The sequence below is a fragment of the Mirounga leonina genome, unplaced genomic scaffold (assembly GCF_011800145.1).
Source record: "Mirounga leonina isolate KUSES-001 unplaced genomic scaffold, KU_Mleo_1.0 Mir_481, whole genome shotgun sequence".
In the NCBI taxonomy this organism is placed as follows: domain Eukaryota; kingdom Metazoa; phylum Chordata; class Mammalia; order Carnivora; family Phocidae; genus Mirounga; species Mirounga leonina.
In genome coordinates this window covers 3,313,337-3,438,459 of record NW_023270773.1, presented here as the reverse complement: position 1 = coordinate 3,438,459, position 125,123 = coordinate 3,313,337, and the positions used below count along the sequence as shown (strand labels likewise).

The 125,123-nt window shown below is 55.8% G+C and overlaps 4 protein-coding genes across 4 annotated transcripts in view; 3 read left to right on the top strand and 1 right to left on the bottom strand.

Moving 5' to 3' along the window:
* Positions 1–4,703: 4,703 nt before the first annotated feature.
* On the bottom strand, positions 4,704–78,817 carry RSPH14 (radial spoke head 14 homolog). The gene is made up of 6 exons (XM_034989268.1): positions 78,619–78,817; positions 77,455–77,557; positions 74,435–74,553; positions 8,291–8,516; positions 6,341–6,477; positions 4,704–4,942 (listed from the first exon to the last, which is right to left on the bottom strand). Exons 1-6 carry the CDS (start codon positions 78,815–78,817, stop codon positions 4,704–4,706), a joined length of 1,023 nt encoding a protein of 340 aa, XP_034845159.1.
* Positions 14,828–66,612, top strand: GNAZ (G protein subunit alpha z). Its single transcript, XM_034989267.1, has 3 exons — positions 14,828–14,905; positions 37,052–38,234; positions 64,722–66,612. Exons 2-3 carry the CDS (start codon positions 37,512–37,514, stop codon positions 65,064–65,066), a joined length of 1,068 nt encoding a protein of 355 aa, XP_034845158.1. The 5' UTR covers positions 14,828–14,905; positions 37,052–37,511; the 3' UTR covers positions 65,067–66,612.
* Positions 78,818–84,726: 5,909 nt separating the features above from the next.
* On the top strand, positions 84,727–100,408 carry RAB36 (RAB36, member RAS oncogene family). Its single transcript, XM_034989266.1, has 11 exons — positions 84,727–84,808; positions 85,572–85,654; positions 88,917–89,008; positions 90,969–91,034; positions 91,467–91,568; positions 93,793–93,857; positions 95,408–95,459; positions 96,278–96,359; positions 96,656–96,746; positions 98,320–98,439; positions 98,940–100,408. Exons 2-11 carry the CDS (start codon positions 85,586–85,588, stop codon positions 99,002–99,004), a joined length of 804 nt encoding a protein of 267 aa, XP_034845157.1. The 5' UTR covers positions 84,727–84,808; positions 85,572–85,585; the 3' UTR covers positions 99,005–100,408.
* Positions 100,409–110,478: 10,070 nt separating this feature from the next.
* Positions 110,479–125,123, top strand: part of BCR (BCR activator of RhoGEF and GTPase) — a 121,882-nt gene continuing 107,237 nt past the window's right edge. Inside the window, exon 1 of the mRNA XM_034989260.1 lies at positions 110,479–111,933. Coding sequence (XP_034845151.1) covers positions 110,622–111,933 — 1,312 coding nt within the window. The 5' untranslated portion in view covers positions 110,479–110,621. The remainder of the gene's footprint in view (positions 111,934–125,123) is intronic.

Here is a 125,123-nt window from a genome sequence, read left to right as displayed (position 1 = left end):
GATAGAGTGCATGTTGGAAGGGAGAGTGTCATGACATGTCTGAAGGGACAGAGCACAGTGCCACATTGGAAGAGACAGAGTGCCATGACACATCTAAAGGGACAGAGTGCAGTGACATGTTGGAAGGGACAGAGCGCAGTGACACCTGAGAAGGGACAACGTATGCTGACATGTCAGAGGTACCCTTCGGGAGAGAAATTGCCAATGCCAACGGGTTCCTCTTGATATCAACCATAGTCCTGTTGCACATCTACTACTACTAAGGCAGCTGGGGCCCAGGGGCGTCTGGGAAGAGCAGGCAAACCGTAGCCTCTCCAGACTCCCTCATCATCCAGTGGAGAAAGTCTTTCCTACCAGGAGACCCATGGATATAGGACCAAGGATTACACTAATGTAAACGCTCCCTCAGTGTCACAAATCAAGTGCCACCAGCTGCAGGGCATGCGTGCTGAGGGGACAGGGTGAAGTCCATTTGCGACTCCAGAGACTATGCAAATGAGAACATCTGTTCCTTTACGAAATGAGTCATTTTCTCCAAATGGCTCTACTGCATAAACACTGACTTTCACTTTAAATTTAATTTTGGCTTTTTATTTCTAGATATATTTGGGATTTTTGCTTGTGTTTACTTCACTGTAACCATTTCCTTCCTATATCCTACCTCCATTTGCTTTGTTCTCTCCTCCTTTTTAAAGGTATGCCCTGCTGGCGAAGATGCCATGTAAGGTAAGCCTCACCCCCACATGGGGTTCCCACCCACAGGTGCTGTGCCCACTGCTGATGACCTCACAGGCCAGCTGGAGCCAAGGCTGCCCATGGGTGGGACTTCAGCTCCTGCCTGGACCAGTGGTGGAGCTGAGGCAGTCTCTGCTCAGTGGAACAGGCCTCCCAACAATTCAGCACTGCCCAGCTACAGTCACACTGCACCCTTGAAGGGCAGGTGGAGAGGAAACCTTCCTCCTTCCTGAGCTCTTCCCAGTGCCTCCCAGTCTACCTGCAATTGGCATGTTATTGGGCATTGGGCCCAGGACCTAGACTCCCTTAGCTGTCAAGTATAGGCCACTCCCGGGCTGTATTTCTGCAAGGACTCCCTAAGCTGCTCCTTCCTCTTCCTTCTTCTCAAAAATAAATTGTGTCATTAGAAAAAGTTCCAGGTGCCTTGAAGTGATTTGGCAGAGGCCCATCCAGCATCACAAAAATCACACTCTGAAGGCACACTCACATGCAGGCTCTCCTCCCTAGTTTATCCTTTCAGCTGACATTTTTGAGTGCCCACTGTGTGTCAGCCACAGCAAGGAAATAGCTGCTAACAGAGCATAGGCAGCAGACAGTGAAACACTAGCTGTGATGGCCAGCATTTAGTGCAGCCTGTTGTTTTGCTGCCTGGGGTAAGTGCATTATCACATTCAAGCCACAGAACCACCCTTTGTGGAAGTACTAGAATTAATCACATTTCACAGGGAAGGAGACAGACTCAGCAAGGAAATTGAGTACACTTGGAATGGGCATAGGGCCTGGAACAGCCCTGCCTTACACCAAGGCCACACACTGGCCCACCACGTGGTGTGTATACAGCAGGGGGGCCCACCTAGTCTGAGTCAGGGAAGGCGTCCTATGACCAAAGAAGGAGGACAATTAGCTGGACAACAGAAGGGACAACATGCAGAAAGACATGAAGCAAGAGTGCAAAGCATGTTTGAGGATGCCAAGACATGGCTTATGCATAGGAGAACAGTGGGAGATGGGGAGGGCAAGGTGGGCAGGAGGCTGAATTGCCTTATATGCTTTGGGATCCTAAGTCCCTGGGAGCTTCAGTGGGGAAGTGACAGGTTCAGATTTGCTGGCTGCTGCTGGAACGATGAAAGGGAGGCAGGAACACCCACCAAGAGCGATCCAGGCAAGTTAGTGGCAGAGAGGAAAAGAGAAGGGAATGGCATCAAGAGAAACCAGTGATTAGAAGTAATAGAATTTGACTGATTAGACTTGTGGAGGGAGAGGCCAGAGTGACTCCCTGGGTTAAGCATGTGGGCAAAGTGTGCACCAGTTCTAAAGACAGGCCACCCTGAAAAAGGAACAGATGTGGGAGAAAAGTTGAGCACCACTTGGGACATGTTGAGTTTGAATTGCATGAAGATACTTACTGCCATCTTGACAATTGTACATCTTCTGATCCAAGAACATGGTATGCCTTTCCATTTATTTAGATCTTCTTTCCTTCAACAATGTTTTGTTTTCAGTGCTCAAATTTTGTACTTCTTTTGTTAAATTTATTCAGGTATTTTATTCTTTTCAATGCTATTGTAAAAGGAGTTGTTTTCTTTGTCAACTTTGCTAAACTTGTTGACTTCTTCTAATAGTTTTTAAGTGTATACCTTGGGATTTTCCATATATAAGATCACATCGTCTGCAAAAAGAGATAGCTTACTTTTTTCTTTCCAATCTGGGTGCCTTTTATTTCATTTTCTTGCCTAATTGCTTTGGCTAGAACCTTCAGTACAATGTTGAAGAGAAGTAGTGAGAGCAGACATTTTTGTCTTGTTCCTGATCTTCAGGGGAACACATCCAGTCTCTCACCACTGAGGATGATGTTAGCTATGACTTTTTGCAGATGTTCCCCTCTATTCCTAGTTTGGATTTTTTGGATTTTTTTTTTTTTAAAGAAATGGATATTGGATTTCATCAAATGCTTTTTCTGCATCTATTAAGATGATCATGCGATTTCTGTCCTTTATTGTATATATATGTTACATTGATTCATTTTCAAATGTTAGACTAACCTTGCATTCCTGGGATAAATTCCAGTTGGTCATGGTGTATAATGTTTTTTTTATGTGGCTGGATTTGGTTTGATGATATTTGGTTGAGATTTTATGTCTCTATTCATAAAGGATATTGGTCTATAGTTTTCTTATGATGTCTTTTTCTGGCTTGGGTATCAGCTAATTTGAGGTAAAATTAGCCTCAGAATGAGTTGGGAAGTGTCCTGACCCCTTCTATTTTTCAGAAGAGTTTGTGAAGGATTGGTATTAATTATTGCATGGAGACATTTAAGGGTAGATGTTAAATTGGATAGGAGGGTCCAGAACTCAGGAGAGAGGCTGGGGCTACAGACCCAGATTTGGGGGAGACAAAAGCAGTGGGCAGGCCTAGCTAAGAAGGGAACCTGGTAGAGGGGGGCCCATAGCCAGGCAGGTGAGATTGTGTGGGAGAACAGGAGGAGAGAGGGCCTAGACAGAGCTGTGAGAAACATGAACACTACTGGTCATGTAGAGAAAGAGGGTTTTACAAAGGAGACCAAAGAGAGCACAGCCAGAACCTTGGAAGGAGGCCCAAGACAGCTACTACAGGAAGGGAACATCCATACCTGGGCCATAGCATGGGTCAAGCACAAAGAGCACAGGGTCTTGGCAGCAAGATGGTCAGTAACCTTGGCCAGTGACCTTGGCCAGAGCCCTTTGGTGAGGCATTAGAGGTGGAACCAGCATGCTGTGGGTTGAGGTGAAATGGGGACATGAGGAAGTAGAGGTCTTCAAGCACCTGTTTTACTGAAGGAGAAAAAGTTTCCGCTTTGGGGGCCTGTTTTGAGAATGAGATTTACCCAAAATTCCAGCTGGGCTCAACAGCCAGTCCCCTTGGGCTAATCCTCTAATTCCAGGGATGCAAACTTCTCTGATTCTTCTAGAAAAGTGAAGGCCCCAGTCAATGAAAGAACTATAAGAAGGTGCTCACTTGAGGATTCTGGTTCTGCTGATGTTTATTCTGGAAGGACTGGGCATCCCATAAGCCTGGGAGGTTCTGTCCCATAGGAAATATGGCTGCTGGTTGGTGCTATAATGAGAAAAACCTTGTTTTAGGCAGGGAGCCTCAAAAAGCTCCCTTGAAGCTGAGCTCCTCTCCTGCAGCTTCTCCAACAGAAGTCAGAACTGGTTTAAGAACCATCATCCTGCCAGACCAGGCAGGGAAGGCTGGGGTGGTTAAAGGGTCCCAAGCCCCCTACCCTCCGCAGCCTGGCTTCTCCTCCAATGCCTTCAAGCTCTCCATCCTCCTTTGCTAGTTTCATTTGGGGGATGAGAGAAGCAGGTGGAAGCCCAGGTGGAAGGCTGGCCAGAGGGCTGCCCTGGGGCTGGGGTGTGGTTGGCCTCAGGCCAGCTGGGAGCTTACTCTTATGACTTCTTGGTTCTGGCGGTAAGATCCCTGTCCTGGGCACGCATCCCTAGGGGCCTCATACAACTCATACTCCTCCTGAAAGAGCCCACATGGGCTGGCATTTTGACCTTCCCTCCTGTGAGGAGGGGCAGAACTGCCTAAGAAGGACAGTGCCCAACCACACCCAAGGGCCAGGTCACTCAAGTGTCTAAAGCTTGGGTGGTGCTGGATCCAGCTGTGTTCCTTCTCCCAATATAACTCCTGGCCCCTCCCTGTACCTGGAAGGCCCAGCCCTGCTCTTCACCTTCTGAGGAGACTCTTGGCCCCAACAGAGAGCTGGGATGCCACCCTTCCATCCCTGGGCCTTGGACTTAGCCCATGCTTCCTCGCCTGGCCACCATGACCCAGTCCTTCAGGGCCAGGTGTTTCCCCTTTGTAGGAGAGAGGGGAGATGTGACCACACTCTAGGAGCATAAAGTGCCATTCAGACCCAAGATAAAGAGATTCAGCCCATTTATTTAGGCAAGCAGCTTATCAGTTCTGGGCCAACAAGCAGCTCAGGGTTTCCATTCAATGACTTTGATGGCGATCTGGGCTGCCCGCCGCACTGCCTCACTGGGGTCTTCCTCGAGGGTGCGGAAGATGGGCACCTGAGACTGCAGAAACTTGCGGCCCTCAGGGGCCTCAGCCAGCATGGTGAGGGCCTTGGTGGCATTCAAGCGTGCCTTGGTCAAGGATGAGCACAGCAGGTTCAGGAGGGGGTGGATGGCTTCTATGTCCAGGGCGGCATACTTCCCTGTGGGTCACCAACACCAGGTGTTCCTCAGGGGGCCATCCTGTTCCACCTTCTCTCACCCAGCCCAACCCTAGCCTCCGGCCTGTGCAGCCTCAGGGGAGGTGCCTTCCCTCACTCCCGTGCAGGCCCTGGCACCTTCCTCTGCCTCCAGCCTTGGCCTCCTCATTCCTGCCCCTCCAGCCCCTCAGCTGGCTTCTCCCCACCCACCCTGATGCCTGTCCTGCAATCCAGTTCTCTCAAGGCAACAAAAATTAAAATCTAATTGTTCATTTATGTGGCAAGTATTTCTTGAGCACCTACTCTGTGCCAGGCACAAAAACTCACAGAGCTCTTTCCCTCCCAGTACTTATAGTCTAGTGGGGGACACAGACATTAATCTGTAAAGGAGACGCCCCTCCTTAACCTTCAGCACCTTCCTGCTATCCTGGCCTGCTGAAAGCCCAGGTGGTTGCCCCTTGCCCCCCAGCTTCCTGCCATGCTCAATGAACTCTTCTCTGTGTGCTGGAAGCTGTGCAGCTACCCTCGGCCCTGCTGACTCCCATTGTCCCTTGGGTCAATACCCACGCCCCTCCCAGAGGAGGCTTGGCCCCTGTCCTCTGCCCACTGCATGACATGCTTCTCCTCTAGGTCATCAACCCTCTGCCACTCCCGCCAAACTCTGAGAATCAGAGACCCAGTCAGTCCTCCGTGGAACATCAAGAAAGCACAGGGCACGAGGCCGGTGCAGGCAATTGTGGGCATGTGCAAAGACAGAGAGCTTTCAGAGGTCACGTGGGATGGCCAACCCTGGCCTCCAGGTGGGGAAACCAACCCCAGTCGCTCCTGTGGCCAGGACTGGATGACTAAGCTGGAAGCCCGACTGGCTAGGGGGTCCCCAGGTAGGAGAGGTAATCTCATGCTCTTATTTGCTCCCCATACCCACACCCTGAAAAAAAAAAGTAATTTCGATCAAAAAACAACATGGAAGCAAGGGCTCCAGTGTTTGTTTAGGTGTTAGGATAACCAAATCAAGGATGGCAAACTACATAATTCATCCCAGAATCGAGGCTTACAAGGGGCCTCGGTTGGAGACAGGAATTCCAGGTCCAGGGAATAGCCTGGCAGGAAGGGACAGAGGTCCTAATGGGAGTGACCAGGGAGGGCCACAGGTAGGTGACCCACTTTGGCCAGGAAGAGGAGGGAGGATGGAACCTTGGCCCAAACTTGAAAGGACTCCAACAACAGACCAGGGAAAGTATTTTGGTAGGACAGGGAGGGGGCAGTGCTGGGATGCTGAGCACAGAATGAAAGTTCTGGAAAACAGCATGCTGGAGGCTGCAGTGACCACCACCCACCCCCCCACTGCCCAGTAAACTACCACCTGCGCAGGGGATACAGGTGGCCAGCAGGCTGCCTCACCTTGGGTGGTGACCGCAGCATACATGAGGGCCCCAGCGGCATTGGCCTGCACCTCCTCCACCTTGTCCTTGAGCAGGTGCACCAGGATGGGGATGACGTCATGCTGCCACACCTGGTTCTTGCCCTCCAGAGGGATGCTGGGCCAGAGAGGGGACAGCTGTGTGGCTTCGTTTGGCAAAGAGGACAGGGGCGGGCCTAGGACCACCCCAGGGCACACCAGAAGGACTTGTGTTGGGACCCCCTGGTGGTTCGGGCCTGGCCAGGGGGTACCAGGGTGCAAGGGAGTGCTGGTGTGAGGTTTGGGTCTCACCCCCATGCTGGGACAACCTGGGAGCACAGCCTGGGACCACTGAAGGCCAAACCGCAGCGGAGCCAGGGGGTGATGGAGCCTGGCCCTAAGGTATCACATGAAGAAGAAACCAGACATGTTCCCCAGGCCCCAAAATGGGGAGCAGCAGGACCCAGGGACACTCATTTTGACTCCACGCAGGAGCCAGAGCTGCCAAAGATGGGCTAAGCCATGGGAGCGGGCGAGCTGCCAGGGAGACACCTATGCAGAGCCACCCTCAGGGGAGAGGACACTGTAAGTCACTTCTAATCCTGGCACTGTATGAAGCTGTGAAAAGGAATGTGATGGACTCCCCACGAGCTCCCTTTGGGAACTTGATCAAAGATGCAGAGTCTTGGACCCCGCCTGCAGGGATTCTGTGCATTCGTTCATTCCCACAGCCGGGGCTGACTGAGCACCTTGGCGGGTCCTGGTCTGGACGCTGAGGCAAGAGCATGACTGACCGTGGGGCTGGATGATTCTTTGTGGTGGCAGCTGTCCCGTGTGTTGGCCCCTCGAGGGCTTCCCCGCCTTGAGGCCAGGAGCGCCCTTCTCCCTCAAGTTGGAACAACGAGAAATGTCTCCAGACAGTGCTGCCTGTCTCCCAGGGGACCAAAGCTCCCCCTGTTTCGAAGCCCTACTCTCAAGCAGCAAGCAGAGCAAAGCCCTGTCCTCAGGAACTCCCCTTGGGGGTGACACAAAAAAGGAGGGCACGGTGAGAGGCACAGGCAGGCCTGGTGGAGGTCGCCATTTTCCAGAGCGGCAGCGTCTTCAGAGGCTTCACTGGAAGGGGACCTCTGAGCAAAGACCAGAAGGTGATCGGTCTGAGGTAGGGCCCCGGAATCTCCACGTTCACAAGCTCCCCAGGGTCTGGATCGGGGGCCACACTCGCAGAAATGCTGGCCCAGGTCTCTAGAGAGAATCTCAGCTAGAGGGACAGCCAGAGCTAGGGGAGGCAAGAGGTGCCAGGATGTAGGCAGGTGGCCATATCTAAGGCCTGGACTTGGGGGCACGAGGGACCACCAGTCCTTGGGAAGCGTCTCTGTCTGGGATCACACACCGCTTCCCTCCCTCCCTCCCTGCTCTGAGGTGTTGTGCTCCCTCAGGTTCCAAGTCAGGATTTAGACTGGAATTCCGTGTGACCCTGGGTCACCAGTGACTGGACACGTGTGCTCTCCGTTTCCTTACCTATAAAAGGTAATCACCTTCCTTGGAGGAGTGCCGCTTGTAGATAATACCCGGCACCTACAGAGCACTTAGTACTCAGTGACGGCTAGCTGCGCTGCACTGGGTGCTTGCCTTCCTCACGGGGAGGGGGGACCAACCATCTCGTTTTGCCCAGGACTGGGGGCTTCCTGGGACACAGGACTGTGAGGGCTGAGCTCTCAGACCACTAGGACAGTGCCCCCCTCCCAGGGGACAGGGTCCTCCTCCCCCAGGGCACAAGCAGTGGGGGGGAGGGGTGTGGAAAGCAGGCCCTGAGGTGGATTCCCTGGAGCTCTGGGGCAGGCTGGCTTGCTGCGGGGCCGGGGGCAGCTCAGGTGCCTTCTCTGAGCCTCAGCAGAAGCCTCCGGGCTGGCCGCCCCTGCCCTCCCCGCTCTGTCCACGTGGGCCGGGCTCACCTGACCGCCATGAGCGTGCGGGCAGCTTTGCTGCGAATGTCATCGTCGGTGCTGAGGAGCTTCTGCTTCAGGAAGGGCACCACGCGGGTACTCAGCGCCTCAGTGGCATCCTCCATCAGGCAGGCCGCCAGTGTGTCCAGGAGGAGCCCTTGGATCTCTTCCTCCTCCCTCTGCAGCTTCCACACCAGGGAGGGGATCAGGCCGCTGTTGACAATACCCTGGGCTCCTGCGGGACAGGAAAGGGCACTGAGGGTGGGCCAGTCACCCCTACCCATTCTGGGCGGCACGTGGGGCCAGGCGAGGCCTGCACAGCTGGTGGGGGAGGAGAGGTTTGCAAATGCCCCTGGCTGCCAGACCCCTGAGCAGCTTAGCAGGAGGCTGGGGATGACACGCTAGGGTGGGAACCACACAGCCCTGGAGGACCCCCAAAGGGGCCAGCCTTTGGTCACCTGTAACTGAGGCGGGGGGGCATAAGCCTTCAACAGGTGCCCAGGGGCCTGAGAAGCAGCACCTGCCCCTTGGAGAGCACAACAGCCACTCTGCAGGGCCCAGCGCAGAAGGAACTTCCCTCCTTTCCCCACCTGGCACCAGAAGGAAGATGGGGGGACCAGCCAACCCCCTCCTTCCCACCCACAACATCTCTAAGCCACTGGAAACCCCACACTAGTCTGGCCAGCCGTTGGGGAAAGGAAAAAGCTTGGAATCAAATCAGAAGTGAGAAGGCCAGCATCTTATATCCAAAAAAGAGTTGTGCCTCCAACCAAAGGTAACAGGAAATCCATGGACTCTGGCCAAGGGGGTCTAAAAAACCCACAGGATTGGGGGCTCCACATGGCAGGGCGGCTGGGCACCAGGGCTGAGAGAAGGCGGAGAGGTGAGCCTCCCCAAGAATGGGTTCCACTTCCCTCCTTCCGGCCCCTTCATCCCTCCTGAGGGATGTCTGGGGGGAACCAAGTACCAGCCCAGGCAGCACTCCTGAGGGGCCCAGCTCCCCTGTGTCCAGAGCAGCCGTCACTGGGAAGTGAGCAGGGCGATGCTGCGGAGGGCAGCCCTCTTCTTCCCAGCCCTCCTCCCGACCCTCTTCCTGGCCTCCCCAGTGGCCCACACCACCCACCGAGAGGCCATATAGATAGCTCCCCCGGAGGTGGCCAGCAGCAACACCTCTCTCTTCCGCCTCCCCAGTTAAAACCTCTGATTTACTCTAGAGAGACAAATAAACAGGTTAATTAGCCTAAAGGTCTCTAAGTGCCAATTAGCACCAGGGATTTCCTCTTTGAAGACATCACCCCAGTCTTCCTCCCGCACTTCCTGAGGACATCAAATGGCAGGTGACCCGGGATGAGGCAGGTGGAGAGGGACAGGCGCATGTCCAGCGGCTCCCTAGGCCCCTGGCCAGCTTCTCATTGGGGTGTCATTGCCGAGCAACTAGCTCTGCCCCATTTGTTCTCAGGGCACTCGCGACACAGGGAGAGCAGTTGCCCGTTGCTTTAAGAGTACTGCACTTTTTAATGAAGGGGGGAATCGGAATGGGAGACAACCGTGAGAGGCGATGGACTCTGAAAAACTGAGAGTTCTAGAGGGGAGGGGGGTGGGAGGATGGGTTAGCCTGGTGATGGGTATTAAAGAGGGCACGTTCTGCATGGAGCACTGGGTGTTATGCACAAACAATGAATCATGGAACACTACATCAAAAACTAATGATGTAATGTATGGTGATTAACATAATAAAAAAATTCTCAAAAACAAAAAAGAGTACTGCACTTTTTAAAATTTAATACACACAGATTTCAAAAAATGCCTAGCTTGGACCCCTAAATGTATCCAGTTGTGTGATCTTTGACAAGTTACCTAACCTTTTTGAGCCCGGTTTCCTCATTATGGAAATCAGCCTAAGTGGCAGGGAGTTGTGAAATGCCAATGGGTAGTGGTTGGGTGGGAGCACGCTCTCTGGAAGGGAGTCTCACATAGCCCAGAATGTCTGGACCTAGAATCATAAGGAATTCCACCAACACTGAGACCCAGCTGCAAGCAACAGCCTGTGGGGGGAGGGGGGCGGTGAGAGGCGAGGAGTGGGATACAAAGAGAAAAGCTGCACAGTCCCTGCCCTGCAGGAACACAGCCCCTCTCTCCCCTTCAGCCTCAGCCTCCCCATCAGGCCACGGCCAGACCACACACCTGGCCTTCTGCTCTGGCTTCACCGCCCACTCAGGCACCTGCCCACGGGCTCCCTACCTGCCCCAGCCATGGGTCCAACTCAGCCACAACCTGACCCAGACAGCCCCTCCCAAGCTCACTGTGGGGAGGTGACAGTTGGACGTTCCAAGGATTTTGCTGACTGGAAAGATTTTGCATAGAGGGAGAAGGTTCCTAGCTGGGGGACACCTGAGCAAAGGCCTGGGGATGAGGAATTTGAGCATCATTAAATTGGGGCTTGATTGTGGCCTCACGTGCACCTGGGTCTGGGCTTTCCAGGGCCCCCCTCCTCCCAAAGGTGTTGCTGGGCACAGGCTGGGGTGGGGGGGGGGCAGAGGAAGAGAGTTGAAGTCAAACTGCTGGAGGTGATCACCTCCACTGCTCCCTCCTTAGGTGAGGAAACTAAGGCCCAGAGAGGCAGTTCAAGTGCCTGAGGTCACACAGCAGACAGGAGCAAAGCCAGGGCCCTGGGCTACTTGGGTTTTGTTTCTCAGGCATTCGTCTTGGGCCTCTACTCCTAGAAATGCTGAGCGCCAGGACCTGGGTTCATTCTGAGACAGAGGGAGAAGATTAAAAATAAAACGCGTGCCGGGTGTGCCTCTCTGCTCGTTCACTTTGCTTTTCAGCTAAAAGGAGAGTTGCAGGCCTGGCTATTTATAACTAACCCAGATCTGCAATGGCTTGTTCAAGTTGGGGTTGGGGGGGTTGCACAGACCCCAAGGAAATAAACTGGAGAAACCCACTCAGCCCCGCTGTAGCCGGAGAATCGACCGGCGGGGCTTGGGAGAGCAGGTCAAGCTGGGAGAAGAGCCAGACAGGACGGTGCTATGGCCAGCATCCAGAGACTAGCCATCCTTGGGTAGTGGGGAGACCAGTGGCAGTCAGCCAGGACCCGTCATGACAACACAGGTTCATACCCAAGTAGAATTCCAGGGTTCTAGGGACTCTGAACATGCAGGAAGGGAGGCCCCGGGGGCGCTGGGCCTCATGGGGCAGCAGGGCAAAGGCATGAGGCATGGGTGTACTTGGGGAGGGCCCCGGGTCTGGCACGGCTGGTGTGCCAAGATAGATTCAGTGGTTGATGAGCCAGAAAGCTCCACCAATCCCTCCGGGATTGAGGGACATGATGCCCATGGCACGGAATGCCCTGTGGTTGAGGTTTGGTCATTTCCTGGAGGATGGCCTGATACCACCTACAGAGGCCACTCCTCAGCCATCTGTGCCTGCTGGATTGGTGAAGTACGAGGCTCAACCACCAGGGCCTTCCTCTTTCCATCACAGGGCCCCAGCTGTTGTCTCCTGGTCCTGTTTCCTGGCTAGTAAGGACTGAGGACGGAGCGCCAGCCTCAGCCCCGGGCATCCGCACCTCATCAGAACCCACCTGTCCAGTGTTAGCCTCGTGCGGCCCCCATGCCCTGAACTGCTGGCATGCTGATCCCCCTCCCTGTGCCTGCCTATGTCGTGGGGACACATCCCTGTCCTTAGCTTACATGGCCTCTCATAGCACATGATGTGGCTGACCCCGTCTTACCTCTTGAGATACTTTCTTCCCAAGGAGCCAGGACACTCTACTCCCTGGTTTCCCGGCCACCTCTCCTACTGGTCCTCCATCTGCTAGCAAGCACCGTCCTTCCTCCAGCATCTCCTATCATGTGGACCTCCCCCTTGTCCCCCACCCTCCCCACTCTGCCCCCCCACTCTATCCTTCTGTCTTGGCTACAGCCACCACATGGCCCTCTCCTGACACTCTGTCGCTCAATGATCCTGCAGCCCTACGCTGAACTCAACTTCATGGAGAATCTCTGCTTTCTTATTTTCTGACGGCTGACTAGCTGACATTTTTGTTATTTGATTCTGCCTATTAGGACAACATACATTAATGGAACCACACGTACTGCAAACAAATATGAAACAAAAACTTGCAATCCTCCTTCTCAAATTTAAAAAGCTAACCCTAAAACCCTCCAGTGCTTCTTAGGCTGACGTCCCCAATCTCACAGAAGGGACACTAGCCCAGTGCAACTGTCCCCAATCCAGCCTTGTTTTCTGGCAACCACACCCGCTTGCTGGCTCCAGCCACAGCCGGTCTTCCATGGGTTCCTGCAGGCATCATGGTTCCTTGATGCCCAGCACGTTCCCCACCTTGAAACATACTTCTCTCCTGCCCCAGGTCACCGGCCACCTCCAGGCTGCTGTCTCCCAGTGCCCAGTTCTCCCCCTGCCACATGTCCCCAGGGCCCTGGTGGGTCTCCTCCGTGAGGCCTCACACACTATAATGGTGGATTTTTGCCGCACAGACAGGAAGGTCTACCAGGCAGGGCAGGCCTGTCTAAATCCCAGAACTGTGCCTGTGCCAAGGAGGTCAGCAGTAAATGATTGCTGTCTGAAGAATTATGATCATTGGTGGCCACCAGGGTCAGGGGAGGGAGGCAGCAGGCAGCCCCTTGGGGCTTCTTCATGGGCTAGCTGCTGATCTCACCCTGGACTGTGGTAGAGGGTCACCCTACACTGACATCTAGGTTTGCCCCTGCAAACAGCTCCATTCTGACCCCGATCCTACAACAGAAACTGCCCTCACCCATCTCTAAACATGTGTCCACGTGCATTTCCCCTCAGAGTCACTCTCCAAGGACAGTCTACTAGTGTTCCCCTTGACAGAGAAGGACACTGAGGTTCATCCAGGTGAAATAACCTCCCCTCCCCCCAAGGGTGTATAGGCACAGAGCTGGGTCTGGCTTCCCTCCCAGCCCCTCTCACCTCTGATCCACACCAGGGCCGGACCTGTGCCTGCCATCTTCCTGGTATCACCGCCATTGGCCTCTGAGTGGTCCTGTGGGCAGAGGCCCATCCTGACCCAGCCCAGGGGTTTGAAGGCATGCACCCAGAGGAGCCCCTCCATTGTTGGCCACCTCCCTTTGGTTCTCACTGGCCACCTCCAGCGAGCACTATGCCAGGTCTAGGTTTGCCTCAGGATGCCCATCACCAGCATCTGTCCTGTCCCTGACAGTTTAGGTAACTTCTTCAGCCCAGCCTGCAGAACCAGACCCCCACCCCCGCCTTCTGACCACAAACCTGGACTGGGATGACCACCCAATCCACCGCTGTCAATGGCCAATTCCAGTGCTTCTGCCCAGTATGGGGTGATCCCTATAATGTGACCAAGAGGGTGTAAAGTGGTAAGGAAGGTGTTAACTGGGAGAATCTGCATTTTTACCAGGGATGCTCTGGAATACACAAAGATTCAAGTTACAATGATGGAAAAGACAGAGGCATTAATATCTTGGCTCTCTGGCCAAAGTCTTTTAAGCACAGGAGTGAGGGGCTCTCCTGTCTCTGAGGCCCACAGATGGGCTCGCCCTGAAATTGAAAGCAGAATTTGGCAGACTGGCTCAGGTGTATTTTGCTGAGCATCGGATGCCTTCTACCTTCTACCAGCTTCTCCAAGGCAGTGATGGGGGATCCTGGCCTTAACTGAGCTGGCTGCCTCCCGCCTCTCTGATCTGGGGGACAGATCCTGGGCCCTTTTCCCTCTCCTCCTTTTCAAGCAACCTTTGTAGCCAGGATTGCCAGGGACCCTGAAGAGCCCCTACACGCTGAGGGAGCGTGCAGCAAAGATGATTAATGTCCCTCCCATCGCTGCACCAACCTCACGGGTGTGTACTTTAAGGGTTTGCATAGCCTTTTACATGTTCTAGCGGATTGTCGCGACAATTCAAGGAACCAGGTGCCACTAGCCCCACTTTGCAAAACAGGCTCAGAGAGGTCAGTTGGTTGCCCAAGGTCGCGGAGCTCAGAAAGTGCCCAGCTGGATTCGAATTCAAACCGAGGGAGACGAGCCGGGCGGGGGGAGGGGGCGGGGAGATGAGCCATCCGCGACTCTCAGGATCAGTCTCCGGCTCTGCGAGAAGCGGTTCACTAGGTCGGCTCCGCGGCTTCGGCGCAGCCGGGTCCCGGAGACGCCGGTGCGGGCAGCGCGTGCGGGACTGCGGCGCGCGCGGAGCCGCGACCCCGCCCCTACCGTTGCCATTGGACCGCACATAAATCCGTCAGCCGCTCCTGTCCAATGAGAAGAGAGCCGGCGCTCGTGGCGGGGCGGTGGCGCCCAGCGCGTGGTCACCCGCGGGCGCGCGGCACCCCCGCCCGCGGTTGGCCTGGCAACGCGCTGCGCTCGCGGCTCCGCCCCCTGCCGGCGGCAGCGCGGCGCGGGGCGGGCGGACCCGCGGGCGGGCGGCGGGCGGCGCGGGAGAGCTGGCGGAGGGAGCCAAGCCGGCCGGAGGGTGTGCGCCGCCCGCGGTCCGGTCACGTCCCCGCGCGGGTGCCGCCGCCCGCGTAGTGCGGAACAAGGGCGCCGCGGCCCGCGCTCGCCGCCCCGCCCCGCCCCACCCGGAGCAGCTCGCCGATGCACCGTGCGGCGGCCCGGAGGTGAGTGAGCGGACCTGCGGCCGGGGCGCGCGGCAGAACCTCGGGGGCTGGGGGAGCGGCTGGGGCGTCCACCCCACCCCCACCCGGGGCCCCGCCCGGGCCTTTGTGCTAGGGATCCGCCCGGGCGGGGGTCGCCGGGGAGCAGTGAAAGGGATGCCCGGCCGGGGTGGGGGCGACCGGGGCGGAGATGCCCGCGAGGTGGGCAGGGGGCGACCGCGGGCCCGGCAGGTGCTGGGAAGGGGCGCCACTCGGCAGAGGAGCCGGCGGGAGGGGGCGGCTGCGGGCCCGGGAGGTAGGCAGGGGCTGCTGGGGATGCCGCGTCTGGGGGCCCCCAGAACAGCCGCCGGTGCGGAGCGAGGGCCAGACAACCTGCAGGAGAGGCGCTGAGGCGGGGTCTCCCTCCCAAGGGAGCGGGGAGGAGGCGACCCCGGGCGGCTGGAGCGCCGACGCGTGGCCTTGGCTGAAACGGAGGAGAGGGCCCCGGAGGCCTGGGCCCCGGGGCCGAGTGGCTCGCAGTTTTCCGTCATCGGTCTTGCAGAGAACAGGTTCCTTGGACGCATTTAGAGCAAGAGATGAGTATCGACCTACTGCGATTGTGATATGTTCCTGGCTCAATATTTTTTTCCCTTAAAAGGCGGTGGGGGTGTTAGGGGGGTGTTGGGGGGGAGGGGTGTAAGGGCCTCGGGGCTGGGGCTCCGTATCCTACGGGAGATCCAAGGGGGCTCTGCCTGCAGGGCGGTGCTGAGCCTGTCTGGGTGGTGATGGCAGGAATCCGCCTAGGCCGAGAATTGGGGTTCTCTGTCACAAGAGAGAAGAGGGTGGGAAGGCAGTGCCGAGACCAGGGTTCCCTGGAGTCCCTTTCTCAGGATGACAGGACCCGCCTGATAGGCGAGGTCTGCTTGTTTTGGTGAGGCAGCCCAGTCCCTGATGGGCTCCTTTCTGCCCAAGTGATTTCCCTGCCCTGGGGACTGAGTCCTGCTGCCTTGGGTTCTGTCTGGAGGAGGCTCCTTGGCCAAATTCAATTAAACAAATATTTACTGAGCATTTGCTCCCCCAGAGCCTGGCGCTGAGGTGGGAGTGGACTGGGCCTGCCCTCCTGGGACTGACTCACCACCCAACAGGGGAGAAATGTCTCTGCTCAGATAACCCAACCCTGACTGTGGGTGCCAGAGCCTCTGGAGGGACCTCACAGATGACTTGGGCTGGGGTTAGATGGGCTTGTGGGCAAAGTGACAATTTGAACTGGAGCTTGAAGGACGTGAGCACAGCCGGGGTGGGCATTGTGGACAGAGAGGAGAAAATGGACCAAAGCACAGAGAGGGTACTCAGGCAGTTGGGTCCGGCCGGAGCATAGGATGTGCTTGGGAAAGCATAGGTGGTATGGCGGGAAGGGGGGTGGGGGATGCACAGGGGCTGATGGAGCCAGGGAAACGGAACACCCCATTGCTTGTTAGCTGTGACTGTTCAATGGAGGCCACAGTTTCTTCATCTGTGACCTAGGAGCTGGGGTGGGCCTGGGGAAGAGCTTGAAAGACACCAGGGGGCTCCTTGCAGCCTAGCACTCCCGTTCCAGGCACCTTGTCTCTTGGGCAAGGCCAGGGTACTGGGTAACCGACAGCCCGCTTCCTAGCCAGGATGGAGAATGATATTTAGCTGGTGACTCTGCCCCTTTGAGGCGTGGACGTTTGTGAACCGTAATCAAGGAGGCTTGGGAGCCTCCATTTAGGGGCTGATCGCATGGGATGCTCAAATGAAGTGGTGTGCCTTCAGCATTCCTCATGCTCCGGGGACAAGACACTGGCATTTGGTTTAAAACTCCTGTGTGTTCCTCTAACAGACGTTGATTTTCTGCGACAGGAGGTAAATAAGACATCGTCCCTCCCCCTCGCAAGGCCAGTGTCACTTTCTGCCCTAGATCTGCTTGCTTGCTCGCTCCGAGGGATGTTTTCACTCTCCCTCTGAAGGGACTGTTTGTTACTCCTCTGTGTAGCATACCCCCCCCAACCCCCAAACGCACACCCACTTTCGGCTTTTGGCCAAGGCCCATGTTGCTGCTGGGGGGCACAGACTATGCCAAGAGGGACGGAGCCACTTCACTCTTGTGCCTGTCACCAGGCCACATTCTGGGGGCCTGCTGTGGGACTCTAGATTTGGGACATGGAGTGAATCCCTCCCTGTGCCCCCAACTTCTCAGCTCTTCTGTTTCCTGGAGTCTCAGGAGCTTCTAGGTGATTCCAGGAACTTCTGGGTAACCAGGTAGACTTGGCAAGGCTGCCCAGAGCCCCTGTAGGAGGCAGATAGGATGGAGAACTGCATGGTGGGAAGGCTGGCCTGACATTCAGGGTGTGGCCTCAGCAGCCTCAACGTGGCTGCGTGGTTTTCTCACGTGTATACGTGCTTTCCTTCCCTGGACGTGAGGATGAGGCAGCCCTGTACCGTCCCTTGCTGGCCCTCAGCAGACCTAAAATGCCGTGTGGCTCTAGGGCATTTCGCTGCTGTTGGCCATGGCTGGCTTGCAGGAACTCTGGAAGAGGTAGATTAGCACACTGCTCTCCCACAACCCCAGGAAGGAAACCTGGGGTAACTGAGCCTCCAGGCTCAGGCCAGTGGGCGCTGTGGTTGGCAGGAAAGAGGACGAAAGGAAATGGATAGGAGGCATCAGGGCAGATGCTGAGGACCAGCCCCAGAGTGGTGGCCTGACACAGCTTAGGCAGACCGGGGATTGACATGGGAAGGCCCAGACTCCCCCACGCAGGGTGGGGCGGACCTCTCGTTGAGGCCTCCAAAGACCTGGGTCAGGCCCTGGCCCTGTCACCCCCAGCCCAGCCCCATCCTGACTGAGCTTCTTTGTCTTCATTCATAAACACAGCCAAGAGCTCCCTGCCCCATCCCTGCACCAGTCCCTGCATGGGTCCTCCCTATGCATTTGGCCCCTTTACACATGTCCACACTGGCAGGGGAGATGCTTCACAGGAATGAACTGACAGGGTCTAACCACAGGGACTGTCTGATGGCTCCGGGAGCACACAGGAGACACGGGAGATGTCAGCCCCCCGTACAGAGCCCGAGGAGATGGAAATGGTCCACACATTCATTCATTCCTTTGGCTAATATTTACCAGAACCTGCCGGGTGCTGGGTGCTGTGCCAGCCACAGGGGTATATGGCAAGGAGCAGGACAGACGCGGTGTCTGCCCTCCTGGTGCTCCCAGCAGACCTGGGACGGCTGGCACAACACCTGTGTGACTGACTGCCAGGTAAGGTAGGTGCCGTGAAGAGAACTAAAGAAGAGAGTGCAGAGAGGGAGGATCAGGGGGCTGCTCTGTGTGGAGGGGGCATTGGCACAGTGCCACGGAGAGCGATGGGTGAGTTGTGACTGATGGGGAAAAGCAGCCGGAGAGGGGGTGGCAGGTGCAAAGGCACTGAAGCTGCTGGGGGCCCCACCAGAAAGCCAGGTAGCCAGAGCCCCATACTGTGGGGTGGTTTACAGAGTGGGTCAGGTCGGACTCTGCGGGCTGGGGTGAGGCGCAAAGCCGTGGGAAGGTTTAGAGCAGAGGAGAGACTTGAACTAATTCCACTGTGAAAAGACCTGTGCGGCTGATGGGCATGGGGGCAAGAGCAGAGGACTGTGAGGGGCCATCACAGCAGGGGAGGAGTAGGGGTCATGAGGAGCGGTTGGTTGGGGATTTATTTTAAAGAGGACCTGCTGATGGAGAAGAGGCAAGGACGGCTCCGGAGAAATGGCGGTGGCACTGATGGAGAAGGAAGACGCGGACTCCTTCATGAGAGGCGGGAAATTGGGAGTTGGCTTAGGCCCTGGTAGACATGGCCGTTATGTGGTGGTCAGAGGGGAGAGCAAGGCTGGAGGTAGAAACCTGGAGTCCTTGGCATCAGGTGTGTGGGAAGCCAGGGACTGGCCATGGTCACTTGAGGATCAAGGGTAGGTGGGTCCAGAGGGGCTGGGTCAGGCCTCAGGGCCCTCACCCTTCAGAGCATGAGCTGAGAAGGAGCTTCCAGAAAGAAAAGATTGAGAAGGATGGATGAGCAAGTGATGTGGGAGTACAATCATGATGGCAACATGGCAGGGGACTGGGGGGTGGGGGGGACACTGTGGAAGAGGGTGTTCCCAAGAGGGCGGGTCTCCAGAGGCAAACATCGAGGTACGCATGGGGTGCATGCGGACTAAGCAAATGGGTAGGTCCTACTACATAATTTGCAGGGCCCTTGTTAAGTTTTTAAACCTTTCAAGACAACAGAGCATTCAACCAGGCCTGGGGCCCTGTTGGACTGCCCACGTGCTTGCCCCTGAAGCCCGGTTGTGGCACGGGGAGGGCAGTGCCATGGACCTGCCACCCAGGCTCCCCTTCACTTGCGTCCCTTGGGGAGGTGGGCAGGTGGGCTGTGTTTGGCACTTGAGGCCACTGGGGTCAGTCAGAGCCAGCCTGCGAGCCTCACCCTGACCTCCTGTGAGCGTCACTTCCTCCCCCTCTGTCCCTTGACCCCCAGTGGCCTTAGGTAGGAGGCACAACTCGAGGGCCGAGGGCTGGGCAGTCCGTTGGCGGGACCCGGGTGAGCATGGCAGGTGGCTTCACACACAATGGCTTCCTTGAGTTCATCTCTTTTCCAAAGGAACCTGCTACATCACAGAGTTTTGAGTTATTTGCTTCTAAATTAAGGTATAACTCTCTTTTAGAAACATCCCTGGAGAATCCAACAAAAAGTGCTACGAAGCGAGACTGTTAAAAAACCACGGTGCAGGGAGAGGCCTTCCAACAGTGTCAAGCCCCGCGTTCCTTCCAGCAGCCGCTGACCAGAAACACACCCGTCCCTGAGGGCTCGTGCGGGCGGGCTGTGGTCAGAGCAGACCTTTCAGAAAGAGCCCCTGCCCCCACTGGACGGCCCTCCCCAACCCCTGGGATGGGGAGTGTTGCGGACGGGGTTCCGGGACCTGAGCCCTGACACCCTCAGCAAGGCCCTGTGCCCCTGTGAGTCATGGAGGTCAAGGCTGTGGTATCGGAGCAGAGGACAGTGGGCTCAGTTGTGCACATTTCCCCGAGAGCCCAGACACAGGATTTCACTGGGACAGCGGCGGGATCCGCTCTGGATTACAGCAGGCAGGTGCCTTCTGGGGCAGAGGCTCACTTTATCCTTCCACTACCAGCTCCTCCAAGAAGGGGCTGAATTTTACCTCAGTTTTGTCCTCACAGTTGAGGAGACGGAGACGTGGGGAGATGGCTTTCCCAAGCGCGCGATTGCCTCTCTCTTTCCCTTTAGCACTCATCACGACATAACCTACTACCTGTTTTATTTATTTGTGTTTGTTTACCATCTCTCCTGGATCTGAATGTAAGCTCTGTAAGGTCAAGACCTTTGTCTGCTGTTTGCCACTGACAGTCCAGTCCCCAGAGCCTGGCCTGGCCCCAGTAGGGTCTCAGCACATCACTGTTGGAGGGGGAAATGGATATTGGCAAGTAGACAGGCCTAACATGAGCTTTTGAGCCACTTTCATGCAGAGGGCTGGGCCTCCTGCTGGCTCTAACCCTCACACTGAACCACTGCTCTGCTCCTGGGACGCTGTGCTTTTGGGTCCCCAGAGGTGTGTCTTTGGCCTTTAGGTTTGGTGGACAAACACAAACCGCCTACAGGTGGGCGCTGCTGGCTGGCGCCCGTGAGGCCCGACTGTGGTTCACTCCCAAACCAAGGCAGGTAGCTGCCTGGCTCCTCATACTGCCATCACAGTCACCAGTCCCTGCCACTGGGAATCAGAGGCCTCGGGCTGACAGCTGGCCCCGCAGTGATGGGGTGTGCCTGGGTGACGCCTTGGTCGGTGAGTGGGGGTTTCACATGGTCGTGACATGAGGCATGTCCACAGGAAACTGTCGTAAGAGAGCAAGACAAGATCCGGGCGGTAGGAAAGGAGCACGGTGTCGGCAGTGACCATGTGATGGCTGGGTGGCCTTTCCAGATAACCCCCGTGCCCCCAAGATTAGCCCAGCAGAGCAGCTGGGTGCAGAGGAAAAAGTACTGGGTGGGACATCAGGGGGCCTGGGTTATAGGCCTGGCTCTGCCTGTAAAGCAGACGCTGGTAAATTCCCTGCACTCGCTGGGCCTCGGTGTCCTCACCTTACATTAGCCTTGGTCAAGGGTACAGATAGTTCTCCTCTCTTGTACCAACTCTGGTTGCTGCCCAAAGCACACAGTGTTGAGAAGGATCCCAAGGCTGTTACGGCTCGGAGGGCAAGTGGTCATGGTTAATGAGTGATGTCAACCATGGGTACCGGGGGAGGATTTAGACTTAGACGTCTTCACCAGGGACTGGCTGACCCCGCCCACCACACCCTCACTCTCGCCTAGAAGCTGCAGCCCAATCTTCTATCTCTCTTTATGTGCCCCTTCTTCCAGTCACCGACTCTGACCCCTGGATTAGGTGAGGACTCGCCTCCTCTTCGGTGCTTCCCCAGCCAACATTCTGAGTCTAACAGGCAGCTCAGGTCACTGTGGACCTCTTCTCATGGCAGCTTCTTTCTGTACCCCGAAGGAAGGAATGAGCAAGTGAATGAGCCTCAAGCTGTGCTCCAGAAAGGCTGCCTGGAATTAGGAGCCCAGGTGACCACAGAAACCATGTTGTAGCAGTGAGGACAGTGCAGACAGAGGGAGTGAGTGACAAGGGAGGGCTATGGGACCAGCCCGTGGGGCCCAGTGGTCCTGTCTGACCTCGGCCATGGGGCGGCTCACCAGGCTTCACCAGGGCAGACGTGTGAATTTGCTCCAAATGGCCCAGAGGGACTTCTGAAGACCCTCCTTGACCAAGGGTTGGAGGACTTGACACCTCCAAGCCTTCCCCCTGGCTCTGTCAGGTCCTGATGACCTGAGCTCATAATGCCCCACCCCCACGCCCGCTGGCCTCCATGGCAGCAGGCACCCTTACCCACCCCATCTCCTGTGACCCAGGCCACCCCAACTGTGTGCGGCCTCTGGCCTGCACCACGTGTCCCCCCTCGCTTCCTGTGGCCCTGTGAGCAACCACCAGGACCCCAACTGGCCAGCCCACTGGCCTGCCCCATCCGCACGTGAGGTGCAATGGCCCTGACTCCAAGCTGGGCTTCCCTCCAGCATGGTCACCCTCCCTCACCCACTCCGTTACCTCTGATATGCTGTGCAAACATATTTCTCGATAAAATGCTGGGAAGAAAAATAATTAGAGTGTTGCTTCCATTATCCAATTTTTGATTAATCAAACTCTCTTTGTCCTCGGCCAAAATCTATTCATTTCCCTTAAACACTGGGCCAGTGCCAGGCATCGATTTCCTCTATGATAATACCACGCACGTACGCATGCACATCCCCAGCCCTGCCCCACCTCATGGCAGGAGGAGGGCGCGGGAGCACTGACAGGGCTGTCTGGTGCCCCAACACCACCCGCCTACTCCAGGAAGCCCCACAGCCACGCTGCACCTATCATCCCTGCCCCAGCCCCTCGAGCTCCTCAACTGGGCTCAGCCCCTATGTGGCCTGGGGTCCTTGGGTGTGTTAGTCCTATCTTGCCGGCTGTTCTGGGGCTCTCCTGGGGCAGCGAGGAATGGAGGACCCGTGTGGGTGGAGGGAGTGTGGGGGGCATGGCCACTGTGGCTGCTGAGGACTGGGGCAGAGGGTGAGCTGCAGCCCCAGGCTGTCTCATCACTGGCACAGCAAGGCTGTGGCTGGGTGGGGAGGCCAAGGCTGAGGACCAGGGCTTGTGAGGGAACCTCAGGGCCTTGAGGTTGGGGTAGAGTCGGGATGGGGGCAAGCTTTCAGTGACAGCAATGGAAGCCCAGTCCTGATGGGCTGACCAGATGAAGGGACGTCCTGGGCCAAGCGCTCAGAGGCAGAGCAGTATCAGAGTTGGCCAAGGCTGGACGGGAGGCGGCCACACATCTGCGGTGTCCATCTGGGGGAAGGCCAAGGGCCTTTTTAGAAAACTTCCCAGAAGCCCCCCGCTGTCCCCTCCCCGTGATGAGTTGGCCCCTCCCTCATGCAGCACAAAGGGCTGAGATGGATTTATCAGCACCTGCTTCCTGTCAGGTACTTCGGGCCTGTGGGACACATTAGTGGCAGACCAACAGCCCCTGCCCTGTGAAGCTGGTGTTCTGTAAGCATATGGGAGGGGGCCGTAAACACGATAAGGGAGTTATGCACCCACCATGTTAGAAAACACAGCGAGACATTTGGGGAGTCATAGATAGGATGGGCAGGGTGGCCTCTCGAGGGGACCTCTGAGCCATTTGGGGAAAGGATGGATTGGCTCTCTGGACAAAGAGTGTTCCGGCTGGAGGGAACAGCCAGTGCAGAGGCCCTGAGTTGAGAGTGTGTTTGACACTTGAGAGGCAGCAGGGTGGAGAGTGGAGGGAGCACAGCAGGGGAGGGCAGGGGCACAGCACCCTGGGGCCCCAGACTCTGGCTCAGAACTGAGATGGCCAGCCTTGGGAAGGTTTTGAGCACGGGAGAGATGCTCTGCCTTATAATACGACAAGGACCTCCCTGACTGCTGGGGGAGAGGAAGGGTGCCAGAGAGGTCACTGTAGCAGGCCCCACTGAGAGGCTGGGAGCTGGGAGGTAGGTGGCTGGATTGCAGACACAGCGCTCCCCTGAGGCCAGCCAGGCCTAGCCCTGACCTGAGGCGCTGGGTTCTGTCAGAAAGGAAGGGGGTGGTGGGCAGAGGGAAAGCGAGCATGCAGTAGACGCCACAGGTGCCCCCAGATCCCCTTTCCTGCCGGCACACTGTCTCCCACCACATCAGTGTTACCTGCTGCACCCCTTGCTGGAGAACTGCCTTGGGGCCTTGCAGGCCCTGTCCTATCCCTCGAGGTGGGGCAGCCTTGATTTCATTCAGGCTCCAGAACACCTGGGGATCAGGCCACAGCAAAAAGCCACCTGAAACCACACCTCCGCCTGGTTCCCTCCCTGGCCCTGTCCTGCCTCCCTCGCTCCTGAACTTGCTCCCTCGTCCAGTCATGTGCCCAAGAATCCCCATCTCAGGCTCTGCTTCTCGAGAACACCATCAACAGGTCAGAGGCTGCTGCTGGCTTGGAGACTCCTAGGGGTGGCCCGGCATAGACAGGAGGGCAGGGGCCCCAGATTCGCAGCCTGCAGGCCCGCGTGACTTCAGGAGGCTGGGGAAGCAGGCAATGGGGCAGGGCCAGGTGAAAAAGGGAATAGATGGGAGGTGGTGCTCACCTTCCCGGTGGGAAAGACAAGAAGGGAGCTGCAGGGAGGCAGGAGGGGCTCAGGGAAGGAGTCTTGCACTTGCCTGGCCCGTAGCGTCCTCAGAGGACTGGTCTGGACTGGGGGTAGCCAAGGTGGGGGATGGGATCTTGGGCCACCACACTCAGAGGCCAAAAAATGCAGGGCAAGAGACCCAGTGAGGTTAAATCAGAGTCTCCAGCCAGGTCCTTCGGGGCCTGACTAAAAGTCAGCAGTTACCTTCGCTACGGAAACAGGGAGCCAGGCCCCACCCCAGGCAGCAACCCCTTCCACTCGGCTTTTAGTAAAGGCCACGTGTCTTCCCTGCACATCTGGGTCTTCTTCCCCCTTGTATGTGGAACCTTTCTGGTGGTTTTTTTTTTATGTATTTACTCCTGGCTCAGAGAAATCTCTGGCCTGATTTCCTCCTGAGTCAGTGTTCCTCAGGCCATGCTGTCACATCTCGTCTGGTCAGCTTCCGCGCTGCAGGTCCCCCGAGCCACGGGACCGTCCAGGGCAGCAGGGGAGGGCCTCGCTGCTCATCTTCGGCAGCACCCTGAAGCCGAGAGGCTGCCCAGCTGGGATAGAGCCATTTGTCAGTGCCTCTCTGCAGCTGGGGACACTGCGCACCCAACCTTGGTCCTTCTCCCATCCACCCGGACTCTGGCTCTGAAATAAGCAGGGAGCTAGGAGGGGGCCAAGAAAGGGGGGCTGCTTTTAAGGGGAGCCCTGCTGTGGGTCTGCTGGTGCCAGGCCAGTCGGGCTGGCTGGGGGGGACATGGATAAGCTACCCCAGTGGCCAGGGCCCTGGTGGCTGAGGGGTGGTGGCAGAGAGCCCGTCCGCACAGAGCCGTGTTTCCCCAGCTCCGAAGCATCTCGCGTGTGCATGTGCTCCCGTTTTTTCAAAGAAACTGTTGCGATAGATGAAATGCAGTGTCGTTTACAAACCTTATAGAAAGCTTGGTGCTCAGAAACCCTCTTACCCCTGTCACCAACACTCACTGGATGAATGGGCGTGCTCTGTTCTCACAGGAGAGCGTGCCCTGCACTTCGGCGCCCACCCCTTGGAGTCAGTGGTGTCTGACCCAAACCTGTGTGTGCCAGCCGTACTTGTCATGGTGACTGTGTCCTTGAGTGCCGCATAAGCTGATGAAATGCGACTATAAGGAGGACTGCTGTGGAAACTCAGTGGATGCTTTGGAAAGCCTCAGTAAAACCTGTGGTTGGGTTCGGTGTGGGCAAGACAATGGTAAGACTGGGGACAGAGAGCCATGACAACCTAGGATTCGGGTCCCGGTGACTTTGCCATCACACACCGCATGGAGAAAGTCAACCGGATGTCACACGTGGTATGCTGTGGTTTGAGAAGGAACAGTGACAGCAACTCCAGTAAGTGAGCCTGTCCTCTGAGAGAAGATGGCCCGCCCCCAAAACTGGTGAAGGAGTGTATGGTTATCTGTTTTAAGTTAAAATGTTTAAAGTTCATATTATCATTACTCATGACTTCCTGCTTTACGTCATGTTTCAATATGCCAGCCAGCCAGCAGTCCCACCTTTGGTGGCAACCTCTGGTCGTTAACAGATCTTAAATGTACCTGTAATAATGGTAGAATCTATAGGGTGGGTTTTGTTGTTGTTGCTGTTGTTGTTTTAACAGAGCAGGAAGGGATAGTTCCTCTACTTGGAAAGGTTGTAAAGCGTGGGTCTGTGACAGACAAGGGGTGGGGAAGGGGTTGCTTGACCACACAGGAGAGCTCCCTCCTGGACAGGCCAGCGTGGAAGCTCCTTCCTCAGGACCACCCCAGGGGAGAGGCCAGCAGCAACTTGCAGGGAAGCGTGGGGTTTCTGAGCCTGAGGGGGACCAGGAGATGGCAGGACACAGGGCAGGAGGGTCAGGGTGCAGAGATGCACTGTCTCCCCCCACTCCCGTCCCCGGCTCCTGTCTTATTTTCAGCAGGATGAGAAATGACCAGGATAGGGTTTTGGGTGGGGCCCAAGCTGGCTGGGGCAGGAAGGGGCAGGGTGAATTGCCAAGGGTGGTAGGACGGAGAGGCAGGAGGGCTCAGGAGGATCTTGCCCACAGCTTGGGGAGGGGTGGGTAAGATGCCCTAGGGCATTTGGGGGAGTGTGGGCACAGGAAGGGGGGCCCAAGAAGTCCCCTGCTGGGGTCCTAGAGGCCCAGTGTGGACAGCAGTAGACCCTCCATGCAGGCCCCCAGGCAAGGTCATGTGAGGTAACGCACTCAGAAGGGAGTTCTGGGAAGCTTTGGAGCTGTGAACCAGTAATTTTTGGTGTTCGTCCATCTACCCATCCATCTGTTCTATACATCTTTACAGAGCTGGCGACGGAGAGGGAGAGGGAGGGTAAGGTGGGCCTCAAGCAGGAGGCCAGACCAACCCGAGGGCGTGGTGGGTGTGCTCAGGGCAGGTGCCTGCAGGGCAGCCAGCGGCCCAGAGGCCAAGGAAGGGCCAGTCGTGGGCGTCCCTGCTGGACTCTCCCTGGGTGAAGTCCAGTCCAGTGCTGAGCCAGTGGCACACGACACTTAGCTCAAGATCTCACAGGGCCAGGCAGCAAGTCACCCCCGAGCCCTTCAGGCCCTAAAGGGGCTGCCCGGTGCTGCAGCCCAGGGACCCCTCACAGGGAGGGAGGCTCTTGCTTGGCCTCAGAGGGGGACGTTTGCAGTGGGATGGGCTGGGGCAGCGCACTGTGGTGTGGGGAGTGGGCGACCCAGCCAGGGAGGCGGGAACCGGGCTTCTGGCAGAGTCACAGGAAGAAAGAGGTGGGGTGGGGAGGCCGGCTTTCCCCAGGGGGCAGCTCCTAGGAGGGTGGCTTATCCCTGCCAGCATCCAGTGTTGCTGGCATCAAGGCAAACAGGGGCTTTTATCTCCTCGGGAAGATACGGCTTTTTAGTCCCACAAGTATGTGCTGTTCTGTCAAAAACCATCGAAGCATTTGGAATGGGCCGACCCAGATTCTGCCGTATGTGATGTCGGTCAGGCCCATGAGCTCTGATGTGTGAGGGAGACATGGTGCATTCTCTGGCCCTGCTTTGCCAGCCTTTCGGGGGAACCCACACGTCCAGCATCCCACATAGGGGGTGGCAGCAGACTGCCCACAGGTCCTGGGTGTGGGTTGATGCACCCTCCATGCCCCACCAAAGGCACTTCCATGGGAGAAATAGGGTCTCAACTGGGACAGTTTCTGCCTTCTGGCCCCTGGGGGGTTGGTCCCTGCCATGGGCAGCCGTCACTGAGCCACTCCCCAGGGAACCGTGGGAAGGACATTGCTTGGGTGGGCCAGCTCTGAGCTGGGCCTAGGCCGGGCAGGGTCTTCTGCTGCCCAACCCAGCACTTGGGGCCGTGTCCCCTCAGGTGTCCCCATCCTGCCTGCCTCCTGCTCTGGCCCCCCTCCCTTGCATGACGGCGGCAGCTTATAATTGTGTCTTTTCCAGTGTCACGTCCCTGGACCTTCTGCCACATGCCTCCGCACCCTCTCCTCCACAGTGCTGTCCTTTTATCAGAAATGGCCTCGCAGACTTAATGTGCTCACAGTCTCCCCGGCCAGAACACGGGCTCCTCCATGCAGACTCAGCGTCGTCCACCCCTCCCCCACCCATGTCCCCAAGTCCAGAGCAGAGCCTCCACACAACCAGGCTTGATTGCCAGAGGGCACCGCGATGCTCATTTGGGGCCCAGTGGTTAATTGATTGACTGCCCGTTCGGATCTGAGCGTAGAGGGCCTTGGGCCTGGGTGCAGATGCCCACTGCGCCTCGTGCTGGGTCATTTAGCGACAGGAGGAACAGCAGAGGGTGCCCTGATGAACGGGCAAATGGAACCGAGCAGATGGGGGGGCGGCAGGTCGGGATGGTGCCCCTTTCTGAGACGAGAGACAGCCTCTGAGCTGGGACAGAGGGTGCAGGGCTGACACGCCAGGCCCACCACCCCCGCCCCACGGGTCCCAGCTAGAGGATTTCTGGGCTCAGGTTCCCTCATCCTTAGGTCGTACAAGGTGGCCTGAGGCCACAGCTGTGAGCGGCACCCAGCCTCCCCGGGAGGAGGGTAATCCTTTTTCATTTCTCTCTCAATCCCTTTGCTTCAAGGAGAAGATCTCCGTTTGGTGCCAGCATGACTGTAACACCCTCCGGTGCGCTAATCCCGGTTGTTTAACAAACAGCGAGCCCTCCGCTGGCCCTTCCGCAGGCAGCGTCCCGGACCCCAAGCAGCAGCGACACCAGCTCATAGTTTAGGTTACTTCTGCCTGTGGTGACTTCAGCTTTCCGTTTAAGTAGGAACATGAAGTCCTTTCTAAAGTACATCCGTTTAAGTAAATAGTGCAAGTTAATTTAAAGAGAAATGTTGAGTAAGTCGCGGCAGGTGAGCAGGCTGTGCTGTGGGGACAGGGGTCGGAGGGCCCCGTGGAAGCTGAGCCCCGCAGGCTCAGTTCCCCCTCTCCTCACACCCTCATTCCTCCCTCTGCATGGTCACGCCCATCTCCCAGGTACGCTATGAGGCCGACTCAACAGGACCCGTGTGTGTGAGGACAGGTAGGCATCCAGGCGGGGCCGACCCATGCGTGACAGAGGTGCCAGCTGCGTCCCCCACCGTGGCTGTGGCGGCACCTTCTCCTGGTGGCCCCAGCAGCCCGAGGAAGCACAGTGTGGACTTGGAAAGTGAAGCCAAGCCCTGGCCCTGACCCCATTACACCCAGCTTCCCTGGGACAGACCTTCCCCGGCCCACAGCTGTCCCTGGTGGTCCAAGGACACAAGGAAACGGCACCATGAAGATTCTGTGGGGCGCTGGCGACCAGAGCATTAGGGTGACGCGTACAGATGGGGCCAGTGACACCGTAGGCTGCTGGCGGGTGGGTACCGCGGTGCTGGAAAGGCAGATGCACCAGCTCGGGCCTCGCCAAGTTCAGACTGGGAAGAGGCAAGGAGTTGGAAGGGAAGGGAAGTCCGAAGCAGCAGAAGAACCGGGCGGGGAAGGACACTGGCTTATCCGAGACCACAGAGGAGCCACTAGGAAGACCCCTGCAGGTCCAGGTTGGGCTCTGAGAAGACCTAAAGAGGGGTGCCGACAAGGAACCCGGTGCACGACATTCAGGCAGGAAAGAGGGAGCACAAATGTCAACTGACAAGTAGAACACCAGATTCCAGGACTCCACGCATGAAAGGGCAGTGGGAAACGCTTCCTTACTAAGAGGGGAGGGAAACCGATAATCAGTGACCGTGCAGGCAGAGGCTTTTCCGGACCTCATGTTTCTAAAATAGAGCCATGGTAGGAGCTGACGCAGGGACGGCGGTTCCGGAGGGCAAGGAGGGGGGTCCATTCTCTAGAAGAAGAAGATGGAAATGACATGGGTGGGTTTGGCCCCAGGAAACCATGGGACCCCTTCTGACCTGCCAGCCGAGGCCAGCCCAAGGCCAGCAGCAGAGGAGTGTGGACCCCAACATGCCTCTCCTGCCCGTGCCTGCAGACCCCGAGACATGGACCTACTGGAACTTGGGAGCAGGGCCTTCCCTGCTCTGCCCAGAGGCCCCTACGTGAGGCAGGGCCTAAGGTCACAGACACCAGGGCTGGGCCTCCAGCCCCCTCCCGCGCTGGGTCACACAGAGCAGCTGCTGGGTGCCAAGGTACGGTTGGCAGGTGGGAGAGCCGCTGCTGCCAGAGCGGAAGGTGTCTGCGCAAGCTGGGGCAGGGTGTGGGGCCAGGGGACAGTAGTGCTGAGTCATAGCCCTGCCCAGGCAGGCTGACGCTTGGTCTCCATGGGGGGCGACGGGCAGGCAGCTCTGGGGGTGTGGAAAGGCCAGGACCGCAGACTGATGATCCTCACACTGAGGGGGGCTGAGCACTCTCTAGGGAGCATCAGGCTGGGGGCATGTGTGCGGGAAGACTTGGGACCCGCTGGTGCCCTGGGTATGTGGTCTCACCCTGCCTGCTGGCCCTGAAACCTGGGCTGCCCTCTGCCTCTGGGATTCTCCCCGTGCCCCCTTCCCCCCGCCCCACAGCTGGCCGAACACGCCCATGCCCCTCTATCAGTTCAGTCTAGGTGTGGGCCTGCCTCCTCAGTGGGGCCACATTCTCCTCCCTGGCTCACCCCTTTCTGATGGTCCGGGACTCAGCATGGAGTGGGCTTTCCTTGGGGAGGGAGGAGTCCACAGAGTGAGGGGCTTGGCTTCTCCTTTCCACCTTCGTCCAGGGAAGTGGGTGCCTGGTGATGAGCAAGCCCCGCCCGCCGAGGCCAGGCCTTCTCCAGCCCTGTAAGCTGATAAGCCGTCTGCTCTCCCTGGAGACCCTCTGGCTTAGCCCGGCTTGGGCAGCAACACCTTGGTGACCTTGGCTCCGGGCTCTCGTCCTCTGGAGGAGGGGCCCAGAAGGGGCTGGTGTCGCACAGCCTGGCTCTGCCCTGCTCTGCCCTGGCCCTTAGCTCCGCCATGAGCGAGGACAGGAGTGGACGTGAGTGTTACATCGCTGGAGCTCCGTGCCAGGCCATGTGGGGTGTGCCTGGGGAGAGCCGTGGCCTGGCGAGGTGGGCATCCAGGGTCCAGAGCGCCAGAGTGTGGAAAGGCCGCAGAGAGGTGGCAGCACTGCACTCCCCACCCCCTGGCTCAGGGCTGTCACCCGGCATCTGTGACATGAATGGAGACTTGAGAGGGTCATGTCTGGGGGAAGGGGGCAGCTAGACGTGAGGACGGGCTGGGCTTGTCAGACGGTGAGCAGGGACCAGGGTCGGGGGGCTGGGGGCAGGGCAGGCAAGGGCTTCAAGGGAATGCGTGGTGTGTGTGCTCAAGTATCTGGCTTGAGGCTGCGGGCGGTGGAGCAGCTTTAAGTCAAGGGGTCCCTGAATAGGCTCTGCGTTTGGGGATCGCATCCTGCCAGCCTTTAGGTACCCAGGCAAGTGGGTAGGTGAGTCAGGGAGACCCATGAGGGGCCGTGATGGAGCAGAGCCCACCACAGCACACCTGCCACTTCCTCCCAGCGTCCCCTCTCCCAGCCTGCTGGCCGACCCTGGGGTGCCCTGACCCCTACCGCCGCGCTGTCACCAGGCACTGTCCATCGCACAGCCCATGTGTCCCCCACCCCTAGCCCTCGCCCACACTGCTGCCCTGTCACCTGCATGGCCGCGCACAGGAGCCCATCCCGCTCTGTTCACACATAGGGCACCCCTCGCTCCAACCCTGGCTGGCATCCAGCTCTCTCAGAGAAAAAGCTGGAGCTCTTACGGTGACCCCTACTGCCGGCCCCTCACGTTCAACGCCATCTACCCACCTTCCTGCCTGTCCCTCAGACTGGCCAAGCACACTGGCAGTTCCAGTCCCCTCACCACCTGCTCTGTCACCTGTCAGGAAGCAGGCCCTGCCCACTTCATGGACCCGCAGCCTTTACCGCGGCACCTCCGACCCTACTCATGTGCAGCTTGGCACCCTTCTCCATCACAGAGCATTTGCTGCCTTTGATCTGATGCTCACCTCCCTCCACCTGTGTGAACTCAGGCGTGGGTCTTTGCTTCATTCAGCAGTGCCCGCCCCCCACCCAGGTGCCAGGCTCAAAGCCCCAGCTCCACTGTGTGGTTGGGAACCCCTGACTCCTGCCCTTGGCCCTCTCACGCACCTCAGCCTGGCTCCACACAGTGCCCATACCTCCTGTGCTCCCGGCACACCACAGGTAGCCACACGCAGGCGTGTGCACGCACTTGCACATTCCCACACACGTTCCCGGACCTGCACACAGGCGCACACCTAGGCCAGTGCATGCACACATACACAGTCCTGCACACAGACACATACACATCTGCATGTGTGCAACCCCAGACACACACACACACACTCAACCACATGGTCACAACTAGGCACCCACACAGTGGGGCGCCCCTGATCGACCCTGCCTCCTCTTCTCACCTGTGACTCTCTCCTGTCTTTCTGTCCAGCCCCTCTGACCCTCCTTCAGCTCCCCATTCGCACCATGGTTCGTCTCTCCCCTCGCCCACAGGGCCTTTGCACATGCCCTTCCTCTGCCTGGTACAGTCTTTTCCTCACCCATTCCTCAGTAATTTCCAGCCAGACCCAGCAGCGCTGTGGTGGGGGGGATTGTGGGTATCAGGGCCTGGGGACCCGTGAGCAGTTACTGAACCAGGGAACAATGTAGTCATCTAACCCTTAGTCCTTTGTCTCTGGGCCGACTGGGGAGTCGTAGGAGGCCCAGTAAAGCCCAGATTAGACTAAGAGAGAGGTAGGACTGGTAGGAACCTCACATAAAGGCAAAGAAGCCGAGCCTCAGAATGGGACTGTGCTGAGGTCCCATTTAGACCTTGGCAAATACTCTTGTTCACAGGACTCCCCTCACTGTATCCATGCACAGCCCAGTCTCCACCACTAGTTCCAAGGCACTAAACACTGATATGCCCTGGGCCATGGCTGAGCCCTGCAGAGCTGCAGGGAGAATTCTGAGTGGGCCTTCTGCTTGTTTGGTTCTGGTGACCGGAAAGAAGAGGGTGCCTCTAAGGGAGGGACCCACCTCGGATGTGACTGTTTGTGGCGGCCCCATGCAGATGGCAGAAGCCTCCAGACTTGGCCCGATGCACACCATCGCCTCCTGGCTGTGTTTCCTTCCCCTTTACTCCCACATTGCCTTGTGGCTGCACTGGTCAAGGACCACATGGCCAGCCCCAGGCTGCCGGCCCACTGCCCCCAAACTGCTCTCCTGATTCTCAGAAGCCCAGCCCTCAGCCTTGGGGTTGTGGTGCACGTACTTCCCAAAACACAAGTCACACCTCCTTGGACAGGGCGGCTTTGGGCTGAAGGCTGGGTGGGCGAATCTTGGTACCAGCTGGGGGCCGTTAGTCAGGCGTTCCAATCCACAGAATGGATGATGGGGGCCCCAAGTGGCCCTCTACTGGTGGGGGAAGCCAGGACCGGGCAGGGGGCCTGCCTCTTTCTCTTGTACCACGTGGCCTCCTTGCTATTTTTATTTTGGGGGTAGCTCACCCACAAGACATTTTTTTTTTTGGTGTTAAAATAGACATGACATAAAACTTACTGTTTTAACCATTTTTAAGTTTACAGTTCAGTGGTTTTAAATACATTAATAATGCTGTGCAGCCATCTGTCTCTATGAATTTGACGACTCTAAGGACCTCATTTACGTGGAATCACATAGTATTTGTCCTTTTGTGACTGGCTTCTTTCACTGAGTGTAAAGTCCTCAAGGTTCATCCCTGTTGTAGCAGGTATCCTTCCTGTTTAAGGCTGAATAATATTCCTGTGTGTGTGTATTTGACTTATCCATTCATCTGCCAGCGGATGCTGGGATTGCTCACCTCTTTGCTATTGTGGATATAAGTGCTGTTCTGAACACGGGTGTACAAAAATCTCTCCAAGACCCTGATTTCCGTTCTTTTGGGTGTCTACCCGAAGTGGAATTGCTGGTAATTCTATTTTTAATTTTTTGAGGAAGAACCACCCTACTGTTTTCCATAGCAGCTGTACCACTTTATATTTCTACCAACAGTGCACAAGGGAGCCAATTTCTGCTCATTCTTTTCTTGTTGTTTTTTTAAAACTATAGTACTCATCCTTCTCGGTGTGAGGTGGTGTCCTACTAGGGTTTTGATCTGCATTGCCCTCACGGTCAGTGACGTCAGTGACGTCGAGCATATTTTCATGTGCTTATTGGCCATGTGTTTACCTTCGGAGAAATGTGCGTTCAAGTCCTTCACCCAATTTCCAGTCAGGTTGTTTGTTTTGCTGCTGAGGTTTACTTCTCTGTGTATTCAGATATTAATCCCTTATCCAATATGTGGTTTGCAAGTATTTGTTTCCCACCTGTAGGTTGCCTTTTTACCTGTTGATAGTGCCTTTTTATGCACAAGATTGTGCAGTTTTTATGCAATCCAGTTTGCCTCTCTTTTTCTTTGGTTGCCTGTAGCCTTGGGTGTCACATCCAAGAGATCGTCATCGAATCCAGTGTCACTCAGCTCTTGACCTATGCTTTCTCCTAAGAGTAATATAGTTTTAGGTCTTACATTTAAGGCTTTGATCCATTTTAAGTTAGTTTTTGCGTTTGGTGTTTGGTAAGGGCATTGCCGTTTTTTTAAGAGAAGCCCAGCCTGGCAGGAGAGACTAGAGAAAGGAAGGACGCAGTGGAGAGAGGCGCAGGCCACAGGTGGGGACAGGGCACCCCACTGGCAGGGAGGCAGCCACGCATGAGCTGGCCCGTGAAGGTCAGGCAGAGTTCCGGTACAGGAGTGAGGCGAGGGGCCACCGATGGGCAGCAGCCCTGGGTGACCGAGCCAGCCCTCCAGAGGACAGCCCTGTGCTCAGCTTGGCAGACTCCCCAGGCCCAAGCTGCAAGGGGAGGGATTTGGGTTTGAGAAGGACCTGGCCGCAGGGCCATCACACGTGGCACTGAGAGGACATGGCCGATGCCTTGGTCCGTTTGGGTACAGCTCTGCACGGAGGCAGGGGACTGGCCTGCACGACCCCAGGCCATGTTACCTCTCTGGGCTAGACCATGTCCCAAGAGTGGGGTCACTGCAGGGTGCTCGAGGCATGGAGACTTGGTGCTTGGTTGCTGCCTGTCTAGGTGGCAGTGAACGGTGGTGGGAACCTGCCATTCGGGTGATCTTTGTCCCTATCACTGACCAGCCAAGGGAGAACTGGTCATTTGGGGCCTGTGTGTACCTCAGATTCTCAAACACAAGTTAAGGAAAACAATAATGACAACATGGGGCTCCGCTGCCATGGCTGGCCTTGGCTTTAGGAGGGAGGGCACTGGCAGGGAGGGCCCCAGGTGCCCTGGGCGGCTGCTGGGGACCTTGGACTCCTTTCTACACCTGAGGGTCCGCCAGGTCATCAGCAGGGCCCAGGGAGTAGCCACACGCTCACAGTCCAGGGTGGGGAGAGGCAAGCCTGGGTGGCACGAGAGACAGGGCCTTGTTAATGCCCTGACACTTGTTTACAAACCTCTCTTAAAACAAAAGTTCATTCAAGAAGGTACAGGAAATATGGTAAAATGCGAAGAAGAAAAAAAAAACAAAACCTTATTAATCCCACAACCTAGAACTCACTGCTGCTTGAATTCCTTCCCTGACCTCTGCTTGCACAGTGGGTACACGGCCTGTGTGTCCCCGACCCGTGGTCCAATGGGACTGTGGGGAAATGGCAAAGTTCCTCAGCCTCTTCACGCCCGAGTCTTTCCCTTCCTCTCTCCCACCAGCGCTCACTGAGTGCCCGTGGTGTGCAGGGTACAGTGCGGCTCCCAGGCCCCGAGGGACCGGGGCTTAGCACACAGGACGTGCTTGGTTCTAAGGGACACTCACAGGTGACAAGGACACTGGGGTACTGGCTGCCCCTGGTGGGCTTCCAGGCCCTGCACCGAACGCCCTACCTCTAACAGATGCTTGCGACCGGTGAGGGACAGGCTCTGTGGTGTGGAGTCAAGTGCCCAGGCCACACAGCTGGGATGGGACTCATCATCCTGGAAGCACTGGGGGCACATGGAGGTTCAACCAAGGGGGAGAGGTGGCAGGAGAGGAGCTTGCAGGGCCCCTGGCTGCGGAGGCAGGTGGGTGCAGGGAGAGAACAGGCCTCAGGGCCTGCTCCAGAGCAGAACTGCTGGGCCTTGCAGGCACAGAGGCCAGGTGGGAGCATGGCCGGGTGGGGAGACGAGATGAGGCCCCTGGCTCCCGGGGTCTGTTGGCCTTGGGTCCTTCCCATCCAGGGCCTGCCATGAGGGGAATGGGGGCATTAGAGGGGTGAACGCTGGCCGTAGCAGAATGAGGAGGCTGCCGGGGACGGCCAGGACAGAGGTTGGAGGAAGGAGGGCAAGAGTTGTGTGGGGCAGGCTGCCAGGTGGGGGCAGAGCCTGAGCTCTGGGTCTGCCCTCGTAGGGAGGGCCCTGGCTCAGCTGCTCATAGGTCATTGGGGGAGGCCTGAGAAGAGCTTGCAGGCATCCTGGGTCAGCAGGTGGCTGGCTGAGAGCTGGGCGCTGAGGTGCTGATGCCCTGCCCAGGGTGTGAGCACAGCTGTTCCTTACTGACCATCAAGGTGGGAGCAGGGGCATGAAAGACATGGCCTGGGACCCCGGAGCCTGTGGACTGCCCCCTTGCCTTGCCTTGGACTCAGCGACTCCCAGTGCCCTCAGATATACTCTGGCCTGGCTTGCCTCCCACACCTGGCTGCTGGCCTGCACCCCCCAGCCCCTGCTCCCCCAACTCAGCCCGCCCCACCCGAGGCCCCCCCCCGCCCCCCGCCACCTCCTCCACCAGGAGCCAGGTAGCTGTCCACCCTGTGGTGCTCCAGCCTGGGGCCTCTGCCTCGCTCTGCTCCCTGCTTATCTGCTTACTGCCAGGCCTGGCCAGCCTCCTCCTGGTGAATGTCCTGCCCTGAGAGAGAGCAGAAGTGACCGAGAGCCCATGAGAGGTGGTGAGGGGGGATCACCCAGTTACCCTGGCATGGGACCCCACCGTAAACCAAGGAGGAGCCAAGCCCCCATTGATGCTGTGGCAGCTACAAGAGAGAGTGATGGAGGTGGGGGGAGGACATCACAGCAGGATCGTCGTATTGAATCCTAATGACCACCAGACCCAGAGACGGAGGGTCTGGGAGGGTGAGGTTGGCCGGGTCCGGTGGGCAGGGAGGGGCGGCAGGGCCCCGGGCTCACTCCCTTGCTCTGAAGTCCTAGTGTGGTTCTGGGCACCCTTTCCTCAAGCACCAGGCTTCAGGCACACTGGCTCGGAGGAGGGGTGTGGGGCGTGGCTCCCAGCCCCGTTCGTTCTGCCGTGGATTTGGGCACAATTCTGCAGGGTTCCAAGGAAGGGAGGGGGTTTGATTCCCTGTTCCCCAGGCTGCTTCCCGACGAGGTCCGAGGTCTCCCTTTCCCACCCGGCCTGCGGTGGGAGGAGGCTCACCCTCTTCTCTGTGTTGGCAGGTGAAGGGCGGATGCCCAAGGCAGGGGGGCCGCAGGGAGCGCCCGCGGCCCCAGGGGCTGGCCTTCCAGCCACACTTAGCAGCACCGCCCCGGCAACCGGCAGCCAGACGGCAGCGGCCTAGGCAGACGCTAGAGTGCAGCTGCCCACCGTCGGGAGGACAGGGGATGACTGCGGCATACCGGGCCCCACGGTGGCCTGCGCAGGTGGAGTGTCACTAGAGGGAGGGCCCGGCCACCTCCTCGCAACAGGCGATCGCCATGCCAGCTGGAGAAGAGGTGCTGGGGCAGGGGCTGCAGCGTGGCATGGCCTCGCCCCCGCACCCGCGCTGAGCACTTCGAGGACAGCAGGGCTCCTTCTGCCGGGCGCACCCGGCCCACGTCTTCAGCGTCCCCTGCTCGGTGGCGACAGGGGGAGGTGCCCCGTCCCGTGCTCTGCATCTGGGCCCGCCGCTGCCGGACCATGGGATGTCGGCAAAGCTCAGAGGAGAAAGAGGCAGCGCGGCGGTCCCGGAGAATTGACCGCCATCTGCGCTCCGAGAGCCAGCGGCAGCGCCGCGAGATCAAGCTGCTCCTGCTGGGCACCAGCAACTCAGGCAAGAGCACCATCGTGAAGCAGATGAAGATCATCCACAGCGGGGGCTTCAACCTGGAGGCCTGCAAGGAGTACAAGCCCCTCATCATCTACAACGCCATCGACTCGCTGACCCGCATCATCCGCGCTCTGGCCGCCCTCAAGATCGACTTCCACAACCCGGACCGTGCCTACGACGCCGTCCAGCTCTTCGCGCTCACGGGCCCTGCGGAGAGCAAGGGCGAGATCACACCGGAGCTGCTGGGCGTCATGCGGCGGCTGTGGGCCGACCCCGGGGCGCAGGCCTGCTTCGGCCGCTCCAGTGAGTACCACCTGGAGGACAACGCCGCCTACTACCTGAACGACCTGGAGCGCATCGCCGCGCCCGACTACATCCCCACCGTCGAGGACATTCTGCGCTCCCGGGACATGACCACGGGCATCGTGGAGAACAAGTTCACCTTCAAGGAGCTCACCTTCAAGATGGTGGATGTGGGCGGGCAGAGGTCGGAGCGCAAAAAATGGATCCACTGTTTCGAGGGCGTCACAGCCATCATCTTCTGTGTGGAGCTTAGTGGCTACGACCTGAAACTCTACGAGGACAACCAGACGGTAAGTGTGCCGGGCTTTTCCTCTGCTTGTTCCTGCCCCCGCTGGCTCCTTGGGAAGTGGGTGGGCTTGAGGGTATGGGCCGCCCAGGGCAGGAGAGGCTGTAGTCAGGAGGGGAGCCATGGTGGCTCCGGCAGGGTGCTGTCCTGGGAGCACAGTGCGGACGGTGCTAGGTATCAAGGGCACTCTAGGACCTTGGGGTAGCACCTGCTGTCAGCTCTCTTGGTGGCCACCCTAGCATGGACAGGTCCCACTCTGACCTTGGTGCCCTGACAGGCCCTCAGGGCTCTGAATACCCTCTGAGGAACCACCACACCCTCGGGCTCCACCAGGTAAGGGTGCCCTCACCCAGCTGCTGACAAGGTGCTCTGAGACCCCAAGGTACCCAGGTGGCCCCCGCCTCAGTGCCACAAGCAGCCCACGCCCCGTGCCTGAAATACTCAGGGCGCAGAGGGCCATCCCTCTGCTGTGTGGGGCCTGCTCCTCAGCCCCAAGAGCATGTTGCTTGGAGCCCAGGGGAGGGGCTTGGACACCTGGGTGTCAAGGAAGGCTCACTGAGGAGGAAGAAGGGGAAGCTGGGCCCTGTGAGGGGCTTTGTTTCAGGTGAGGTTGGGGTGCAGTCACATGCACTGGGGAGTAACCTTGGAGGCTGGGAGGGAGGTTGACAGCTCTGCAGGACAAGAGTGGGGACAAGGCCCAGGCCAGGCAACCAGTTGTTGGTCCATGTAGCAATTCAGTAAATACACAAAACTTCTACCAATCCCAGGCACTGTGCTGGGTCCTGGGAACTGCAGCCACAGCCCCACAGCCCAGGGATCTGGATCCTGGGAGTCTGGCGGCCACAGGGTTAAGAACTGTTTCTGAGGTTTAATCCCCAGGGGTTGGGTGGGTGTGGGGATTCTTTCAGGCCCTCAGCCTTGGCTAAGAACCCACTGTGTGGAGAAGGGGGCTCAAAGGCAGGTGGTGGGTGGAGGCCCCCGAGAGTGGATGCAGTGTGGGGAGGTGCCAAGGGGCAGCCAGGGTTGGTGCTGAGCCAGTGAGGGCTCCAGGAGGAGCTGCTGGGCAGGAAAGGGAGCCAGACCCCTGGCAAGGAGGGGGCGGGCAACACGATGCAGGCTCAGCCAAGGCACAAGGCCCAGTGCTCAAGGCACCGCAGAGTCCTTGGGTGCCCAGGACTGGTGGTGGAGTCTGAGCAGCCAGACAGGGTAGGGGTGGCCCGGGCTGCCCAACCTGGGCTGTCCTGCAGAGGAGGTTTTGTGCCAGGCAGGAGCACTGAGCAGAGACCTGGAATCTGCCCTTAAGAGGTCTTTGATCCTAGGGGTGGGGGGCTTGGGGGCAAACGGGTCCATAAGTAGCTGTAAGTGGTATGGGCCTGTGGGTGTCAACGGCTTGGGGAGGCAGTGGGCTGGCAGGGGATGGCCATGGGGGGGACCCACCATGCTGGGAAATGGGGGGGTCAGCCTCCAGGGTCCAAGGGACCAGGGCGATGGCAAGGAAGGGGCTTGGTCCTTCACTCAATCTTTTTTAATGCAGGTGGTGGCTTTATTCTTTGGGTTCAGCTGGGAGTCTTAATTGAGCCTGCGGCCCCAAGAAAGCCTGTGGATGGCTACAGGCTGTGGCGACCATGCTGGATGCCTGAGCGTTTTTCTGGATAGAGAGAGGGTCTGTGGCTTTCATCAGGTTTTCAAGGAAGTCCAGCCTCTTGGAGGAGGGGAAAGAAACAGCTGCAGGTGGTCATGGAGACAGGAAGCAGGGCTCCCCTCATCTGCCCTGTGTGCATCCAGGGGTGTCTCCAGAGCTGGGCCTGGGCTGAGGATGCTGAATGCACAGGGCAGGACAAGCCTGCAGCTCCCTGTGGGCAGGGCCTGCCTTGCTCCCAGCACTGTGTGGTTTCTAGGGGTTCTAGCTCCTCTTATTCTTCTGCCTGTACCCACTTCAGTGCCATGTGTGGTTCTGGGCAGAGGGAACATCCTAGCTACGGGCAAGGTCAGGCTCCTTGAAGAGGCATTGTTCCGAGCAGAGGGCTTGGGGCTGACCAGGCCATGATGCAAGGCCAGGGTCAGGTGTCCAGTTGAGGCCCCAGGACAGTGCCAGAGCAGATCCACCAGCCACACGGTGCTCCCATGCTCAGCTCTCCGGGCTTCTGCCTGTTTGTCCAAAGGCTGGTGATAGCCTGGGCTCTGGGGCCTTCCTGGGGCCTAGATCTCAGGGCTGCTTCGTCTGTCATCTCCAGGGTAAGCATGGCAAGTTCCTTCAGCCCGGGGTTGGGCTCCCAGACCGTCTGTTGGCAGGCTCTGCCGGCCAAGCCTGTGCCCACAGGTGTGGCAGGACATGGGAGGTGGAGTCCCTGGGCCCTGAGATGGTCCCATGTCTCATGGAAGGATTTGGCTATCAAATGGGGTGGTTTCTGGAAGGCCTGTATTTGCCCCCCTGGAGGCAGCCAGGCTCTGGAGCTGCTCAGGGCATTTTCTAAAAGGAGGGGCTAGCAGCCAGGCCTGCACCCCACCGCTGCCGCCACCCTGGTCTCAGCAGGCCTGGGGAGGTGGTTGTTCCCCAGAAAAGGAAATTCTTCATGAGAAACTCAAGCGAGGCTGGAAATTCACTGGATTCCAAATAGTTGTGACCTTTCATGCTCTACCAGCAATATCTCAGGCTGGAAAACAAACAGGCTGCCGAGGAAAGACAATAGTCCCCGTGGTTCCTCCAGCCGGCTGGCCGCCGCGGTGGGCTGGCCGCCCAGGGGAGAGCCGGGCCAGGCGGAGAGCAGAGCCTGCCTCTGCTGGAGCCCGCAGGCTGCTCCCGCCGCCGCCGCGCCGGCCCGGCTCTTCTGTGCCCCTGCCCTCCTCCCGCCCGGCCAAGGCGAACGCACCCGTCGGGGACAGGACAGGGTTGCCCCCATGCCTTCTTTTCAAGGGCCCTCCACTGTCCCTGGGCCCCAGCAGAGGCGAGGCAGCCAAGACCCAGCCATGCTGATTTTTGCAGCAGCCAGGGGAGCCTGGGGGCCTGCCCGGTGCCGGGCTCTGGACGTGGCTCCTCAGAGCTCTTCTCTCCCGCTCGGCTCTTGAGGCCTCATCTTCTCTCTGACAACGACTGGCTGAGCACCCCCCGCCCCCATGCCTGGCAAACAAGCCACAGCCACCACCACCACCTCCCCCCCACCCCCCGCCCGCTGGCATCTGCGTCAGCACGTTGCCAAGGGTAACGTCAGGATCTCTAGGCTCCTGGGCGTGGAGGGCTGTGGAGGGCTGCAGCGAGCGCAGGGCAGCACCTGGGCAGGGGGAGGCAGATTCCGGGGCGTCCGTGGGCCATGGCAACGAGCAGACGCGAGGAACCACGCCCAGCCTTCATACTGATTCCCCGCCCTGATCCTGGAAGGATTGAATGGGTCCTCAGGCCTGCCTGGGGCCCCGTCCCCCTACACAGCCCTGGCAGGCACCTGGGGGCTCCAGAGTCTGGTGGGGCCTCTACTGTCCCCGCATGGGGTCCCCTCAGAGAGCACAGGAGGCTAGAGCACAGTTCAGGGACGTGTCACCTGACCGATCCTGTGGGGCGGTGGCGGCAGCTGTGCCTGTTGTCCCAGTCATGGGTGGGGGGACAGGTGGGGGTGCCCAGGCTTAGGACAAGTCATGGTCCCTCCCTGAGCCACACCTGCTGCCTGGGGCCAAGCCAGGGCTCCCTGCCTCTGGCCCACCTTTTGTGGGAGCACCACTTCCTGGCAGCTCTGCCTTCCTTCTGGGCCTGTCCTGTGGCCTCTTCCAGGAGTAAAGAAAGATAGGGCTTTAAACTCAGAGACTCGGCCACGGCCCCACTCAGGCACAGAGGCCGTGCTGGCTGGCCACCCATCCCACCATGACAGCCCCGAGAGGCTGTGTGCCCAAGGCCCCACCGCGGGTTCCTCGCTCAGCCGCCATCACAGGGGCTCTGCCCCCTCCCCTTTAGCGCCCCACCAGGTGGGGCCCCAACACCCTGCTGGGAACCCCCGGAAGGCACAGGGGGTGGGCACTTGCCCCCCCCAACCTCTGCCCCCTGCAGATGTGCTAGTGGACTCTGCGGCTGCTTAAGTGTAGAAGGATTCTTCAGAAAAGACAGATGAAAAGGCCCAGGTATAAAGCGTCAGTGTTCTCACGTGAAAACCCACAGGGAGCTCACCAGTTGCCCATTTTCCGGTGGAGCCCTTGGTGTTCCCGGCCCTGTAGAGGGCCTGTTGTGCACCTGCTATGTACGTGCTCTGTACCAGCTCTGCAGAGGCCAGATGCTGAGGTGAACCCAGCTTTCCCGATGACACAAGGAGCTCTTTGGGGGGGGTGCACACACCCAGCACGGTTGCGGTGTCATTTCTACAAACCTCATGCTGCCTGGGGACACCTGCCCCCTCCTTCAGAACCTGGCAGGGAGCAGTTCCCAGAGGTGTCCCCTGCTTTGCTTTCATGCAGGACCAACTGTGGCCACAGCAAGGTGTGGTCTGGGCCACAGCAAGGCTCACTGGGGGAGGCCTGGTGTCCCCGCTGCTTATCCAACAGATACCTGGCTGACATGTGTTGAGGAGTGTCCCTGGGGTGATGGGTAGGACACGAGGACATGCCCTTTAGGGGGTCAAGTTCTGCAGGTGGTGGGTGCTACATAACCAGACTCCAGACTGGTTGTCACCTCTGCCCAGCCCTGGCCAGTGGCCCCTCCTCATCCTGGGACCCTCAGCCTCCAGGGGAGCTGACCTCTAGACAGCTCCCACCACACCATGAGGCCAGGCCCAAAGCCCCGTCATCCACCCAGTCTCTATGGCATGTGCTGTGGGCACAGGACTGGCACACGGTGGTGCTTAGCAGACTGGACTGGGTGGGAAGCATGCAGGCTGGGGAAGAGCCAGAGGTCAGGGCCCTGTCTTCTGGGTGCGCAGCCACTGGGACACTCAACCCTTCTGGGGAGCCCCTGAAAGTACCGGGCCTTAAGGGGGGGGGCATGTGCAATGTGCCCCAGAGGGAGGGGGCTGCTCAAAAGTGTCCTACAAACTGTGTACCCACATCCTAGCACTGCTTTGTCATTCAGCCCTAAAGGGAGCTTGTTATTTAGTGCTTTAAAAATGGCGTGGTGTCATGAAATGGCCTGTTGAAGGTGATGCATTGGATTCAGTAAGACAGGATTTTACCTATGGTTAGCAGAGCTGGTGATCACAGAGCTGGGCCAAAGGAGGTGATCAGAACGGGCAACTGCCAGATGTGGGTGATACCCCAGCTTAGATTTGGAAGGGATCTCACATGTCCTTTAGTGTCCTAACCAGCCAGATTTGCAAATGGGGACACTGGGGCCTAGAGATCATCGATCACGTATCCCAGGGCTGAGTCTGGCTCTCAGGGGATGGGGAGCTGGGATCCTCCCTCAGGGATTCCAGAGCATCCTGTAGGTACAGGGGTACTCCAGGGAGAGCCTTGGGGCGTGAACTGCTTTACCCCCTTGGGCTCAGGAGACATGGGAGGCTGTCAGGGCTGGCACTGTCAGCCCTCACCCCATCAGTGGCAGGACCCCAGGCAGCCTGAGCAGAGCACCGCCCCACTCTGCCTCCTGCTTCTGACCTGGACGAGGACATAGATGCGGGAATTATGCCATCGGGACTTGGGACAGTGCGGAAACGCGTGCCATCGACCTGCATGGAGGCCCCCGGCCTTCCCCACCCCCACCCCCACCCCCACCCCATCCTGGGTCTCCCTGAGCCTCTCCTTCTGATCTCATGATGTGCCAGGGCCACATCCAATTTGTTGCAACCTCCGCAAATCGTGGATGACCCTGAGACATCAGAGACACCCTGGACCAGAGCCAGGAGGCAGGGCCTGGCGGGCAGAGGGGCCTGGGTTCCTTGGAGCGGACAGTCCCAGGCACAGATCTGAGCTGCTCTGTAGAGGCGAAGGCACTAAGAGGGCCAGGCCATGACGTGCCTCCTGCAGCAGGTACAGCGGGCACAGGGCTCAGCTGGCCACACGCTCTCCCCAGCGGCATCCCCTTTACAGCTTAGACCAGCTCTTTCCCTCTGTGGTTGGCTGCAAGGGGGACGGTCACACATGCACTCACAATTGGATTGCTGTCGGCCCAGATGTGCTGTCGGTACTGGTGAACGGTCCCCCCCACCACCACCTCCATATGGGCTCCAGGGTCCCTCGCTCTGTGGCCCAGCCCTTGTCCCAGCCCTAACAGGGCAAAGGCCACCTGGTCCCTACCTCAGCGGACCCTGGCCGTGAGCCCATGGCCACCACTCAGTGAGTGGCCAGTGGCGATGGGTGTTCGCTCCCCCAGGGCCCTGGGCTTCATGTGAGTCCCCACGGGGTGTCTGCTCCAGTGGGTGATGGGCAAGGGCAGAGTGGAGGGAGGGTAGAGAAGGCAGCAGCCATCAGCCGTCACTCCCCCACAGCACAGCCTGATGCCTATATGTGGCCCCTGGCACTTGCCAACTGATACTTCAGTTCCTTGGGCTGAGACCTCCTTCCTTCTGTTCCCAGGGAGACATGCAGCCACTGAGATCATTGTCATAGCGCTTTCTTCCGTTCTGCCTTCTCTGTTGCTCTGGAAGCTTCCAAGGGCTCCCATTTCCTGTCTACCTCTGTGCTTGACTCCTTGCCCTGAGTAAGTCCTCCGTCAGATGTCTGCCAAACAGAAGGACGAGGCTGGGCCCTGGCCTCGGGCCCACCTGCTGCTCAGTATGACCAGCTCCTCCGTCCCAGCTCCACACTGCATTCGGGATCCTAATTCTGCCTTTTCATTTATCCCCACCTCCTCATCCCTGTGGACCTAGCGCTGCATTGAGCACCTCAGCCACCCTTCCGTGGTGGTCACCTCCTGCTGTTTCACTGGAGGCCCCTTCCCCCCGCCCCCAGGCACAGGCTGTCACTAAGCCCAGCCGGGACACCATCCCCATCCCTCGCCTCTTCCCCCATGACCGACTTTGCCACGCGCTTTGGCAGAATCTGCATGGGGACGTCCACAGTGTTCCTCGGATCTCTGAGCCTAGTAGTCAACCAGCTTGGGCTCAACCAGGAGGTCAACCAGCTTGGGCTCCGGTGTGGGCCTTCCTCAGAGACAAGTTGGGGTCAGCCTCTTGCCTTAGTGCTGACAAGCCTTGAGGGAGAGGAGCAAGCAGGCACTCTCTGCACCATGTTGGCAGAGCTGGCCCCCCACCTGCCTCAGGGGGAGCCCAAAGCCAGGTGAGCCTCCCTCTCTGCACACCAGCCCACTGAAGGGCTAGAGCTGGCTGGGACCAGCTCACAGGTGCCAGTTTTTCCATTTTTAGGAACTTTGTGAGCTGTTTGACATCATGTTGGCGGCTTAAAATCATCCAGGAGAGAGTATTCACACCACAGAAATTGGCAGATGCTACAAATCAGCCCCCCTCCCGGCCGGCAGTTAAACATTCAGCAACCTACTGCAGCCAGTGACCCCAAACCCTAGCCAGGAGGGCCTGCGCCAGGGCAGGCTCACTGAGAGGTGAATTACACGATTCGCCATCTGCATCTTTTTGAAGAGCTGGGCAGTGTCCCTCTTTCTCAGACTCAGCAATTCCCCGCTCTGGCCCTATGACTGCAGGTGTTATTTCTGTTCACATTCATCTCGTTTGAGAACAGTAATTTGCCAGAGTGGCTCCATGCTCGTCCCGGGTCCCCCCCCCGCCCCCCTACTCTCCCCAGGCAGATTTACGAGAAGCCTTTCAGCGCAGAGAAGCCGACTCGGAGCTGGGTAGTTTTGCTTTCTCTCTGTCAGCACGTTAGCAGACTAACATGAGACCATCTGCTCAAGCTCGGGCCTATCCTGTGTTCTTCTCCACCTGAGAGGACAAGCCCTTGGGATACTCATTCAGGAAGCATTTCTTACACACCTCCTGTGTGCAGCGAGCTCACCGTCTAGGCACAGAAGTGATCATGCCCCTTCCTCCCGTGTGGTTAGATGAGATGGGCATCACGAAGCCCCTGAAGGGCTGGGGAGGCTGTGCCAGCACCCACTTGCACTGGCCCCGTGCTCACTGTGGTCGGCTTCAAGGCACCCCTGGGAAGCAGCTGCCGGGGTTTAGAGAAGCCGGGAGGGCCTGCTCTGCCCCAGAGACCAGCTTGAAGGAGAGAAGGGGGGCCCAGGCATCAGGGGCCTGGGTGGATTAAGATGAAGGTGGGAGTAATGATCTGTACTCAATGTGACCTTGCAGAATCCAGCCTGGCTGGGGCTGTGGGAGCAGCCAGCAAAGGCAGGACCGAGGGGCTCTTGGGGGGTGGGGTGTGGAGAGCTAGGGTCCTGGCTGCCCTACAGAAGGGGCAAGGCTCTGGGTGCTGCATCCTGTCCTCAGCAGTCTGAGGTGGACATCGATGCCTGCACACCCTGGGGTGGTGGAACTGGGGTTCGCTGGGGCAGCTGCGTCTCCTGCCCTCTATGCGCTTCCCCCTGTGCCATCTGATCTGCTCTAGAGGATGCCCCTTCCGCTGACTCAGAACATCTCCATTCTGTGCTTACCAGGAGCTTCACGGTAGAACTTGCCAGCCTGCATCCCACTCGGCCACCCAGCCAGTGGGATAATTCATTTCCCCAGCACATTAGTTCTGTTCCTTGAGCACACATCAGAACAGCTCTGGGTTTTAAGACACGGATTATTATTTTAAGGGATTTCTATAATCCGGGAACTGAAAAACAACTTGTCCACTGACCAAGAACGGACTGCAGGGAGGAGACTAAGAGCAGGGGGGCCAAGCTGACTTGGGGACCCTCAGTAACTGGCATAGATGGGGACGTTGGAGGTCTACCATCCAGGGGAGTTCCACAACAGCCCTGAAGAACACCAGAAATGCTTCTGTGCTAACAGGTTGCGGGTGGGAGGGCGCCCGAGAGCCCACTGGCTCTAACGATCTAGAGTTTTTAGGGAGATTGGAGTAACAGCTAGGGGGAGGGACAGGGCTGTGGGCATCTGAGGGGGACACTGAGGATGGAGCGAAAGGCACCCCTACTCCCTGTGCATGGCTCCCGACTGGACACGTGTCCTCAGACCCAGAGAACAAGCTCTGGCTGGCCCGAGAGCCTGGGCTACAGGGCCCCCCTCCCCAGTCCTGCCTTCCTCACCCCCAGTTGGCATCTCCCTGGCTCATGCACTTTCTCTAATTTCATTAATAAAACCACAGTCAGCCAAAGGCCCTGGGCTGACTGAGGCAACCTTTAGTTCTTGGATGGCTTCCCACCCCTGGGCCAGCAGGAAAGCACTGAGGGGAGCCTTCTCCTCCGTGGCTCTTTATTCAGTATTCAGTCGGGCTCCCTGGTCCTGCGCAGCCTCCACTTGGATGATCGGATCCAGTCTTGGCTTCCTCATCTGTAAAGTGGGACAGCCCCTCCGCTCAAGGACAAGACATAGTTTTGATGATCTCTGCCTTTACCTGTGCCTGTGCTTGGCACCCACAGGGCCTGGAACTGTGGGGCTCGTGTTCTGATGGAAGAGAGTACAGGTGTTGGGAGTTTAGCCCCGGGGCAGCTCAGCAGGACCGTGAACCTCTCCTAGCCCCCTTGGCCTCACCTATGACCCTGCCTGGTGTGGGTGACAGGGAAGGCGGTATGGGAATCAGCACAGGCCTATAAGGAACATGGTACTCTCCTGCCATTTCATTTTCCTCTCATAAGAGATAGCCATGAGCTCCCCCTGGACTAGCACATGGGCTGAGCCTGCACACAGCTGAGGTCCCCCAAGGCCAAGGTCAGCCCACTACAGAGCAGGCTGGGCCCCGGGGAGCCTACTGATAGCCATCCTGCCCACCTCCCCGCTTAGTCCCACACATGCCTCCCAGAGCCAGGCTGCAAGTGCCCCCCAGGATATGATATGACATCGTAGAAACATCAGGATGAGGGCGGTGCTGGACGGGCCTTTCATGGTCTGCTCTGACACTCAGACACTCTGGGGGCTTTTTATAGCCCGGCTGACCAGGGGACCTGGCATAGGGCTCTCAGAGCAAAGGCACTGGGGCACTGCCAGGCCCGGGCCAGGACATGTTCCTCCCGGGGGCATCCCAGTCCCCCAGCGACAGTGGTATGGGGAAGGCAGGACGTCTCTTCTGGTCAGCAAGGAGCCGGTGGCGGGCGGAGGCCTGATGATCCCTCAGGGCTGTCCCACTGTGCGAGTCCAGCCTCTGGACTTCCAGATCTTGTCCCTACTCCCACCTGACACTCTGTCTGCAGGCAGAGCTGCTGGGGCTCTGTAGCCCCACAACCCAGACTCTCCTGCCCACCTGTGGCCTGGCCTGGGCAACACCCTGAGCCACCCCAAGCTCTCCCCCAATGCTGCCTATCTGGGACAATGCGCTGGCACGGGCCTACTGAAGCAGGTGGGGACAGGTAGAGGTGGTCACGGTGTTTGGGGGCCCTCGCAGGAGGCAGTGACTCCTGAGCTGCACGTCCTGAAGACCAAGGCTGTCTCCCAAGTAAAGACGAGGGCTTGAGGCCAGAAATGGGGCCCTTCCCACTTTGTCTCCCCTCCCTGCCTTGCCTGTGAACGGGCTGAGAGGCTGGGGCAGAGCTGGCCAGGGCGAGCCCCAGGAGAGCACTGTCTGCTGCTGAAAACCTAGCAAGGTATGGGGTGTGTCGATGACAGTAACCGCATCCCGGGCGGGATGAAGCCAGCCGCCACCGCCTTGGGCAAACGCAGTGACGGGCGCTGGGCCAGCAACCGTCATTCCCAGGCTTGGAGATCCCTGTCCTGGCAGTGCCCGGGATCCATGGGGTCCCACGGTCGGCAGAATTCCCTAAATCACATCCCGACTGTGTGGCTGCGCCAGCATACACACGGGCAGTCCTCCCTTGGGAGAGGCTCTGCCACAGATCAGTCTCACCGGGGCTGATACCCAGAAGACTGCACTAGCCCTAGCCCCTTTCACCCCCCTGCAGATGGAGAAGCCAGGGTCAGGGCAGTAATAACCCACAGACAAAGGTTCCCCATGAAGATATCTGCTCCCCCCACCCCCGCCGCTGCCCTGGGCCCCAGCTTCCCATGTCCCTGCAGGAACTGGCTGCCAGTGCTTTCAGCGGCCTTTGCTCCTGGAGGTGTGGCCCGGGGCTATGCCCAGGAGTGCAGAAGCATGCTCCTTGCTGAACAGGGTCAGGCAAGGGTGTTAGGCTAGTGGGTTCCAGGGGGTCCCCCAGAGCTGAAAATACGGAGAGTTTTTTGCACTGCAGTTTCCTCCCTCGGTGACAGGGATGGTCTGCAAGCGCCGGGCCGGGCCTGTAATCTGTGTTGCCAGCTTCCAGTCTGCACGCACCTGCGTCCTGCTGTTTGCTAATTTCCCGTCAGTGACTGACAGCAGGGGGACCTGGATCAAGCTGACAAGATTTAACACAAAAACAAATAGGAAACAGTTCTCATTTCAGCCAAAGCAAAAATGGATTGAAAGAAGTCTTCCTCCCTGAGGCGGTGGGGGGAGGAGGCGGGCAGGGCCACAGCCTAGACTCCATTCAACAAGGCCAGTGGCCTGCTGGGTGGCCCAGGGACCCCTGCCCTCTCTGGGCCCGTGCATGAGGCAGGGGACCAGAACATGGGAGCTCCAGGCCCTTTCAGAGCAGATGCTTCCCACGTTGTCCTGGGAATTTGCTGCCCCGAACTAAGAGTCGTTTCTCATACCTAAGCTAACTCCTCAAGTGACAGGACACTCCCCACCCATGTCGCACTAACCCTGAGGCTCTGCCTCCCCAGGGCTGTGCCGATTCTTGTGGGAGTGGGATCATTGATTCTGAGGTTCAGTGAGAGCAGAAAGCAAACCAAGCGATGTGTGTATTTGGGGTGCGGGTGTCCTGGTCGGCCCACTCAGAAACCCAGGGGGCAGTTCAGTCAGCTGGGGCCCCAGGGGTGTTGTGTGGCCTGGGCTGCCCAGGTCCAGGCCCCTCGTCCCTTGCACAGCTCCTGAGGAGTCCAGGCAGCCCACGGGGCTGGGGCACAGCATTGGCCCAGAGCTCAGATGGCTGTGTGGGCTGTGGTTGGCCACAGAAGAAATGGAAGGAGGCGAGCTGGAGTGACCACACTTGTATTGAGGTGCCCTGGTTCTCAGCCCTGTGCCAGGCACCGTGGGAGAGTCGGTGGTACGCAGGCCTCAGCCCTCAGTCCCCAGGGGTTGACATCCAGGTGGGAAGACGAGGGCAGAGGACAGAGACTAGACCCCCAGATGCAGTCATGGGGCGCTGCATGCAAACCTCTAAGCCCATGCAAACCTGAGACACCCACCACACAGACGAGGGAACTCAGGTTCTAAGAACAGGTTCCCCAGGTGGCCCAGCTCGTCCCTCTGTCACCTTCTAAGGAGGATCCTTGGCTCTCCCCTGCCGTGGCGGGGAGGGGGGTTGAGATGCTCCCACCCTTGCTCTTACTTCGGGTCCCCCTAGTCCCCCTCCCTGTACACATGGGGAAGCCAGGGACCAGCAAACAGAATGGCCCACGGAGGGTGTGTGCCAAGCTGGGTGGAAGGCATCAGAGGCAGGTGGTCCAAAGCTAAACTGCTGGGTGAGGCAGGAAGTAGCTATTCCCTGTTTCTGGCAGGTTCAGAGGGGTTTAGGCTATTAGGACCCGAGTTTCAGCTTTACCAGCAGCCTGTTATCTTGTTTAAACAGACTTTGCTGTTTAAAGTGGCAGGCCTAGCCGGTGCTGTTACTATGAGCATTGCAGTTGTCACTGGATTGGGGGGCACGGGGATAGGCAAGCAGTGACTGACTTCTGCAGAGGTTGGAACACACTCCCACCCCAGAGAAGCCCCATCTGTTGCTGGCCCAAGGCCTGCAGGGCTGGGCACTTTAAAATGGGCCTCTCCTGACCCTTCTGTCCCCTTCCCTCCTTGCCTAGGCGTGCAGCAAGCAGGACCCTGGGGCAGGAGGGACCTGGGAAAGAAAAGGAGAGGAGAAGGTGGTGGGAAGGTCAAGGGCCCCATGAAAACCTGCGACTGTCCAAGGGCACTCATGAGGTGTGCCGCCCTGAGTTGCTAATCTTTCTGTGCCACATGCTAATCTCCACTCTAGCAGGGCGTCCTGTGGCCTCAGGGCTATTCGTCTGCAGGTGGCCCCAGAGGCTGGGGGTGGTAGAAGCAGGAACCAGGCAGGCCCATCCCACATGGCGTGGACAGGAACACACCCGTGGAGTCGGGGCCTGGGGCGTCTACACAAAACCCCCTGGGGGCTGGCCACGGGGGACGGAAACAGGAAAATAAAACCCAAGACTGCATCCACCAAGACACGGGATCAGGTAGATCCTGATCGTTTTAAAGCCGGAAGAGCTCCCGCTTATCAAACGCCTTTTCAGCTCGTTTTGCCAGATTGATCCACTGAGCGACGGAGCTGAAGTGAGAAAGGACGGGGCCAACTGTCAGTGAAAGACCAAGGAGGGAGGCCTGGCCCTGCTCTCCTCGATGGCCCCTGGGAGCAGTGTGAGCAGTGTGAGGCCCGCAGGCCATCTGTGGGCCAGGCCCAGGGCAGTGCACCTGTGCGGGAGGGCGGGGCAGGGGCCCTGGGCGCCCGTGGCTCCTCCCACCCCACCCTGGCCCCGCACACATGGCTGCCACACCGAACGATCGCCCACAGTGTGCGCCATCTGGCCCTGCTGCCGTCACCCCGCGTTCGGCAGACCGCCGTGGCTGGGTGCTGGAGAGACCTGTGCCCCTGACAGACGGGGCACTGTGCTCACGGCAGATGATGAGCAATGGCAAGAACGGGGTCCGATGGCGCTTGAAGCTGTGTGGCAAATTAACAGACGGTTGAGGTCGTGCTTCAGGTGGGGGGTCAGGGAAGGCGTTGGAGAGCTGACCCTCTCTGTGGGGACCCCAGGGAAGGAACAGCACAGCGGTGGCCGCGGCCCTCAGGCAGGGAGGGGAAGAATGAGTCAGGGAGCTGGGGGAAAGCGCGGTATCATCTTCTGTGATAGAAACGACTGGAAAGGTTAGGTTTTGTTGTGGTAGGGTCATGGGGAGAGAGCCCCAGAGCAGAAAGCCGGGAGATGGTCTGGCAAGAGATGAAGGGGGGAGCACTGGGAAGGAGAGGTGTGGACAGATTCCGGGTGCGTCTGGAGGTACCATCAATGGGACGGGATGCAGGCAGAGCCCACAGCCTGACACGGGGCCCTCTGCATGCCAGAGCCACCCACCCCCCCAGCCTCAGCTAGGCTTGTGCCCACAGCCTGGGACGCCTCTTCCTCTGGTGGCAGAAGTCAGCTCATTCATCAGTGCCCAGACGTGGCCCCTCCCTCCGTGCCGCCTGCCCTCCAGCTTGGACAGTTAGTGGCATATGTGTCCTTCCCCTAGGGGGACTCCGTTCTCATAAGCCAGGACTGCTCCTTGCTCTTCTTTGTCCCTCGAGGCAGGAGTGCACACTACACTCAGTAGGAGCTTAAGATGTAGCCAAGTGACCAACTGGGGTCCAGAGAAAGGGGACTAGAAGGGCAGCCAAAGCAGCGGGCAGAGGTTGGGCCTGAATCTCAGTGCTGCACCCAGTGGTGCTCAGTGAGTGGGATGCTGGGCCTCCAGCTTCCTCACATTATTGCCTATTGACCACATTTCTATTGTGACTCATTGCATGGTAGCCGAAAATAACTGCTGTCTCCTGGCTCGCAGGACCCGAGGCTGTCCAGTAAAGTTCAAGGAGAACCAAGGCAGCCCTCCGTGGGCCTGGCCGCACAGTGCGTGGGCAGCCCTGCTGGAGCAGACGGAGTCTGAGGGCTCCTCACCCAGGCCTCCACCCTATAGGGTTGCTTGCTGCATTGCTAAGGGATCAGCCACTGACACTTCCAGACTGTCCCACACATGCCACCCAGGGAGCCTTAAAGCTGAAAGGAGCCAGAGAGAAAAGGGGGTCAGATGCTGATCTGAGTGGACATCTGACCAAGGGTCAGAGAGCAAGGGTAGCCAGGGCCTACACCGGGGAGGCCACGAGAACAGAGTGGGATAGGAAACCATGGAGTGGGAGGGTGGGGGTGCTGAGGAGAGGAAGCCCCTGGTGGCTGTGACTGATGGAGGGGAGGGAGGGGCATGAGCTGCTGTCCCTGTGTGTGGACAGGTCTGTGTCCGTCTGTCTTGGCCTGGGCATCCTGAGGGCTTACACACAGCTACAGGGCCAGCGCAGCTCCGTGGCCTCGAGGGCCTAGGTTTGGGGGATGGGCAGCTGACCTGGGCCTGGGCAACAGAGGGCAGCAGGAGCTGTCCTGAGGGAGAATGCTGCTTGCCCCAGAGGCCCTGAATGCCCGGGAGGAGGGGAGGGGGAGCGACAGTGATTTCTGGCTCACCCGCGTTGCTCTGGTGGCTCTCCTCTCTGTGCTGTCCCTGCAGATTGGCTCCAGGGACAGTCAGGGGCTCATCGATTCATTAGCCTCATTAATCCAGTTCTCCAGTCTGACAAGGCAGCGTTTAGGTTTGTGGGAGGAAGAAGTGGGAAATGCTAACCACATTGGTCTGGACCCCGGTCATCCAGCTCTGTCCCCAGATGTGTCCCCCTTTCCTGAGGCCAATAGCTGGGGACCGGGGGATGACCAGGCCTGGGTGGCTGTGATTGTCTGGGGCTCTCCTTGTTGGGGGGCGGTTAGGCCTGGCAGCCGGGCCTAGGCAGGCCAGGCAAACCCTCTGAGCCCGTTTCTACATCTGTAAAATGGGAATATTGGGAGGATCCCCTTACAGCCTCTTTCCTGAGATGAACAGAGCTGGACATGCAGGCATCATGGTAGTCTCCACACAAGGGAAGAAGCAAGGCGCAGAGCCACCAGGGGCAGCTGTAGGGGCGAACACTGCCAGCACCTAACCTCCTCTCCCATCGGGAGGTCCCCTCCACCCAGGGGTGCTTCAGCCAGGAGCGGGTCACTGGAAGGACCTCCCCTCTTCCCTGCCCACTACCCTGTCCCGCAGGAAGAGTGGGGTCCCCTCAACTCCCAGAGACCCTCCCCTGCTTCCCCCCAACACGTAGGTAGTTATGGACAACGTTTCTCAGGCCAGCCAGCCAGGGCCAGGCCTGTGTGCCCCTGTGAAGGGACACCTGGCCCAGCTCAAGATCAGCAGCCTCCTCCTGCCATCGGTCTGTGTTGCTGTGTGAGGCTCTGAGGGTGGAGGCTTTCTCCTCAGTTGCCATGGCAACAGCAGTGAGTCAACTGAGCATCTGAGTACTCAGCTCAACAGAGGGAGGGGAGCAGCCACCCTGGGTCGCAGCTGCGATGACAAACTCAGCAGCTCAGCATTTGGGAGGACCTGAGGGGCTGCCATGATCCTCAGCCCGGTGAGCACAGAGAGCAACTCAGAGCCCTCCTTGCCCGCTGTCTCCCTGTGGGCGGTTGGGCCATAACCACATCGGCCCTCTTGTCCGCACAGGATCACAGTGATTTCCATCCAGGCCTGGGTGAGCTGAACACACAGGTCCTGCCCTGCAGGAGACACTCCCAATGAGGGGACACATACCGTGGGGCAGGGGAAGGGGGTGGAGAAACATGAATTCCAGCAGGTGACAGCCTTGAGCTGGGGCTGCCCGGGGAGCCCCGAGCATCCTGTCCCTGTCCCTGCAGGCGTGAGCCGACAGACCTCCTCCACCTGCTCCCGCACTGGGCCTCTGCTGAGGAGCAGCAATGCTGCCTCTCTGTGTGGTTTTTGTCTGTGTGCCCATCCCTTTCCTCTACCATCGCCTCCCAAATGCGTCCCAAGCTCCTCGAGTTCAGGGGAGTGTGTACAGTGGCCTCCCCCTCCGGCTCAAAAGGGGAGTGGCAGAGCCTGGGAGAGCCTGCCCTGGAACACGGCCATCTGTCCACGGGTCAGGGGTGCAGCCAGAAATCTCTAGGCTCCAACCAGGCAAGGCAAGGCGAGCTCAGCCCAGCAGCCAACGGAGACCCCAGAAAGCCCAGGCACTGCCTGCCGTCTGCGTGGGGTGTGGTGGGGCATGGGGACAGGCAGCAGGCTGGCAGGAGATGCTTCTCCACAGAGGTGAATGGCGAAGGGTGTCCTGGAGCCCAAGAAGGCTGCTTGACCACAGGTCCTCACTGTTGGCCATAGCTCCTCTGAAAGGAGAGCTGAGTATCCTAACGTTGACCCAAGAGCATCTCTGTGACAACAGCACAAGGCCTGTGCCCGGATGAGACTCTGCTGGTCCTAACATCCTTCTCGTGCCAGGATCCCACCCTGTCTCCTGCTCCTCACAGTCCCTGTCCCTCCTCCACTACCCCTAGGGATAGCCCCCAAGGCACAGTGGGAGGGGGCCTCCAGCCCAGCCTGGGGCTCTTGCTCTACTTCTTGCCACCACCACCCTGTTCCCATGGGAGCCCTCCTGTCTGCACTCCTCCACCTGCGGGTAGACACAGGCCAGGGTCTTGTGGCTCTGAGCTCCCCTTGGACAAGCTGGAGCCCAAAAGAGAATTGAACCCTGGAAGGATGAGGACCCTCAGTGGACTGGCTGGGGAAGCAAAGGGCTTTGAGCCACCGGGCAGCCTGCAGTCTGGGCCCGGCCTAGCCTCTTGCTCCCAGAGCCTTGGGCTGGGGCACCCCACGATCAGCCTCCAGCGGCTTCCCGCGGCCACCCAGCAGGGCCACCTGAGCACCCCCAGGCCATCCTAGACTTCTCTGCAGCTTCACATGAAGAGAAACACACACATACTCCTCTCTCACCCCCAAAGACCTGCCCCCCCGCCCCCCACTTCTTTGGAGACAAAGAATCAGCTGTTTTCCTGAGTGACACCATCCTTGGAGTGATTTTACTCTGCAGGCACAACCCTGTCTGTCTTTACACCAGTCCACAGCTGCAAACGCGTCTAACACCGGTCCCGCCCACCCCGTGCTCCTTCCTGCCAGGAACTCAGGGCATAGGTCTGAGGGTAGGGCACACTCGCCCTCTTCCCACTGGAGAAGTCTGGGGACACCAAAGCCAACTTTGCCTTAGTAGGGCTCAGGATGGGCCAGGGAAGTCTTGGAGGCTCCTCCCACCTACCAGGCCCAGAGCACAGGATCCTGGGGGGGTGGGGGGGTGGAGGGGCAGTTGGCACTGCACTGAGGGTGGGCACCAGACTGCCCACTGGGACATGCCACTCACTGGGTCAGCACTCCCCCACTCCTCAGACCACACCCTGCCAGCTGACAGGCAGCCCCCAACCTTGGTGCCCCCAAGCTTCCACCATAGAGGGAGTCCATGGGGGCCGGAGGCTTGGCTGTTGGGTGAAGGGTGCCAGTTTTGATGTCCAGACCCAAATGAAACCTCCCCTTTGGCCCATCCAGCCATGGTGCTGCCAGGCAGGCTAATTGCCCTGGTCCCGCTCTCAGCGCCCTTGGAACCTGGCACTCCGCTGCCCAGGGCCAGGCCCAGTGTCTCAGCTACAGGGTGGGCCGCATCGGGGCCAGCTCCATCCATGGTGAATGGAACTCATTCATGTGCATAGCCCAGCCTTCCAGCCCTACTTCCAGTGTGAAAAGCTGAATTCACAGTTCCCGTGAACAAACACTCCAGGCTTTTCTACAATGGACAGACTTGAGCTTTCCAGGTTATAACAAAACTGAGACCTCATCCTAGAGATGAGGAAACTGAGTCTCAGGACAGGACAGAGACTCCCTGGGCTCTGGAGCCCCAGCTGAGCCAGTGCCAGGCCTTGACCCCCCACTGCATCCCCTCCACCACCCCTACCAGCTTGCCTACACTGCAGCTCTGTGCCTTTGCTGATCTTTACTCCAGTGCCTTTCCCTGCCCGACCCCCCATAAGGCCCAGTAGAGATGCCCCCTCCTCCAGGAAGCCTCCCCTTTTATCTCAGTCATACCCATGATGGCCACTCGCAGCCACAGTGCCTGGGCATGGGGACTGAGCTTTCCCTGAATGTCATGCTTTAGTCCTCAGCCACCCTGTGAGGAGACACACTAACAGACTTCATTTTACAGGTGGGGAAACTGAGGCTTGGGACAGCTAAGAGCTGGTGGCTGGCAGATCAAGGGTTCTGGCCCTCGTTGGCCACTCCACAGCCACCACACCACTTCGTTCATTTCATCCTGCCCAGGACTGGCTCATTGAGAACAGGGCTGTTGGCTCACCTCTCCATCTCCCTTATGCTTAGAACAGCATCTCACGCAGAAGGGCCCCTGGAGAGGGTCTACCAGGAAGCTAAGGAAGCAAGGAAGGGGTGTTGAAGTGTTGGCAGGCTGGAGTTCCAAGTCACCTGGACCCCAGGGTTCAGGCTGGTGCTGGGAAGAGTTGAAACCTTGATGTCACCTGCATTTTATGTGAGGTCTAGGGCTGGAGACCCCTGTGGACTCCTGGTTGGGCCAGCTAGCCTTGCCGTGTGCTGTGACCACAGTGAGCCCTGCACCAGACCCTGGGGGGTGGGAACTTGGGGGAGAGGGAGCAGACAGGGAGATAGGATGGGTCAGTACAGAGCCTTCCCCAGCCATGCAACATATCACATGCTACCACCTCCTGGCATATCTCCCACTCAGTGAAATATACCCATCAGTACAGGGCAGGCCCCCAGTTGGCCTCCCCTGTGTTCCAAGGGTCTGGCTGATGGCATGTTCAGCATGAGTTGACATTTGCATATGGCTGCCCAAGACCTTGGAGGGTAGGCAGGTACAGGTCCCATCAGCCCTGGGATGTGTGTCCACACAAGAGAAGAGGGTGTTGGGAACAGGATGGACTGGACCAGTGTCCCAGGAGGACTACAGAGCTGGGAGCTGGTATGGAAACCAAGGCAACTGGGAGTGTGCTCAGGCTTCCTGGGGGCCCCAAGGGGAGCAAGGAGCAGCATCCGCACAGCCTTCCCCTTCCTAGAACAGGACAGTGGGAGACCCATGTGATGGCAACAGGGCAGCAAGGTTGGCTGAGCACCTGCTTTGGGCCAGGCACACCTGGCCAGGTGCCACGCAGCATGCCTGTGGCTCCACCCACCCTACAGCCAGATGGGGACCCAAGGCCCAAGAGGTAGAGGACCCAGGGCCCCGCAACCAATGACGAAAATAGCGAGTGTGAGTCTTTGTAGGCATTTTCTCCATTTTAAGCCACCCCGCTTTGTGAGGCTGGTATCCCTGCCTCACAGATAAGGGCCTGGGGCACTGAGAAGCAAGCATCTTGCCCAGAGTGATACAGGCTAGTGGCAGTCTGTGCAAGGCACCTCGGAGCAGGTGAGGGCCAGGAACAGGGAGTCACATGGAGGTGGGGGCTGGGGAGAAAGATGAGAACACCCAGATCATGAAGGGCCAGTGTGCCCCCCCGCAAGGGTGTCCAGACTTTGCCCCAAGAGCTCAGTCAAGAAATTTGGGGATGGAGAGTGGTTCAGAGCATGCCCCTGCCCCTTCCCCATAGCTTGGTGGTCAGTCCAGGGGTGGTCAGTGAGTCACCACAAACAGGACCTGGGTCCTAACAACACCTGTGGTGGCCTGTGAGGAGAGAACAGGAAAGACCCTGCCCTCTGGGCACCCTGAGCTATAGGTGTCCGTCAGGAGGTGTGCAATGGATGGAGGTCTTTGTCTTGCCCGCCTGCCCACAGTTTGGTGCTGCTGGAAAGTGATGTGTACATTACTCTGTGGGTTAGTTAGGCTACAGTAAAGAGACGCTGAAGGATCCCCAGCTCCAAAAGCAGGCCACCGCCCCAAAAGCCTATTAAGTTGCAGATATGCTGCATACAAGACCCCACACTCAAAAGTTGTGGAAGCAAGCTGTGTGACCCTCGAGAAGCTGGCGCAGGCTTTGGGAGAGAGGTAGGATGGCCCACGAGGAAGGAGGGCTGGAAACTGAAATTAGAGGCCCCAAGACGGACAGTTTAGAAAAACCCAAAGCAGGCTGGTAGTCATTAGCCAGCTCCCTTACCCGTTCCCCTACCTTTCTCTAGAAACTACAGTGCCTTGGGAGGGCTGAACATTCCCCAACCCCCAGGCATGAGCGGGGGGGGGGCGGGGGGGGAGCCAGAATTCACTCAGAGAGGGACCCAAGAACCACAGCCTGGAGGACACCTGCTGGCCTCTCTCCCTCAGGCAGGCCAGTGAACTCGCAAATCAGTGGGAGTCAGACGTGCTAGAAGATGCCATGCAGGAAACGTCCAGACAGACCCCTTTGCCTGTTGTGGGGCCCATTCTGCTCATTTGCAAAGTGCAGGGGCTGTCCTTGAGTGCCCATGCTTGGGTTCAAGGCTGGGTCTCTGGGAACCAGCCCTCTCCCACCCAGCCAGCACGCAAGGAAACCAAAGGCAGCCCTGCTGTGCCATAGCTCCCAGGCTTGACCATCAAATTGGGGAAACAGTCATCACGAGGTGCTCCGCCTGGCACTCGGGGCTGTCCTGTGCACCCCTGAAAAGCTAAGGGTGCCTCCTGTGAGGAGGCAAGCCTCACACCGCTGAGGGCAGGGCCCAGTGGCCATCGCATCTCCAGGCTGAGCAGTCACAGGAGGTGCCCTGAGGAGCCAAGTGGCCCCAGAACCTGTGGTCAGCACAGAGGTGCTGCCGGCCCCAGGAACCTGTCAGGTGCTGACTGGCTGAGCCCAGGTCTGCAGTCAGGCCTGTCTCCCTCCAGCCCATGGAGCTGCTCCTGCGCTGGGACCATGGCGTCCCACAGCGGCTCTGTGCTGGGGGTGCAGGGAGGGGGCCCCGCCACTGAGAGCTGAGAGGAGACAACAGACACCCCTGTGCCAGGGCAAGGGGCAATGAGTGGCATGGGAGAGTGCCCACTGGGCAGCAGCAGCCACAGGACAAGGCCCAACAGACCCAGGTTCTTCTCACACCAGCACCTTCAATGCTCCTCGCAGTGGTCCTGGCATTGAATGCCATGACCATCCCATTTTACAGATGAGGAAACTGAGGCCCAGAGAGGAGAAATGACTTGTCCAAGGCACATCAAAAACTGATGGAGACAGCAAATGCCAGACCTCTGGCCCCGACCCTGTGATTGTAACCAGGGACAGGGACAGCCCTCCTGTGATCAGGAGAGCCTTCGTAGAGGATCAGAACCAAGGGGCAACATTCCCCTCACTATATGCAGGCTCCCCTTCACACCCCAGCTCACCCTGGCTGTGGGCCTCAAAATGAAGCTGGTCCAGTCCAGGCCACCAGGGGTGCTGACACATGGTAGCCATGTGCCTGGTGAAGGCCTCTGCTGCCAAGTTCAGCATTGAGCAAAGACCCCAGACTCACAGGCCAGCCAGCTCCTTAGGAACAGGTCATTAGGGGCACCTGGGTGGCTTGGTTGAGTGTCTGCCTTTGGCCCAGGTTGTGATCCTGGGGTCCTGGGATTGAGCCCCATGTCAGGCTCCCTGCTCAGCGTGGAGTTTATTTCTCCCTCTCCCTCTGACGTCCCCCTGCCTGACGTCCCCCTCTCTCAAATAAATAAAACCTTAAAAAAAGAAAAGGAACAGGTCATTACATTAGGTCCAGCCTGGTGACATCCACAGGCCACCTGGGGAAAAGTCTACTCAGTAGCATTGAGTATATTTGGACCTGAGTAGGAGCTTTTTTTTTTTTTTTTTTTTTGCAAATGGCCAAGAAATGACTTCTTTAGCACCCCGGGGACTACATGCAGCCCCCCAGCTGCTTCCCGCTGTCTGACATGCTTTGTTACAAATCACTGATTTCTCACCATGGGGCAGTATGATTCCCGCCATTGCCCACGCTTCTGATGGGAATTGTCTGTTCCACGTTTTTTATATAAATGAATGTGCAAACAAATCCCAGACTCCTAGAAAGGGCATCTTGCTGGTGAGCAGGCCCTGGAGAGAGCTGGCTGGGCATCAGAGCCCCAGGCTGGCACTGCTGGGGGCTACTGGTGGGTGTGCTTCCTCCTGGGTGAAGCACCCATGACCACTGCTCCGTTGGCAGCTAGAGCGGTAAAGGCAAGGAGGGCTTCTTGCTGGGAGAGAACATGTAGCTGGTGGAGACAGAGGGCTCTTAGGCGAGCCCTGGGAGTCGGCCTGTCCCAGCCTCTGTCTCCCCATGTGTGAAATGGGTAGCACCCCTGCTTGCAGCACAGACATGACTTGCAGGCTTCTCGAATTCCGCATCTACGAAGATGTTTGTATCGGGCTAACGGAAGTTTCGCAGGACAAGGGGATGATGTGCTAGCAATGATTCCAAAGCTACCCCTGGCTTCATTTGCCCTAGGGGCCCAGCAGCCCAGTTGGACTGCACAAGGATGGTGCCCAACCCTGGCTTACCACCTTTGGGGCCCTCAGCAGCAGCTCTGACCCATAACACCAAGTGGACAGAGTCACAAGGGAACTGGGTGGCAGGGGGGACCCCACGCAGGCCAGGGAGGAGAAGAATGGGGCCATAGCTGGTGTCCAGGCCATGTACACCCACTGGAGGGGGAGGCAGGGGAGGCCCTGAAGGCCAGACTGAGGGGCTGGGACTTTATCCTGGTGCAGGGTGCATAGCCAGACATATGCTGCAGGAAGGTGAACAGGGTATGGGGGTGGGAGAAGTCAGGGGAGCTTCCAGGAAGAAGGGGCCTTCAGCGAGGCTGCAGAGGGTGAGCAGAACATGGAGAGAGGAGGAGGGAGGCCCTAGAGGCTGGGCGGGGACCCACGGCACTCATTCCTCCCATACTCACACTCGTGCAGTTTCCAGAGTTACCGCCCAAAATAGCACGTTCCTTTTTCAATGATCTGTGCTTTGAGGTGTCAGGACACTTCTCTGCCCACTTGGGAGGCAGAAGGGCATGTGCCACAGTGACAGCACCATGGGCGCCCAGTCCCCCCTGTAGCACCAGGGCCCCACCCTGCCCACACGTCACCTGGGTTTGGCTCCTCAGCAGAGGGGCCTGGCACGGCGGCACCCCATGTGGGCCACGAGCATCCCGGGAGCAGCTGGGGATGGCAGGTGGAGTATAGCATCTAGGCCAGTGCTTCTCGAGCTCTGAAGCTCGTGTGTGTTTCTTTAAGCTGGTACCCGGTCGGTGCGTCTCCCAGGCTGTGCTGAATCCTGCCTGGCAGCGCCCACACAGCCAGGGTGTCTACACAGTTAGAGGTTTTGTGGTTACTCTTTGATGCCCACCATCTCCCAGGTGTGTAAATAATGGCCAGTGTGGTTACCCATGGTTTGTCCCAAGGAAGAGAGAGAAGCAGGAAACCTGAGCCCCCAAAAGCCAGGAAAGCAAGAGGAGCCCCAGGAGTGGGCAAGGGCCCCACGATGAGGGAGACCCCTGTTCTGTGGTCTTAGGCAGTAGTGATCCTTTGAGTATTTGCAAGGTACTGCCAAGGGCATGGCTGCCCTGTAAGGAAAGTGCCCGAGTTCCCAGATTTCCAAGTAAGGAACTTAAGGCTCAGAAAGATGTCTAGGGTCCAGAAAGCCTGCCAAGAGCTGTCTGTGGGGCAGAGGTTCACATGGGACAGGAAGGTCAGTTGGGGCTGAAGTCAGGAACCTGGGGTGAAGGGCAGCCGAGCTGGCCGTGAGGTGGGAGGGGAAATGTGGCCTATTGACCGCTCCAGTGCCACACAGGGCCTGCCCTCAAGGGGCCGACCGGCAGAGGCCTCAGTGCTGGCCAGCACGCGTGCCCATGCACTGTTCCAGCATGTTGGGGATGCCCTCCTGCCCCTCTGCTTCCCAGACTCCACAGCCTGCCCAGAGCTGCTGGGCTTGGGCCAGGTATAAGAGCTCCCCTGGCTTTCCCCCCAAGTGACCCAGCAGATACCCATTCTAGGACCCTGGCCATGTCCTGGCTCCCACTCCGTGAACCGCAGCTCCGTACTCAGGGCCCAGCCCTGGGCACTGGCCTGCTAGGTCCGACCTGCTGGTGGCCAGCCCATCCCACTCTGAGTCCTGGGCCCCTGTCTGGGCTCTGTCACCTGGCATGAGAGCTGGGGCCTGTCACTGGCCCTTAGGGCATGCTCAGCAAGTATTTGCTCAATGGATTAATGTGTGCATGCTAATGACCACATCTGTTATTTATCTGATGCGAAATTTGGGGTCAGAAATACAGCCCCTGATTATGACATCATTCCTAAGAGAATTGATAGCTCTGTTAGGCTTTAGAGTGTGGCTTCCAGGAATCCATTAGCGCTAATTACTCCCCAATAGAATGTGACATTCCTAGACCACCACTTATCTCACATTTGGGAACATGGTGTGGCTCTTCCAGGCTCTACTGGGGCTGGGGATCCTGCATCTTGTTTCTGCAGAAAGGTCACCACCCCCCGCCTTTTCCCAAAACCTGAAACCACTCACTTTCCAGAGTTTCTGGTATTCCTGAGCTCATTCTAAACAAGGCACAAGATCGGTTTTGGAAAACACAATCTCCAAGGTGTATATGGAATCTCAGGGCAGCTTCTCTGAGGTGGGAGAATAATGACAAGTACCTCTGAGCATCCTCTCCCCACTCAACCTGGTTCCTTCTCAGCACTGATGCTGTTAGACTGTGTACCTCAGGCGATTCAGGATCCCCAGGAGAGCAGGGTTTCACTGAGGCATCCTCCTGGACACCCCCATCTGGGGTGACCTCACTTAGGCCAACAGTGCTGCCCATCCATGCTGCAGTGAGCCTGAGCTCCTGGCTGTGGATCTTGGAGCACATTTCCCACCTCCTCAGGCCTCAGTTTCATCATCTGTAAAATGGGTTTAGGAAGGTGCAAGCCATGGCCACACCATCAGCACCAGCTGCGGCTTCCTTCATCATTACCACATGACTGGTGATATAATATGGTCAGAAAGTCCTTAAATCCAACGCCTCAGATCTAAACTAAACTAGTTGCGGGCTTTGTTCGGACATTTGGCTTGTTCATTTTATTTTAAAATGAGGGGCAGCTTTCACCATAGTAACTCACCAGGAGTCCTTTTGGAAGCTAGAATTATCAGTTGTGTGTGGAAACAGTGGGCTTGGGAGTCAGACAGATGCTTTATGTTCCTTAAAAACTCAGTCACTACAACCCATTTGAGGTCCTCAGAAAGAAGGGGTAAGTAAAGGCCAGTGCCACTTGGGTCACCGAGTCTCCTGGGCCACTGTCCTCACATGAGCCCAATGTCCTGGCCGGGGCAGAGGGGCCTGAGCCTTCCCCAACTCTCTGGACTGGAGCCTTTGGTTTTGGAAGCACAGGCTCTCCACTCACAGATCTGGCTGAGGACTGACGGTACCATATGACAGGACCAAGGCTTGGAGGACGGGCCAGAGCTGCCGGCCGGGCAGGAGGCTGGCCATGCTCACCTTGAGGGAGACGTGATGGCAGCTCGGGGGCCGTGAGCTAGCACAGGACCACAGGAGATGGGGCCCTCGGCTGTGAGTACCTAGTTGCCCGGGTCCCTGCAGCTGAGGGAGGCTGGGCAGCAGGCCCAAGCCACAGAGGAGGGTCCGATGAAGCAGGACAGCCCTTACAAAGAAGTGTCAGGGTGCCGAGGGCCGTGCCAGCCACTTCCCAGAGCCCGTGGGAGGCAGGTGAAGACAGACTTGGCTGACAGAGGAAGGACTTCCCAACAGAAGGATGACATTTCCAGGGCCGCGTCAGGCTGGGAGACCCTGCTATGGGGTGGGAGGGCTTCCTCCCAGAAGGGCTGCAGGCCTCAAGCCTTTCCACGCTGCATCCCCTGATTAACACCCGCATTTTCCTGCCTGCAGAGTCGAATGGCAGAGAGCCTGCGCCTTTTTGACTCCATCTGTAACAACAACTGGTTCATCAACACCTCACTCATCCTCTTCCTGAACAAGAAGGACCTGCTGGCGGAGAAGATCCGGCGCATCCCGCTCACCATCTGCTTCCCTGAATACAAGGGCCAGAACACCTACGAGGAGGCCGCCGTCTACATCCAGCGGCAGTTCGAGGACCTGAACCGCAACAAGGAGACCAAGGAGATCTACTCCCACTTCACCTGTGCCACCGACACCAGTAACATCCAGTTTGTTTTTGATGCGGTGACAGACGTCATCATACAGAACAATCTCAAGTACATAGGCCTTTGCTGAGGAGCCGGGCTGGCCGGTTTGCCTGTGGTGAAACCCCTGGGGTGTCACACCCCCACTCGTGCTAGGGAGACCCAGCCCAGGGGCAGAAAACGGGGGGCCTGATGAATGTCCCCCCCGCCCCTGCACCTCCTTGGCCCCCACGTTTCCGCAAACATAAATATATACGGATAGATTGCTAGGTAGGTAGACGCACACACATGCACACACACACAGTCTGGAAATGGCCAAGTTCCCCGAAGCGTTGGAGCCTCTTGAAGACTTAAGCAGCTGTCACCAAGTTCACTACAAGCCCTTCCTGCCCCCTCACCTTGCCTTCCCGAGTTGGCCCCGCTCTGCATGGGGTTCCCCATGGGACTATGAGGAGAGGCGGCTGGGTCATCTGGAGGAAGCCAGCTCTGCCCAAGCCTCGGACTGGGGACCTTGCCGCTGACCAGGAGGGAGGACCAGAGCAGGGTCCGTGCGCCTTCCCTGCTGGCCACGCCTACCGCTGGCCTACTCTGTACCACATTTGTTCTGGAACCAGGGTGCGAGGAGAGATGACAGCACTAACCAGACCTCCAGCCACTCACAGCTCTTTTTAAAACAGCTTCAAAATATGCAGCAAAAATCCACACAATAACATGAGTGGCACGATTTGTTTCAAACTAGGCCAGCTGGGTTCCAGCTTTTCTTCTACTAGTCTGATGTTTTATAAATCAAACCCCGGTTTTTCTTCTCTGACATTTTTTTTTTTTTTTTTGGCCAAATCTCGTGGTGTTTCGCAGAAATACAGAAACTTTCAAATGCAGTTGAGTATTCTTTTTTAAAATGCAGATTTTCAAAACATATTTTTTTTTTCAGGTGGTCCTTTTTGTGTCTGGCTTGCTGAGTGTAAAAGTTGTTATCTGGATGAATCTGTCCCTCTGCTCCCGAGCGACACTGGGGCAGACGGTCGCCCTATGGCAGCCTCGCGGGGCCGCGTTGTACATAAGCCCGTGCAGCGTCCTCCTGTTACCGGTGCAGTTTCTGCTTCGTTTTTATTTCAGAAAATAAATGTGATGTATTTAAAGAAGGTTCTTCACCTAGGAGCGAATGAACAATAGCTAAATGTCTTGGTATTTAAAGAGTAAATTATTCGTGGCTTTGCAAGTGGAGGAAGGGGAAGCGAGAGATGGGGCCCTGGCCCCTGCACGTTCTGTACCTGAGACCGGCTGAGAGCCACTACAACTCCTGTGAAGGCTCAGCCAGCCTTGTAGCCTGAGGGAGTCCCCGCCGGGACCTTGCACTCTGGCCCTGCCTGGCCCAGGGCCTGTGGCACCCGCCACCACGGGAGGACCTTGGCCCAGGGCCGCATGTAAATATGAAACCCCCGCCGTCAAGAGGGAAGGCACCGCCAGAGCCCTTGCCAAATCTCCTTTCCTCTCAGCCTCTGTTCGGTACCTGTATGTCCAAGGTCAGTGTGTGGAATCACAGCCAAGGACTTTAAGAGATGTACAGAGGGAAAGAGGAGCTGGTGATTGTATAAAAGGTAAAGATTGTCTACTTTAAGAAAATAAAATAACCTGAATGAGCTGAGCCTTGTCCTGCCGTGCTGTGACTGGCGGGAGGGGGCCCCGAGCCATCATCCATGCCCACCTCGCCTTTTTCTCTCCCCCGATCCACACATCCAGGCACAATCACTTTGAAATGAATGTCAAGAATAAACAACCTCAAGCAAGGAAAGAAACTGCAAGGGGGGGTGCGGCGCTGCCAGGCCCATGTGTCTGGAGGGGCTGAGGTTTGGGGGAAATGATGGCTCCAAGACCCCCGCCCAGCACTGGCCCAGGCCGCACCATCACCCAGACCCCTCACAGCCTAAAGACACCTCTGCCAGAGTGCAAGAGGTGGACAGCCTGGAGGGCGTCGACAGTGCCCAACAGTGAGGGTGGGGTCCTTGCAGGGTGTGGGGAGGAGGGGTCCCCCACCGTCCCGCTGTCTGCTGACTCTGGCCTGTGTGGTTAGGGGCATCTCCATGTGGTGGAAGGCACTAATTAGGAGTCAGGCAAGTTTGTTCACCCTGCACCAGGCACCTTATAGATTATTTTAACACCTCTACGGCGATAGGTTGTCAGCCGTGACCCGTTTTACAGATAAGGAAAGGTGCTCAAGGTCAAGGTCAGGGACTGGAGCAGAGAGGCAAGTGTTTCCCCAAGCCTGGGGTTCTTGCCTGGCTCTGCTCCTGATCACTTTGCACCCAGACACGATCCCACAGGGAGCACAGAGCCACCCTTGAGCCTCCTCCTCAAATCCAGGACCTACACAAAGCTCTGAGTGAGGACCAGTAGTTGGAGACACACGCATGCGCACACGCAGATACACATTACAGAGACACACATACAGATCGGGCTCTCTCCCTCCCCCACCCCTGAGCCCTCGTGGGGATTCCTTTCACGCCTTCCCACATCACCAAACAGCAAAAACCCAAGGGGACTTTTAAGAAGAAATAGCGTGTGACTTGAAATCTTTGAGACTTATTCTACGCTTTTAATGCCAACTGTGAAAAGAGCAGTAATTTCACCGTGAGCATCCTTCACCTAAAAATACACAGCTAGAGGGAAAATAGGAGGATTCTGCCTTCCCTCCTGATGTGCTCAGGGATGGGAGGTGGCTTCCCTGGGCCAGTGCTCCCAGTTCCCGGAGCCCAGTCAGCCAACTCTCCCAGGGCCCCGCTCTCCACCGCAATCTGTCTGCACTGCTTTTTTTCCTTTTAAACTTCCTCTGTGATCCGCTCCCTGCCTCATTTCACTGACACCTCTGACAGGTATGTTTCCTATACTCTCTTCTTCCGCAACATTTCAGAGACTGTGAATTCAGTGCATTTTATTTTTCATTTCGTACGTTGCCTATTTTTATTGAAGTATAATTGGCATTCCATCCTATTAGTTTCAGGTATTCCACATAGTGATTCAGTACTTTTATATACGTTATGAAATGATCCCCATGATAAGTCTAGTCACCCCACCCTCGGTCTGTGCTGGTTCTTCTTCTTGTGGGCCTGCTACACCCCCCTTTTGCTCTGCTCATCATGCTGACGTGCCTTCCCCTGTGCTCTCAGTCCAAGATGGTCTATCCCTTGGGGCCCAGCCTGCTGGGTGTTGGAGGTCCCCACCCTCCCACACTCCACTGCATAAAGCACCCATGCCAGGGCGAGGTGGGAAGCGGACCTGGCCCAGTCTGACCCACCTTCTTCCTCCAATGGGCCCAAACAGTGCCCAGTGTGGAGAAGGCACCTGCTAAGCTAAAGGTCCAGGAAAAGTCCACTGATGGTGGCAGCAGCCAGATGGAAATGAGCTCTGGGACCAGCAGCAGAGGGACCGGTGGGAGGACACCAGAGTTGGCAGGAGGGCGATCCTAAGGGGAGAGGCTCTACCCTGTGCAAGAAGGGCTGGCCCAGCCTCGCCCTCTGCAGGTGACTAACCACAGCCCAGGTCCCACGAAGTGGCCAAAGACTCCCTCTCCTAGGGCACACCACCATGTGGGCTCTGGGTATCGCCATCTGCCGCTATAGTTCTCGTGGTCACCTGAGATGGAGCCATGGGTCACTGACAATAATCCCAGCTCCCCTTGGTGACTGCTCACCGCATGGCCCTGCCGAACCTGGTACACACTTGTCTGATCCTCCCCAACTCCTGGGAAGCCAAGATTACTGGTTCTGCTTTATAGAGGGCGAAAGTAGAGACCCAGAGGGGAGATGACTTCCCGGCATCACACAGTGTAACAAGTGATCCGACCAGGCCTGGGTCCCCAGGTCCAGTGCTCCCTCTGTCTACCCTCCCTGGAGCCCACGCAAGGCCCTGGCCATCTAGGACAAATGGGGGTGGGGTGCGGGTCTGCTGCCTCAGGGGCAAGTGCTGGGGAGGGCCACAGTCCCCCATGAGGACAAGGGGGCCCCACCAAGGCTGGACGGCACCCTGGGTGCTCTCTTCACTAAAAGATGAGCCAGGTGAGGGGCTTCCGTGCTGAGGTAGGTCCAAGGCCAGGGGCCAGCTGCTTCTGCCCAGCGCATACACTGGAAGGACTTGACCCTGTAATGAGCTGTCCCAAACCGCCTGGGAATATTATGAAAACCTTGTGGAGAGAGCTCAGAAAGACCGCCCGGTCCAAGAGAGCCCACGAGGATAGCTGTTGGGATGGTGACCTGCCTTGACTGGGCTGGACAGGGAAAGGCTCTCCCGGCTGGAGAAGGCCAGTGGATGGGGAGGGTGAGCGGAGAGGAGGCTTCAAGCAGGTGTACCAGGCTGGGAACCAGGTGGGCAGGGTCACCATTGGTGGGCATCGTCCTTTGCTAAGTCTGGGAAGGGGGCAGCTGCCCACCACAGACTGTCAGGCTGAGGACATGTCTGGGGCCTGCTGCACCCTGTCCTGAAGGCAGGTGAGAAAGGAAAGGCCCACCCCTCCGAGGCAGCCAGCCCCATTCCTGCACTCTGCGGTGTCAGAGCCAGGAGGAGCCAGGGCTGCTCTGGGCCACTTCCCCAGGCAGCCCAGGAGGAGGGATAGGGGTGCAGCAGCTTGCTTGCCCGACACTGCCTGCCTGAGAAGGGGAAGAACACCCTGTTTTGCTTCTCCAGCAGAGCCTCTCCCTAGGTGCTACTCCCACCCCTTCAGCTCTGATGTCGCCACGCACCTCAAAATTCCCAGGATCAGGGGCACCTGGGTGGCTCAGTTCTTAAGTGTCTGCCTTCGGCTCAGGTCATGATCCCAGGGTCCTGGGATCGAGCCCCGCATCGGGCTCCCAGCTCGGCGGGAGGCCTGCTTCTCCCTCTCCCACTCCCCCTGCTTGTGTTCCCTCTCTCGCTGTGTCTCTCTCTGTCAAATAAATAAATAAAATCTTAAAAAAAAAAATTCCCAGGATCAGAACTGCATCTGACATAAAGCCTGGTAAGCCCTGTCCCTCCCCAGGCCCATGCTGCTCCTGTCTGAGGCTGAGGAGCCAGACTGCACAGGAGAGGACTGAGCAAAGCCTCTCCGCTTCCCTTACCCCTCCCTGGCTGGTGCTCACCTCTGGGCAGGGAGGGGCACCTGTTTTGAGCCCCACAGCCCCACCCAAGCCAGGCTGCACACAGTGTCGGAGAGAGAGCAGTCCCAGCACCGTGATGCTGCCGCAGCTGGGCCAGCAGCTCAGAGCTCAGTCCACACTCACAGGTACACCCAGTCACCCTGTTCCAGGCCACTGTCAGAAGGTCCAGGGCTATTCAGCTGCCTCCCAAAATCCAGTTACAGAAGAATCTTCAGTTTTGGCATCAGAGTTCTCTCCTGTACTGCCTGGCCACAAAATAAGACCTGTTTCTGTGTGGGGTTGGCAGAAACGAGGGAGCAGACAGAGATTCCCCCAGAATCCCCAGCGGCCACTCAGGGCCCAGCTGACAGGGAACCTGGGCTGGAGGCTTCTGTGTGGCATTTGCTTCTACAATCCTGGTTTCTCTTCACCTGACTTGCAGCACCCCGGGGCCTGAGAAGAGAGCCAGGCCCGGTCAGGCAGTCATCAGTCCTGTGGCACCCCCTGCTGGTTACTACAGGAAACCACACAGCAGGCCCGGGCCCTCCAGGCCCAACCACTCAAGAGGGAAGACCTCCGTTTCCCTACAGATACCGCACACTACGGACGAAGCAATTGAGGCACAGTGGCTGGAACAGAGCAAGGGCCCAACACAGTTGTTGAATTAATGAAGGAGGGAGGGAGTGAACTGCCACAAATAAATAACAAATGATCCTTTAAAATATGGCATAAAAGCTGCGAACACCAATATTTGTTGAGTGCCGGGCACTCGGCCAGGGGCAGAGGGTGCCTTGTGGCATGGCAGTGGATAGAAAACCCGTACTAATGACCACCAGTAGGAGAGCCAGCTGAGTCCAGACTATGCCAGGCCCATAGGCACACAGACTCCCATGCTCTGGGATAAAGCCGACACTCTCCGACAGGCTGTGCTACTGCCCAAGGTCACATTCTGCTTGAAAGTGCAGCCATGAAGGAGATGTACCCACCCCACCCCGAGGCCCAGCAAGGACACCACCTGGGACACAGCCACACTGGCCACCCCAGAAGCCACAGGGCTCAGAGTCCCCCCAGGAGGACTTCTTGGGGTGTCTGCCATACCCCATGTCTCCCTTTCTCCCTCCAGCTATTCCCCCCCACCCACCCAGTGCTGCACATCCCTCACCAGAGTGTCCCAGGCACGTCACAATGAGCAGCACCCAAGAAAGCCTGTGAGAGAGGGTGCAGCTCACTCCCGGGGCCCTGGGTGAGGTTTGTCAGAACCATGGCCCCACTACTCCTTGTGATGCACCCAGTGCTTGTGGATTCCAGAACAATTTTGCAGGAAGGAGATAGAAGCAGGGCCCTCCCCACCAGAACACAGATTACTGTAGAGCTTTTGTAACTAAGACCGTGTCAGATTGGCAAGGGCTAAACAAGAAGACCTACAAATAAACAAACAAACAAAAATCCAGGCCAGGTACCTTCACCAGCTAAATGTGAAAAGCAAAACTCCTACACGTTTAGAACAAAATAGGGCAGAATATCTTCATGAGCTCTTAAGCAGCACCAAACACACACGCGTGCACACACACACACACACACAGGGAAAGACGGATGAAACTGACTACATTCAAATGAAAAACTGCTGGGCTAATGAATAAGCAAATAAACAGTGAAAAGCCACGCAACAACCCAGGAAATGGTCTTTGCAATGTGTGTAGCCAACGAAGGGTTGGAATCCAGGATGAATGAAACACTCCCTCAGATCAGTAAGAAATGGAAAAACAGCTCAACAGAACGCTCAGGTTCCGGGGAGGCACTGGGCAGGAGAGGAGAGGCGGGTGGTGCCAGGCAGAGGAAAGACGCCCCCTCTCCCCGACACAGGGGACGGCAAAGCCACACAACAGTGCAACAGCACAGCACGCCATCAGGTTGCTGGTGAGGATGTGCAACGGGCTCTCTCCTGGCTGGAGGAGGGCGGTCTGGGAAGCCATTGCAGTATCTGGCCAAGCTGAAGGCCATGCATTCTCCCCCCTCCACAAGGATGCTCTCCTCCAGCAGAGGCCTTGGAGGGACTCCAGGAAAATCTGAGCGGGAACACTGGGGATCAGAAACAACCAGCCTGCCCTGTGAGCCAAGCAGGGGTAAGTGTATTGAATGTCAGTGTTACATTCAAACAAACACCAGAAGGGTATATGCCACGGTTAAGATAGTCAAACAGAGCCTGTGACACAACATGAGTAAGTTTCAAAATTATAGTTAGGTTAAGTGGCAAGGGGATACATTCAGCAAGATCCATTGGCATCGAGTTTTAAAACATGCTAGGCAAGATCTCTATATAACTACATTCATGGTAACATATAAAGATGTGCGCTAGGGATATAGTCAGAAATTACTGGGGGCTCCAGGGAGGGCAGGAGAAAGGGTGCTGGGTGGGGAGGTTCACAGGGTGCTCGGACTGTTATTACTTTTTTTAAACAAAAATCTCAAGCAAATGGGAACTATGGTAGAATATTAAGACTTAGCAAAGCCGTGATGGCAACTGATGTTTACTATCATTGTCTCTGTATTTCTCTGAATGCTTCAACAGGTCGCAATAATTTAAGAAAGCTGGCTGGGAGCTCCACACCCCAAGAAGGAACATTCCTGTGTGGTGAGCACAGGGCATTCATTTAGCTCAGCCCTGAGCACTGGTGCTTCACAAACACCCCACTATCCCAGTGGCCCTCAGTCATGGCCTCAAAGGAGAACCAGCCAAGGTGTGTTTGAGAAAGATATGTGCGCCCGCTCCCAGAGACAGATCTTGTTGGCCTGGGATAGGGCCAGGGATAAGTGTGTCCTTTTAAAAGACCACCAGAGGTTCTGTTGTCTGGCCTAGCATGCTCCCCAGCACCCAGCCCGGCCCAGGTAGCAGGCGCGCCTCCCGGATGGGCAGCAATCCCAGGCCCCCAAGGACTCCAGTCCGTTTGGCCTGCCTCTCTGTACCTGATCCCATAGTCATCTCTCTCTAGGCCCTCAGCTCAGGGAGTACTCTCACGTGGAGTTGAGTGTTTATGGCGTGTTTCATGCAGGGCGATGCGCTACACGCTTGGCGAGCGTCTTCTCACTTGCCCTCACTTCAGGCCTCTGAGGCAGGTAGTATCGGCCTCACTTTAGAAATGAGGAAATAACCCAACCAGGGGCATGCAAGGAACCAGTGGAAGGGCAGAGGGAACCCAGGGCTGTCTCACTCCTGGGTTGCGACACCTTTTTGCCCACCTTTAACTTAAGGCGCCCCCTTTAAGGCCTTGATATCACGCCTCTTGGAATGAGCCCCCTGTTTAAAAATGTTCATTGCACCACGTGACAGGGCGGACGTGAAACTGACACAAATCTCAACCCTCTAGCTGTAGTGGGTGGGTGGCCGTCACCCTGGACTCTGCCTCTAATCAGCAGGAGCACTCAACTGAAGGGGACCTCAAGCCCGGGGGGCAGGCTTTCTTCATTCCTTAAACGTGCTATGGCACATTTCACAAATGAGGGCTATAATCATCAGGGAAACACAAATTAAAACCAAAATGAGACACTACCACACACCCACCCACCAAAATAGCTAAAATAAAGAGCCAGGAAAGATCAAGTGTGGGTGAGGATCGAGAGCATGTGGAACTCTAAGACACTGCTGGTGGGAGCGTAAATTGGTATAACTATTTTAGAAAACCATTGGCGGTACCTTCTAAAGCTGCACATAAACTTGTCCTATCCCCAGCAATTCCCCTCCCAGGTATGTCTCAAAAGAAATGCATCTATACGTCCATCAAAAGGCACTCACAAGAATGTTTATAGACACTCTATTCTTGGTAGCCATACACTAGAAACAATTCAAATGTCCGTTGGCAACAAAGTGGATAAAGAAACTGTAGTATACTCATATAATGTGAATACCACACTCTAGCGCAAATCAGCAAAAACCATACATGGATCTCAGAGACAAAACGTTGAGTCACAAGAAAGCTAGAAACAAGATGTTACAGACTATATGTTTCCACTCACATAGAGTTTAAGAAAAGACATAAAACAATCTATGGTTTCATAAATAGAAGATACTGTTTCCCTTTGGGTGAGGGGTAGTAACTGGTCTGGGGCATGTGGGAAGTTTTTAGAGTGGTGGCGATACTCTAGAAGTTACTCAATCTGGGTAGTGGTTCCATGGCATGTTCACTTAGTACAATTTAATAAAACGTTCATGTATGATTTGTGCCTTTTTGATATGTACCATCAGTAAAAGCATAACTTTTTTTTAAAAAAATGTGCTCTAGACCACGATCTGCAGCATGGCACGTGAGTGACCTGGAGTGGAGACCGGGGGCCACCTGAGTGCCCACGGAGAGCCTACCTGAGGGGAGCTGGGCCACGTGCTTCAACGCCAGGTGCAAGTTCTCTCGACAGGCTGGCTGAGGGTCGTTCAGCAGGTAGGACAAGGCAGGGATGACATCGTGCTTTAAAAAGCCCTCTCTGGGGAAAAGAATTCAGATTTAGACACAATTAAACCATGCCCAGAGAGGATCCAGTTAAGAGCAAGGACGAAGGTGCCCACCCACAGCAGGCCACATTCCTCCAGCTTCCAAGGAGAAGAAAAAGGCCAGAGGTGGACAATCTATTACAGCATCTCTAGAGGCCATGAGAGCAGTGTGGCTTGTGTGTGAGTGGAAGGAACCACATGTTGGAATCACACAGCTCTGCCCCTTCCTTAGCTAGGACTCCGATGTTCTTTGTGCCCCCAGATGCTTCCTTTTACTCTTGTGAGTGTCAGTCCTATTATCTGTAAAATGAGGATGGGCAGCAGAACCTCACAACTGACCCACCCTGAACTTCGGGGATCCACCCACCGGGGCACACACCCACTGATGCTCCAGGCTCTGCAAACTCCGCCCCTGGAAGCCCCTGCCTCTTCCCCCAGCTTGCCAACATCCAGATGCTTACCTCCAAACCTATGTAGCCTGTTATGCTGCTTGTTATAATTATATAAGTTAATTAACTATTAGGTAAGCCAATTAGATGTGAGAAGAGTTGTTGTTTTTTGTTTTTTTTTTTTTAATTTCCTTATGAAAACAAAGTTGATTGCTTTGGGAAGACTCAAAAGTGAGTCTCAAAAAAAAAATGAGATGACTGTAAAAGATTCTAGAAGGTTTTTACATGCAGATTACTCCATTAATGTCTTTGAGTTCTCGCTCTATTGGGAAGAAACCAAAGTTGCAAATTAGATGATGTTATAGGTGTGGTTTAAGCAAAAAAGATGATGGGAAACACCAACCAGTGGGCCCACACCCAAGAAGAGGCCCTGGGTGGCACACAGGGATTGGTGAATGCCTAATTATTTGTGCCTGGGGTTAAAATGAACAGTTAAAAGGGAATGTACAATTTCTTCAATTGCTGGCTTTGTAACCATTTCTTTTGATTAACTGCTGGGCCTGAGCACATCTGGCATGAGGGCTTCTGAGGTCATCTCTCTCGGGACTGGGGTCAGTGAGAACTCAGTGTGATGCCTTTGCCCAGGGCCTGACACACAGGAAGTGCCCAACCAATCGTGCTCATGCCGTGTCGGCCAGGATTTAACCTACGGTGAGTTCTGAGTCATTCTGGGACAAGAAAATCCTAGCAGGGCACCCCGGTTGCAGGAGACTTCCCTGACGGCCCATCATGAGGTGTCTGGGCCTCTTCATTCAGTGCCTAGTCGCCCACTCCCTGTCACTCCTGCTTTGTAAGGCCGCCATATTTGCCCTGAGAGCATCTGTCCCCCGCACCAGCAGGTGAGCCAGGGGAGCTAGACCTCCTGGAAGGCTCTCCCGTTTGTGGGCTGTCATACCAACTGACTCCTCAAGGTGACAAGACGTCAAGCCCCAGGCTGCTACCCTCATCCCCTCTTCCTGTTGCTACCTGTGTGGGTACAAGAGGTACAGAAGTTTCCACATGAGCAGTTACTTAGAGCTCGACAGGCTCCACAAGCTACTGGCTTTAAGTTATAAGATCCCACTGAACTGGGAACAACTTCAGAAATTGGCCTCCATTACTTTTGGCCCTTTGCATTCTTCATCTACTGCGGTGTGGTGGAGTGAGACAGAGTTTGGGAATCCTGGCCCCTGATCTTTTGGTTCTCCCCCTGACACCTGGAGGTGGCAGCATGAGGGATGGCAGACACTGAAGGAGTGCGGGCCAGGCCATAGCAGGTCCTTGGTCAGTGATCCTTGCTTCACTGCCTGTCCCCCCCCATCCCCTGCTACCGTGGCCATATCCCCCAACCTCCTTCTGCCACTAAACAAACCAACAGGCACCCCCACTAGGCTCACAATTTCCTTGTACTTGGCCAAGCTCCAAGCACTTCTCCCCACAGTGTCTGTCAGCCCTTGTTGGGCGGCTACCACTTAATGTCCACATTGGGTCCAGAGAGAGAAAAAAGGAACACGAAAAATGAGAGGCGCTTCAGTCCTCTATGCTCCTAAGTATTAAAGCACTTTCCCTGGGTCTGTCTCAGATAAGCACAGCGAGACTCCACCAAGGTCACATCAGGAAAGGTTGGGGTCCCCAGACACCAGGGCTCCTGCTCCCCGCCACTCCTCTGCCCTGCTTGGTGCAAAGCATGTGAATTAGGGATCTCACTGTAGCACCACCTCCCCATACGCACCCCGTTCATTCATAGCGACCCATCGGGCCAGGGCTATACATGGTTCAGGCTAACCACGTTCCCTTCTGGGGACCTGAAATTAGAACCCAGAGAGGAGTCAGGGAGTGGGGAGGTCAGGGGGACTGAGGGACCGATGCCCCCATCTGTAGATGGCCCTGAGCAAGCGGAGTGCCAGTTCACAGAGACTATCTGCAGGGAGAAGGCGGCAGCGGTCCCCAGAGAGAGGAGCACCCAGTGGCCACCCAGGCCAACGTGAGGCCAACGTTTCGGGGCTGAGCACTTCACATGCGCCAACCTATTGAACTCCCTGCCCCCACGAGCAGGTGCAGACGAGGACACTGGGGCACAGAGAGCTTGAGGAGAGGCGGGCCTGAGCAACCTTACATTTCGTGAGATGCCCTGACACTCCTGAAAGGACAAGCCAGAAGACAGTGAGCATCCTGCCCCTCTATTCCTTCTTTCTGGGCATGTGCACACTGGGCAGCAGTCCCTGGGCAGGGGCTCCAGGGCTGTTTGTGGTTCTCGGTTCTGTTTTCAATACCAAGTAAAACTAGTGATCCCAGGTCAAGAGCATGAACTGAACAGATATGGGAATGCACCCCCACCCTCCCTTTGACACACACACAAACTGACAGACAAAAATTCAGAGTATTCAAGGTCATCCAAGGGCCTGCCACCCAGGGGAGGGGTGTGGCTCCAAAGCATGACATTGGTTTCCAGAGATAGCTGCCCACCTGCCCACGTTATGGGTCGCCATGATGTAGAGCACCTCGGTGGTCTTTATCCGCACCATGTCATTGCTATCCTTCAGCAAAGCTTTCAGGCTCTCCAGGCAGCCTGCAAGGCACAAAAACCTTTGAACATCTACCAGTCTAAGAAACCAACTCACCTAGAAGTCGACGGGTGAGCCAATGTCAGGCAATAAGAAACTACCAGAAGCTCTGCTGCTTTGGGGCCTGGGGGGAATCGTGTCAGTTGCAAAGGAGTTCCGATTCACTGAAGGGGTCTCTGGGCTAGAAAGGCTCACACAGGGGACTGTGTTATCTAACGCCCTGCACACTTCCAAATGATGCCTTGTCTCTCCGTCCACTACAGGATTAAGAAAATGGCCTTTGCATTTGGAGAGACTGAGGGGTCAAATTCTCACCCCTGTCCCCAGTTAGTCCTGTACCCTTGAATAGGTTACACCTAGGGATGCCAGGTTGAGCAAATAAAAATCCTGCTTTATTTATTTATCTGGCAACCCTAGCCTCGTACCCCTCCTCTGAACCTCCAGTTTTCGTATCTGTCAGTTTTCTTATCTTCCCTCCCAAGGCAGGTGCTATGAGAATTAAGATAACACAGGCAGTGTGCTGGGGTGGTGCTGCCCAGAGTCAGGCTTATGAAACAGCAACTCCTATTACTGAAGCTCCAACCCGGTATCCTAGGCCCTGGTTCTGGGAACCACAGCCAAATCTGGAATTAACTAGCCCTTTGCTAGGGCTGGAGAAAGAAGCAGCAATTCGTCCATCATGCGCCTGATCTGGGAAACGTGTGACCATGTCATGAAAATCACCTCAAGCCTTATTTTGATAATTAGCAGCGTGGGACACAAGGGACATAGCTCCCAGATACATGTGTGGTTTAGTAAGGCGTGTGCCTATCTTTTGTGACAGTCTCATGGATGAGATAGATAAACAGCTCTGTTTGGTGGATTTGTGGCCACCTGGTTGAGCCATAGCAGAGGGGACTGATTCGTGGCTCTGGGTGGGACGCTGGTGGTGTATGAGCAAGGACTGACTGGCCAGCCGGGAGGGACGCAGTGAAGGGACCAGGTCGCCTCAGCCCCTCCCACTTTGAGCCACTGTGTCTGTCCATCCAGACCCCAGTCATGGTCACCTGGGCTGTGACACTCTCACCTATGTCAATGGCCACGTAGACATGCTCAGGGTCGTGCATGAGGTCACACAAAGCCATGAGGGCTTTCTGCTTCGTCAGGAGGTCCTCCGACTGCAGCTCCTCGTTCAGCTTCGGCAGGGCCCGACAGCCATAGGCAATGGCGGCCTGGGCGGGGTTGATGTCGGGGGGCAGGTACATGGAGATCCGGGCATGGGCCATCTTTCCACGCCTGCAGAGGGCAACTCTCTAGCTTTCAAAACAAAGCTTTGCAGAAACCACTGATTAAGAGAACCCAAAAAGTTATCGTTATTACTGCTGGGATTTAGAAGCTACTTCTCATTTGATCCTCAAAACTGTAAGGGCAGTCAGGTAGGTATCTTTATTTCCAATTTGTGGATGAGCAAACTGAGGCTGAGAGCAATGAAGGAATCTGCTCAAAGTCACAATAAAGGTCAATAGCAGCCCAAATTGCAAACTCCAGAGTCCTCCCATGCTTAACAACAGAGGAAATCACCAATACTTTACAGGCTGGGCCTTGGGTCAAAGGCACCAAAGAGACAAAGCAGACCAAATGAGCAAACACAAATATGGTCACGATGGGGAGGACTTATCTTACACCAGCAACACCTAGTATTTAACTCAACTACTCCAGAAGGACAGGACTTGCGTTATCCCAATTTTACAAAGGAAGTAGTTGAGGTCTAAGGATAGGAGTTGGCTTCAGGTCATGGAACTGATAAGGCCAGGAGCCAACGTTCAAATCCAGGTCTAGTTCATTCATCCACCAGGGACCCTATTCAGATGCTGCTGCTGCTTCTTCTTTTTTTTTTTTTTAATATTCAGTTAGCCACTGTATAGTATTCAGATGCTTCTGACATATCCACAAAAAAAGGAATTAAGGTTAAAGTGTGATTTATTTTTTTTACACACATACACTCTTGGAGCAACTATAGGCAGTGTGGTTCAGTATAGCTGACCCTTGAACAACACAGGTGTGAAATGCACAGTCCACTTACACATGGATTTTTTATAAAACAGTACTTTTTTTTACATAACACACTTTTTGCATAAATATTTTTTACATAAATACTGAATGTATTCTCTCCCTTATACTTTTATTAATAACATTTTCTTTCCTCTAGCTTCCTTTATTGTGAGAATATAGTATACAATAAATATGACATCACATACATGTTAATCGACTGTTTATGTTATCGGTAAGGCTCTGGTCAACAGTAGGCTTACTAATAGTGAAGGAGGCAGTCAAAGGTTACAAGTGGATTTTCGACTGTGGGGGAAGGGTAGTATTGGCACTCCTAAGCCCTATGTTGTTCAAGGGTCAACTGTAGTTAAGAACGGGCTCCAGACCGGGGCACCTGGGTGGCTCAGATGGTTAAGCGTCTGCCTTCAGCTCAGGTCATGATCCCAGCGTCCTGGCATCGAGCCCCGCATTGGGCTCCCTGCTCAGCGGGGAGTCTGCTTCTCCCTCTCCCTCCGCCTCTCTCCCTGCTCATGCGCTCTCTCTCTCTCTCTCTGTATCTCTGTGTCTCAAATGAATAAATAAAATCTAGAAAGAAAGAAAGAAAGAAAGAAAGAAAGAAAGAAAGAAAGAAAGAAAGAAGAAAGAAAGAGAAAAGAAAGAGAAAAGAAAGAAAGAGAAAGAAAGAAAGAAAGAAAGGAAAGAAAGAAAGAAAAGAAAGAGAAAGAAAGAAAGAAAGAAAAGAAAGAAAAGAAAGAAAAGAAAGAAAGAAAGAAAGAAAGAAAGAAAGAAAGAAAGAAAGAAAGAAAAAGAAAGAAAGAAAGAAAGAAAGAAAGAAAGAAAGAAAGAAAGAAAGAAAGAAAGAAAGGGCTCCAGACCTAGGCCATGGGTGGCCCTTGACAAGTTCCTTCTTCTATCTGTGTCTTTCTACAGCTGCAAAAGGGAGGTGATAATAGCACCTCCTTCCCTCCCTGCCAGAGTGGTCGTATGAACTGCTACTCATGAGTCTGGCGCACCAGGCTCTGGATATGTCATGTCCTCTGTGGCTACTATTATGGGGGTGGTGGTTCCTGCGATTAGTCCCCGGGACAACCCCAGCCCTATAGGAATGATCAACTTCAGTAAAGGAGGTGAGCCAGACTCTGATTCTGGGCACCAAATGACGGGGGCAAGAGGGGAGGGGGCCTAGCTGGGAGGGACGTGGCCATTTCTGGGCTCCCCGGGCAAGGAACAGTGGGTGCTGGGGACAAGGGCCTCCCCTCTTCTAAGGAGCATGGGTTAGGGAGGTAAGAGGACGCGAGCCCAGTGTGAACCGGGCTGGGTGGATCTGGGGACCCCCTGTTCCCTCTGGCGGCCGCCGGCTCACCTGCCTCAGCCCGCGGTCCCGGGAAGCGCCGTTGCCAGGCGACCGGGTTGCCAGGCTACCCCGCGGCGTCCGCAACGCCCGCCGCGCAGGCGCGAACGGCCCCGGAGCCGGGACCAGCTGTAAAGTAGGGACAATGATGCTTTACAGGGTTACCGTGTGGAACAAAGACGGCTCAGCTTTGTTCATGGTACAAAAGGGAAGCGAAGTGATTGTACTTTTTCTCTGAATTGAACACTGCATGCCTTTAATCCTCAGAGTAAACTCGGGAAGTGATAATGTCCAGTTTACAAACTTCAGAAAGGTTCAGTAGCTTCCCCCAAATTACACTGGCCTGATCCCTGGACAGTCTAGCCCTGGCCCATGCTCCTTCATCTACAATCTGATTACCTGCTAATGACATAGATCGCCCCTGCAGTGGAGCAAACACACTACTGGCTGGAGCAATTGTTCTTAAAAGCAAGCCAGACCCAGGCATCACCTGCATAAAACTCTCCCATGGCTTCCCACTGGTCTCAGGACAGACTCCAAACTCCTAGCCTGCTACTCAAGGCCCTGAGTCATGGCCTCCTTCAGCCATGCTGGATTCTTTTAATTTCCCAAATGATCAACTCTTTCTTGCAGCCTGAGATGCTTGTAACACTAACCACTTCTTTGTCCTTCAAGACACAGCTTGGTGTACACTTCTTCCATGAATCCTATCCTCTCCCCAACTCCAAATTAGTAAATGATCCCATAGCTTAATTATCCCATTGGCACACTTCCTCCTTTAATTCTCTATTTATTTCTGTTTCCCTCAGCAGACTCCAACTTCCCTGAGGGTGGAGGCCTTGTCAGTCCTGTTTACTTGCCTTTCCAGTACCAGGAATATACTAGAAGTTTCAGTCAATATAGAATAAATGAATGGTTAATGGACTTGAATCAAGAATTAAAATCTACAAATCACTTTCACCACCTCGTGTGATCCTCACAAAGAACACTTGAAGTTGATAGCCACATCCATTTTATAGCTGAGTAAACTGAGGCTCAGGAAGAGGTAGAGCAACTCACATAAGTCCACCCCCTAAGCCTGAGCCCTTAGCACTGAAACTTAACTAACAAAGGCACCAAGCATTAGCCTCCAGCACAATTAGCTTTAAAATGAAGATAACTTAGATCAGTGTGCCCAGGATCCCATATTGTGATGTGGAGATCTGCCCCCTATTGTGGTTCTTCAAAGGACCTAGTCACAAAGGATCTCTAACCCAGAGCCTCCTAGCTCTTTTAGGAAGGCGGTGTGGAGAGCACTGGACTAGGAGTCAGGAAATCTGGTTTCCAATTCTAGTTCTAACTCGCTGGGCAAATTCTTTTGATTTTGTGAGCCTTAGGTTCCCTATCTGTGAAATCAGAGAGCTGAATCAAGTAGATTCTCAAAGCTGGGAACCCTGGGCCTTTCAGAATCTGGTAATAGAGTCTTTTTTTTTTTTTTAATTATGTTTCAGTTTTATTATTTTTCAATCTCCATTTTGTTATCTTTTAAAGATACACACAATATTATATTAGTATATATGTTAATTATAAAACATATAAATATAATAATTACATGTGAATTCACCACCAGAACATTATCAATGCCTGCATCCTCTTCCCCTATCTCATACCATCATTGTAGGGACAATGATGCTTTACAGGGTTACTGTGTGGAACAAAGACGGCTCAGCTTTGTTCATGGTACAAAAGGGAAGCGAAGTGATTGTACTTTTTCTCTGAATTGAACACTGCATGCCTTTAATCCTCAGAGTAAACTCGGGAAGTGATAATGTCCAGTTTACAGACAAACTTAGAAAGGTTCAGTAGCTTCCCCCAAATTACACTGGCCTGATCCCTGGACAGTCTAGCCCTGGCCCATCTTCCTCTCCAAAGCTAACTACTCTCTCATTTTGTGATTACACAGTCTTACAAGTGTCTCTGGAGGCCATCTAGCCCACATGCCTCACTCTTCAAACAGAAACTAGCTTATAGGAGCTCAGTGAATCAGGTCAGCTTTTAAACAGCCATTAATTATAGAAATTAACTTTATAATATGAGCTCTAGAAGCCAGGCATATGATATTCAGGCTTCATTAGATTCAGAACTATGCAGATTAAGGTCAATGAATAGTAGGCCGCTGCAGGGGGCTCACTCCAATCAAAGGCCAATGCTACAGCAAAAGTTCTTATGCCATGATTGCCAAGAGGAGGAGGTGTCTGCGGGAAAGACTTGATTGAGGGAAGCACACCAAAATACATCAAGACCTGGCAAGGCCAGAGATGGGGGGATGTTGTTTATCATCTGTGTTCCAAATTGTTTATTTTCATTTGAGTTATTTATTGAATAGGCAATATATGCACATAGAGGAAAATCTAGAAAGTATGAAAGTAAGATGTCTCCCTCCCTTCTCAGTCCCCAGCCATCAGGTTGTCCTTACCTGTAACAACCACTGGTATCTTTCCAGAGCTAAGCTAAACTTACACAAGTAAATATGATTCATTTACTTTTTATTGTGGCAGGATACTTCAAACAGTGTTCTCTATACCTTCTTTTTTAAAATTTAATATTTATTCATTCACTTAACATTCACTAAATGTCTGCTATGCCCAGGCACTGTTTAGCCCACGTGATACATGGATGAAATAAACACAAACACCCCTGCTCTCCGTGGAGCCAGTGAAGGGAGATAGACAATCAACAAAAACAATAAGTTATATAATATATTAGAAAATAGTAGGTGCCTGGGAGAAACAGAACCGAATAAGGGGTTGGGAGGATGCTACAATTGTAAATAGGCTGCTTTGGGGAGGCCTCATCTAGTGGTGTTATCTGAGCAAACTTGAAGAAGGGGAAGGAGGGGAGCAATGTGAATATCTGGGGAAAAAGCATTCCAGGCTTAGGGAATAGCCAGTACAAATACTCTGGTGCCTGGTGTGTTGCAGGAACAGTAAGGAGGCCAGGGGAGCCTGTGTGGGATGGGGGGATGGGGAGAAAGCGGTAGAAGATGAGAGGAAATAAGGCCAGAGCAAATTACGTGAAGCCTCTTGGGCCACTGTAAAGATTTTACTAATCTGAGAGAGATGAGGAGGCACTGGACGGTTTGGAGCCAAAGATTGCCATGATCTGATTTGTTTTAACAGGAGGATCCCTGAGTCACCCAACTGGGAATAGGATAAGGGCAAGGGTAAAGGCAAGGCGACCAGTTGGAGAGAAGATGCTGGCTTGGACAAAGTGGAAGGGGCGGGCGGTAAGAGGATATTGGACAAATTTTCAGGGTAGAACCTACTGGATTTACTGATAAATCAGATACGGGTTGTGAGAAAAAGGAGTCAAAAGATCTTGGAGATCCCTCCATGGTAATATATAAAGAAAAACACGAAATATTTAGATAACCAGAAAAAAATCGTATTTAATATTATGAAAATAAATATTTAAACACTTCACATAATCCCTACCCGTTCCTTTAAACTACCACCTTTCCCACGGAAGCTGGGGCGCGAGTCTCTCCACCCCGCCCCGCCCCTGGGGCCTCGGCCCCGCCTCCTGGCCGCCCTGTCCCCGCCCACCGCCCGCCTGCCGGATCCCGCCCTCGTTACCATGGTGATCGCCGGCGTTCGAGCGATGTCTCGGAAGCGTCTGCTGCTCCCCCCAAGAGGCTCCGGTTGCTACGGTGACCGCCCTTGCGAACCGCGTGTGGGACTCTTTCCGCTGTGAGCCCCGCCCAGACCCCGTCCCCGACGCCGGGGATTCGTTAGACGCCGGCGGGTCGCGCGTGGCGCTGGTTGCTATGGTGATCGCGGCCCCACGGGCCCAGCCAGACCAGGCCGCGCGGCTTCTGGAGCTTTTGCAACCTCCGCGGGTGAGTCCGCCGCCCCTTCTGTCCCACCCTAGTCCGCTCCGTGCAGGCACGTCCAGGAGGCCCTGGTTGGGAGGGCGCCGCTTGCGCGCCCACCTCCCACAGCCCTAACCCGAACGCCGCAGCCTGCAGCCCCGGGGCCTCCTCATTTCCTGGGCGCCTGCCCTGGGCCAGGCCCGTGTTGGTCCTGAAGGAGAGCCGGGTCAGATCCGGGAGGACGATAGGCCCGGTTAAGGACTTGGCCAAGGCCACCCTAGTGGGAAGAGGAGGAGGACAGGAGACGCAGGGCTGCTGAATAGGTGTGAAGGGCCAGGCGCTGGGCACGGTGAAGGCATACGGGGAAATGCCTGTGGGCTGAAGCCTAAGGCTCCTGACCCACCCAGAGCCTTCATCCCTTGGAGACCACCCCAATTCTGCTTCCTCCCCCTGGGCTGTGATGATGTACAGCTTGGCGTTTGCGCCATGCCCCACTCACACCCCAGTGATAAGTTCAGAGAGGGGCCACTCCTGGTTAGACACCTGGCAGGAGGAGACCCAGGTCTTCCTGACTCCCAGGCAGGGCCAGGAAAGCCTGGTCCCCTCCATGCCCACCCCAGCCAAACTGCCTGCAGATGGAAAGAGATGACCTCTGGCCAGTTTCCCTGACAGAGAAGGAGGTGTGTGGATCAATGTTTAAAGCTACTGAGAGGTTAAACATAAACTTGAGGATGAGTCCCCAGGGACTGCCACAGCTCCCTAACTCTCTTTCCCCTGGTTGGGTCCACAGGACACTCTGGAAGGATGAGGTCCTCGCTGACGCCTTTGGGGCCACCCGTGAGCCGGGACCGCATCATCACCAGCTTCCCGAAGGTAGAGAGTCATTAGCCAGCCCTCTCTGTGTACCCTGCTCTCCCAACACCACGTCCACACCCACATTTCCCCACCTGCATCCCCCACCGGAAACAAAGCAGGAGAATCGGGGAGGTCAGTCCCTCTCTAACGGACCCTGGGAACTTACTAGACTTCTTCAGAAACAGGGAGACTTGGCACTGACTTGCCCAAGGTGGACCAGCAGGTTAAGGGGGACAGCAGGAGACAATGTGGCATGAAGGTTAAAGGTACAGACTTTGCAGTCCAAAGGTCCTGAGTGTGGATCCTGACTCTGTCATTAGAAGTATGTGACTGTGGGCAAATTACTCAGCCTCTCAGAGCCGCTGATACATAAGGCTAATTCCTCACATTGGGTGCCTGGCTGTTGGCAAACGGGAGTTCCCTTACCTGAGTCGTGGTCACTGCTGTTCTCGTTGTTATTATTACTATTATCAAAATAGCACTCTGGTTTCCTGACACCAAATCCAGGGTCCTCCCGCCTTACCATTCTGCCTTCAGTTCCTGCTGAAAGCACGGCCCTCTTCCATGTGTATTAAAATCCAGTATTAATTGCATCAGGCAATACAAATCAGTCCAACCCCTAGAGGGGCAGTGGGACAGTATTTCCCACCATTGCGATGCCCCTGCCTTCTGATCCAGCCATTCAAGGCCAGACATCGGAGCAGTTTGTAAAGCGGAAGGTCAGACAAAACGTAAATGTCCTCCAGGGGGCGCTGCTTCAACAGCAAAATGCTCCTTCCTGACACAGACAGGAGGAAGAATGAGGCTTCCCTCCAGGACTGGATGTGAAGTAAGGTCCAAAGTCAATTAAGTAAAAATGCAAGGAATGGAGCAGTGTGTCTAGCATACTTCCACGGGTGGCAAAAGGAGAGGGCAGAAAACAAATGTATATGTTTGTTTATACATGCCAAAAATATCTCTGGAAGGACACAAGATCCTGTTCTCAGTGGTTGCCTCCATGTGACTTGGGACAGACATGGAGGGAAAAATCCTCTCCATGGAGTGACCCCTCTGTCTGTTGAATTCTGTGCCCAGGCTGGTAAGGAGGAAGGAGGTGACTGCAGACTTTGGGTAATTTGGGCCGGCAGTCATACCTTCTCACCTTTTCTGCTTCTACACACCCACAGAGAAGGCTGTGGTGCCTCGGACCTGTGGACAATTCCCCCAGAATTTTCCATTTCAACAGAGGCCCAGACAACTGCTTCCCTAGAGAGCTTGAACGTGGTCACCAGGGATGATGGACACTGATGTTTAGTGAGCCAAAAGGAAGGGAAGTGTGATCAGCACAAAACAGTTCAGGTCTCACGGGACAGAGGACTCCCATTTCCAGAATAGATCAGCAAGGCTCAGAGAAGTAGGGAGGGCTGCCTGACATCACACAGTTGGGCATGGCAGAGCCAGGACTTGACCTGGGTCTGACTCCAGGGCTCCAACCTTCCCTTACCCTGAGAGGCAGCCTGGGGCATCCATCATGTCTTCACTGAGGGCGAGATTCTCCCCGCTCCTGTCTGTGGCAGTTCATCCTGTATCCCAGGGTCACACACTTGAGTCCTGAGAAATTCGTGGTCCAGGTGGGGCAAGCCCCTCCCATTACTCTGTGCCTCAGTTTCCCTGTTTCTAAAATCAGCTCACACTTCCTGCCCAGTCTTCCTTACTACATTTCTTCAGTGCATCCAAAATGGTGGGGGATTCCTCTAGTGACCACCACCATGGCCAGGCTGACCCCCCGTTTGAAGCTGACATGAAAGTCTACAGGAAAAAGCATCCAGCTTTCTCATGAGGTAGCTGACACTGTTCCACATGAACGTGGGCTGCAAGGCTAAGCTGTTCATCTACATCACCCCCGTTTGATCCTCCAACGACCACATGAAGAGCTGCTGTTATGAGTGCTTTACAGATGAGGAAACGGGCTCACTGAGGTGTTGTGACTTGCCCTTTTGTACAGCTCCTTTCACTGTCCCTGCTGCCTCCATCATGCCTGGAGCTGAGGGGGCAGATGGGCCAGGGCAGAGCCCATCTCAGTGCCTGGGAACTCAGAAGAAACGCTATGGCTAGGGGTGGGGGTGGAGTCCTTGTCACAGGGGAGTTGTGGGTCGAAGCAGTGCCCCAAAAGACAGAGCGGGTGGCCCGGGGGACTGCTGCCATATCACAGCAGGGCACACCAATAGCTTCCAACGGTGCCCTTCTCCCCACGCTCCATCCTCAGCCTCCGCCAATCTGAGAACAAAACATAGCAGTCACCTTCAGTTGCTTTAATGTCATCTTTCCCAATTATATATATTTTTTAAAGATTTTATTTATTTATTTGACAGAGAGAGACACAGCGAGAGAGGGAACACAAGCAGGGGGAGTGGGAGAGGGAGAAGCAGGCTTCCCGCAGAGCAGGGAGCCCGATGCGGGACTCGATCCCAAGACCCCGGGACCATGACCTGAGCCGAAGGCAGTCGCTTAACCAACTGAGCCACCCAGGCGCCCCATCTTTCCCAATTATAAAACAGACGTGTGTTCAACACGTGTTGTGACATCTTAATAGCCGTGAACATTTGTTGAGCACTTAGTATATGCCAGGCTGGGTCTGCCCTGATGGCTTTGCAAGCATTATTTCATTTTATGCCCCCAGGCTTTCGAGGTCTTATAGTTGGGGAAATTGAAGTTCAGAGACATTAGACAGCTGCCTGGGATCACACAGCAGCTAGAGGGAGACACAGGTCCTCCTACCCTGCGGTTATGTTCTTCAACCATAGCCCAGATTTGCCTTCCAAGAACTGTGGAAGGCCCAAAGAGCCCTCCAGGACATTTTCCAAACACATAGATATTTTTAAAGCAAAAAATGCCATCCAAGATCCATAGAAGGCATGGAAGGATCGTGGAGTTAAAAGGGCCCTTACAGCCCACCCCTCTTCTCACTCAGGTCCAGAGAGGACAGAGACCTGCCACATGCCCACAGTAAGGGCACAGCTGCCCCAGGCGAGACCCCGCTCTCCGAGTTGCCACCTGGGCCCTTTGGACCGGCCCCCACTGCTGCTCCTCAGGACTCACAAGAGCTTGGAGTCTCAGGGCCACTGAGGGGATAGAGGACGGCTGTGACAGAGGGGTCAGGGAAAGCTAACGAGCCTGGAGCTTCAAGGCTCAGGAGGGAGGGAATGCCGGGAGGCAAGCCACCACCTCGCTGCCCTGCTTGGTGATGAAGCTGTAGCTTTGAAGGATGAAATGCCCATCTGTCTGTCTGTCTTTTTTCCAGTGGTACACGCCTGATGCCTGCCTGCAGCTCAAGGAGCACTTCCATGGGCAGGTTAGCACGACCTGCCAGCACAGGAACACGGGGACTGTGGGGTGAGTGACCCCACGACCCAGGGGGCACAGGATGTGGGGGGAGGCAGCGGGTGGGAATGAATGCATGGATGAATGTATGAACAAAGAAATGGAACACTTACACAGACCACACCCGTACAGCCCAGTGTGGGCCTGGAGCTGATAGGGATTTTTATCTGGCTTTGCTGCCATAGAGAATGCTTTCCCTTTTCTCAGTAAGTCACGCTTATGACTTTTCAGGCCAGGGTCTCGGCATATGTCTGCTTCCTCTGTCTGGAATGTCTTTCCTACCCTTCAGCTCACAATATAGTGTCAGGGGCGTCCCGCACTACCCCCGCTCCCCAGCCTGGGCTGCCCGGGGTGCCCCTCCTGGGTCCCAAGCACTTATCTCACAGAATTACGAGTTTGCTTCTCTGGATTCCCCACTAGACGTAGCCTGTGAGGGCAAGGGCTGTGTCTGTCCTGTTCCTGCCTTGGCAGCACCTGGAACCACCTAGTCCTACCGGCACAGGGAGCTCACCCCAGTTACCCCTTCTCTTTGTTTTTTTTTAAGTTTTTATTTATTTATTTGACAGAGAGAGAGAGCAAGCACAAGCAGGGGGAGCAGCAGGAGAGGGAGAGGGAGAAGCAGGCTTCCTGGCAAGCAGGGAGCCCGATGCAGGGCTCAAACCCAGGACCCTGGGATCGTGACCTGAGCTGAAGGCAGATGCTTAATTGACTGAGCCACCCAGGCACCCCAGTTACTCCTTCTCTTAACACACAGGTACCGGGGCCTGCTTTGCCTCTCCTCCTGAGGAGCTCCCAGGTGTCCCACAGGTGTGGTGAGCTTGCAGTGGAAGCCCCCGGCCCCTAGGTTCCCTAGGTGGTGCAGAGTGAGGCCAGGCTCAGGTCCGAAGGCTCATGGGATGAGAGCAACGGCCACCAGTTAGGGAGGGCCGGTTCCATACAACTACCTCTCTGACTCTTCACAATGGCTCTGGGAGGTGAGAACCTGAGGCCCAGTGGGTGCTTCCGTAATACCTCGGCAGTACCTTTACTCCATCATCTGGGAAGTGGAGTCAGGTCCACCCTGCCCTAGGACCAGAGGCCACCTGGGAGCAGAGAAGACACAGCCTCTGGGCCCCCGGACATGGCCAGGGGAGCTGGACCAGGTCACCAGGTGACACGGGTGTCTACAGGCAGAGGAAGTACCGGTCAGATGTTTGCCCATTGCGCTCCTTTGGCATGAGCTGCAGAAACTTCCACCTACAGTGCCAGGCATGCTGCTGCAGGGAGTGCAGGACACACACACAGGGTGGGGGGGTGGCTGCTCTCAGTGAGCAGGGTCCTCCGAGAACCCAAGAACCTCACAGCCACTTTACCTCAAGCCATAGCCCAGAGCTGAGTCCTGGCCTGAGTCCTGGCCACTGCTCACCCCTTGGGGCCTGTGTGGCCCTGGCAGACACCTCCAAGGCAGGCGGTGATGGTGGTGTCCCAGTCAGGGAGTACCTGCTTGCACAAAGCAGGAGCCCGTGCAGCCCCGGGCGTGATTCGGAGGGGGCAGGGGCTCTGCCCCCATGCCTATATCCCCTGCACTCTGACACTGCGTCTGCACCCTGAGCTCACTCCAGGTTCCCTGCTGCGTGTGCCCCCAGCTTGGACATAGCCTCACCTGGGCCTCCTCCCTCTACTCCATCAGCCCAAGACCCAGCCTCCCATCGTGCCCAATTCTAATTCTCACAACAGGGCTTGGGCCCAGTGGGGTCAAGAGCACATAGCCCCAGAGACAGCAGAGTCCCCAGAACAGATGCAGGCCCTCCTGCCCTCCCCTCTGAGTGCCAGGCATGGGGACAGACATCCCAGAGTGTCTCAGCAGGTGCCCCGTCCCCTGTCAGGGACTGAGACATGGCTCACGAGTGGGGAGCTCAGGGAAGGAAAGGCCTGTATGTGTGAAGATGTTCCATGACTCTGCTTGCGAGCGACACAACCGTATCCCTCACAGGCTGCGACTCTCCAAGGTGGTTGTCGTTGGTGATCTCTACGTGGGCAAGACCAGCCTCATCCACAGGTGCGCCCGCTTGGCCACACCTCCCGGCACTGGTTGTCATGCCTTTCCCTGGGAGGCCCAGATAACGTTGTCATAGTCAAAACTGTGGCTGCTGGGAACCACACCTCGGAGGGGGTACAAGGCATTAGGGAGTGGCGGGGGGGGGTGGCGGGGGGTGCAGCATTCTGGGACCCTGACATTCATGACACCATCCCCCAGGACCATGGGCTCACACCTCACTGGCACTGACCTGCAGCAATTTGCCTTCTGGCTGCAGCAGATTCTCTTCCCCAACACAGTTCTCGTCGGCGGCTGTCTGTCTACTGTCTATCTCCGCGGACCATCATCTCCTTATATTCCCTGTGGGTAGACTTTTTGTTGCCTGCAGACTTTGACTGTCATGAGCAAAGCTTCCACACACAGTCTCTCTGATGCCTTCCTCGACTCCCACAGGTTTTGCAAGAATGTCTTTGACCGTGACTACAAGGCCACCATCGGGGTAGACTTTGAAATCGAGCGCTTTGAGATCGCTGGGATTCCCTACAGCCTGCAGATGTAAGTCGCCATCATGTCACACCATGTCCTGTGTGGCTCGTGGGTGGGCTTTGTGGAGGGAAGCCCATGGGGAAAGCCTTGGTGAGCTCCTTCTGGACTGTGCCCTGTGGTGTTTGGTGAGGACCTATCTGGACAAACAGGAATGGTATGACACTGGGCTTTTCCAGTTCCCTGAAGCCCTGTATACTCCGTCACTCCCCATGGGTGTCTCACATTGGTCATCAGACCTGGGAAAGTCCTCACAGCCCAATGTGCCCACCCACCCTCGTCCTCCCCTGATACCCGCCCCTCGAGTTCTGGCTCTGGGTCCCCGCCCCTAGCCTGCCTGGCCCTCGGTGATCCTACTCACCAGGCCAGCAGGGTGGCCTCTGGCAAGTCACTTCAAACCTCTGAGCATCTGTTCTCATCTGGAAAGTGGAGCCCACAGTGGTCCCTGAGTGCTGGGGCCTGGTGGAGGCCACCTAGTCCATGTGCCTTCCTCAGGCTTGATGCACCCCCCTCCTCCTCACCCCTCTGCCCTCAGTCCACTCCCCCTGTCTCTCTCCCTCTGTCTGCTTCCCTGCCAGACCCCATGTCTCTGCCTCTCAGTGGCCCACTGGCTTCAGCCCCTCCCCTGTAGTTTCCCTTAGAACAGCCCAGAGTCTCTCCCCCAGGCTCACACTTTCGCACTAGAGCTCTGGACCTTGCCGTCCCTCTCCTCTGGCACCTGGATGATTGTGCAGGTCTATCTGTGTCACCAGCCCTACCCTCTCCTGTGTGACTTCTTGCCCTTCCAGGCTCTCCTGTGTGGCCCCCTCCCTTTTCTAGGCTCTCCGCCCAGCTGCCCCTACCCGCCCCCCTTGCCTGCTGCCTCTGTCCTAGTCCCCTTCTCCTTTCTCTCTCACTGGGGGTCACACCTGATCCTCTGGTTTCATTCCTCAATCCTCTAAGCCCTGCCTGGGCTTAGCCTGGGGATCTGTGGTCATCAGAATGGAGCTCACCCTCTCATGGACCTCAGTTCCTTACCCTGTCATGATAATGCCCACTTCTCTGAGGACAGCCCCAGTGTGGTCCTAGAGCCAGGTGGCACCACCGAATCTTGCCCGAGGGAGAGTACAGGGCCAGACCAGAGCAGAAGAGACTGTGAAAATGCAAGGCTGAGGCCCGAGGGGCTCTGGAGCCAGGAGAGCTGAGGAGCACAGAGCTGGTGGGATGGCCTAGGTGGAGCCAGGCTGAGAGCAGGCCATCAGCCTTATCTAACCACAACAGAGACGCTGCCCTGGCTTGCCTTCTCATTGTCCCTACATTGAGGCCACTGCCAGCTACCCACTGGCCCCACCTCCAAGCCACCCTCCCAGTTTCCCACCCAGCGTCATCTTCAGAAAGACAATATGAATGAATTCATGACAGAATAGGGCCAAAAAGTTCTGCATCAATGCTGAATTGCTTCAAAAGATTTCAGACCGTTGAGATCTTATTCATGGCTTGTCTACTTTTCCATTTATGGAAGAAAGTTAAATTTTGATCTGTTAATTTTAAAAAAGGGATGGATTTTCAGACTCAGCTCTGCATATTGACCACCTGCCTGGTTCTAAACCAGAGCAAGTAGATCTCAGTATGTGTGTCCCCCTGTCCTATCCTGTGCCGATGGCAGACATCATTAATCGATTGTTGCATTCTTTTCCATAGAGCCGGGTCTCCACTTCTCCAGAGAGCCAAAACTAACTGATCAGAGTTACCCAGGAGATACAAACCACGTCCCTGTTAGACACTCCCACCCCCCACTCAGAGACTGAGCCTCCCCTCTGCTGCAGTGCAGAACATGGAGCCATGGCCCAGCCACACATGAGCAAGTAGCAGAACCATAGCGGGGAGGGCCAGTCCCATTCATGGGGCCTCGTCTACAGGTGGACTTCCACATCTTCAGAGCAAGCACATCAGGGAGTGTATTCTCCTTTTTAATGGCACGGTCCAAAGGGGCGGAGCTACAACTCCATTCATCCAGGCAGTGGAACTAGGGCATGCCCTTCCCCCACAGGCATGGTGAATCCAGCCAGGGAATTCCCCCACGGGGTACCTTAGGAAGGAAATCACGAGGAATTGCGGGGCGGGGACCTCTGGCCGGTAGTTGGCACAGGCCCTAGGGCCTGCCTGCCCACAGCCCCGCCAGCCTGCTGGCTCAGACCACTGCAGTTGCTTAATCTGCCACCTCTCTTTTTCCCTTTCTGTCTCTGCCACCACACAGCTGGGACACAGCAGGGCAGGAGAAGTTCAAGTGCATTGCATCTGCCTACTACCGGGGTGCCCAGGGTGAGCATCTGGGTGATAGCAATGGTGGGACCCTCAGCCATGTGCAGCAGGAGGCTCCCACTGGGCTCATAACAGGAAGTCCAGGTCCTCTGCACAGGCACCAAATCTGCTCTCCAAGTACCACTGAGAAAATCCCCAGGGGATGAGGAGACTGCCTTCCAGCCAGCTGGGCCTGGGGTTGGCCTCAGCAGTCACATCCTTCAGGGACCCTGTGCTGGCAGGTGCTCCCTGGGGGTCTCAACCTCAGTTTCAGCTCAGAAGGATGCTCAGAGGGGGAGGTGCATGTCCAGAGACCCCAGGAAAGAAGAGCAGAGTCGACTCCCGGAGGAGGTGTGAGGAGGCGAGGCTGGAGGGGAGGAGCAGAGGGACCACAGGAGGACTGCACCTGCAAGTAGGGGGCAGAGGGGGTGGCCCAGGCACTGGGCAGGCCTCCCAGTCAGCAGGTGGCAGCACAGGCTCCCCACTCCAACTCCCCAGGGGTTTCAGTGGGACACATGAGAACCATTCACAGTATCCAAAACCAGGCTCAAGTTATGAGGCCTAGTTGTGTCTACTGGATACTGGTAAAGAGAAATCATAACATTGCCATTTGAGATTTGAAAAAAAGCTAAACCAGGAAATAAGCTGTGAGCACCTTGGCCTTGGGTTGGAGTTCCAGCTCTGGCCCGTCTTCTGAGGGGGATGACACCCCCTGAGGATGAGGTGTTAAGCGCCTGGCGCAACCCTGGGAACTGCAGCCGGGCCCGCCACTGTCACCATCCTCAGTATCCTCCTTTGCTTCATTCCCCTCTGCCTCAAGGGGCCTCCTACAGCCTTAAGCCAAGCTGCAGGGGAAGGGTCTGCCTGGCCCTGCTCACATCCCCAGGCCCAATTCAGAGGCAGCCTTTCTAGAATGTCCTCCCCATGGGACTCCCCTCAGGCCTCCAGCGGGGTCCTGGAGACCCTGGACACCACACAACCTGGGCAGGACTGGTGATGAGAACCACCCTGCTCCTCAGAAATTGTTCCCCCAAAGCTGGTTGTTGCTAATTGTCCTCATAGCCATCGCTGCCATTGGTCAAAAGTCCTGTGTCAGCCCCTAGACCGAACCTTGTAAAACTAGCTGTTCTTGCTTAAACCTCACAGCACCCCTGAGAGCCTGAGGTACCACTCTTACCATTTCACAGATGGGGAAACTGAGGCACTCAGCAGTTAAGGCCCTCACCTGAGTTCCCTTGGCTGTAAGTGGCAGAGGGGAGATTTGAACACAGAAGCCCATGAGCTTATCTTGCCTCCCTGGATACCCCCTGGGGCTGGGCCTCTGGGTATGGGTTGGAGAGGGTGGTGGGTGGGTAGGTCCCAAGAGGCAGTCATGGGGTGTCTCCTTCCCAGCCTCCATAGTGGGGACCAGGGTGATTGTCTGGGGGCCACCCTGGAAGTTCTGTGGGAGCCAGGCTCCTCTCTGGCTTTCTCCTGGGGAGCAGGGAGCTGCCTGAGGGGAGCCCCTCCTTGTACACCATGTTTGTGTCACCTGTTGCTGACCGGCTCTTGGCTTCTCCCTGTGTGTCCAGCGATCATCACAGCCTTTGACCTCACTGACGTGCAGACTCTGGGGCATACCAGGCAAGTCTGGGACTCTGCTGCCCCTGTGGTCCCCTTGGGTTCGGGATTGCCCATGAGCTGGGCGCCCCCGTGGGAGGTGCAAGGGACCAGACTCGCTTGTCAGAATTGACTGCCCACAGGCCACTTACTGTCCAATTGCCATATTATCCCTTAAGATCTGCACCCATCCGCTGAAGGTGGAATCAGCTCAGGGTACACAGCCAGCCGGGTCATACAGGGGCCGGCACTCAGGAGGGCTTTAAAGCTATGCTGTCACCATCTCGAAAGCTTTAATCATTGCTGGATGAGGGACCTCACATTTTCACTTTGCCCTGGGTCCTACAAATTACATATATCCAGTCCTGTCTGAAGGGATAGCCCTTGCTCTCTGGGACAGAGACCCGATCAAGAGAGCTGGTAACGTGACCAATTCTGGGAGGTCATCTGCTTCTGCTGGGAATCATCCAGTTAATGGACGAAAGTCCTCTTCACCTCTCTTTGGTTTAAGGCATTCATATCCTGCTTCTCCCAAGCCCTGTGAGGGTGGTTGGGGTGATCGCTCAAGTTGATGAAAGGGCAGGACTCCCCCAAGGTAACACAGGGTGAAGGCAAACCAGGGCAGGGTCCTCACCTCCCCTGACCCGTGCTTTTGTGTCCCCACCCACCTACAGTTCACCTGGGGCCCAGATGGGGTCTGGGTGCCCTCCCTGCAACTCGAGGCTCAGTGCTCCCAGCCCTGGGGTGGACCTGGGCCTGCACCCCAATCCCCTAGTCTTCCTCAGACCTCTCTAGGTGGATGGATGCCATCTCTCAGCCTGTCTCCCCTCTGTGCATTCCAGGCAGTGGCTGGAGGATGCATTAAGGGAGAATGAGCCGGGCTCCTGCTTCGTGTTCCTTGTGGGAACCAAGAAGGACCTTCTGGTGAGCCCACCAGAGCTAGAGGCTTGTGATGGCCCTCGGGAAAATGCAGCCGCTTTCAGCTGGAGCTTGGGGAATGGAGGGTGGTGCTGACGTGCCCAGATGGGAATTGGAAGACCCAGAGCTGAAAGTTGGGGGTACCTGTGCTTCGTCTCATCGGAGAGGGATCACTGGGATCTCACCCCTGTGGAAGGTGTACCCCCATGCATGCACTGAAGCCGCCCATCCCAGGGTGAGGTGGGGAGGGAGGAGGCACGGGGGGAGCACCCCCCCCCCCACAGGAGGGCTGCTTCTCCCAGTCAGGGGCTGCATGTGAGCAGGCGGAAGTGGAGGCTGTGCGTCTGGCCAACGAGATGCAGGCCGAGTACTGGTCGGTGTCCGCTAAGACAGGTGAGTGGGTGCGGGGTGTTGCCCCAGCGGGTGCGGGGAGTTTCCTTCAGTGGCTCTATGGCATGCTTGAGTCACAGCCAGCTGTGCTGGTGACCATGCAGGGCCTTCCACTGCCTGAAAGGAGTCTCCTCATCTCTGGAGGGAGAGCGGGAGCCGTCCCCCATGGACAACAGGAATAGTGACACCTGGCCCTGGCCCGTGTTCTCTAATGCATCCCCCCTCCCTCCTTGAGGCAGATCCATTTTATCCCTGCGAGCTCACTTCCAGGGTCACAGGGAGGAAGCGGCAGGGCTGGGTTTGGAATACAGCCCTCACCTGTAACCACTGTACCATCCTGCCCCCCCATCCTAAGGTAGGTGGGTAAGAGGCACCTCCTGGCTGGCACATAGAAGGGCCCAGTAACTGGGGGCTCCCATCCCTTCCCTGGGTGTCATCATGGAAGACACTGCAACATTGCTCATGGCCCCCTGACCCTCATCCACATCCCACCAATCTGTCCTCCAGCCACACGGGGCCCCCCCGCCACCACACTGAGCCCCCAGCCCCTGAGCTGCCCTCACCCACGGGCCACTGCTTACTCCAGCCCTGGCAAGATGCCTAACATCTCAGCCTCAGTGTCCTCATCTGGGAAATGGGGTGACCCTGCCCATCTCATTTCATTTTTACTGTGAAAAGGTGTTTTAAATTACAAAAGCCATATGTATTCAGTGAGGGAAAACTAGAAAATGCAGAGAAGCAAAAGACACACTTAAAATACACAGGTTGTTGGTGGGAGGGGGGTGTGAAATGAAGTAACATGCAGTGCCTGGCTCATAGAAGCCCCCAGCGGCTCTGAGGACTCTGGAATTACGCATTGTGGTCCTTGCCCCGGGTAAGGGGCCACAGTTGACGTCTGGCCAAGGACTGGGGGAGGCAAGGATGGGAGTATTAAGGGTAGGCACCAGCCTCCAGCCCAACACAGATCAAAGCATGGCAGTGCCCATACCCAGTTCCCTCTGCTTCCTGACAGCATCCCCCGTGCCCTATGCGGACCCCCCCCCTGCTTAGAGTAACAGAAGATTCACTGGGAACTCCCTATGGGCCAAGCAGGGTTGCCCTGTGCAGTTGTATAGGTTGTTGGCTGCACAAGGGCAGTGCACATGTCGGGGGCTGGAACCTAGCCCTGTGCCCAGATGGGTGGCCTTCTCCCCCTGAGGGAGGAGGCACAAAGTCTCTATGTGGGAGTTGACAGCAGCTGCCCACTGGACAGGTGCTCAAAAGTGACAGGAAAGCAGACACCCTTCTGATCTCCACTCATCCTGGCGCCAGGCCCACAGGAGATGCTCAGTGGTGATTAATTGGAAGAGTAGATGCTGGGAAACCAAGGCTCGGAGATTTGAGGGAGCTTCCAGGGCAGGGTGCTGTGGAGCCCCCGGAGGTGGGAAGCCAGGCCAGCCAGCCCCATCCCTTGCCCTCTGCTGCCCCAGACAGCCCCACGGGTGTGCCGCCCTGGCTCCCACACCCGCTGGCTCCCAAATTCGTCTGCACGTAAGGGCCAAGGCGATAGGGTCAGGGCTGTCTCTTGGGCCCCCAGGGGAGAACGTGAAGGCGTTCTTCAGCCGCGTAGCCGCCCTGGCATTTGAGCAGTCGGTTCTACAGGACTTGGAGAGGAGGAGTGGCGCCCGGCTCCAGGTCGGCGAGGGAGACCTCATCCGTGCGTACAGACTGCAGGGCCAGGGCTGGGGAGCAGGCTTGCAGCCCAAAACCCACGTCCACCAGCCTCCCGTCCCAAGAGGCCACTCCCTTAACTTGTCCTCCTGTGCTGTCCTCTCTGGGGTACCCTTTTTGTCACTACTCTGACGTCAGGCCCTCAGCCTCCCTGACCCTGCCTGCCAGCTCAGACTCGCTCCCTGGCTCTCTTTGCCCTCCCGGCAGCTTCCTCATGAGCCAGGCTGGGCATCCCTGGCTGCGTGCCTGTGTCCTGGCTTTGGCTCTCCCAGTCTGTGTCTTTCCCCCACACTATTCCACCATCTGGAATACATCCTAGGCCTCTCGGCCTGTGCCAGGTCACCAAGGCCTTGATAGAGAGGCCTGCAAGGTCAAGCTCAGCTCTGACTAGCAGTCACCAGAAGGTGCCAGTGGCAGGGGAGGGAGGCTGCCCCGTGTCAGCTGCACGTGCTTAGTTAATGCCACGTGACTTCTCCCTCCTTACAGGAATGGAGGGGAGTCAACTCGAGACCCAGGAGAGCACGACATCCTCCAGCCTGGGTTGCTGTTAGCTGGGGCCTGCACCAGAAGCATGGGCAGTGCCTTCCGTGACCATGGAGGGGTGACATGAAGCCATCCGTGTCTGCCCACCCACCACGCTGAGCCCCAGAGCTCAGCCACTTCTCTTTAGTGGGTTGGGAGCCAGGAAAGGCCCGCACTGGCTGCCCAGGAGCCCCCCACTGCCCCACTGGTGGGTGCACTGCGGTGATCATCTGGGAGGCCAGTGCCACCTACAGAGTCACCAAACATTCCCCTCTGGCTCGGAACTGCAGACACGAGACACTGGTTCCCCCGCGGCCCGCCTCTCTCGCCCTCAGCACACATTAGCTGCCCATGTAGGCACCCTGCCAACTTTCCTGGGTCGGCCTCAGGAGCCTTCTCCTCTCAGTGGTCCAGGCAAGCAGGACTTGTCAAAGCCAGCAAATGAGGAAACACCCCACCTGTCATCCCTGCTTGGGACTTTTCTGTAATCAATAGGACTTGCAGCTGACTGTCCACTGTCCCTTGGCCACAGACTTGTGGGATCCCTGGGCAGCCTTGCTCCTCTGGAGGAGGAAGGACAAGAGGGTCTCTCAGGCCCCTTCTGGCCAAGTGGTCATCTTTGGCTCCTCCTCCCCACCTGCCCCACACCCCGCAGCCCTGGGTGGGTGCCCACTCATCCCCGCCCACCCCGTGCCACAAGCAGGTGGACACATCTGGGCATATCCTACCTGCTTCTCCGAGATGGTGAGCATTTTGCAAACAGCTGTTCTGGTCAGTCCCCGAAGAGTGCCCCACACAGTGCCTAGCACACTGTGGGTGCCCAGTGCACGTTGGGTAGCTGACAGCAGTTGCCAAATGCTGGTTGGGGAAGAACACCTGCATCTTTTTCTGTTCATTCTCCCTTCACCACATTTTAGCTCTAATTTTTTACAGATCTAAAACACTTCTTTATATAAATCACTCTTAAAGGAATTCTGTACATGCTTATTGTAAACCCAAACAAGACACTACAAGGCTTTCTATGCAGGGTGAAAGCCCCCCTCCTGTCCTTGGAAGTAGGAGCCCTTCCAGACTAGTCCTCTGCAGCACAGCCAGGTGTCTTGTCACGTTTGCTGTTTGACCAGAGTGACCTTTGACCACACGTGTTGCCTGGCAGCCTGCATTCTGGTTGACCTGCAGGAGCCCTCTGTCCACACGGAGCCGACTCATTCCGTTGGCGGCTGCCAGTTTTCCTTCGGGTGGTGGACCAGAGTCCAGGCGCCCTGCCCCCTGACTGGGACACGAGGTTTGTGTCCAGCTCCTAGCTTTTACCAAAGGTACTGCAGCGACCATGCTTGTGGTTGTGGTTTTGTACGCTCAGGATTCCTGAAGAGAGCTTGCTGGCCCTTCTGAGGACTGGTGGCCCAGCTTGGTCCACTAGACACAATCTTGGCTGGGGGGTAGGGGCTGGGGGACAGGGGCAGGCTGCGTTAGGATCAGGTTTGTGACACACAGCAGAAAGTGTCATGGGGAAGAGGAGCCTGGCCACAGTGGGTTGGCACTCTCCAACGGCTCCCTCCCCTCACCCCTTCAGGCCCCAGGATTGAGGGGGCAATAATGGTGACCCGTTAATGAGCTAGAACCACAGTGTCTCATGCACACCCACTCTCTGTAAGTAGTCCTTTATTAAACTCTCCCCCATGTTGTCCACTGTGCATGCTTATCTGTTTCCCACCAGCTGATACAGAGTCTCCTCTGTCAGAATCGATGAGTCAACAAAGACATTCTCTTCAAACACCTCAAAATGCGGCTGTCATTTCTGGGGCAGACACCCAGGACCAGAAGCAAATGGTTCAGAAGAGACCTGTCCCTCAGATGTATGTCCCTGCCAAGCAGCCTCACCCATGGGACACTGTGTCCCTTATATGTCTATCCCCCAGTCAGGTGGTCCCAGTGCCCTGTCACCCAGGGTTGTGATCCCCAAAAGAGGTTTATTCGCATGGCTCTAGCCACACCCAGCACTCCTCAGGGTCCTCAGCAGAACCAGGAAATGAGCTTATCAATCCCTTCCTCTGTCACCCCTTCCTGCCTGAGCCCCCACGGTTTTAGTAGGCTCCAGCCCTGCAGCCATATTACCTGTGATGAAGACCCCAGTGACTCAGAGCAGGGCGCTTGCTCCCAGCCTCCTTAATCTTGTGCCCTGGGCACCAACTTGCCTCCCCATGCCCCTAGCCCCTCTTTGGGCCCCTAGATTGGGGGGGAGGCCTAGGATCCATTCGACTCTGACTTCAGCGGCGGCAGCGGGGGTAAGATGGGAGCCACCCCCAGATGAACCTCACACTCCAGAAAGACCCAGGGCTTCTTAAGCAGGGAGACCCAAGTTTACCTAAGTTCTAGGTAACTGGAACAGAGAGATGGACAGAGGATCACTTACATTCACACAGATGAGAATTAGTGTACCTGGGAAAGGCCCAGGATCACAAGCGGTTCCAAGCCTGCAGGGGGGACATGGCGAACACAGAGGCCCAGAGCAGGGACCAAGAGAGGCATGGGATGAGGGGAGCCTTCAGAAGGAGCAGCACACAGCTCAGGGAGGGCCCTCCTCTTCTGAGGGAGAAGGGGCTCCTGAAGACTGGGGGGCCCTGGGTCCACTGTTGCCCAAGAAGCCCAGGACTTCAGACGCTGCCCCAACATGAGACACCCTCCCAGTAGCTCCTGGGCTCCTCTGCCATCTGCTGTGGCCTCCCTATGTCACCTCCCATATGTCGGGCCTTCCCCTGAGAGAAGTTGATCGGCAGACGGGAAATGTGGCTGTCACACCGCCACCACCTCCGCCTCTTTCCAGGCAGCCCAGATCCTTCCCAGCCTCCACCCCCACACACAGACGCCACCCCAGCATTCAGGACTACCGGCCACCTGTCTGAGCCTGCCCCCCAGCCTGCTGTCTACAGGCCCTTCGCTCTGCTTTCTCCCCACCCTGTCTTCAGGGACACATGGTGGGTGTTCTGGGAAGCAAAGCAGCCCCAGGGCTCTCTTGTGCCCCGCAGGTGGGTGGTACCCCCTTGGCCTGAGGGTGCTCTGGGCCTCTGACCACTGGAAGCCACAGCCTGGACCATCTAACAGGCCATGCTTTTGGGAACAAGCTCATCTTGTCCCCGCCCCTTCACTCTCTATGAAGGCTGGAAATGGCAGCCAGGACCCTCCCCTCTCCACCTGCCCCCCCACACTGGGATTCCCTGGCTATAGGGGCCTCATCAATAATTGATGCTGCAGAAGGTAGATGGGGTTACAGCTGAGGGGGCCCTGGGAGAAAAGGCCCACACACTCATTTGGAACCCTTGGTCCCACAGAGATCCCTGCTCCCCTCTCTGGGGCTGGCGGCCTGGAGGAGGTCCCCAGCCAGGCACTGTGCAGCACAACACAAGCAAGCAGACTGAAGAAAGCTGTATTGATCGCCCTAGTTTTCTGATCCTGCCGGTAGCTTCCTGGGGCTGACAGAGGACAGATCATGGATGGCAGATGACAGATGGGGGTCACATGGCCACATCCCGCTTGAAGGGAGCCCTCTTCGGACCTCCAGGCCCCAAAGTGGGTGGGGATGAAGGTACAGCCAGGGGAAGGAAAGAACAAGAAAAGGTCCAGATATTCACGTTGGTCTTAGGTAGGTCTTCAAGCAGAAAGCCCTGCTGACTTTTTTTTTTTTTTTTAAGATCTTATTTATTTGACAGAGAGAGAGAGCGCAAGTAGGCAGAGAGGCAGGCACAGGGAGCAGGAGAAGCAGGCTTCCCACCAAGCAGAGAGCCCGATGCGGGGCTCGATCCTAGGACCCTGGGATCATGACCTGAGCCGAAGGCAGACGCTTAACTGACTGAGCCACCCAGGCGCGCCCCCTGCTGACTTTATAATGCTCCATCTGACAATCCCTCCTGATGGCACAGTGGTCAGGAACACGGTGGTCAGACTGGGATCAAGTCTGCACACCCCCCCCCCCCACTTACTGCTGTGTGACTAAGGGGTCACTGTCCCTCTCTCAGCCCTTTTCTCTGCCTCCTGCCAGGATGATAGCTGTGAGGGGGAAAGCAAGTCACATCAATGGAGGCCCTAGCCCCAGGCTGGGCAGCTGGCAAGGGCTGGGGGGATGGAAGACCATGCAATTCTCATGGGCAATGCCACTGCGCCCACCCACACAGTGCCTCTGTGTTAATTAGAAAAAGATACCCATGCACTTCCTTGAAAGAGTTAAACATAGAGGGGCGCCTGAGTGGCTCAGTTGGTTAAGTAACTGCCTTTGGCTCAGGTCATGATCCTGGAGTCCTGGGATGGAGTCCCACATCAGGCTCCCGGCTTAGCGGAGAGCCTCCTTCTCCTTCTGACCCTCTTCCCTCTCATGCTGTTTCTCTCTCTCTCAAATAAATAAAATCTTTAAAAAAAAAAAAAACTAGAAAAAAAAAGTTAAACATAGAATCGCGATATGATCCAGAAATCCCATTCCTAAGAGTATTTGCCAAAGAATTGAAAACAAGGACTCAAGTATGTGTACACACATGTTCAGAGCAGCATTATTCATACGAGTCAAATGTCCACCAACAGATGAATGGGTAAACAGAATGTGGTCTATCCATACAATGGAATATCATTCAGTCTTAAAAAGGAACAAAATACTGACACATACTACAACGTGGTTGAACCTTGAAAACCCTATGCTAGATGAAAGAAGCCAAACACAAAAGGCCACCTATTATTTGAATCCATTAATATGAAACATCCAGAATAGGTAAATCTATACAGACAGAAAGGAAATTAGTGGTTGTCAGGGGCTGGAAGGAGAGAGAAATGGGGAGCCATTGCTTAATGGGTGTGGCATTTCCTTTTGGGTTTTGTGGTGATTAAAAAAAAAATATATATATATATATATATATATTGGTGAAGGGCAGAGGGAGAGGGAGAGAGAGAATCCCAACCAGGCTCCATGCCCAGCTTGGAGCCTGACATGGGGTTTGATCCCACACCCTGAGATCATGACCTGAGCTGAAATCAAGAGTCAGACGCTCAACCGAGCCACCCAGGCACCCGGTTATGAAAATATTTTTGAACTAGATATAAGCTGTATGGTTGCACAACACCGTGAATATACTAAATCTCTCTGAACTGTTCACTTTAAAATGGTTAACTTTGTTATGTGAATTTCACCTCAATTTAAAAATAGCCCTTCTTGCTCATGGCATTTGATATCCATATGTTAGAAAACTGCTGTTGTAAACTGATTTTGTGAGAAAAGACACCTTTTTACAATTGCTGTCACCACCAATATATCTACCAGGTCTAAGGAGGGAACCATGCCCCCTTTGATGTGTGCTCTTCTACAGTGCACATCCTGTCTAACCTTAGCTGGCAGACCTGCTCAGGAAGTCACCAAGGGAAGGGGTGGCCAGTCCATTTTACAATGAACAAATGGAAATTTCCTGGTTTCACACTAGTGGGGCCTTTGGACTTCAGAATGACGCAAAGAACATGGACTATGGAGCTGGAAGATGGTCTCAAACCTGCCCACAGCTGAAGGGCTGGGTGACGTGCAAACATGTCTTCATCTGTGGAGTGGGGATGAATCCCTGGGCTCATGTGAGCATTCAAAGAGATGCTCGAAAAATATTCCTCCTTACCCCTCAGTGAGCAGGACCAGGGCCTGCTTCCACCCAGGCTGGGGACTCAAGGGCTGGCTTAACTTATCCTCCACAATTTTTGTTTTTTAATAGAACGGCTTTATTAAGATATAATTTACATACCATACAATTTACCATTTCAAGTGTATAATGGAATAGTTTTTAGTATATTCACTAAGTTGTGCAAAACCTAGAACAACTATCTAGTTCTAGGACATTTCTAAAAAGAAACTCAATGATCTTTAACAGTCATTCCCCATTCCTCCCACCCCCTTATCCCCAGCAACCACCAACCTACTTTCTATTTCCATAGATAAGTCCATTCTGGACATTTCATATAAATGGAATCATACAATATGTGGTCTTTTATGACAGGCTTCTTTCACTTAGCAGAAGTTTTTCAAGGTTCATCCATGTTGTAGTATCAGTACTGCATTCCTTTTTGTGGCCAAATAATATTCCATTGTATGGATGTACTACATTCTGAGTAACAATTCATTTGTTTTTGGGTTTTTTTTAAAGATTTTATTTATTTATTTGAGAGAGAGAGAATGAGAGAGAGCATGAGAGGGGAGAGGGTCAGAGGGAGAAGCAGACTCCCCACTGAGCGGGGAGCCCGATGTGGGACTCAATCCTGGGACTCCAGGATCATGACCTGAGCTGAAGGCAGTCGCTTAACCAACTGAGCCACCCAGGCGCCAACAATTCATTTGTTGATGGACATTGGGTTGTTTCCACCATCAGTTTTTTTTTTTTTTTTAAGATTTTATTTATTTATTTGAGACAGAGAGAATGAGAGACAGAGAGCATGAAAGGGAGGAGGGTCAGAGGGAGAAGCAGACTCCCTGCCGAGCAGGGAGCCCGATGCGGGACTCGATTCCAGGACTCCAGGATCATGACCTGAGCCGAAGGCAGTCGCTTAACCAACTGAGCCACCCAGGCGCCCTCCACCACCAGTTTTAATGCATTGAAAGTTCTGCATTCTGTCCAACAGATGGGGCTATGGGGTCCCAGCCTCTTCTTCCAGCAAAGGAAAAGGGCGGCCTTGGGGAAGGGTTTGCCAGCATCTCTCTCTGGTTTCAGGGATGGCTGAGGGTGCCTGAGGGTGTGTGTGTTTGTGTGTTTGATTTTTTTTTAACACGATAAATGTTTTGTGTGTGTTTGATTTCTAAATAAACTGCAGAGCCACATAACTACATTCCAGAAAATGAAGGAGATTGAGGGGAGACATCACCATTAATCCTATTTCTCTGTCCCACTTTAGTTCTTAGATGAAAAACAACAACAACAACAACAACATCTATTGGGAGTGATGGAAATGTCTGTTATTTGATTGTGGTGATGGTTTCACAGGTGTGTTACAGATGTCAAAACTCATCAAATTGCACACTTCAAATATGTGCAGTTTATTGCACATCAATTATACCTCAATAAAGCTGTAAAAAACTTAAAAAACAAAAAATAGTATCTATTTTTTTTCATTACAAAAGATAGGCCTTTTCATTATGAAGAATTCAGAAAAGGAGAGTGATGAAAATAAGTGTCACTTGCTCCTCAGGGCTTGTGGAGCCCCTGGTGAAGTCCCCTCCACCCGCTGAACCCCTTGGAAAGCTCTGTGGGGCCAGCATCAGCTTCCAGCTTGTGCGGTCAGGCTCTGGGGCCCACCTTAGCTCTGCAGGCCTCATGGTGCCAGACCCGGTGTCCTTCCACCTGAGGACTTGGCTGTCATTCACAGGAGCCCTGCCCTCTCACCCAGTCTGCATCCCTCGGGACTCTTGGATCCCTGTCATTTCTCTGGCCAGTGCCTCTCAGTCTCTCTGCCTCTACTTCCCTCCTAGCCCAGCCCTTAACCCTTCCTCACCCAGTCCCCTGGGGAGCCAGGGAGGATCTCCAGCCCTATGGCCATAAACACTAGCTATTCACTAACAATGCTCCCATTTCTGTCTCTGGTCTTGACGGCTCCTTGGTACCCCAAATCCACTCTCTCTCCACCTGACTCCTCTCTGTGGATTGGCTGTGGGCACCTGAAGCCTCCTCACATGGGCGCCCGTTTCCCCATCACACTCAATGACCCACTGTCCACATCATAGCTGGTCCTTCCTCCCTCGACATCTGATCCATCAATTAGTCCAGAACAAACCTGGAACCCGACCACCTCTCTCTATTGCCTCGCTTCCACCCTAGTCTGGTTCTGGGTCACCAGCGCCCCTCATCTGGACCAGCGGCACAACCCCTGTCCACTTACCCTGCTCCCACCCCCTACCTCCCTCCTGTCCACAAAACAAATCTGAGCAAGTCACCCCCCTGCTTACGGCAGATACTGTGGCTATTTGAATTTAAATTCATTAAAGTTAAAGCAAACTAAAACTTATTTAATGTTAAAAGATTTTCTTTTTAAGTAATCTCTACACCCCACATGGGGCTCAATCTCACAACCCCAAGACCAAGAGTCATATGTTCCACTGACTGAGCCAGCCAGGCGCCCCAAACCAAATTTTAAGTCCAACTAGATTTTTCCAGTTCTTCAGTTGCCGCTGCCACGTTGTGCCCAGGAGTCGCAGGAGGAAGCTAGGGGCTGCTGTTTGTTCAGTGCGGGGTGTAGAACATGTCCTTCATGGCAGAGAGTTCTATCAGACAGTGCAAGCTCAGAACCTTCCAGAGGCTTTTCCTTGCATTTAGAATAAAAGCTAAACTTCTTACAGGCCTCCTTACAATGCCCTGCCTTGCCTCTGATGTCATCTCCTGCCACCCACACAAGCCTCGTCTCCTAACCCAACTGTGCCTGAAACACACCTAGAACTTTGATGTCTCCCTGTCTTTGCCTTTCTGTTCCTCATCCTTAGGAACAGCTCAGAGGTCACCTCTCCTGGCAGGCCTTCCCCAGACCTCTGCCCCCTCCTGGATCCCTGCACAGCACACACAGGCCTGGCTCTGCCTGCCTAATCCTTTCCTCCCCGACTCATGTCCATCTTTCTCTCTGGGTTGTGTGCTCCTCTGGCCACACACACGTCAGATTCTCCTTTCAGCCAGCGCTGGCTGAGCATCTACTATGTGCTGAGCACTGGGGAGGCAGTGGGGAACAAGACAAACAGATCTCCATCCTTGGGAGTTTAGATCTAGCTGGGGACAGACAGCTAATGGGGGATTAAGAGTGTTATGTATCTGGGCCCCATCTTCCCTGGGGGAGGGATGGATGATAAGAAAGCTCTGCAGGAAAAGACCTGAGACCCAAGGCAGGAATGTTTTTAGGAAAGGACCAAAGATGAGAGGAGTCGAGGATGAGAGGAGTGTCCTTGGGGCCAGAAGAAGCTATCTCACAGGGGAGATTGCCACTATCTTCTGGTTTCTGAAATAAGTTTGCTTATGTATACAATGTTTGAGGTGGGGCTAAACTGGAAACCAGAGAAAGGGACACCTCTCTGACAGATGAAGCCTCCCTCCCAAAGTATCCTTTTCTTTCCCAGGTGATTAATGATAATGTCCCAGATGAGCCCATGATTCCCTGCCCTGGAAGTGGAGGTGTTCCATCAGCAAGGGAAAAAAAGCAGTATGTGCTTTTGGAATTCTCTCTGGAGACAACCAGACAATGGGATTCTGGAAGCCTGCCTGATCCAACCCACTGGGTGACCTGAGTAGGTCATCTGAGGAAGGCAGCTAATATTGATCGCAAGCCGCTATGTGCCACACCCTGTGGGGTCAGGACTTACACCCATTTTATTTTATTTATTTTTATTTATTCATTTGAGAGAGAGAGAGAGAGAGAGAGAGAAAGAGAGAGAGAGCATGAGCAGGGGGAGGGGCAGAGGGAGAAGCAGGCTCCCCGCCAAGCCAGGAGCCTGACACGGGCCCGATCCCAGGACCCCGGGACCATGAACGAGCCGAAGGCAGACGCCCAACCATCTGAGCCACCCAGGTGCCCTTACACCCATTTTAAAGAAAAGGTCGCTGAGGATGTGCGAATTGCTGAGATTCCGGCTTCACCTGTCCAGCCCCAAAGTCAGGGCATCAACTCATTCTGTTTCTTCGCCTGCCAAACAGGCTTTGGGGGGGGGCGGTGCTTGCCTTTGGAGGGAGTCTGCAACATAAAGGAGCTGGGGCCTCAGGAGGAGAGAGAGCAGGAGGGTGGAGAGGCCTGCAGAGGGCGGCAGTGAACTGTGCCTGGAAGTGTCTAGACTCTGGGGCCTGAGTTTTCCCATGACCCTCCCAGGGCACCTCCCAGAGCACCAACCTTAACAAGCAGTCAAGGGAGGAGCATCACATGCCATTTATCACAATGTGTTTCATGTCTGCCCCAACTGGGTGCTTTACACATGGTGCTTACATTTTACATTACAAGGGTAAAGCTGAGGCTCAGAGAAGGAAGGGAACTGTCCAGGTCACAAAACCTGGAGTGGGGAAGACCTGACCAGAGCCAGGCTGGCCTGGCTGATAGCCCTGGGTTCTGTTCCTTCTAGATTAGATGCTGGGGCATCTGTTCTGGGTGGCACTGGATGCGGGGGGGGGGGGGGCAAGATAACCCCTCCCATCCATGCAGGGACAACAGCCCTTGGAGACAGGTATCCTTGTTCTCATTTCAGTGTCAAAGGAAACTGAGGCACAGAGGCAGAGGTGGTCCAGACTCAGGCCCAGTTCTTTGGTTGACAAATCCTGTTTCCTGTTCCCTCACCCCGCTGGCCTGGCCGGTTTGGGTATTTTCATTTGGTGCCCATCAGACTCCCTGAAGTGTGCTCTCTGCTGTGTGTCTATCATCTCTGGGCTTCCCTGGGGTAGGAGAGATGATTTTGTTTCACTGCCGGCCCTGGGCTATCCTGCCTTCCACCCAGTCCTGAGGGTTATGGTGGAGACTGGCCACCCCCTTAGGGGGAGACTAAACACCCAAGCTCTGAGTCACTCAATCCGGGAAAAACTAGGCTGGCCCTCTGAAGCTCAGGAGAGGCCCCGGACAGACATACAGCTCAGGACCACAGGGAGGGCGATGTGGGTGTTGAGTGACCTGGGGGAGAAATTCCTGCCAATTACCTCTGCGACAATGCCCTGCGGCAGCTGTGGCATTACCCACTCCAAGGCCACAGCTCTGGGGGCCGCTGGCACTCAGGCGCTCCTGGCTTTGGTGGCCCAGCCTGGCCCTCCCCGCCTCCCTGGATGACCCGCCCCTCCCGGCTCGAGCGTGCCGAGGGGCCCGGTGGGTGGCCCCTAGAGCGCTCAGCCCTGATGCTGGAGAGTGGCTGCCGGGCTGCGGAGACGTGAAGATCCAGGTGTTCCTGTTCCAGGAGTGCAGAACTCGCCAGGGCCGTCGGAGGGCCGGGTTCGCCGCCGCCGGGGACTGAGTTTCCCTAAGGCGCGGAGACTGAGAGAGGGCTGCGGCCGGGTGGGGGCGCGGCCTCCCGGCGGCCCCTCCCCCCTCCCCCATTCCCCCCCCCAACCCGGAGCCCTCTGCACGGCCCCTTTAAGAGGCCCGCCCGGCTCCGTCAGCAGCGCCGCGGCCACCGCCCCCCGGCCCTCCCCTTCCTGCGGCGCCGATTGCGGGCCGGGCGGGAGTGCAGCGAGAGTGGGCCGGGCCGAGCGCATTGCCCGGGAGGCGGCGGCGGCCGGGACGAGGCGCGGCACGGGAGCGAGAGCAGAGGAGCGCGCGGGCGGCGGCCATGGGCTAGCGAGGCCGGGCCGAGCGGAGGGCAGCGCCCGCGCCGCGCGGAGAAGCCCCGCACACAATAGCGGCGCGCGCAGCCCCGCGCCCTTCCCCCGCCCTCGCGCGCGCCCACCCCCCTCGCGCGCGCCCTCCCCCGCGCCCCGCGTCCCGCGCCGCCCGGGGGGAGCCGAGCCCGCCGCCTCACCTGCCGCCCGGGAGGGGGCGGGCATTGTTCGGCCGCTATCGCGGCCGCCACCACCACCGCCGCGCGAGGCCATGGGGGCCGCCGGGCGCCCCGGGCCGGGCCTGGAGAGGTCGCCGCTCCGCCGCTGAGGCGGGCCCCGCGCGCAGCCGGGCGGCGCAGGTGAGGCCGGCCGCGCCATGGTGGACCCAGTGGGCTTCGCCGAGGCGTGGAAGGCGCAGTTCCCGGACTCCGAGCCGCCGCGCATGGAGCTGCGCTCGGTGGGCGACATCGAGCAGGAACTGGAGCGCTGCAAGGCCTCCATTCGGCGCCTGGAGCAGGAGGTGAACCAGGAGCGCTTCCGCATGATCTACCTGCAGACGCTGCTGGCCAAGGAGAAGAAGAGCTACGACCGGCAACGCTGGGGCTTCCGACGCGTCGCGCAAACCCCCGACGGCGCCGCCGAGCCCCGCGCGTCCGTGCAGCGCCCGCCGCCCGCGCCCGCCGACGGCGCCGACCCGCCGCCTGCCGAGGAGCCCGAGGCCCGGCCCGACGGAGAGGGCTCCCCGAGCAAGGCCAGGCCCGCGGTCGCCCGCAGGCCAGGGGCCTCCGCGACCGCGGACCGGGAAGACCGGGGCCCCCCCACCAGCGTGGCGGCGCTCAGGTCCAACTTTGAGAGGATCCGCAAGGGCCACGGCCAGCCCGGGGCGGTGGACACCGAGAAGCCCTTCTACGTGAACGTCGAGTTTCACCACGAGCGAGGCCTGGTGAAGGTCAACGACAAAGAGGTGTCGGACCGGATCAGCTCCCTGGGCAGCCAGGCGATGCAGATGGAACGTAAGAAGTCCCAGCACGGCACCGGGCCGGGCCTGGGGGACGCGCCCAGACCCTCTTACCGGGGCCGCTCCTCTGAGAGCAGCTGCGGCCTCGATGGCGACTACGAGGACGCGGAGCTGAACCCCCGCTTCCTGAAGGACAACCTGATCAACGCCAATGGCGGCAGCAGGCCCCCTTGGCCGCCCCTGGAGTACCAGCCCTACCAGAGCATCTACGTCGGGGGCATGATGATGGAAGGGGAAGGCAAGGGCCCGCTCCTGCGCAGCCAGAGCACCTCGGAGCAGGAGAAGCGCCTTACCTGGCCCCGCAGGTCCTACTCGCCTCGGAGCTTTGAGGACAGCGGAGGCGGCTACACCCCGGACTGCAGCTCCAATGAGAACCTCACCTCGAGCGAGGAGGACTTCTCCTCGGGCCAGTCCAGCCGCGTGTCCCCCAGCCCCACCACCTACCGCATGTTTCGGGACAAGAGCCGCTCACCCTCGCAGAACTCACAGCAGTCCTTTGACAGCAGCAGCCCCCCGACGCCCCAGTGCCAGAAGCGGCACCGGCAGGGCCAGGTCATTGTGTCGGAGGCCACCATCGTGGGCGTCCGCAAGACGGGGCAGATCTGGCCCAGCGATGGGGACAGCTTGTCGGGCAGGCTGCCTCAGGATGGCACCTTCCATGGAGATGCAGGTGGGTACCTCCACCACCTTGGGGGGGCACACCTGCACCCTGGCTGGAAACCATTGAAAAGAAACGGGTCGTTGACCAGGGGAGGAACAGGTAGATACTTTTCTGGACTGTCCACATGCTATCGTGGACAGGAAGGATTCCTGCTGATCCTTACACTTGAACAAACGCCATCCCCCACTTCCTGCTGAATGCAGATTCCCAGTGTTTGGACTGGGATTGGGTTGGGACGGGCAGTATGCGGGGATGGTAGGTGGCTGTTCCTTTGGTTCTGGAGTGATGTGCCTCTTGTGAGGCTCTGTGGGTTGAGACCAAGGTGCCCTGGGCAGTAATCTCCTTGCCCTGTGATCCCTCCATCTAGGTAGGCAGTGGGGGTGGTATTAAGAGGGGGCCATCTCTGCCTTCTAGATTGGGTACTTTTAGGGGGGATTGATTTGTGTCTCGGAAATTCACTGCCACCCCAACTGTTTCTGTCCTGGAAGAGTTACAAGACACTAATGGGGAACCCAAGATGTGCTAGCGGCTCCCAAGCCGTAGAAGTGTCAGGTTCGCTTGCTAACCAGCAGCCCGAATGCAAGTCAGAGCAAGTGAAAATAGAAATTAAGAGGAAGTGAGGTGACAGGCAGTTCTGACTCAGTGGGCCACTGAAAATGAACGGGGGTGAAGATTTTATCCAGGGCTGAAGCTGAGCCACCCGTTCTGATTTGCCTGGCTTTGATGGGAGGCATCGCCCATCATTACTCACCCAGAGGCTCCTGTGTGCATCTTAGCTCAGCTCCCTTTTCTGATCCTTCCGTGCACTCTTGCCTCCTTGTCTTCCCAGGGAGGAGTGTACAGTGGTGCTCATTTTGGTCTCCTAATCCATGATCTGACCCTTGGTCCTAAGATTAAAACCTGTGGGGTTGTGTATGTAACTTCTGGGGCGATGGGCTTTGAGATCCAGGCACAGTCTGTAAGACTGGAGTAAGAAGAGGATGGGTGGGTGTGGGGCTCCAGTGGGCTGGGGGTTGGGAGCCTGTGGGGAATCTCTTGTTGGAGTCCTGGTCCCTGTTGGGCTGATCCTGTTTTCAGCTCCATTGATTTTTCTTTTTCTGCTGATGGAGTTGTATGTGTTTCCATCGTCAGAATCCTCTTGAAACAAGTAAGGCTATTTTTGGCTCTTTCAAGTGGCCTTTTTTGTGGTCAGTGCTCTGGCTTGTTTGTTTTAGGTACATCCAGTTGCTGATCTTCCATTTGTAGCTGGGGGTGGCTGTGGCTTGCTGCTCGGACCTGTGGTCTGACCCAGCTGCATCCCTTAGGTCCCTCGCTGTGGGGGTGGAACGCTGCAGTATTTAGAAGCCTGCTTTGCAGGCACATCAGCTCCCCTGGGGGCTGGAGGATTGCCCTGTGGTCACTGGGCACCAGCCTTGTCTGGCCAGCTGTCGACTGAGTGAGCCAGCTTGAACTGGCCCTCAGCGCCGGGATGCGGGAGAACATTGTTAATAAAGAAAATGAGAGGTTTTCATGGAGACCTGCGATCTGAAATGGTATTCTCTTGCTGATGGTAGAATTCTGAGTTTCCAGAAAGTGGGGGCCGGTCGGACCGAATGTGTTTCCGTAGGTCGCCCTTCGGTTCCTCTTCCCCTTCTCATCAATGGCTCCGTCCAGCCTCTCATACAGCTGCTGCAGGCCTGGGACCCTGGCTCTGTGTGTAACCCAGGGCAGGTTCTCAGGAAATGGCTGAGGGGTTCATTTTTACGACTTGGACCCCACTCTTAGGATTTTCTGGATCTTTCTCTGAATGCCCTCAAGGTTCTCTCTCCTGTTAGGTTTTAAAACTGGTTTTCAGCTCTGGGAGCCTTCAGCTCTGTACTCAGCACTCTTCTGAGCATTGTGGCTGGAGGGAAAGGAGGGAGCCTTTGCTGGCAAAGCCATCTGTCTCTTTCTGGACTGTTTCCTGATGTTCTTTAGAGGGCCGTGGGGCCTGCTGGCCAGGGCTGCGCCCTACAGGGAGACAGTGAGGAAAATCCCGGTGTGGGAGGGATTGGAAGCACCCTAATTTTTCACAGCAGCAGCAACAGACATGGAAGCCCAGCTCTCATGGCTTCAGAAGCCCTTTGGATGAGTGCGCTCTCGTATTTTTTGAGTTGCGGGCCCTGGTGTTAGAGGGAAGAAGCTGAAATGACCCCTCTGTGCCAGGTCTGGTGACAGTGTCTTCCCTCGCAGGCTCTTCCGTCTTCACGGGGTGGGTCTGCCCAACCATAGGTAAGGACGAAACCAGGAAGGAGCAGAGCTGGGATTCCTGGGGTTCCGGGTCCCTGTGGGAATGCAGATCTGTTCCTTCCCGAATATGGCCACCTTAGGGTATTCTTTGAATTGCCCCGCACTGCACCTGAAAATCCTGGGTTGGTCCAGGGGTCCCTTCCCCTCCACACACTCAGGGTCCATCAGCTGTGAGCCCTGCTGTGTGTGAGCCCTTCCCTTTCTACCTTGCGGGCTACATGGGAGGAGAGTAGAGTCCTTGCCGTCTGCAAGCTTACATGTTCACAGAAGACAGGAACACACACAGCATTTATGTGTTCAGAGGGAGTGAGACCAGGGAAGCTTCCGGAGGCGGCAGCGCTAGAGAGAGGCCTCGCCTGTCAGCACATGTCTAGTGGCAGAGGGCAGGGGAAGCTGGCTGCCCTGAGAGCAGTAGGAGCAAAGGCTTGGGGGGTACCCATGTCAGCCCCCTGTGACTCTGAACTGCTTTTTTTTTTTTTTTTTTTTTTAACTGCAATAAAATATATGTAACAAAATTTACCATCTTAACCTATTTGAGCCATTCTTAAGTGTCCAGTTCGGTGCCATTAAGCATATTCACATTGCTGTGCACCCATCACCACCATCCATCTCCAGAACTCTTTTCCTCTTCTTCAGCTGAAACTGTCTCCACCAAACGACAGCTCCCCATTTCCTCTCCTTGAGCTCCTGACAACCACCACTGTGCTTTCTGTTTCTATGATTGACTACTCTTAGTACCGCTTATAAAGAGTCATACAGGATCTGTCCCTCTGTGTCTGGCTTAGTTCACTTAGCATCATCTCCTCAAGGTTTATCCACATGGTAGCACAGGCTGTGTATGTTTTGAAGGCAGGGATCCCTGGTTCATTTCCAGGTCTCCTAGGGAGCCTGGCTCAGCTGTATACCTAGCATGTACTGGAAGATCCCTTCCTCCTTTTCACAGCTGTGGGCTTGGGTTGGGGAGTTGAGAGGCTGGGAAGGTGTGCCAGTCATTGGGAAGCATCTTACCTGCTGTACCTGTCTCTAATTCCATCCCTGTCCTTGAACTTCCCTTTCCAAGAGCTTGGGTGAGCCCTTTCAGGGGAGACACCAGACAGACCAAGATCCTTTACTCTTGTAGGTCTGAGGAATTCTTTTTTTTTTTTTTTTAACTGATCTCTGCACCCAGCATGGGACTCAAACTTACAGCCCTGAAATCAAGAGTCGCATGCTCCACCGACTGAGCCAGCCAGGTGCCCCACAGGTCTGAGGAATTCCTGATCTGAATGCTCAGTCCCAGGTGTCCCTCCGCCCCTTTCCAAATACCAGTCATGAGACCTGACCCCAGATCTTGTGTTTCTTTGTGGGCTCTCATACAAGTTGCTGCCCTGTGTTTTCATATCTCTATTAAGCAGTTTTATTTGCTCTTTGGATTCTGGCAATGAGTTGTCACCAGAATGATCAGTGCTTTGTTTTTCCCTTGGGTGATTGAATGGACCAGCCACCAGTTAGATTGAGTAATTCTGGGCCAGGAAAAGGTCACTCGGGCCTTGCATTGACTTGATCATCATCTCTTTAAATCAGACCCTGTGGTCACCTTTGAACTGAGTACAGCCTCCTCTCCGTGAACAGAGGCAGGGTGGACAGAACCAAGCAGGTGGAGTCTGAGACCATTAAATCAACAGGGTGGAAACGGAGTCTAGTTTACATTTTACAAGGGTTTTCTGACTCCAGAATGGATGGTTTCCTTGTTCTGGGAACAGAATGAAATATTCTGGAACCTTTCACTAAGGAAGGAGCTAGCTGGGAGTGCTGTTGATTTGTGTGGGTCCAGGGCAATGTGCCTTCCCTGTTCCTCCCTTTTACCTCATTTGTTGCTTCTGGCTTCAGTAGCCCCCTCCCCTCCTCGGCTGGGAGGCCTGTGGCCCTCACTAGGACAAAGCATCCAGGTGAGCCATATGCTCGGTCCAGCTGGGAGATGACATGGCTATGCTTGAGGCCCAGGCTGCAGCTCACTGCTGTGGTTCGAGGGGCTTCCTCACTCACAGTGAATGGATGGGCATTTTCAAGTGCACTCAGGTTGTCAAACAATAGGCCTGAGTTCGACTGCGGCTGCCTTTTTTTTTTTTTAAGATCAATTTATTTATTTCGGAGAGAGAGCGCAGGTGCACGAGTGGGGGGAGGGGCAGAGGGAGAGAGAGAATCTCAAGCAGACTCCCCGCTGAGCGCGGAGCCCGACACAGGGCTACAGGGCTCGATCCCATGACCCTGAGATCATGACCCGAGCCAAAACCAAGAGTCGGATGCTTAACTGACTGAGCCACACAGGCGCCTCCACGGCTGCCTTTTATTTATTTATTTTTTTTTTTTTTTAAGGATTTTATTTATTTATTCATGAGAGACAGAGAGAGAGAAGCAGAGGGAGAAGCAGGCTCCCAAGGAGCAGGGAGCCTGATGTGGGACTCGATCCCAGGACCCTGGGATCATGACCTGAGCCGAAGGCAGACGCCTAACCATCTGAGCCACCCAGGTGCCCTCCACGGCTGCCTTTTAGATCAAGGTTCAGGAGGTGGTGGTAGTGGGTTTAATTAATTATGAATCCCACTAGGGTCCCTCACCCTGACTACAATACAGTCATGTAGGGTTTTGTTTTGGGTTTTTTGTTTTGTTTTGTTTTTTTGCTTTGAAAGCAATAGAATAAGTTAAAATGTTACTTATGTAACATAATAGGTTTGTGGGGTTTTTTTGTTGCGGTACAACATACATAACCAGATGTGTCGTTTGAACCATTGTTAAGTTTATAATTCAGTGTCATTAAGTACATTCACGTTGCTACGCAACCATCACCACCGTCCATGTTCGGAACTTTTTCATCTTGCAAAACTGAAGCTCTGTCCGCCACTCAGCACTAACTCACTAACTCATCTTCCCTCCACCTCAGCCCCTGGCAACCACCATCTCCTCTCTGCCCCTGCGCGTCGGCTTATCTCATGTCATTGTAGGCACGTAATAGCCGTCTTTCTGTGTCTCGTTTATTTCACTCAAGTAGGGTTTTGAAGTTGCCGGGAGCAGTATTCTCATCCTTAATTCCCATTTCTGGTTCTTAATAGGTATGTTTAGGAAAACACCTGTTAGTCATGGTGATTTCCTTGGCTTTCACACCCACGTTTTGAAGTGGCCCGGGGTATTAGTTTGCTAGGGCTGCTATGACAAAACACACACTGGGGGTGGCTTAAATAACAGGAATTTATTTTCTCTGTATTTCTAGAGGCAAGTCGTCCAAGATCAGGGTGCTGGCAGCGTTGGTCTCCTTGGAGGCCTCTCTCCTTGACTTGACTTGCAGATGCCTCCCTGCTTGTGTCCCCCCCCCCCCCGCCTCATTCCATGGTCATCCCTCTGTGCCCCTGCATGCCTAGTGTCCCTCTGTCCACGGTGTCTTCAATAAGGACACAGGCATATTGAGTTAGGGCCTACCCTAACGACCCCATTTTAACTTAATCACCTCTTTAAAGACCCCCATCTCCAAATACAGTCAACATTTTGAGGTACTGGCGGTCAGGGCTTCAGCATATGAATTTGGGGGGATACAGTTCAGCCCACAACGCTCGGTGAGTCCCTCATTGGGCAGTAGAGGAAAGGCCGCCGTGGCAGAGAAAGATGGTGCTTGTGCTGGCCTCACCAGCCATGTTTTAGGAAGAATTTGAGTGATGCGTTGTTTGGTGCTACAGCAGCCTTGTGGAGCCAAGAAGACACAGCCTGGCGTCAGGAGCGCGGTATCCTCCCGCTTCATGGGTTACCACACCTCGCTCCTTGCTGAAGAAGTTAGTGGTTGGACCCCGTCATTGCTAGGATGCTTTTCTTCGGTTGTTTGATTTTTTTTTTCTTTAAAATTCTAGGTTAGGAACACAATGCTTCCCATCTTTCTTCTTTACCTACCTTTCTGTTAGCAAGGTAACCACCTCTCCCCATTCAGTCACTCAAAAGTGTTTATTGAGTATCTACTGCGTGCCAGGCATCGTCTTCATGGAAATTCTCTCTTGCCTTTTTTCATGGATTTGTGGAGAGGCTAATCTCCAAGGGCCTTGTCTTTAAAAACTAACACACACGTACCAAAAAAAAAAAAAAAAATAGTAATTTTTTTTAAATTAAAGAAAAAGTAAAATAAACATGAACACACAAAAATAAAACCTTTGTGATGTCCTGGCATCTTCCCTAAGTGTATATATCTTCCTTTCACCGTATGTTTGCTGTGATTTCCTGTTAATCCTATGTCTGGCTGGCTTCCTTCTCCTTCCTTAAGACAAGATCCTACTTACCTCAGTGTCCTAGGATGGGCCTCACTCTAGGCTCTTAACCACGTTTGAGGAGTGTGTCCTGAGCGCATGTGGATCTGTCTGTGTCTTGGGTGTTGTGGATGTTTGTGGGTCAGAGACAGAGTGAGACGCCATTTCTGGGGTCTCTGTTTGCTCAGACCCTTCCCTGTTCTTTTTAATCCTGCTTCCCCCCATCACATAAGCGACATCGGATTTTCAGGGGCCCAGTGATATAGGTGCCCCAGGAAGGAAACTTGTTCGCTTTGGAAATTATCTGGAGATTATTTTTTCCTTCTTTGCTGAGCCTTGGTCTTCCCCTGCTCAACCTTAGAGAGCTCCCTGAGTCCTCAGACGGGAGCCTGCTAATTAGCTGTCTTGGCTTCTAGCACTTGCTACGGCGACCTTGCAAAATGACTGTGGACAGGGATGGCGTCTGGTGCCCAAGGGAGACACGACTGGCGGGTTCTAAGATGCGCCTGCTGAGGTCTGGTGAAGGAAGATTGTGAGACCCCACTTGTGTAGTAACTACAGCTTTGGTGGAAGCTGTTTCACGTGCCCTCGAAACATTCTTGTGACGTGGCTAGAGCAAGATTATTAACTTAATTATATGCCATCAGCTGACTGGGTCTGAGGGGGTGTGAGACAAACACACCTGCCCAGGGTCAGGCAGTCGGTGGAGGGGCTGGTGCTGGCCTCTCTCCTCAGACCATAGAGTGATGCCAATCACAGGAGTGTGGGCACAGAGTGACCTCCTCCCCCTCCCCTAGTAAGTGGAGGGGATGTTCAGCAAACACGTTTCAGACAGGAATGGTGCTGAATGTCAGGAGACAGGCTTCCCAGTAGGTCATTTTCAGTCTGCTGGGGAGACAGCCTCATAAACCTAAGGTAAGCATCATCTGGTCCCAGCCTTTGGACAGGTCCATGAAGGTATCAGCCACCCAAGAATGTTGTTTCTTTTTTTTTTTTTTTTTAAGATTTTATTTATTTATTTGACAGAGAGAGACAGCGAGAGAGGGAACACAAGCAGGGGGAGTGAGAGAGGGAGAAGCAGGCTTCCCGCCGAGCAGGCAGCCCGATGTGGGACTCGATCCCAGGACCCTGAGATCATGACCTGAGCCGAAGGCAGACACTTAACCGACTGAGCCACCCAGGCGCCCCAAGAATGTTGTTTCTTTCCTTTATTTTGCATAGCTCTCAGAAAATTTCCTCACTCTCCCTATGTCCTCCTGGGGCACTTTGCTAAAGATTCCTCCAGCAAATTATGTGGCAAGGGGACCAAGAGGACAAATACATTGGAGGACACTGCTCATCTGTCTGCCTCTTCCACCCAATGGTCGAGAGCTGAGGGTGGGGGTTGGTGGATGCTGACCATGCTCTGCTGTGAGCGGGTCCCAGGAGGTACAGAGGGACAAGGCCTGGCTGGGAGGATGTGACAGGGATGGCTGGCCACATGCACAGAGGGTCAGTACGTGGCCCAGGGAGCATTAGGAAGGAACTGGCTTTGGCTGGCCAGGAGACTCAAGGGGACACTGGAAGGAGAGGGAGAAAGACTTGCTGCTCCAGCCACCGCCAAGCCAGGAATGGAGCAGCCCAAGGGGATCCTTCACTCAAGTGCCTCTGTTGGTTTAAGAAGAGCCTTTGAAGATTCACTTCATTTTAAAGGGCTGACATGTTCCTTTTAACATATGCTGCTGGGGTCAGTTGGAATGCCAGTAGAGCAGGAAGGGCATATATGCACGTATCCTTGCAAGTGACAAGGTGGATATTCTAGAAGCAACCTAGAGGCAACATATGTCACCCTAGTTCGGGGAAAGAATGCAGACCGTAAAGGTAGATCTGGGGTGTGGTCCTGCACGGGGCGTTGATTCTGCGGGCTGAAGACCATGACCCCCTCCTTGGGAGGCTTTGAGGGAACTGGAGTGCACAGAGTGGGTGGTCCCTAGGGGCCTGGCCCCCTGTCTGGTCTCATGGAGTCGCCCCCTCAGGCATCTAATGCCGGTTGATTACACGCCACTTAGCAAGAGATTTTAAAGGAGAAATGCATAATTCAAGAGGAGTAGGCCATTTTACCCACTTGGCTCAGCAAAAGTCCCCAGTATGAGCTCCAGGGGGACCCAGGGGTCTGCCATGGCCATGGCCCCCCTCTGTTACCTCTCATAGTGTGTTCTCTGAGGTTGAGTGGAGTTATTGCATCTTAAATGTGCAGCATATATTTTTCTGCCTCATGGCCCCAAATGTGAAGTTCCATTAGCCCAGAGAACTTGGGGCTACACACCGATGTTGCTGAGCCCTCCATCCTGGGCCACATCGCGCCGCCCATGGTGGATAGAATGAGGTCCTCTTGCAGTGTTTCCGATTGCAAGACCTTGTGGTTTTGGGGGGCCTCAAAGCTAGAGGCTGGAGGTAGAGAGAGACCTCTCGATTTTTCTCATAAAGCCCCCTCCCCCTCAAGTTTGTGGAGGGAAGGCTCGGAACCACTTTGTTCTCACTTTTATTGATTGTAAGCCCTCAAGAGAGGAAATAAAAACCACAGACTTTCTTATTTTAATAGGAAAAAACAGAGGAAGATGGGAAGCTCTGAAAATTACTAATGCTTTGGCATATACGGGCCATGTCTGCAGATTGCCTAAGGCCTTACAGACCAGAGGGCGTTGCCTTGTGTACAGTTGGGGAGGATACTGGAGAGCTGGGCAGCGCCATATCAGGGGCGCCCCTGAGGGGACGTGGGGGGGTGAGGAGCCAGCCCCCATTGTGAGTGGTGGGGCATGGGGAAGAGCTGAGTGATGTTTCCCCAGAGCGTCAGGGGAATCGGGGTGGCCCACGATGACCACTGCCATCTGCTGTTCCCCAGCCACACCTCACCCCCTCCCTGAGAGGCTGGGGCAGCTGGACCTGCAGCACGACTGGGGCACACGCTCTTTTTGAGAGTTCCAGAAAGTCTTTTGATTGGAGACTTAGGGGCAAATGCAGTTTCCATCCCATCTGGTGCCTGGGATGATGGGCAGGGGATTGTTTGGTTTCCCTCACTTAACACCCTGTAAATGAGGAGCTATATTCCTGCCTGGTGGTGGTGGTTTTTAAATGACTGAGGTAGAGGGACGCCTGGGTGGCTCAGTTGGTTAAGCATCCAACTCCTGATTTTGGCTCAGGTCATGGTCTCAGGGTCATGAGATCAAGCCCTGCATGGGGCTCTGCACTCAGCATGGAGTCTGCTTGGGATTCTCTCCCTCTGCCCCTCCCCACACTCATGTGTGCTCACATACTCTCTCTCTCAAATAAATCTTTTTTAAAAAATGGCTGAGGTAGACTTCACACCACAGAATTCACTTATTTAAAGTGTACGGTTTAGTGTTTTTTTAGTATGTTCACAGAGTTATGGAAGCATCACCACTGTCTAATTTTAGAAAAATTTTTCATCACCTCAAAAGGAAATTGCTCCCTTTAGCCACCATGACCCCCTCTCTCCTACAGCCCCTGGCATCCACCACTCTACTTTCTGTAGATTTGCCTTTTTTTTTTCTTTTAAGATTTTATTTATTTATTTTTAGAGAGAGAGGGAAAGAGAGCGCATATAGGGGAAGGAGAGAGAGAATCTCAAGCAGACTCCCTGCTGAGTACAGAGCCGGACTCGGGGCTCAATCTCATGACCCTGAGATCATGACCTGAGGTGATCCACGAGTCAGACGCTTAACCAACTGAGCCACCCAGACGTCCCTAGATTTGCCTTTTCTGGACAGTTCACATGAATGGAATTGTATAACGTGGCCTTTTGTATCTGGCTTCTTTCACTTAGAATAAGGTATCAGGGTTCATCCCTGTTGTAGCATGCATCAACACTTCATTCCTTTTGGTAGCTGAATAATGTTCCAGAGGGTGTTGGGCCACACGGGTGGCTGGGCCCTGGGTACCGCCTGGGCATACTTTGCTGGCTTATGGGGGTCCCGATCAGACCTTGAGGCCTGAGAGGCCTGTGTGTGGAGGTTCTGGAGGGACCGGTGGAGCCTCCTTTTCCTTGGGGGAGGACCCCAGGGGAATGGGATGCTGGGAGTTTGCTAGCCTCACCAGGACTTGATCCAGCCTCCAGCCTGAGGCTCTACCTCACGGGTCTGTCTATCAGGAACTTGCTTGTTCAGAGGCAGCCTTTTCCATCCACACACCTTGAGGGCTGTGTTCTTCCCCAAGGTGCCCCCCCCCCGCTTTTATTATGAAATATTAGAACATACAGTCTATCATTTAAACCATTAAGTGTCCAGTTCATTGGCATTGAGCATTCACACTATTGTGCAACCATCACCACCATCCATCTCCAGAACTTTTTCATCGTCCCAGACCGAAACTGTCCCCACTAAACAACTTCCCATCCCCCCCAGCCCCTGGCACCCACCATTCTACTTTCTGCTCTAGGAACATCATATATGTGGACTCATAGAGCACTTGTCTTTTTGTGTCTGGCTTGTTAAATTTACTTAGCACGATGTTTTCAGTTTCTTCCTTAAGCATTTCGGTGCCGGGCCTGGGTGATGGCTGGACAGACAGCAAGCCCCCCAGAGGCTGAGCTCACCGAGGCCTCTGCTCAAGAGAGATGAGCAGCCGGTGCTTTGGGCAGCATGCTGCATTTGCAGAGTTCTGCATTTTTCTCTCATAGGGGCCCCCCTGGATGAGCAGCAGGGACCCCCAAAGCTGAGTCATCCAAGGTTTTAGGTGAAAGACTCAAGGCCATCCACTTGTTTGGACTTCTTCCATACTTGAATAGATAGGGTGATCTTAGTCTCGGGACCCTCCCTAGTGTCACAGAACGGCTGTGATGTGAGGCAGGGGATGCACAGGCTGGACCAGTGATGCAGGTGTGCACCTCTCCTGTCTCCTCTCCAAGGTGAAGGGGTCGCCGGGGTGGGCTCGGCCATCCTCCGGTTGGCTGGAAGTCCCAGTGGCCTGACTTGTGAATTATCTTAGGTGGATGCTCAGCACAGCATATTCACTCTGTGGGGGTGCGTGCAAGCCGGTGTGTGCAAAAACAGTATTTATTTTTGCCTAAATCTCAGACCTTAGACCAGAAAATGTTCGTTCATGAATGTTGATTTCTGAAAGCTTTCCACTTTCCTGTAGGAACGTGCGTGAACGTGTCTGCATTTATATTTGCAGGCATGGGATTATTACCGGAAATGTATTTTATGGGTGCTTTTTTTTTTCTTACAGCTGCTTTCTTAATTTAGAAAACATTGCCATTTACAAACCCCCATGAAGGAAGAAAGACAGGACACTAAGCCCCCCTGCTATTCAGCGACTTTCAGCAGCACCAGGATCCGGCTGGGCCTGTCTCACTTTCTCTTCCTCATATTCAGTGTTGTTGTTGTTGTTTAATTGTGGAAAAAAATGATACATAATATAAAATGTACCATCTTGACCACTACGTACAGAGTTCAGTAGTGGTAAGTATTCAGTTTTTTAAGAGGCAAAGGTGATGGGAAAACACTGTTCTTTTTTTTTTTTTTTTTTAATTTTTATTTATTTGAGAGAGAGAGAGCATAAGCAGGAGAAGTAGCAGAGGTGGGGGGAGAAGCAGGCTCCCCACTGAGCAGGGAGCCCAGTGTGGGACTCGATCCCAGGACCCCGGGATCGACTCAGGACCCCTGAGCCAAAGGCAGACGCTTAACTGACTGAGCCACCCAGGCGCCCCGGAAAACGCTGTTCTTCAGGAAGCTTTGTTCCTCTCCCTATCCTAGGAAATGATTGGTTCAGACTCAGCCCTTAGCTGGGGTGCGAGGAGCCTGCGGACCAGGGTGGGAGCGGGGACGAGCAGGCACTTGAAATACTGTGATGTGAGAAAGGTCTCAGGGTTCTGTGGAGAGAGTGGTGCTGTGGAGCACATGGGCGGGGAGGCCTCCTGTCCTTTGTCCCGTGTCCTTGGGGAAGAGGGCTGGGGGGACTGTTCTAGGTGGAGAGTAGAGTGGCAAGAACCCAGAAGCTGGAAGGTAGTCACAGTGCTAGGAAATAGCAGAGCCTGTTTGGTTGGAGAATTAGTGTAAAATGTGGGCCACAGGGGAGGTAAGGGTGGATACAGGAGGGTTGAGGTCATGCTGGGCAGGACCGGGAAGCTAGGCTGAGGCCGTCGTGCTTTCCCGAAGGGTGATGGGGCAGATGGAAGGTTGTTGAGAGGGGAAGGATGCCTTTGGAGCTCTGCCCCAGGAAAGGCATTTGGCAGGAGTGTACAAGATGGTCTGGTGGGAGTGGGGGCCCCTGGAGTTGTTGGCTTGGGAGTGAGTGGGTCTGGGGGGAGGATGGAGAGGACAAGAGCGAGCAGACAGTGGGAGGGGGTGACAGAAGAGAAAGGTGGCCAGCCCGGTGGAGTCTGGGGGTTGGGAGGGCTGTGCTGGAGGCCTCAGGGTCGGGGGTGGGGGCAGCAGTCTGCAGCCTTTAGGAGGAAGGCCAGGCAAGGCAAGACCAGGAAGGCTGGATCAGGCTGGGCTTTGCATATTTGGGGGCCTCACAGGAGAGAGAGGAGTCTGAGATGAGAGGGAAGTGTGGTGGGGGAGTTTATGTTGCAGAAAGGCAAAGGGGTCAGGGGTTTAGGATCAGAGTTTTTGAGAGCTCCCCGAGTGTGTACCACGGGTTTGCTTGGTCCCAGGGTCCAAGTAGGAG

What these genes read in the sequence shown, in the direction of transcription:
- GNAZ (XM_034989267.1), top strand. Translation starts at nt 37,512, where the DNA reads ATGGGATGTCGGCAAAGCTCAGAGGAGAAAGAGGCAGCGCGGCGGTCC. An exon ending in TCTACGAGGACAACCAGACG is followed by an intron (nt 38,235 to 64,721) that starts GTAAGTGTGCCG and finishes TCCTGCCTGCAG; the next exon opens with AGTCGAATGGCAGAGAGCCT.
- RSPH14 (XM_034989268.1), bottom strand. Translation starts at nt 78,817, where the DNA reads ATGGCCCATGCCCGGATCTCCATGTACCTGCCCCCCGACATCAACCCC. An exon ending in CGTGGCCCAGCTCCCCTCAG is followed by an intron (nt 8,517 to 74,434) that starts GTAGGCTCTCCG and finishes CCTGTCCCGCAG; the next exon opens with GAGCCCAGGGTATTGTCAAC. An exon ending in TGCTGCGGTCACCACCCAAG is followed by an intron (nt 4,943 to 6,340) that starts GTGAGGCAGCCT and finishes GGTGACCCACAG; the next exon opens with GGAAGTATGCCGCCCTGGAC.
- RAB36 (XM_034989266.1), top strand. Translation starts at nt 85,586, where the DNA reads ATGAGGTCCTCGCTGACGCCTTTGGGGCCACCCGTGAGCCGGGACCGC. An exon ending in TCATCACCAGCTTCCCGAAG is followed by an intron (nt 85,655 to 88,916) that starts GTAGAGAGTCAT and finishes TCTTTTTTCCAG; the next exon opens with TGGTACACGCCTGATGCCTG. An exon ending in GAACCAAGAAGGACCTTCTG is followed by an intron (nt 96,360 to 96,655) that starts GTGAGCCCACCA and finishes TGCTTCTCCCAG; the next exon opens with TCAGGGGCTGCATGTGAGCA.